Source organism: Ovis canadensis, chromosome 5, assembly GCF_042477335.2.
Source record: "Ovis canadensis isolate MfBH-ARS-UI-01 breed Bighorn chromosome 5, ARS-UI_OviCan_v2, whole genome shotgun sequence".
Taxonomy (NCBI): Eukaryota; Metazoa; Chordata; class Mammalia; order Artiodactyla; family Bovidae; genus Ovis; species Ovis canadensis.
This window is the reverse complement of record NC_091249.1, coordinates 35019975-35164153: the sequence shown is the minus strand read 5'-3', so window position 1 is coordinate 35164153 and position 144179 is coordinate 35019975. Positions and strand designations below refer to the sequence as shown.

General features: G+C 40.6%; 1 non-coding gene and 1 pseudogene across 1 annotated transcript; one reads left to right on the top strand and one right to left on the bottom strand.

The window, feature by feature from the left end:
* The first annotated feature begins 33583 nt into the window (after window positions 1-33583).
* LOC138441876 (U6 spliceosomal RNA) lies at window positions 33584-33686 on the top strand. The gene has a single exon (XR_011257452.1). It is a non-coding gene; the product is annotated as a U6 spliceosomal RNA (small nuclear RNA).
* Window positions 33687-76883: 43197 nt separating this feature from the next.
* On the bottom strand, window positions 76884-142891 carry LOC138440674 (prolyl 4-hydroxylase subunit alpha-2-like; annotated as a pseudogene).
* Between the last annotated feature and the right edge of the window lie 1288 nt (window positions 142892-144179).

Below are 144179 nucleotides of genomic sequence, written 5' to 3'. Positions count from 1 at the left end.
ATCTGGACAGTGGTCCTGGGGAGCCTTCTGGGGCTGGAACCAGGTAGGAGGGCCATGTGGGCACTGCTCTGGCGACCTAGGCAGGTCCGAGCCCACAGCTCTCTGGGAGCCTACTGGCCCTTCTCCCCCAGGACCTAAGGACAGGCTGGCACACGGTAAAGCCGGAGCTCTAGGCCAGACACCTAGGCACAAGAAGCATGGCTCTGACTGTCCTGGGTGCTCTCTTCCCCTAAGAGGCTGGGAACAAGTTCAAATTATATTATTTTATGGGAGATAACCATGGGCAGGCCTATGGCAGGCCCACTTTAACCCCAAGGAAACACTCTTGGCTTTGCCAGGCCCACCTCTAGACCAGAAGGAGGAAAAGGGCTACGTGGTCTGAGGAGATGGGCTCACCCATAGATCAAGACTACCCAGGACACAAACAGTCCCTTCACTTCACAGGGATCTCCCCAGGGACCACCCAAACGTGCTATAGCCTTCTGCTTCCTGGGGGCCCCATCCTGCCTCAGAAATCAGTAGTACTGAAGACGGAACCAGGAATCGAAGGCTTTCACTAAAGCAGCAGGGCAGCCCTCTCTCATAGGCTAGGCCTTCAGGCCTGGAATAGCCCCATTGGCAGCCACGTGGCAGTTTCTGTCAGGTCCACAGTGTGTTCACATCCTTTGACTCTGCATTCACATTCGGGGAGATCACTTGAAAGACTGAGGAGAGAAGCTCCACAGAAACAATCTGCCTGTCCGTGAAATGGAACAAAGGACACGAAGCTAACATGACAACATGTCAAAGCATTTGCGAAAGGCCCAGAATGCTATTATTGCCAGGATGACCCTGCTGTGGGCCAAGAGCTGGAAGGGAACTAAGATTATGATTTAGATGGTGGGATGGCAGGCTGAGTTTTCTCCTTGGTTTTCTTTTTGAGTGTGGCCTTGGAGGAGAAAGGCTGAAGGCCAAGTCAGTGGGCACCATATGGTGCTTTTGCTTATAGAAAATCTGCATCCTCAGTGTCCCCAGATAAATGGGGTGCTCCATGGTGGCTTGCGTTGCATCGACTGATTCCCCAAATCGGTTGTTCAGCCAAGATGCTGGCATTAGCTTACAATGCAGACGGTATCCTTCACAGCCCATGCTTGTGCATGCTCAGTCATCTCCGACTCTTCGCAGCTCCATGCACTGTAGCCCACCTGGCTCCTCTGTCCATGGAGTCAGGCAAGAATATTGGAGTGGGGTGCCATTCCCCTCTCCAGGGGATCTTACCGACCCAGGGATTAAACCCATGTCTGAAGGTCCAGATCACCAATACTTTCTTTCTGAGATAGCATGGATAGCAAAAGAGGCCTGTCTGCTCCTCCTTGGCAGCCAGGGCAGCTCTCAGTTTGGGCCTGGAGATCACAAGGTGCTGTTCAGGCATCCTCGATTACCTTTACAACTGTCCTGTGCATGGATTCTCACTTTGGGGCTATACAGCTGGCCTGCCAGCCAGCCCCAAGTGAACAGGACTTGCCCTGGAAATCAGGGCCTGAGTCCTTACACCTGCGGCTTCTTGCATATGTGTGTTCTTGGGAATTCAAATCCATATGACTGGAAGTGGAAGGCAGGGGCTGCATGGACCAGGTACATACTGTGCCTACCTGGGCTTCTGAGCAAAACTGCTTTTTGTGTTGAATGCACAAGGCTGGCTGTTGTAGCTCCAGAAGCAGCTCCTCAGGACCCTTCCACCTTGTTACATGGGCTTCACAAATAAGGAATCTGGCATGTAGGTTGTCTTGGGCCTCCATTTTCTTATCTATGAGGTGGGGTTGTGGCGGGGACAGAGAAGCCCCAGCCTGACACAAGGAGGCCCAGCTAGATGCAGGGCCCTGACACCTAAGGCCTAGGTCAGAACACTGCCACCGATACTGGCCCTATTCCTCTGAAGAGATGGGAGGCTGGAATGCTCATGGCATCCAGGTCTGCAGAGCAAATCCGGGCAGAGCCAACCCCCAAGAGGGGAGCTGGGGATGAGGAAGAGCCATCTTACCCACTGTTGGTGCTGGCAGCTCTCTGCCCCAAGACCAAAAAAAGACCTGGGACTTCCTCATGACCACACAGGAGGTGAGCCAGACAGAGAATCCTAAACTGGTTCCACAGAAGCCTTCTTTCTGGGCTCTCAAAAGGGCTACTGGGCACAGACTTCACCCTCGGAGAAGACTGACCGACTTCCCTCCTTTTAGGAGACCCCTGAGTTATGGCTGCCAATAAGGATGCAGCTTCACACGTTATTTTTCACTGTGGTTTGAGATAACAGTTAAACAGTTTCATGATGCTGCCACTGATGTTATCTCTGGCCCAGACCTGTTCTTTCAACCTAGAAATGATTAATCAAAATTTTTTCTCCCTTTTCTTTTTCTTGACTTCAAAGGAAGATGAGCATAAACTCCCTAGGTTCTAACCCTCGAACATGGCTCCTGAGCCCTCACCCAATGTGAAGGTTGGCATTTCCTTCAAGATCCTAGGGTTCTTCAAGAGGCTGAAAAAAATCCTTTAAAAATTATTTTACTTAAAAAAAATCAGTTATTGAACAATAAAGTACACAAATCTGAAGTGTACAGTTCAGTGAATTTTCATATATGTTTACACTGATAAAACCAGCACTCAGAGCAAGACGGAGAACATTTTCCAGCACCCTAGAGGCTTCCTGTGGTCTCTCCCTCCTAGTCAGTGCCCACTCACCTAAGCGTAGCCACCTTTCAAGCTCTATCACCGTACAATTGTTCTGCCTATGCTTGAACTTGGATGAAGTGGACTCACAGGCTGCACTCTCTTTTATGTTTGACTTCTTTTGTTAAATATTCTCTCTCTCTGGTTGTTGCATGTAATTGTAGTCTGTTCCTTTCTGTTTCTGTGTAGTATTCCATTGCATCCCAAATACATTTTCTTATTTTTCTGCTGATGAATATTTTGGCCATTTGTGCTTTCTGGTCAATATTAATGAAGCAACTACAAACACTCTTGTGCTCGTATTTTGGTGTGTGTATGCATTTCTGTTGGAAATGTTGAGTATGGTGTGGGATTACTGGGTCATAGGATTTACATATTTTAGCTTAGCTGGTACTGTCACACTTTTTTCCAAGGAAGTCCGTTATAAACAACATTGTTGCTGGTCTTCCTGCCTTTTGTAGTTACTGCAGATCCATCAGACATTGGATCTCTCCTTTCCCTTCACATGATCCAAAGCTATTTCCTGAACATTCTCCTCATTATTGGAATTCTTCTCTACATGGTTCAGTCTTGCCCAATCATCAACATCCTGACAAGCCAACTGTTGGGAAACAAAACCCAAATCCGACTAAGTCTGGTCCAAGCTTGGCCCTTGCTCACAGGGCCATGGGGACTGTCCTTGGGAGGCTCAGCTTGGGTGGGCTGCATTTAAGCACGTGCACTGAGAAGGGCAGAAATTAGCTAGCTTATTGCTCACCAGCTCCACATGCTGTCCTGGCTGTGGGTAGGCTGCCTCAACTTTGAGTGTCTCTAGTGTCTCACTGGGGGAGTCAGCTCAAGAAGGCCCTAAACTGTGACGTGCCACTGTCCTAGAGGAGAGACCAGGTCAAACCAGGTCTCAGCTCCCTGGTCAGCCCCCTGCCATGTCCTGGTGCTTTCACCTTCCTGCCCCCTGTCAAATCTTTCCACTTCTCTCTATCACACAGCCTCACCCTGGTCCACCCAACCTGCACTGCCACAGATGACTACCACGACTGTCCCAAGGACACTCATCTCTAGATGGATCCCTCCTGCTGTGCTTCCAGGCAGTCAGATGGATTCATGTACCTATTAATTCACTCAACAAATATTTACTGAATCCTACAAAGCATCAGGAATTATGCCAGGCTCTGCACAGAACCCAACACTTGAGGTGCTTACCTTCTAGTGCATTGGTCTGGCTATGGGAAACAAACCCCAAATCCGACCAAGTCTGGTCCAAGGTTGGCCAGGGGCTCCCTGCTGGCTCAGTGTGAGCTCCTTTGGTCTGTTCTAAGACCTGCCACTCTAGGCACACAGTCCTGGAGACCCTTCCAGCCTCACTGTTTATAGCCTTTTGTCTCCCTCCAGCAGCCCTGGGTCCCAGGAACAGGAATCAGCTGCAGTTCTCCTACCATCCCCAGACCCCTGTGCCTGGAATGCATCCTGGTCAAACAGCTAATGTTCTTCTCCCAGTGGGATAGAACAGTGTCTAGTGGGAGATGGACGCGTCCTTTAGTGGGGCATCCTCCTCCTCAACATTCACTCTGGGGCTTGCCTGGCTACCTTCTAGGCCTTGCATGCCTGTGCGTTCAGTTGCTTCAGTCGTGTCTGACTCTTTGTAGCCCCCAGGCTTCTGTGTCCACAGGATTCTCCAGGCAAGAATACCAGAGTGGGTTGCCATGTCCTTCTTCAGGGGATCTTCCCGGTCCAGGGATGGAATCCACGTCTCCTGATTCTTCTGCACTGCAGGTGGGTTCTTTACCCTTGAACCACCAGGGAAGCCTCAGGGGAGCACTATCTGTTGGGGGCTATGAGGTCTCTGCTCTGAACTATAACTCTATCCCCTAAGTCTGGGGAGGATCCCTCACTGTGTAGGTGCCAGCAGTTACTGTGTTCAGGGTTTGAGAAAAGTGAGCCACTTCTCACCTCTGATTAATAGAAATACAGGTTTTAATGGACATCAGGATGGAAAGGCAGCATGAATTTCCCAAAGTTTAGAAAAGGCTCTGTGGGGCAAATATCAGCACCAGGCTAAAAGGTACTCAACACACAACCAGAGATCTGTTATCATTATCCTTTCCACATCAGCATCTGAAAGATGAGCCAAGAGGATGACCTTGGGTCACCCAGGAGCCAGAGGAGCTGAGAAACTAACATCAGCATAGCTGGCCTGCTCCCTCTCCCACTTAACGGATTTAGAAACTGTCTCAAAGGAAGCAGAAGAAGGGAGGGAAGCCTAGCTCCCTGGCTATGTGTCATACTTCCTCCTGCCCAGAGCCTGGGGCAGCCCCGAGTTGTCCTGGCGGAGGCCCTGGCTCCTGCCCAGGCCTCTTGCGCCAGCAGGGCTGGATAAGGGTGGTGCCATTTCATGTGCTGGGAGTGGAGGCCAAGGAAACAGCAACTGTTGCTAGAGCCACAGCTTCGAGTCAGAAACTACATGATAACTCACAGTCCCATCCATCCCCCTCACACCCAGGAAGGTCTCCCTGACTGACCCCCACGACTTTTAGGTCCCTTTTCCTACCACGATCTCTCCAGGGCAGTTGCTATCAGCCCTCCCAGGTCTTCAGAAGCTCTAGCCAGAGGCAGGGCTGTGCCCAGCCTCGATTCACAGAAGATCTGTGACTCAGACCCTAACATCTCTCACAGGTACAATCCCTGGAAATGCACACCAACCAGTTTTGGGACCCAGGAAGAAATCACAGGAAGCTGCAAGAGTCTCAGGCCATTCCCTGGGCCACATTTGCACCAAAGGCTCCTGCGCCTTTGATGCTTTGGTCTGCTTAGGGACAGTGATGAGTCCCTAAGCAGACCAAACTGTCCTTTGGGCTCCAGACCAAACAAAAACACTAGGCATGGCTGTGGACCTGGGTCCTGTAGTTATCATGAACCCCCATAGTGCTTAGGGGGTAGGAACCCCCGTAGGGAGGAGCTTCTTTCCTTAATGTCATCCAGTCCAGAAGTCTAGGTGTCACAAGCAAACAAATAGATAGAACAGACCCATGATGGTGAGAAAGACACAGTCTGAAGATCCTGACGGTAAGAGATGGACAGACACTGACCAAGTTCCTGGTACTGACAGATTCAGCCAAAGCTTGGAAGGAATATATGGAAAGACTAGCTGGAGACAGTGGCAGTGACAGACATGGAGACAGATGAACAGACAGACTTAGGGTCCCAGCAGAGACAAAGACACAGCTGCCGCTGTGGTCAAGGTGAGAGGGGACAGTTTTGTCCTGCACTCAGCCCTAGAGGCTCTTGGAGTTTCTTTCCCAGCACTGCAATCAGAGACTTCGAGCGGCTCTTTCCAGGGCCACAACTCCCCCTTCTGCATGATCCTCAGGAAGGGAGCAGGTTGTGGCTCTCACTGTCCCTGAGCAGGACCCTATGAGGCCTTCACAGAATAACCTCCCACCCATATCCTCTGCCTGCTTTTTGTCCATAGAAAAACTTTCGTCAAAGAATAAGTTTAACCAGAGAAGTGAGAAAATACAGAAAGAAAGGAAAACAGGAAAACAGTCAAGCAAGACAAAAGAATACTTCAGCTGTTAAATAAGGGCTTCCCTGGTGGCTCAGCGGTAAAGAATCTGCCTGCAATGCAGGAGCTGAAGGAGACGCAAGTTCGATCCCTAGGTCAGGAAGATCCCCTGGAGAAGGTCATGGCAGCCCACTCCAGTATTTTTGCCTGGAGAATTCCATGGACAGAGGAGCCTGGCAGGCTACAGTCCACAGGGTCACAAAGAGTTGGACACGACTGAAGTCACTTAGCATGCACAAACACGGTCATTAAACAAAGTCAAGTCAAGGACCTTTTAGTTCTTCCCTAAGAATTAGAGATAATATTCTGAGCCATGTCCTTTGAGCTGTTTTGTAGATACTTCCACCATCTGGAAGAAGTTAACTGATGCTGCCCACAAGCACATAGACCGCAGACCATTTGGAACCAGAAGGCTGATGATCCTGACTCCCAATTATCTCACTACCAACCAATCAGTGTCCACAAGCTGGTCGCAACCCACTCTTTGGACACTCTAAGATTAGTCGCTACCCACTCCAGGGCAGGGCACACAGTTTTGAGGGCATTAACTCGCTGTGGCCCCCTCTGCCTGGCAAAGAAAGAAAATTATTCTTTTCTACTTCACCCAAAACTCTGTCTCCACATTTCTATTCAGCACTGGTGAACAGAGGCCAAGTTTTCAGCAACAGAGCCAGACTCAAGAATCAATTCATATCCCTGACACCACTGCTGCTTCCAAACCTTATGGGGTGGGAACAGCTCCCCCACATCCCTCCTGAGGTCTTCGGAGCCACTGAGAGTCTAGACTCTGTGGCCATAATGGACAGTACCAGGTAGGGGCTGTAGTCTAGTGCTCCCGTGGTTATCAGATAATACTTTGCTCCAACTGGCCAACTTCACCTCCATGACTTCCAGGGCCCAGAGACCTGAGGAGCTAAAAGGTCCTGGCCAAAGAGAGAGACCCCAGGCCAGACAAAGATGGGGAGACTAGCTGCTTTCACAAGTAGAGACACTGAGACTGACTTGGACACACGCAGCTCTGGGTCTGTAGAGTCCAAGAACCCCTGAGAAGGGGTAAGACTTTCCTACTTCGAAGGGACTTTTGTGTTGAAACCATGACCGGATTGCCTGCCTCAGGCTGGTTCCCTGGGATGGAGGCTGTGAGACAGAGATTAGCATGAAGGACTGTTTGCGGAAGAGAAGAAAATGGAAGGGAAGGGAGAAGGATTGAACTGAGGGAGAAGCTGGATTCAATGCAGTCACAACAAAACCCTCAGTTGACCCAAAGGAGACGATCCTTCAAAGTTTTCCTAACTTAGGGGGTGGAAGTCAAGCTTTATTCCTTGATGTAGGCCCTCCCTTGGAGGACACACAACTCCAAGCATAGCAATGCTTTTCAGCCAAGGAAATCCCCAAAGAGGGCAGATGCCTGCAAAGAGTTGCCTTCCAGCAGCATTCCTAAGCTGGGGGAATAAGCCCTTGACCCTTGAAGGGTGTTTTGGGCAGCACACCATCGTGTCCACCACAATCCACCCCTTGAGCTGTTTAGATCCTCTTCTTCATATAACCACTTCCCACATGTTCTGGGAGCCGTTCCTCCAGGATTCTAATCTGTGTGTGCAGTTACATGTTTAACAATTGGCTCTTAAAACTTAGCAGTGGGCTATCTCAAGCCAGGCTGAGTGACCTCCGGCACATCGATGATTCTGATGTGCTTCTCCCCTCGGAGGAAGGTTAGTGAGAGGAACTATAGCCCCTGCTGTTGTAGCCAATCTCAGGGCCACCTCAGGACTCGTGTTTGCTTCTATTTCAGATCCCCTTAGTTAGCATTGGGCTTCCTTGGTGGCTCAGTGGTAAAGAATCTGCCTGCAGTGCAGGAGACCCAGGTTTGGTCCCTGGGTCAGGAAAATCCTCCAGAGAAGGGTATGGCAACCCACTCCAGTATTCTTGCCTGGAGAACCCCATGGACAGAGCAGCCTGGCAGGCAACAGTCCACAGGGTCCCAAAGAGTCAGACACAGCTGAGCATGCATGCATGCACAGTTAGCATTGAGAACACTGAATATATACTCATCTTGGTGGCTTCCCCAGTGGCATCACCCAGTCCCTTATCACAGAGGGATCTAATTCCTGGCCTGATTTGATTTTAGCCTGGGGATGCTGCCCTTGTCTCTTTTACTGTCAAAACTGGGGGTAGGAATACCAGAGAGGCACTCAAGTGGATCCCACTGGGTAGTACTATGGATCAGTACTATTTCCTCCACCTGATGACCAGGCTTTGGTACTCTTGACCAGAGTAGTTCTTTTCTGCTGGTCCCTGGACACAAGGAGGTCAAATTTCCCTCGCAACAGCTTTGGCTTACAGTTTAATGGGACTCTTGCTTGTGGTCTCAGGTGGAAGTGTCCCTTCCTAAGGACCAAGATCTCTAAACCCACAGAGTCAAGAGTCACAGGGATGGGAAGCATAAATTTCCCAAGTGGGTCACTCAGTTCAGTCACTCAGTCATGTCTAACTCTTTGCAACCCCATGGACTGAAGCACACCAGGCTTCCCTGTGCACCACCAACTCCAGGACCTTGCTCAAACTCATGTCCATCGAGTTGGTGATACCATCTAACCATCTCATCCTATCATCTCCGTCTCCTCCTGCCTTCAATCTTTCCCAGTATCAGGGTCTTTTCCAATAAGTCAGCTCTTTGCATCAGGTGGCCAAAGTATTGGAGCTTCAGCTTCAGCATCAGTCCCTCCAATGAATACTGAGGACCGATTTCCTTTAAGATTTACTGGTGTGATCTCCTAGGAGTCCAAGGGACTCTTGGTAGTCTTCTCCAACATCACAGTTCAAAAGCGTCAATTCTTCAGATGGTGACGGTAAAAGGGGCTATTTCTTCTTCTGTCTCTTGGTTCTCAGACCTTTGTATTACACCTACTGGAACATGGCTCCATATAGGGGTCTTTGACTTAGTGAGAACTGTGTTCTGGAGGACGGCTCTTTATCCTTGTAAAGTACCACTCCCAAGCTGGTGCTTCAATTATGCCTCCAACAAGCTGCTGCACAACATTTTATTGGGTCAGCAGCTCCTACATGGTATAGTATGATCAGTGAACCTTATAGTCATGAACCTTCTCCTTTGCCATAAAGTATATCTCTTGGTTTGAAATACTATATGAGATATCATGCTAGTGGGTCAAAAACTGAAAGCCCTTGGATAGTGATTTGACAGGCCCTATAGATATGAAAGGCAAACCCATTTCTGGTATGTGTATTTATTTTCGTCAAAAAGAATCACTTGCCCTTCCAGGGTTATAGAGAGCTATGTAGTCAATTGGCAATCAAGTGGCCTGTTGATCTCCTTGACTCAGTATTGTCTCTGGGCTTCCCTGATGGCTCACTGGTAAAGAATCCACCTGTAATGCAGGAGATTCTAGTTGGATCCCTGGGTCGGGAAGATCCCTTGGAGAAGGAAACAGCAACCCACTCCAGTATTCTTGCCTGGGAAATTCCATGGACAAAAGAACCTGGTGGACTACAGTCCATGGTCACAGAAAAGTCGGACATGACTTAGTGAATGACTGACAACAACAAAAACAACAAACTGGATCTGGAGCTCGAAGTTGGCATGCGTTGCTGACAAGCTAGACATTTTACAGTGGCGATAGCTAGATCAACCGTGGTTAAGTAAGAGCTCATGGTATTGGGTTTATGCATAGCTGGCATCCCTGCCCCCATGGGGGCTCCATTCATGTATCCACTGAGCTAGCACTGGGGTGCAATAATGGAAGTGGGTTGATATTACCTGGAATAGTCAGTGTGTATATCCGATCACTGTAGATCTTCCACTGCGGTATGCTTCCTAGCAGGCACTAACATGCAAAACAAAGCTCTCCATAGTTCACACCACTAACAGCTCTCCTTGCATGCCTCTGTACTAGATTTCCTTGTCCCAGGTGTTCTAGTCTTTCTCATTCCAGGTTCCTGAGCAGCCAGTCAAGCCATTGACACTGCCTTTGTGTCCATATATATTTTAAGTTCAGATAACTTTTCCACACAAAGCCAATGGCCAGTTTTACCACCTGAAGTTCTAGTCTCGATTTTTCATTATTATCTTTCAAGGTCAGTCCTTAGTGCAGCTGTAGTACAGTAACAAGCATTTTTGGCTTGCCCCACATACTGATCTGACCTACTCGTAAACCAGATTTGGGCTTTTACCTCCTCCATCAGTTGACCCTGGGGGATCACCCATGTATCTCTAGGTGTAAGCTGGGGGAGAGAGTCTGGTGCCGCAGAGGCAGATACATTAAGCCCTGGGTTACCTGTTTGTGCAGCTTACTTGTGCCCTCCAATCCTGTTTATGCTTGATACTAGTTCAGTTGATTCCCAGTGTATGACTTCCATCTCATGATGGGTTGTTGCTAAGCCTGCCTGGCTTTCTAAGTTAGGCCCTCTAAATCCATCAGGGCTCAGCAGAATAACAGGAGTTGCTTTTCAAAAGGTGTATAATTCTCCAAGGCAAGTGATATGGCCTGTTTCAGAGCCATAGGGACATAATGTATTTTTCCCCCACTACTGATACCTTTAAGAAACACAGGATCTGATGATTCATATGTTCCAAATGGCAGGGCTACTTGTACTACAGCCTGGAAATGCTGTAGAGCCTTGGGACCCCACTCAAAAGTGGCAGGCTTCTATGTTACTGCCAGGTATATGGGTCAGAGCAATAGTTCCAGGTATGCAATAGGTTGCACCCATAACCCTAAGAGGCCTACCAAACATGGTGCTTCCTTCCTTATGTGAGAAGTACAACATGTAGTCATTTGTCCTATACATTGGAGGAAATTTCCTGACATACTCTAGACCACTGAAAGAAAGTGAAAGTGAAAGTCACTCGCTCAGTCATGTCCGACTCTTTGTGACCCCATGGACTATACAGTCCATGGAATTCTCCCGGCCAGAACACTGGAGCGGATAGCCTTTCCCTTCTGCAGGGGATCATCCCAACCTAGGGACTGAACCCAGGTCTCCTGCATTGCAGGTGGATTCTTCACCAGCTTAGCCACAAGGGAAGCCCAGGAATCTGGGAGTGGGTAGCCTATCCCTTCTCCAGCAGATCTTCCAGACCACTGGATCCCTAAACACTTTACTAATGTGGCAGGTTCTGAATCTTCACAGGGGTTCTCTTCTGGAGTATATGTCTTTTGTCATGGCCATCAGTATGTTAGTCACTGCTTGACTACCTTGTCTGGTTGGCATACAATTATTGATAGAGTAGACCAGGGTGATGTTCTGCAGGATGCTCAGATCACTCAGACCTCTTAGGACTACAGTGTGACAGAGGGAAGGAGCGATAACCTAACCCTGCAAACTTAGAACGTTGTTTGTTCCAAGTAAATCCTAACTATCTCTGATAGGAATAGAGAAGAATGGAGTCACCATATCAGTGTCCACATACTATATGCCTGAAGTCATGTTAACCTACTGTAGCAAAGATGAAACATCTGGCAGCCACAGTGGCTGCCACTGTGGCTACTATTTGTTGAGCTGGTAGCAGCCCACTGATATCTTCTAGGGTCTGAGTTTTACTGGTAAATTAAAGAAGATACATGGAATTCCTTTAGATCTTTAATGGTGGCACTAATTTCTGCCTTCACCTCTGGGATGTAATACTGGATTTTTGTGATATTGTTTTTGATTTATTTTGATTTATTTTAAATACTGTTTTGGCTGGAACATAAGTTTTTAAGGCTTCCACTTGGCTTTCCTCACTATGACAGCTCTTACCATATTGGCTGGGGACCCAATATAGAAGATTATACTAGCCATGAAATATGTTTATCTGATTATATCATTGAGTGGGTCTGTGGACCTAGAGGGATTTCTATGAGCAGGATTCAGACCAAGAATCTATTTATTATCTGAACTACATATGTTCCCAACTCTAACAAGAGGATCTTGGTGCTATTTCAAGTCTCCAGAGAATAATTTCAACTCAAATTCTGTGCTTAACAGTCCTTGAAATGCTGGTCTGTTCTCTTTCCCAGTATCTACAGTTATCCAAATAAATGGCCTTCCCAAAGGTTCCCTTGGGGAAGAGCTGGGGAAATCACTGTCGTGTACACTTGCCATGGTACTAGGAGATCCATCCTTCTAGAGATATGGCTTTTTCTTCAATCAATGCGTTCTGAATCTGAAAACTAGTTCTGATCTGGAAATCTGGCAAGGGGCTTGTGATTGGGAGGACTAGGCTCATTATCCTTGATTGATTTCTTTTGATTGTACAGAATAAGCAGCACTGTTCTCAGTGAGTTCAGTTCTGTGACAATATCTCCTACCATCAGTCTCGACCTATAAATGACAAACACTGTTTTACTTCTTAGTCATGCTGGTGCCCCTCTTTCCAGCATACTCCTTATTGTTTTGGTGTCTTTGGAGCCCTTCCAACCTTAGTATATTGACTCTGGCACACCCACTTCCTTTGCACACCCTGTCACAGCAATTCTGGCATAGCTGTCTTATTTTTCCATGCTTCTAGGAACCATTCTAATGGTTTATTTGCATAATCTCCTGGGGTTCATGCCACAGTTTTTTTAAATATTGCATTCCTTGGACAGTTCAGTTCAGTCGCTCAACGGTGCCTGACTCCTTGTGACCCCATGGACTGCAGCACGCCAGGCTTCCCTGTCCATCACCAACTCCTGGAGCTTGCTCACACTCATGTCCATTGAGCTGGTGATGCCAAATTCAACCATCTCCACTCTGTCATCCCCTTCTCCTCCCGCCTTATTGGCCCGAGTACTAGAGCTTCAGCATTGACCGGTTGGATCTCCTTTCAGTCCAAGGGACTGTCAAGAGCCTTCTCCAACACCACAGATCAAAAGCACCAATTCTTCAGTGCTCAGCTTTCTTTATAGTCCAACTCTCACATCCATACATGACTACTAGAAAAACCATAGCTTTGACTAGATGGACCTTTGTTAGCAAACTAATGTCTCTGCTTTTTAATATACTGTCTAGGTTGGTCATAGCTTTTCTTCCAAGGAGCAAGCGTTTTTTAATTGCATGGCTGCAGTCACCCTTGGACAAGTCATTCCTTGGACAGTGATCTCAAATCCATAAACGCTTTTATCCAAATTTCTGTTTCACCCTCTTCATTCAGAATTCAGTTTCATATATATTCTTCCAACTCCTGCTTGTTCTTACTGGTTAGCTCCTGTGTTTTATTTGAGTGTAGATCCTTTCCTACCGGAGATCCAGCATATCTCTGGCCAGGTTACATTGTGATTTAACCCAAGTTACTGAGCTAGTGGGTCAAGAGTGGAAGTGGGAATAGGTCCTGGGAGGATGAAAGAACAAGAACTGTAGGATAAAGGCCTCTGCACCATCTTTAGGCAAGAGTTAGGGTCCCTAATTCTTAATAGGGATGAATGTGCCACTTGTATAAGCTCAGAGGGTTCTAAGGAATCTGAGGAGTCAAGATTTTCAGATGCAATAGATGTCCTCAATCCACATATCAGGGTCCCCTTCTTGCCTACCCAGGGCTCTAACTTGGGCATGGGAGACCTGTCTTAGTTGGGAATTTAACCTTCTTTGGAGCTTAGCTACTGACATTTTTCTTCTCTTTCACTAAAAGAGATGAGAGCTCGTTATATGTACCAAGGAAGTCTAGGGCTTCCATACTTAGTTTTTTTAATCACCAATTAATTGCTCTAAGCTTTTCATTACCTTTTTGTGAGACTCAGTCAAGCTTAGCAATAGTTACCCAAACATTGTTATTGGAGTAACTGATTCCCTCATATTTCTCAAATACCTGATAAATTGCACCAGCTAATGCAATCTCTTCCAATAGGAGCAGAAGTATTAACAACTGCACTACTACCTACTGCCTCATGCTAGAGGCTGTCTGCCAACTGTGAAGGGGTGGGTCCTCACTAGCAGCCAGATGGTGAGTGGTCCAGCTCCACAATTCCATCTAAGCATCTCCTTCATTCCTTTTACCACTCCTGTGGGAAGCAGACTCTGAGTCAGAGATTAGCATGTAGGACCTTTACTTGGGATCAACATCTGCAGAAAAGAGAGGTCAGGAGGATTAGACAGAGGGAGGATGAAATGCTATATAATTTTAACAAAGGTTCCAGCTGAGCTCAGGGGCTCTCCAATGGTTATCATTCAGAGTTTTTCCAAGATAGGGAAGGGAGCCATGCCTTTACGCACTCACATTTATTAGTCACTAGATCTGAGGTATGACCTTACGCAAGGTAATTTTCTTTAGCAGAGGCAAGACCCAAAGAGGGCCGAGAGCTGAGGCAGTCATCTGGTAACTCTTTTAGCAGCTGATAGAATAAATCCTCCATTCATAAATGAGTGTCTGGGTTGTACATCACAACATCTACCACACCACTTTCAAAATGCCATGCACAAAACCAGCTCCTGGCAAATGGGTCAGAAGCCTGATGCCTACAAGTCACCCATTAAGATTCTCTTGCTTTAGTTTAAGTCTTTTTCCTACTGGGACATGTAAGCCCAGGAAATGGCCCCATGCTGTTCTCTAGTACCCAGCTCCTCAGGAGAAATGGCTTCAGGGTTAGGAGTGGTGGCATCATGAAGGCAGGGAAGACCAAGAGGTCAGAAAATTTCCCTGTGGCTTCCCTGGTGGCTCAGTGGTAAAGAATCCACCTACCAATGCAGGAGACACGGGTTCGATCCCTGATCCAAGAAGGTCCCACATGCCGTGAAGCAACTAATTCTGGGTGCCACAACTACTGAGCCTGTGCTCTAGAGCCGAGGAGACACAACTACTCAGTCCACATGCCATGACTACGGAAGCCCATGAACCTAGAGCCCATGCTCCATAGCAAGAGAAGTCACAGCAATGAAAAGCCCGTGCACGGCAACTAGAGAATAGCCCCCACTCGCCACAACTAGAGAGAAAGCCCACACAGCAGTGAAGATCCAGTATGGCCCAAAAGTAATTAAAATAAAACCTTCCCTGATCCTGGAGGGCAGGTCAGTGCAGGGTGAAGCAGCATCTACTGGCAGCTCTTGGGGCAGCTGGGGTGGGGGACGATGGGGAATGAGGAGGGGATGTGAGTGGAAGAGGCTTCTGTAGTTCAGGCATTTGGGGCTGGAACCTTTGGGCCAGCGGGATGTTGAGCAAGGTTCAGGTAAGAGCAGCCCTCTGCTTGTGGGTAATCCCAGCCTCCTTTCCCAAGCTTTCCCCAGAGCCTTGTTGGAGCAGGATGAACCGGAACTGTCCTCTGGTCTAGGTGCCAGCTCATGCCTGGGTTTCCCCAGGAGGCAGGTCCAACTGGTCCACGCATCCATTCTGGCAGTTCTGAGCTCTTCTCAGGCAGAGCTATATCCAGCTGTTTTGAGGGCTTTCCAGTGAGCTATGGTGCTTCTGTCCCATGGAACCTGCAGGGAAACCCCCAGCTCTGGCCCCCACCCCTTGACTAACGCCTCCAGAATCTGGGCCAGAGGCCAGGGTGGGGCAAGCCACTGAGTCAGGACAGTGGTTTTCTCTCCACAGATTCCCCTACCATCTGCACCCCAGAAGATGACCCTGTAGGAATGGGGAGCTGAAGTCCATACAGTCACTGGAATGAGTTACATCATTTCTTTAATGCTCACCACAATCATGTGAGACCATGACCCCCCTCTTTCACAGATGGCGTAACTGAAGCTGCTAGCAGAGAAATAATTTGTTCAGAGCTATAAAGCCACAGAGTGGCAAAGATGAGACTTGGACCCTAGTCTCTGAGACCCCTTGTAAGGTGCTCTTCCACTGCCCTCTCTGCCACTCGGCATAATCCAGCCAGGATAAGATACTGAGAAGGGATGGCAGGTCTTGACTATTTGGCATCAGGATGCCAGCTGGACCTGGGCCCTCTAAGTGTCTCCTCCTTGCCTGCCTCAGGATCCTCTGTGTGAGCCTTATGGCCCATCTAGCATCCCAGGCTCCCACTAATACCTCATATCTCAGCCTTCCCCAGTGCCTACTGAGACCTTCCTCCCAGATGTCCCAAATTCTTTACAACCATCAGTGTGGTGGAACCATTTTACTAACAGAGAGACTAAAACACAGAGGGACCCAGGGAGCCAGGATAGTTGAAAGCACGTGGATCCAGCACAGACGCTAGTGCAGGTCCCTGAGTGTCCACGAATGGCAGATATGAGGGACCAGCAGTCCTATGTCTCAGTCACCTCAGTGAGGACAAGGGTGAGACACCTGGGGCAGCCCCAGCTCCAGGGCCTTCAGTGGGGATCTCCTCCCCTTGTTCTCCACAGGAAGTGTGTGATGCTGGCCGGCCAGCCACAGAGGCCTGGGCATCCCCACAGAGCAGCCTCATTTCTCCGCTCCCTGGCTCTCTCCCCACCTTTATCACACTGGCAGTCACACTTCTTATCTAAGAGCCTGGCTTCCTGCTGCTTTTAAAGAGACACATGTCCTACCACTGGCTGACTGCCACCTTGCTAAGAGGTCCTAGCCTCATCTCCCAGGGTCATAGCAGGTTTGTGCCTTGCTCATCACCAAGGAAAGGCTCTCCCCTCCACTCAGTGCCCAGGTCACTCTAAGGACCACCAAACAGCCTAGGGACTGGAATGTAAGTTCTTTTGAAGGACAGATAAGTGGATGAACGGATTGACTCATTCATTCAACAAATAAATACTGACTGAGCACCTATGCACTGCATATTCACTGTCCTGGACACTGGGGACAAGTGCGAAATAAGAAGACAGACTGTCTGTCCTCTCAGTGCCTACATTCTAGTGGGGGAGACGCTACAGCAGTAGACAAAACACATTCCCCAGACAATGTCAGAAGAGACGAGCAACGAAGATTAATAAAAGAGATGATGGTGTGGAGTCTCTGGAGTGACTAATGGCAGCCTTTCTGAGGAGATGTCTGGCTGAGACCTGACAAGAAGGAGCTAGATTTATACTTTTAAAGGATCATAGGCTACTGTGCTGGCCAAAAGCATCGGGAAGGAGATCAGTGAGGAGATTGTCAGAGATGATGACCTGATCTGGACAGCAGGGTTATCAAGGGGGAAAAGGGGTCAGGAAAGGGGTCACAGGGAATAGGGAGCAGAAGATGGAGCATAGGAGGGAGACAGGGTGTGGTGCTTAACGGCCTGGCAGGTGGATACCACTTGCCTCAACTTTCCCACCCTCTGTTCCTCAACTGACCTGGCCTCTTGGAGGCCTCTGCTGAATGCCCTTGCACAGAGCTAGAGTATTCAGAAGACGGTGGGGACAGACTGGGAGTGCACATGGGACCTGACCCAGTAGGCTCTGTCCTCACTCTCAGGGCATCCTAATTCTGGTCATATGAGAAACTGGGCTTGAAATGTAGTGAATACTCTTCTTCCTGTTGTTCCTGAACCTCAAACTCCTGGAACTTTGAAGCATGGATGCCACAGCTGCTGCCCATCAGTTGCCTGCCACTCAGCACTTGGGCCATGACCCAGGCTGACACCCAGAGAGTGATGCCCATTGAAGCTCTAGCAAGTTGGTCATCAGGCACCTAAGCTGGTATCCTTCCCACCTGGAGCAGCTTCTGATCTCCTGGCCATGGGGGAGCAGAGCAAAGTGTCAGACATAGGCGAGCAGCACAGGGCCAGGGGAGGATGGCTACCAGAGGAGGAGAAGTCAGCAGTCAGCAGAGGCCTGCTGCTTATACTGTTGCTCATCGCCAAGGGAAGGGTATTTACTCAGCATCCAAGCCCCAAAGATCTCAAAGCAGGAGGGCTGAGGTGTTGAGACGAAAGGGGCAGAAACAAAGACAACTGCAGCATAAACAGCAACTTCAGTCAGGTTTGAGGCAGAAGCCCCTTGAGGGGCATTCAGTGTTGGGGTAAAAATGGTCATTGAAGTCACTCCCATCAGCATACCGCACTTCAGGGGGCAGTAGCAGCAGTGGCTGGGGGCAGATGGGGCATCTGTGACCTATTTAGTGATATTCCCCCTCACCAGTTTGGCACCCACCAGTTTAGTGGGATGCCAAAAGTCAGAGTATGAGAATTGAGTCATCTTCAAGAAATGGACCACCCTGGACTCAAAGAATGAGCCTTAGGGAAACTGTTAGATACGGGCTTCCCATCTAGAGCGCCCCAAGGCTTCAAAGGCAGGTGCTCAAACACTCTTCTGCACTATTTGAGAGCTTTCTTGAGAAACCACACGGGAACTTAGCCTGTCCATTATTACTATTTTACAAGTCAAAGAGGCCTGTATATTAGGGATTCACTTGCAAATGCCCACAATGGCAGCTGCCTACAAACCAAATATCTAGGACTTAAAAGAGAGTAATATGGGATCACTGTTCTCATATATGCCAGTCCTATCAATGGCCCTCAAAGAGAACTTCTGGATGTGAAGATTTTGTTATTCTAAAGCTGTCAAAGATGTTCCCTATGTACCTGGAGCCCTCACACCATCAATCAGTGTAGAGTTGTTCATACATTTCTGCCTGGAGCAAAGGCTGTCTCCAAGAACGTGCAGGTAAGTGAGAGTGAGCACAGCTCTGGGTCTTGGCAGTCACCAACCTCAGCGGAAGAGAGAAGTTGGTGCTTCTGAGGAAGGTTCTCTTTCCCTAAGCTACCATCATCTCATGTGCCCTTGCTTGGCTGGTTCCACTGCATTCAGCAGAGGCAGGCTGTCCCTCAGATAAAACAGTGTCACCAGTGAAAACACCTCATGAGAAAGCCTATCCATCACATGGCCGCTACACGAATCTTACTTGAACATTTCACAGACTTCTTAAAAACGACTCTACTGTCTTAATAATGATATACATTTATTGGTAAAAATCCAAACAAGTAAAGCAAAACAGCAACCCATATCCAGAGATGGTTCTTTGGTTAGCATCCTTCATTATTTCTTTCTTTATTGTAAAGAATGTACTCGACTCTGTAAGTCTTACTGTACATGTTATAACTTTTTTGTTTTGTTCATTCAGCAACTGAAATGTGCCACACGCCAGCAGCTTTATTCAGGGACAAATGATTCAAAGAGTTAAGAGAAAGTTGTGACCTAACGTTATATCAGCAAACTATCTTTTGATAATAAAAAGTATAATTCTGGAGAAACTCCTCCTTAGTCTCTGCTCACTGTTATGAGGTCTTGCCTCTTGCTCAGCTGCCATCTACAGTGTGACTGATGTGGAAAGCATGAGTGCACAGATGAGAGGTTGCCTGGGCCCTGAAGTGCCACTGATGCAGAAACTCATCAACATGCCAATGTGTCAACAATGCCAAGAAACCTTTGACACATTGAAAGACCCTGTTAGCAACAGTGAAAGTTTTTTAAAGGGTGAGAAAACCAATGGGGAGGAGACTGCTTTGGCATCTGACTGGCTCATTATATCTACAGAAAAGGAATTAGTCAAAATGACTTAGAAGACCCCCAGTTGCTCATGCTTCATCCACCGGTCTCAGAGAGGAAAAGAGAAAGTGACATTTACTGAGAGCTAGCTATGTGTGACAGCTAAGAATTTCCACACATTGTCTTATTTAATCCTCACATATTATCTTATTTAATCTTCATGAAGTGGATATCATGATCCCATTTTACATATTCAAAAGTGAACTCCTGATCTTCCCCTTCAAACCTGCCCTATTGTAGACTTCCTTATCTCAGGCAATGTCAAGCCCTTCTTCCCAGCTGCCCAGGGCAAAATCCCTGGAGTCAACAGTGCTCACTCTCATATTCACTTCTAATCCATTAGAAAATCCTGATGGTTTTTCTTTCAAATTATATAGAGTCCAACATTTCTTGCCATCTCTACTGCACCCATGATGGTTCAAGCTGGTTCATCTTCTGCCTAAAATAAACCTCAGTGGACGCCTGGCTAATTTCCCTGCTTCTACCTGTGCTCTGCTTTATAGTCTACTCTCAACTCAGCAGTCAGAGTGATCCTGTTACAATCTAGGTTAGATTGTGGGACTCTTCTGTGTTTCATCAGAGCAAAAGCCAAAGTTCCCACAATGGCCTGCAAGGCCCAACGTCATCTGCCGCTTCATCTTTCCATTACCTCTCTGTCTTTCCCCCTCTGCCCCACCCCCTCACTGATGCTGCTCCAGCCCTGCCAGGCTCCGTTGCTGTTCCCGGAACACAATAGGCTCAGGGCCTTAGCACTGGTTCTTTCCTCGGTCTGGAACAGCCAAACTTCTTCAACCACGTTCAAGTCTTTGCTCAGATGTTATTTTCTCAAAGAGATCTGCCTTGCCCACCTTATTTGAGACTGCAGTCCCTTCTACCAGCACTCCCAGCACTCCAAATCGCCCTTATCTTGCTCTATTTTTTTATCTGTAGTTCTTATCACCTTCTAACATATTATCAAGCTTATAATGTTTTGTGTCTCCCATGCTATGATACACATTTCTTAAGGTAGGAATACTTCTGTTTCCTCTACTGATGACACTCAAGTACCTAAACAAGTACCCAGTACACAGAAGACTCAAGCAATGAACGTTGAATGAATGATGAACTGGGGCAAAATGAAGAGTTAGTAAACTGTCTAAGACCTGCCAACTAATAGATGGCTGAGTTAGGAGTTGCAGCCAGGTCCCATGGACTCTCAAACTCAGGCTATTTCTACCAAATGTCTCTTAGAAAGAAAGAGGCAAAGGATCCAAAAGCAAACTGACTACGGGACTTTTGCCTACAGGATAAGCTGGGGCCTCTTTAGGGGTGGGTGCCCAACTCAGAGCTGGGCCCACCTCCAGCTGTACCTGTAACCTCACTTGGAGTCAATGCACAGTGGCCAGCCTGAGCAGTGGCCCTGAGTCATCCCAAAAGGTATCAGTTGATTAAGGTGGAGCATGAGAAACACTGTGAAAAGGATGTCTGTGAAACGTTAGAGTAATGTCTGGGGCTGGCCCACCTATGTTATTCGAAAGAGTCACTTCCTTATGAACTTGGAGTCCTGTTTTTCTGAGGGTAGAGCAGCCACCTCACTTCTATCCATCTGTCCTCTTGATCTGCTGTCTGTAGTTTGTGCATGAACTGCCATTTGCCTGACAAGCCTCTCTCTAAACCTGCCCTGGATGTGGCAGCTTGTTTGCTGCTTCCGCTTCCCATGTGAAGCAAGGCATCCTCTTTCTGAATTCTCTCCCCCAAGAAGACTGTCCACTCTTAAGAAGGCGGGCCAAAGCTTAGAGGCTAGGTTATTTCTCATCTAATTACACTGGTATCAGGAGCATGGGCAAGGTAGGTGAGTGGTTGTGTCACTTCATAAGCATAGAAAAGGGCCTTGGAGGCTCCCAAATGCCTGGAGCATTCGGCCAGTTTTTGGCCCCACCAGAATTGAGGCAGCATCCAGGACTTCAGAAAAAGAAGGGCACTTTCAAACAAGCAAGCAAACCAACAAACAAATTCCTGTTGCCACATTAAGACTATTTCTCATAGAAATAGGACCAGGAAAAGATCAGTTCCTTCAGCTGCACCCCACTCTGCCTGCCTCAAAGGCAGCAACTCCTGCTTGCTTGTATTCCTGTCATGCCCTGACTGAGAGATCATCTCAGAGGACAAGTTGGAGCCAGTTGTAAGCTCAAGGAGGAGAAGCCTGCCTAGAGGCCACTCCAGTCCTTTCCACTTAGGAAAATGCCACCAGTTGGCAACCGAGATGCATGACTATTCCATGGCTTTGGGGCAAGGCTCAGGGGCCAGTTCTCAGTCCTCAGCTTAGCAGTGCTCTACCAATTCCAGGAGCAGAAATGCTCCTTAGAGGCACACAGCGGAGCCCAGGAGCTGTGATGAGACAACCCAGGAGTTTAGAAGAAGAGGCTGAGTAGGTAAAACTCCCACAGAAGGATAGCTGTGCCTAATTCAACCTCCGTGAAAGAGGTCCACCCTGGGGAACCAAGTGTAAACACCACACAGTCCCATCTTTCTAATAAGCAAGGAACTCTGAATACTGTATAGTTTCCTGAAAGCGCTTTATCAAAAACCTCAATTAATGTATTCTTTGTCTTAAGACCTTTTCTTTCCTTAAAATGAAAATGCCCCCAAAAGGTCATAGACTAGGCTCTCACAATTCCACAGAGCATGTAGGTCTTCCTTTCAGTGGATTTTCTGGGAGCTACTCTCTACCTATATATCTTCATTGAAATCATAAGGGGATTTCTCGCTCAAACTAAAAACTGCTCAAGAGGTTGTTTCTGAAGAACCTCCACAAACAGGGGCCAGAATTCCAACCCTAGTGCTCAGAGGACCCAGGGCTCCTGGCCTACTGCTGAGGTCTAACCTGAGGATGCAGGACTGCCACACTGGAATGCCATCTCTGTCAGCCTGTCACAGAGGAGCAGGAGCCAGGAGCTGGGGGCAGGGATCACCTTGCTGACTAATAACCTAATCGTGGAAAATTACAACTTCCTGAGTTGGGTCTATCAGAGGTGGCCACAAAACTCTTTATGATGTGGCCAAAAATTCTTCCTGCCACCACAGCCCTCGAAAATAGGTCAAAGACACCTTCTATGGAACTCTCAAAGCAGGCTTTAGCTCATACCATCAAACTATGTCAATATGCTGCAAACATTGGAGCTTTTGTGAGAATACTCTTATCATCTTTGGGTCTGAGCCTGGCCCTGGTTCTGAGCTGGTTGTTGGTCTTTCTCCCCTTGATCCGCCTCAGGGGATTAAGTGGCTATGGAGGCCAAAGAGAAGGTTTCCTGCTCTTTGCCCCTCAAAAGTCTGTCTACAGCCTCTCTGGGGCAAGAGAGTCTCCTTTTATGTACCAACCAAGACCTACAGGCCTGGTTTCACCTCTCATCTCCCAGGCTACACCTAACCCAAAAGCAGCGCAAAGAGTAGATTAGCCACTGGCAGAGACTTTAATCATCTTTCCTTCGGCTTCTGAGAGGTCCCAGGCTTGTGGCAGGGGCTCATGCTTGGCTAATGCCTGGGTCAGACATGCAGAGCTCCCTCCCTGAATGTTGGGCATCCCATTGGCAGTATGGTGCAAGAAAAGTGAAAGTGAAGTTGCTCAGTTGTGTCCGACTCTTTGGGACCCCATGGACTGTAGCCCACCAGGCTCCTCCATCCATGGAATCTTCCAGGCAAGAGTACTGGAGCGGGTTGCCATTTCCTTCTCCAGAAGATCTTCCTCACCCAGGGATCGAACCCAGGTCTCCCGCATTGCAAACAGATGCTTTTACCATCAAGGGTCAGCATATAAACTGGCTCTGATGCCACCCACACTAACTGTGTAACCCTGGGCCATCTCCCTTACCACAGTGAAGCCTGTCTTCTCTGAGAATGAGGGCAGCATTCTCTGCTACAGGGGCTGCTGTGGAAGCCCTAGGGTATACAACAACAGATGAAAGTGGCTTTGCAGGCCCTTATGGAGGTGAGCACAGAGCCCCTGTCTCCTATTTCCTGTGTTCAGGCCTTGGCAGAGATAGAAACCATTCAGCTCTGAGGGTGCCAAACAGTGAGGAATTTAGCTCTAAGAAGTCAGGACTCTTTGAAAGCTCTGTGCCTATTTCTCTGCATTTGTGTCTATTGATACTAGCAGGAGTCCCACCCTCCAGGGCTAAAGCAGTGATGAAATCTCTAGGGTTTGAGTGTCCTCTCTTCTAAGAGGCTCAAGAAAGGGCTGACCTGGAGAAAATGTCCCACCTAATTGCCTGCCACCCAAAATTTCACTTCTCTTGGCCAGAAGGCCTCATCTCACCACTGGCCTACACCTCAGCCTGGACGGGGGTAGATGGTCCTGTCCTGACAGCACCCTCAGAGCCTCCAGGCAGCCCTTACCAGGGATAAGAGGCCTAGAGTTGGCCTGGCCTAGAGCCAGCTGAGTCACAAGAGTCTGCCTTGAGTTCAAGGCCAAAAACAATGACTCAGGCAGGATGGAATCCAGGGAAAACCAGCCCTAGCTTTCCACCCAAGAGTGTTGACCAGCTGGGCATGAGCTCATGCAGTTAGACAATGACAATGACAGTGGGAAACTGCCAGCCCCTTGTATATGAGAAAGACTTGGGGGCTGAACCCTGAGCCTGAAACCACCCCTGAAACATTCTTTGAAAACCCCATATCATATCAACTCATCTAAAATTAGCTTTCAGCATCTAAATCACTTCCTGTTATGGAAACCACAGGTCTGATGCTTCAGTCATCACCCTGACAGCCTCTAGGGGGTGGGGCAGGTGAAACAGGGGTGCTGCACATAGAAAACTATGATAATCCAAAAGAGATACAGCAGTCAGGAGCCCCTCTCTCCCTAATGCAGAAATGACAGCTAAGCAGAACTTACGAGGCTACTGCTGCAGGAACCAGGACCATCATGAGCAGACATGTGCAGCCAAGCACACATGTACATGCCTCCCTGTGCCTTGTACACACAGGCCAGGGCCTTCAGTGTTGCTACAGATAGACTAGCACATGCATAGCCCAAGCACGTCTCCGCCACACCCCTTCTGAGCATGGGACTCTCCAACAAAGGAAGGTGGGTGTCTGGCCCGCTTTAAGCATCTGCAGCCTTGTTTCTTCTTGTCTTGTAGCCTTGGGTACTCTATGTCTAATAGGCTGCAAGCAAGACTGACCTAGTGCTCAGGGCTTGGCCTTCACTCACTGCTTCAGCTAAGTCTTCGTATACTAGGACCACCAGGAAGCATTCTTAATAAGACTGAGGATTATACTAGAAATCTATAGCAATATATTTTAACAGTCAAACATTAGAAAAAATTCCACTGAAGTCAGGAATAAGACAACAATATCCAATATCCATGCTATTACACGTACTGAAGTCCTAGTCAGTGCATTAAGATAAGAAAAACAGGTATGAAAATTTAAAAAAAATCCAATAAACTTATTTTAAGATAAATGATGATTGTTATCACTGTTTGCTTTATGTTAAAGGTTTATGTATCTCATTTAACTCACTTAATCCTTATGAAGTAGGTGTTAGTATAGAAGCCATTTTTATAGATGAGGAAACTAACAAAAATTCTGAGATACTTGTCTGGTAAGTGGCAGAGCCAAAATTTAAACCCAGGAGGCAGTGTGACTTCAGATTCTGTACTCTTAATCACTATTACTATATAACCTCTTGATGATGTCAGACTTTACACAGAAAACCCAGGAGCTGAACAATGTGGCCAGATACAAGTTCAGTAAACAAAAAAAATTAGCAGCTTTCCCAAACATCACAAAAGTCAGTTCTTTCAATTAATCTATAAATTCTATCCAAACTATCCTAATCTATTAAAATCAAAACTCCCAGAGAACATCTCCTCAATCCTGATTTATTGATTCTAAAACTCATAATGGAGAATATTGAAGATCATTCTGAAGAACTATGGTGGAAAATTTGCCATGTATAATTTCAAAGTATGTTATAAAGCAAGAGGAATTAAGACAGTGTGGTACTGGTACATAAATAAATAAACAAACCAGTAACTCAGAATGAAGAGTCCAGAAACAGACCCACATATTTAAGGGATTTACGGGGGCAAGATAAAGTTTAGATTCTGAGATGAGTGATACTACTGACTTGGACTCTCTTTAAGGTCAGTTTTATTTTGGGTTACTCCTAAAGTAGTTACTAATTAGGAACACAAAAGGCATTAGTGAGATGAGGATGCATGTGGGGTGGATGCATCCTCATTTCTTGCTTTCTCATAAATGAATCCCTCAAGTTCATGGTCTTGACAACCTGCAGAGACTGATGTGTCTGCCAGATCAGATGAGCCCAGAAGAGCACTCACTGCCTTTTGCAATCCCTCTTATGTACCAAAAACAGCTCACACTACCAAATGAAGCAATAATTCTGCTCTTCAGTAAGTCATACCACAGAGTGCTAATATGTATATTCTAGGTCTTGAAAATTCTTGTTGCTAATTTTATGGGTAACCTATCCTTATCTAGCTATGGAGTCTTGGTGTTTTCTGTTCATGCATACTCTTTCGGTAAGCAAGCCTGAATCTACCACAAGTGCTCTTCCATGTAATTGTGAAACATACGGGGCTTCCCAGGCGGCACGAGTGGTAAAGAATTGACCTGCCAATGCAGGAGCTGCAGGAGACGTGGGTCCAATCCCTGGTCAGGAAGACACCCTGGAGTAGGAAATGGCAACCCACTCCAGTATTCTTGCCTGGAAAATTCTATGGACTGGGGAAGCCTTGTGGGCTACAGTCAGCGGGGCTGCAGAGAGTTGGACACAACTAAACACGTGAAACACACTAATCTTTAAATGAACAGTATTGAGATGATTGTGATTCAATGTTAGGAATACTTCTAGTTTTAAGTAAAACTTAAACTGGCTTAAACAATAAAGAAAAAGTAGTGGCTCAGAAGTACGCTGGATTTTGGAACAGGATTGGCCCAGTAGATCAATAATGTCATCAAGAATCTGATTTCTCTTCTCTGTCTTCTACTTTATTGGTTCATCATAAGATTAGCTTCCCCTGTGGGAGTAAGATGATTGTCAGTAGCAACTGAGCCAACACTGAAAAGAAAACCTCTTCGTTAGAAGCTCACAGCAAACATTATTTCGTGTGTCTTAACCCCTAAAGGGTCATTTACCCAACTGAAACATTCGTACCCTGTAGCCAGGGTGGATGGGATGCATTGATTGGCTTAAGCTACTTTAAGGGGTGAAAGCAAAAGAAAGCAACGTTGCTCAGTCGTATGCGACTCTTTGCAACCCCATGGACTGTAGCCTACGAGGTTCCTCCATCCATGGAATTCTCCAGGCAAGAATACTGGAGTGGGTTGCTGTTTCCTTCTCCATTAAGGGGTGAGGGTGAGAGCAATCTCACATATACTACACATCTAGGAAATTAGCAAGGGAGGAGAGAAGAAGGGGAACTGTGAAGACAATCAACAAAGCTTCTACAAAATTATCACTTAGTTGAAAAGATAAAGCTATTGACAGATTCTTCCTCATACCATTCACAAAATAAATTCAGAGATATTAAAGTCCTAAATATAAATAATAGACATAGGAGAAAATATAGAAAAATATGTTTATGACCTGGAGGGAAGAAGAATCCTTTTTAAATAAGATCACACAAAATATCAAGTCACTAAAAATTGATCATTTTACTCCATCAAAATCACACATTTTGGTATAGTAAAAGATACTGTAAAATGAAAGACAAGTGAAATAATGGGAGGATTTAAAACATGTATAATAGACAATTAATATCCAGAATATAGAGTATCAAAAAGTTAACAAGTAAAATCTTAACAACTTAACAGAAAAAGAGTATGAATCAACTAAAAAAACTAACAGAAGAAACAAAAATGTCCAATAAATATATAAAAGATGTTTAGCATCACTAAGGAACTTGAGAAATAAAGTCAAATTCTGCATGTGACATTTGATAACATGAAGCCTATGATTTTAACAGGTTCTTGGCAGGTATGTGATGTTAGTGGCTTTTAGTGGATCTAACTTTTTTCTACAAACAAGTTGACAGATGTTACTAATACACCCATGAGTCTGTAATTTCTTATGCTTGCTTATGAGCTTAATGAAGCATATGCAAGAATATTCATTGCATCCCAAGTGTAATACTGAAATTTTAGAGACACATAAAATTTTTATCACCCAGAGGTGAATAAATAAACTGAGGTATGTTCATGCTAGATAATATCATGTAGCAATTCCAAAATGCACTTGCTCTCTTTGAACCAACACAGAAAGATCTCTAACATAACACTGACTGATAACTGTAGAGTGATAACATACAGCACATCATTTATGAAAAAGAAAGAGAGAGGAGGAAAGAAAAGCAGAAATCATAAAAGAATCCTATCTTTTTTTTTAACAAATATACAGGGTCAGTAAGTAAATATATTTTAAAAAGATCTGGAAGGATGCAGATATATGCAAATATACAGCTAGCTGAGAACTGTAGTTACCTGTAGGAACTGGGAGTGGGGATTAGGATCTGATGAGGCAATCAAAGAACACTTTAGCTCTACAATTTTATAATCATCAGATGAACTTTCTCGCTCTTTTTACAGGAAGATAATATTCTCGCTTGTAAGATGTTACAAGAAGAGAATGTATTCATGCATCACTTGGGTAATTAAAAGACAAAACTATTCTTTATGAAATCATTAGGAGTTGGGCAAGCAAAGGCTAAAGCTTGGAGCCTTATTCTTCTGCAGGAGCCCTGCAGTCCACGACTGACTAGACTCCAGATGTCTCCGCTTACCTGCCATGTATCTGCCCAGGCCTCACTGCCATGTTCATGGATCTCCCTGGCCCCTGAAGAGGGCATGGGCCAGCTCTCTCCTGCAGCACAAGTGCATGTCTCTTAATAGGGAATGGGGCGGGGGAGGTATAAAGTCCTGGATAGATAAAGGTTCCTCTTATGAAAGAAGTTCAAAAACAGAAAGAAGGGAGGGCCATAGAAGGTCCAGCCCTGGCAGGCAAATACTAGCATTCAGATCATGTGTGCCACTCCCCATGTGCTCACCTTGCATCCCAGCAGCACCTCATCCCAAGGACTTTTGCCCAGATTTTGAGAGACCGTTTCCCTCAACTCACCTTGAGTCCAGGGCAGTGGCTAAAACAGGGGCAGCAGAAGGAACAGAAAAAAATGGTCTAGGACAGCATCAGGGTAAGAAAAAGACATGAGGAGAAAGTCAAAATAGTAAAGGACCTGGGAAAGGGCCAAGGCCAGGGGCAGGGTTATGCATCAGGAGGAGGTTCTACTCACATCCAAGGACAGTAGTGGCAGATCAAACTACTACCTACATTCTTCTCCAACATGGAGAAAAATGTCTTTTACCCACAGGGGTAGTAATCCTAATTCACACTTTGGTTAACCAAGTAAGAGAGGAAAGAGCCTTCCTACCGGGTCAGGGCAAAGAAAGTCATTGTTTTCACTGGAGAGGTACAAATGGAGCCCAAGGCAGATGGCAGAGCCCTCCCAAGGCATGGTCCAAAGGCCTGGGCCAAAATAACTAGAGGGGCTGATGCCGCGTGTGCAGGAAATGGAATCCCGGGGGTGGTGTGGTAAAGAAAAAAACCCTCTGGTTTTAGCAGATCCACTCCTAAGGTTACTCAGAAAGTTCAGACCAAAGCATCACCCTCACTCTACAAAGCATCCACCCACTCCCCAGTGACTTCAGAGAATTGTGGGAACTAAAGTGCTCCATCCCAGGAAAAAGGGCTTCCTTTGAGGTTAAGGTGTGAAATGACAAAGACTACAGCATCCAAGAAGGCCTTCCCAATGCTGAGACTCCTGGTCTCTACCTCCAGAGCCTTGGTAGAACCTAAGAAGGTGAGTACTTTATCAGGCTCTTAAAAGGAATGAATATGGAAAGCTTCTATTGCATCCTTTTAAAGTCAAGTGACCTGACATTAAAGAAGAGAGGTTCAAAAAGTGGGCTTATTTTTTCTTTATGGCAGGCCCAAAGGGGCACAAAGTGAAAGGACTTCATTGTATAATAACATGAGGTATTAACTATATTGTAGTTAAGAAAAATTATGGAGCAATTTGGAAAAATGTTTCTCTTTTTTCTGATGGGTTTAGAATATCCAGTCTGTAAGAATTAACAAGCGACTGTGTCTGTGTGTGTGTCTAATAGTTATCAGATGTCCCTGTAGACAACTAGAATAACAAAGAAGTAGGTACGTCTGCTGCACACAGTGGCAATGAAGAACTTGAACCTGCCTTGGAGTACCTACATCTACCTGGACAGTCCTGTTGGTATTTTTCTGTATTTTTCAAGACCAGCATTCCAGTAGAACCTTCTGTGATGATGAGAATTATCTATCTGCACTGTCAAGTACAGAAGCCACAAATCATATGTGGCTATCAAACACTTGAAATATGGTTAAGACAATTGTGAATTTTTATATTATTTAATTTTAATTGATTAGCTATATTTAATTAAATAGCCACATATGGCTAGTAGCTATTATCCTGGACAGCACAGTTCTAGGTTGACTCTGTGCTGTTTGTTTGAGGCAGAGTCTGCCAATGCGTATAAGATGCACCATGGAGGGTACAGAAGACACTGAGAAACACATGAGGAACAAGGCACTCGTGATGGATAAAGCTCAGAGCAAGTGCCATGACGGCACAGAACAGCTGTGGCACCTCAGATCTTCCCAAGCCTCTGCTGCTCACGACAAAATGAAACAAAACCCTCGGCCAAGTGACATTTTCAGAAAAACCCTAGAAAAGGGGGTATATTAGTGAAATGGAGAGATGCGGAACAGGTATAACAAACTCAGATTAGTAGAAGAGGGTAATTCTAATGATGATGAAATCTTCATCTCCATTCCCACTACTGAGAAGCCCACTTTGGCAAGCGGCCAAGGAAGCACCAGGCTGGACACAGTGTTGGGACTGGACTTCCCTATCATCCATAGGCAGTGACTCAGGAGGCAGAGCTATGGGTTGAGAAATGCCTCAACTTTCTAAACATTAGACTGTATGGTTTCCTGGGCCTTTTATGCAAGGTAGCTCTTCAGATAATGAAAACCACCCCCAAGGCATGGAGTAACAATAACTTCCTTCTATTTTTTTATTTCTTTTTTTCTATTTTTTAATTTCTTTTCCTGGCCAATTTTCATAAGCCATATGACAAGACAGTGATATCCATTTTGCATGCTCCCAGGTCAGAGTTCAGGATACAGAACTTCCCTTTGGAGAACTCAAACATTTCTGGCATAGTACCAGAGTATCTGGCATACTACTCAGGGCCCAGACTCCAGCAGCCACTAGCAAATAAGGAGTATGGTACTGACCATGTTATTATTTCAGAAATGGTAGGAATCAGAAGTCATTCCAGGGAATATCCCAGAAGACTGATGCAGGTTGAGAAAAAGAAGACACAGAGAGGAGGCAGATGAGGCGAAAGGAGGAAAAACACAAGAGGAAACATCTTACACTCTGTTCATCTCACACCAGTGGAAAACTATGAGCGGAGCTTCCTCAAGCAGTTCTAACCACAGTTCTTTTTTCCCTGGCTCAGAGGCCTCTAACACCTTCCAGCAGTCACAAGATAGAGGATAAAATCCTACGCTTAGTAACCAAGGCTCACGGGGCCAGGTCCTATCCACTCTATACCCACGTCTTGTATGTCCCAGATGAACTGATCCTTTTACTTCTCCCACGCACATCATGTTGATTAGGGCCCCTACATCATCTTTATATCAGCTACTCCCACAAGCTAGTTCACTCTAACCACATCCTTCCTTTTTCCTACCACTTTACAAGCCAGCTAATATTGTCCCCTTCTGGAAGACTTATCCAACTAATCAGTTCAAAAGGAGCTCTCCCTCCTTTTTAGCATACCTAGATTAACTGATAATTTCTTCCTTTTTTTTTTCTTTTTTTTCAGATTTTATGTTACTTTACAATACTGTATTGGTTTTGCCATACATCAACATGAATCTGCCACAGGTGTACACGTGTTCCCAATCCTGAACCCCCCTCCTCCTCCTTTGTTTTTAACTCTTCAAATGGGTAGTAATTTCTAACAGATAGAGCCAACTACAGGAACAGGATTATCATCTCTGAGTTTCCCACAGCACAGAGCCAGGTGTACATCAATCACTTAGGGTGCTTCGGTTCATTTCAACAAACATTCTGAGTATTAACTCTGTGCCAGGAGCCATTCTAGACGTTTCTGCCAGAGTCAATGTAGATAATGAAGAGGCAGTAATACATTTATCCCATCTTCACATACAGCTAAACCAATTCTGAATTCCTCTGATTCTTCAAGGCTGGAGAGTTTTCCTTTGATGAAAAAGACTATTCCCCATATCAGACCTGTCTATTCCCTTTACCGTGACTTCACTCTCTGTAACGCTCTTGTTCAGTAGGCTGAAAGCACTGAAGGAGGACAGACACAATCTACAGCAAGGTCATCTCAATTCCTAGTAATGGGCAAATCAGGCATCAATCCAGGTCTCCCTCCATAATGAAAAGCAAACAAATAAAGCAAAATGTGAGACAAACAAAAGATTTAGAAGTTCAAAAAAAGTGACCCAACTTGAATAATTTTCCCAACAGATTCCAAAAGGACATTATAGCAATAGAAACAATATAATCAGAAAAAAATATGGTAAGAAAAAAATGTGATTACGGAATTGCACAGATTTTTTTTTAATCCCAAAGGAAGCAGTAAATAGAAAAACTAGGTACTACAGAAAACAGAATCAGTGTATTAGTAAACAAACTTAAAAAGGAATTCCGAGAAATTCAAGGGAAAACATAATGAAGGAGAAAATTATGGCATTTGGAAGAAAACTCCAGATAAGGTAAGTGAGTACAAAAAGAAATTTTAGGAGAGAACTGATTACATGAAGACCTAAAGAAATAGCTGAAGTAAATCTCTCTGAGATGTACAGGGTTACAGGTCCCAGGGTTACAACATAAAAGAGCTCACACAAGGTACCCACTCTCATGGAGTTCCACAAATAAATGATTAGAAATATTTCAGATACTAGTAAATGCTTTAAAGAAAAAAAATGAAGCAATATAATAGAGTAACTTCGTGACAGAATGGCTACTTTAGGTTTAGAGAGAATTCTCTCAGGTGACAAATACACTTAGTCTTGAAGGAAAAGAGGGCAATAGTCATGATAAGAAGCTTTCTAGGTAGAGAAACTACTTTGTGCAAAAACCCATAAAAAGGCACAGCATGGTTTAGGAAAAGATATAAAGCCAGTATGTCTAGACCATAGGAAGCAAAGGGGAGAGTGTGATGAGATGAGGCTGGAGAAATAGGCTGGGGTAGATTACATAACATAAGCATGGGAAGAAGTGTAAGTGTGAGAGAAGGCACAGGAGAGCTTTCAGCTAGAAAATTATTGCTCTGGCTGCTGACTGGAGAATGGATTGTAATAAGGTAAAAGTAGAAGAAGGAGACCGATGAGAAACCTATATCAATAGTCTAGGGAAGGGAGGACAGTAAATATGTACTTGAGTTTTCAGTGGATATAGGAAACAGATTAAAAATAAAGAGATGGGCAAAAATACAAGAAATAAGAAATTAGAAGTTATCATAGAAGAAAAAACCCAACTGAGTTAAATCAGAGGGTTATCTTGCTTGATATTCCAAAACAAAGATATTCATAAGTATTTCTGGGCTGAAAACAGCTTACAAAATTATAACTAAAATAACCAGGGAGAAAGAAAGGTAATAAAAAAAAGTGTAAAGCTACTACTATAATGGATAACTTAACATATGTTTTTCAATCTTTAACAGATCAAGCAGACAAAGATACAGAGGATTTGTCTATTATTAATAATTAATACACCTGGCTTAATAAAGATATTAAACACATATCCTATAAATTCTGAATATACATTCTGGTCCAAAAATCATAAGAATGATAGTGACTTTTTAAAAGTCTATCTAGATAACTGTATATTAGTGCTCTCTTCAGTAGCACACATACACTGGAATGATACAGAGAAGACTAGCATGGCCCCTGCATAAGGATGACTTGCAAATTTGTGAAGCATTCTGTATTTTGGGGGGTGACCTAGAGGTATGGGATGGGGGTGTGTAGGAGGTTTAAGAGAAAGGGGATATATGTATACATACAATTGATTTGGGCTTCCCTGGTGGCTCAGATGGTAAAGAATCTGCCTGCAATGCAGGAGACCTGGATTCGATCTCTGGGTGGGATCTCTGGGAAGATGCCCTGGAGAAGGGAATGGCAACCCACTCCAGTATTCTTGCCTGGAAAATTCCATGGAGAGAGGAGCCTGGTGGACTACAGTGCATGGGGTAGCAAAGAGTCAGACACAACTGAGCAACTAAGCACAACAACACAGCTGATTCGCTTCACTGTACAGCAGAAAGTAACACAACACTGTAAAGCAATTATACACCAATAAAGAATAGGTATGTTAAAAAATAACCGTAAGTCAAAGGGGGAATCAAAATTGTTAGTAAATTAAAGGCAACATCAATTATCATGCTACATACTAAACATATATGAAATGGACTAGATTAAAAAGTCCTCAAAACACAAAGAAGAATTCTAGGAGGTAGAAAGCTGGAAAGAGTATTGCTCACACCCGAACAACAACAGCAATAGCCAGATAAACCATTAAATGGTAGCTTTTACTGGACCCATCAGAGAACTGAGGTCACAGAGCAATCAAAGAGCTAAAATCTAAGGAAACTCAGATGCCAACACTTAAGAGGTGGAACATGAGCACATGTTTACCTGTGGCAGAACACAAAAGAATGAAACATTGGGCGCCACAGAAGAAGGAAAGAAGAATTCACACAAAACTTTTCAATGAATTGCTAAAGGCAAAGTATGGGCTACATGAGAGTATGGGACTCCTGGGAGTCGCAGATACAAGGGAAATTCACACCGCTCATGCTCACAGGAAAGACTGACTATTTCTGTCCACAGGGCTTTCTCAATGATCCTGACCCTCCTCTCCATGACATTCAAAACTCTTCCTTGTATCTTTGGTGGGTCTTGGGCAGGAGATAGTATAATGAACCTCTTACAATGGTAGAACACTTCTAAAGATTTGGGGCCAGATCATTTCCTGACCTCCCATATGGCAACAGAGTTTGCAAACTGTCTCTAATTGAGGCTTGACCAGGACAACAGAGGATCCCCACTGGTTTCCACCACTAGACTAGCCAAGCCTAGTACCAGACAACAGAAGATTACTGCTAGGGAGGAGCAAGAGTAAATCAAGAAAATCCTGAGGTACAAGTACACTGGGAAGTCTCAAAGCTGCAGGTGAAGCAGGAATATTAAAAACAAAACAAAACTTCTGGAAACTTAGCCTCTTCCTAAGCAAAATGTTTTGAAGCTGAAGGTACACTGAAGGCAAAATATAGCAACCAAAAATGATCTCAAACTCAAATACTAAGTAAATTGACTCAGATCTCCACACTAATGGCTTAGGAAAAAAAGAAACGTGCATACTTCCAGGAAAAGAAAATCATATTTACATCATGGTATTACGTACTATCCCAATTCCCAAGAAGGGCAGTACTTTAGTACATTCAGTACATTAGATCATTAAAACCACCAGACAAGTGCACTCACCTCCCATGCTAGTATAAGGTTATGCTCAAAATCGTGCAAGCTAGGCTTCAGCATTACATGAACAGAGAACTTTCAGATGTTCAAGCTGGGCTTAGAAAAGGCAGAGGAACCAGAGATCAAACTGCCAACATTTGCTGGATCATAGAGAAAGCAAGAGAATTCCAGAAAAAAACCTACTTCTGTTTCATTGACTACACTAAAGTCTTTGACTGTGTGGATCATAACAAACTGTGGAAAACTCTTGGAGAGATGGATATACCAGGCCATCTTACTAGTCTCCTGAAAAACCTGTATGTGGGTCAGAACAGTTAGAACCCTTATGGAAAAACTGGTTCAGGATTGAGAAAGGAGTACAACAAGGTTGTTTATTGTCACCTTGTTTATTTAACCTATACTCAAAGCATGTGAAATGCCAGGCTGTATGAGTTGCAAGCTAGGATCAAGATTGCTGGGAGAAATATCAACAACCTCAGATATGCAGATGATATCACTCTAATGGCAGAAAGTGAAGAAGAACTAAAGAGACTCTTGATGAGGGTGAAGGAGGAGAGTGAAAAAGTTGGCTTAAAACTCAATATTAAAAAAAACTAAGATCATGGCATTTGGTCCCACCATTTAATGCCTAATAGAAGGGGAAAGGGTGGAGGCAGAGGACAGATTTCCTCTTCCAGCTCTGAAATCACTGTGTATGGTGACTGCAGTCATGAAATTAGAAGACGATTTCTTCTTGTCTGGAAAGCTATGACAAACCTAGACAATGTGTTAAAAAGCAAAGATATCACTTTGCTGACAAAGGTTGGTTTAGTCAAGGCTATGGTCTTTCCAGCAGTCACGTATGGGTGTAAGAGCTGGACAATAAAGAAGGCAGAGTGCCAAAGAATTGATGCTTTTGAACTGTGGTGCTGGAGAAAACTCTTGAGAGTCCCTTGGAAAGCAAGGAGATCAAACCAGTCAATCCTAAAGGAAATCAACCCTGAATACTCTCTAGGGCTGATGCTGAAGCTGAAGCTCCAATACTTTGGCCACCTGATGCAAAGAACTGACTCACTGGAAAAGACCCTGATTCTGGGGAAGACTGAAGGCAGAAGGAGAAGAAAGTGACAGAGGATGAGATGGTTGGATGACATCACTGATTCAATGGACACAAACTTGGGCAAACTGCAGGAGATGATGAGGGACAGACAGGGAAGCCTGGGGTGCTGCAGTCCATGGGGATGCAAAGAGTTGGACACGACTTGGTGACTCAACAACAAATCACACACTATATTACATACAAGTATGCAATAAAAATTATGAGACACATAAAAAATCAAGAAAATAAAGCACTGTTAACAGACAAGCAATTATCTGAAACAGAATCACAAAAAAACAGATATTAGAATGAACTGACAATTTAAATGTAACATAAATCAGTTAAAGTCTTGAGTAAAAAAAAATGGATGGCATATATGAACAGATATGGAATTCCAGAAGAAATATAAAAATCGTAAGAAAGAATCAAATGGAAATTCTAGAAATAAAAAATACAATAAGAGAGTTGAAGAATGCCTTTGACAGACACATTATAGACTCAATACAGCCAAGAAAGAATCAAGGAACCCAGAGACAGAGTAATAGAAATTACTCAGATGTAAACACAAAGAGAAAAAGGGTGTATAAAACCAGAACAGAGTATTCAGGAGCTGTGAAAAAATATCAAGCGGTCTAATATATATGTAATTAGAATCTCAGAAGGTTGAAATATAATTAAAGGGAAAAAGAGAAACATTTAAAGACAAGTTAGGCAAAAATTTTCAGAAAACAATGAAAAATATAAACTAGAGAAACAAGAAACTCAGAAATCACAAACAGGATAAATACTACCCCCAAAAAATCACACTTAGACACATCATTCAAACTGCTAAAAAACAGACAAAAGAGAAAAATCTTGAAGGCTGTGAGACAAAAAAAATTACACACACAGAAACAAAGATTCAAAAATTATAGCAGACAAACTATGTAATACAGAAAACAATGGAGTGAGATCTTCAGTGTTGAAAGAAAAAAAAGCTGTTTCATTGGATTCAACAACCAATGAAACAACCTTTCAAACTGAAGGAAAAAAAAAAAAAAACTTCCGGAAAACAGACTTTATTTTTTTAGAGCAGTTTTAGGTTCACAGCAAAACTGACCAGAAAGTACAGAGTTCCTAGACATTCTCTGCCCTTACACATGCACAACCTCTCTCTCTACTAACATATTGTACCTCAGTGGTGCAAATTTTTTTACATTGCAGTTTTTCACACGTGCAAAAATTGATGAACCTAAACTGATATACATCATTATCACCCGAAGTCCACTATTTACATTATGGTTGACTCTTGGTGTTATGGGCTTCCCTGGTGCCTCAGTGGTAAGCAATTTGCCTACGAATACAGGGGACGTGGATTCTTTCCCTGGGACAGGAAGATCATCTGGAAAAAGAAATGGCAACCCACTCCAGTATTCTTGCCTGGGAAATCCCATGGACAGAGAAGCCTGGTGGGCTTCAGTACATGTGGTCACAAAGAGTTGGAAAAGACTAAACAACTTGGTGTTGTACATTCCATGGGTTTGGACAAATATAATGACATGCATTCACCATTACAGTATCATATTAAATGGATCACTACTCTAGAAACCCTCTGTGCTCTGCCTATTCATCCCTCCTTCCCCCATTCCCTAGCAACTACTGATCTTCTGTCTTCATAAATTTTTATTTTCCCTGAATTCTATGTAGCTGCAGTCATACATTATATGCTGCTGCTGCTGCTAAGTCGCTTCAGTCGTGTCCGACTCTGTGCGACCCCATAGACAGCAGCCTACCAGGCTCCGCTGTCCTTGGGATTCTCCAGGCAAGAACAGTGGAGTAGGTTGCCATTTCCTTCTCCAATGCATGAAAGTGAAAAGTGAAAGCGAAGTCGCTCAGTCGTGTCGACTCTTAGCCACCCCATGGACTGCAGCCCACCAGGTTCCTCCATCCATGGGATTTTCCAGGCAAGAGTACTGGAGTGGGGTGTCATTGCCTTCTCCGCATACATTAAATAGCCTTTTCAAATTGGCTTCTTTTTTTTAATATAAATTTATTTATTTTAATTGGAGGTTAATTACTTTACAATATTGTATTGGTTCTGCCACACATTAACATGAATCTGCCATGGGCGTACACGTGTTCCCCATCCTGAACCCCCCTCCTTCCTCCCTCCAGGCAAGAGTACTGGAGTGGGGTGCCATTGCCTTCTCCGCATACATTATATAGCCTTTTCAAATTGGCTTCTTTCTTTTTTTAAATATAAATTTATTTATTTTAATTGGAGGTTAATTACTTTACAATGTTGTATTGGTTCTGCCACACATCAACATGAATCCACCACGGGCATACACATGTTCCCCATCCTGAATCCCACTCCCTCCTCCTTCCCCGTACCATCCTTCTGGGTCATCTCAGTGCATCAGCCCCAAGCTTCTTTCAGTTAGCAATACACATTTAAGATGCCATCATGTCTTTTTATGACTTGATAGCTCATTTCTTTCTGGTCCTAAGTAATAGCCCATGGTCTGGATGCACCATAGTTTATCAATTCATCTACTAAAGGACATCTTGGTTCCTTCCAAATTTTGGCAATTATGAATTAAGTTGTTATAAATGTTTATGTGCATTTTTTGGTGTGAATGTAAGGTTTAACTTATTTGGGTAAATATCAAGGAGTTGTGATTGCTGGGTGATACAGTAAGACTGTTTATTTTTTAAGAAACTGCTGAACTATCTCCCAATGTGGCTGTAAAGTCATTACTGATGTAGTTAAGATTAATACCTACTATATTTTTAACTGCTTTACTTTTGTTTCCCTTGTTCTTTTTTCCTGATTTTTGTCTTCCCCTCTTTTCCACCTTCTGCAGTTTTACTTGAGCATTGTATATAATTCCATTTTCTCTTCTCAGAATATCAATTAAATTATTGTTCAGTCACTAAGTCGTGTCTGACTTTTTGTGATCCCATGAATTGCAGCACACCAGGCTTCCCTGTCCTTCACTATCTCCCCGAGTTTGCTCAAACTCATGCCCACTGAGTCACAGTTGATGTCATCCAACCATCTCAACCTCTGTCGTCCCCTTCTCCTCCTGCCCTCAATCTTTCCCATCATCAGGGTCTTTTCCAATGAATCGGCTCTTCCTACTAGGTAGCCAAAGTACTGGAGCTTTTGCATCAGTCCTTCCAGTGAATATTCAAGGCTGATTTCCTTAAAGACTGATTGGTTTGATCTCCTTGCTGTCCAAGGGATTCTCAAGAGTCTTCTCCAGCATCACAGTTTGAAGGCATCAGTTATTTGGTGCCCTGCCTTCTTTATGGTCCAACTTTCACATCCTTACATGATTACTAGAAAAGCCATAGCTTTGACTTTACCGACCTTTGTCAGCAAAGTGATGCCTCTGCTTTTTGATATACTGTCTAAGTTTGTTATAACTTTTCTTCCCTTTGGTTGAGCATTAGGATTTTCTCTTTATTTTTTAATTGGAGGAAAATTGCTTTACAACGTGTTAGTTTTTGCCAGACAACAACATGAATCAGTCATAACTGTATTTGTATCCCCTCCCTCTTGAGCCTCCCTCCTTTCCCCTCAACTCACTCCTCTAGGTCATCACAGAGTGCTAGGCGAGGCTCCCTGTTTTATATAGCAACTTTCCACTAGCTATCTATTTTACACAGGATCGTGTACGTATGTTGATGATACTTTCTCAATTCGCCCCACCCTCTCCTTCCCCTGTTCTGCCCACAAGTCCGTTCTCTACATCTGTGTCTCCATTCCTTGCAAATAAATACATAAATAGCATTTTTCTGGATTCCATATATATGGAATATACATGATATTTGTTTTCCTCTGACTTACTTGACTCTGTATAACAGGCTCTAGGTTCATCCACCTCACTACCAGTGACTCAAATTCATCCCTTTTTATGGCTGAGTAATAGTCCATTGTATATGTGCACCGCATCTTCTTTATCCATTCATCTGTCAGTGGACATCTAGGTTGCTTCCATGTCCTGGCTATTGTAAATGGTGCTGCAATGAACACTGGGGTACATGCGCCTTTTAGAATTGTGGTGTTCTCGGGGTATGGGACCCAGTGATGGGACTGCTGGGTCATATGGTAGATTTATTCCTAGGTTTTTAAGGAATCTCCATACTGTTCTCCATATTATCAGTTTACATTCCCTCCAACAGCGCAGGAAGATCTCTTTTTCTCCACATCCTCTCCAGCATTTGTTTGTAGATTTTTTGATGATGGCCATTCTGACTGGTATGAAGCGATACCTCACTGTGGTTTTGATCTGCATTTCTCTAATAATGAGTGACGCTGAGCATCTTCTCATGTGCCAGCTGCATGTGTTCTTTGGAGAAATGCCTGTTTAGGTCTTCTGTCCGTTTTTTTATTGGCTTGTTTTTCTGATATTGAGCTGTACGAGCTGCTTATATATTTTGGAGATTAATCCTCTGTCAGTTTCATTTGCAATTACACTTACAATTAACCCAAATCCACTTTCAAATAATACTATACCACCTACAGTATTACTTTTCCCTTTGCTTTCTTTCAAATTTTTTTTTATCTTTGATTTTCTAAAGTTTGAATATGATATACCTAAGTGTAGGTTTTTCAGTATTTACCAGGCTCATCATTCTCTGAGTTTCCTGTATCTATAGTTTGGTATCTGAAACTAACTTGAGGAAGTTCTTAGTCATTAATGCTTCATATATTTCTTTTGTTCCTTTCTCTCTTTCTTCTTTTGGAACTCTGATAATGTGTTATTTAGATCTTTTGTAGTTGTTCCACAGTTCCTGGATATTCTACTATTTTTAAAGACCTTTTTCCTCTCTGCTTTTCATTTTGGGAAGTTTCTATTAACACACCTGCAAGCTCACTGTTTCTTTCCTTGTCTGTGTCCAGTATCCTGATAAGCCTATCTAAGGCATTCTTGATTTTTGTTACAGAGTTTTTTTAACTTTTAGCATTTTCTTTTGACTCTTTTCTTAGAGTCTCCACATCTCTGCTTTTACTACCCATCTGGTTTACGTGTTTTCCATTTCTTCCTCTAGAACCCTTTACATATTAATCACAGTTGTTTTAAATTTACAATCCGATAAGTCTAACATCTCTACCATGTCTTGGTCTGGCTCTGATGTTTGCTCTGCCTCTGAAAACTTTTTTCCTTCTCCTCCTAGTATACTTTATAATCTTCTGTTGAAAGAACATGAAGGACAGAGAAATGAGGTCACAGGGCAAACCTCTGTATCATAAATTGAAACACCAGACAGTAGAGCAGAAATCCACGTCCATGAGAATAAGTACTGGGATAGAAAGGTCTTAACTGTGATTAATAAGATCCTAGAGGCTCAGTATGGAAAAGATTGAGAGTTAAAAAAAACTCCAGGGGGATCCTAGCCATGAGAGAGCTCTCATACTTTCATGAGTTTTATCTCTGGCATCCCTGCCAGGTTCTCACAGGAAAGAACACAGAAAAATCCCCTCATGCTTCGGGTAGGAGTAGAGAAAAGGGAACTGTTTTGAATTACACTAGAGCATTCTGGTCTTTACAAGGCCTGCTGTCAAGAGAATATACTTTACCATGTGAGAAGACCTTTAGCAATACAGTGGAGAGAGTGGAAGCATTTTATAATTCCATGATTAGGTCTCAGTCTTTTGGTAATCCTATGCCTGTGGACTGTCAGCTTCACCAGTGTTTCTTAGTTCCTCCACCCCCTTAGGTGGGAGAGGATGGATAGAGGGGACTGAAGTTGGTATTTCCTCTCCCCTACATGGAAGGTTAGAAAGAACTAGAGTTGGCTATTTCCCTCACCTCAGGTTAGTTAGATTCTGATAAAACCCCAGCTCTCGTAAAGTAGATTCTCTTGACAGCAGACCTTGTTGTTTTCATTGTTATTGTATAGGAACACAAGGGATTTCTGTGTATTAATTTTATATCCTGAAACTTTACTATATTCCTTGATTAGTAATTTTCTGGCAGTACCTTTAGAGTTTTCTATGTAGAGGATCGTGTCATCTGCAAATAGTGACAGTTTTACGTCTTCTTTTCCAATCCATTCATTTTCTTTTTCTTCTCTGATTGCTGTGACTAGGACTTCCAAAACTACATTGAATAGTACCGGTCAGAGTGAGCACCCTTGTCTTGTTCCTGATTTTAGAGGAAATGTTTTCAATTTTTCACCATTGAGGATAATGTGTACTGTGGGTTTGCTGTATATGGCTTCTATTATATTGAGATATGTTCCTTCTATACCTGCTTTCTGGAGAGTTTTCATCATAAATGGGTGTTGAATTTTGTGAAAGCCTTTCTCTGCATCTACTGAGATAATCATATGGTTTTTAATCTTTCAATTTGTTAATATGGTGTATCACATTGATTGATTTGGGAATATTGAAGAATCTTTGCATCTCTGCAATAAAGCCCACTTAGTCATGATGTATGATCTTTTTAATATGTTGTTGGATTCTGTTTGCTAGAGTTTAGTTGAGGATATTTGCATCTATGTTCATCAGTGATATTGGCCTGTAGTTTTCTTTTTTTGTGGCATCTTTGTCTGGTTTTGGTATTAGGGTGATGGTGGCCTCATAAAATGAGTTTGGGAGTTTACCTTCCTCTGCAATTTCCTGGAAGGGTTTGAGTAGGATAGGTGTTAGCTCATCTCTAAATTTTTGATAGAATTCACCTGTGAAGCCATCTGGTCCTGGGCTTCTGCTTGTTGGAATTTTTATTACAATTTTTATTTCTGTGCTTGTAATTGGTCTGTTCAGTTTTTCTGTTTCTTCCTGGTTCAGTTTTGGAAGGCTATACTTTTTTAGAAATTTTCCATTTCTTCCAAGTTGTCCATTTTATTGGCATATAGTTGCTCATAGTGGTCTCTTACAATCTTTTATATTTCTGTGTTGTCTATTGTGATTTCTCCATTTTCATTTCTAATTTTATTGACTTGATTCTTCTCCCTCTTTTCTTGATGAGTCTGGCTAACAGTTTGTCTAATTTATCTTCTCAAAGAATCAGCTTTTAGTTTTGTTGATCTTTGCTACAGTCTCCTTCATTTCTTTTACATTTATTTCTGTGATTTTTCTGACTTCTTTCCTTTTACTAACTTTGGAGTTGTTCTATTCTTCTTTTTCTAGTTGCTTTAGGTGTAAAGTTAGGTTGTTTATTTGATGTTTCTCTTGTTTCTTGAGGTAGGCTTGTACTGCTATGAACCTCCCTGTTAGCACTGCTTTTATTGAATCCCATAGGTTTTGGGTTGTCATGTTTTCATTTTCATTTGTTTCTATGCCTATTTTGACTTCCTTTTTGATTTCTTCTGTGATCTGTTGGTTATTCAGAAGTGTGTTGTTTAGCCTCCATATGTTTGTGTTTTTAATAGGTTTTTCCCCATTATTTGATATCTAGTCTTACCACATTGTGATCAGAAAAGATACTTGAACTGATTTCAATTTTTTTTTTAAAATTTTCCAAGGCTAGACTGACGGCCTAAGATGTGATCTATCCTGGAGACTAATCTGTGTGCACTTGAGAAAAAGGTGAAATCCATTGTTTGGGGTGAAATACCCTGTTGATATCAATTAGGTCTAACTGGTCCATTGTATCATTTAAAGCATCTGTTTCCTTGCTAATTTTCTGCTTGGGTGATCTATCCATAGGTGTGAGTCGGGTATTAAAGTCCCCCAATATCATTGTGTTATGTTAATTTCCCCTTTCATACTTGTTAGCATTTGCCTTACTCACTGAGGTGCTCCTGTGTTGGATGCATATATATTTATAATTGCAATCTCTTCTTCTTGAATTGATCCTTTGATTATTATGTACCATCCTTCTTTGTCTCTTATTACGGCCTTTATTTCAAAGTCTATTTGGTTTCCAAATTTGCTGGCATATTGAGTGCAGCACTTTCACAGCATCATCTTTCAGGATTTGAAATAGCTCAACTGGAATTCCATCACCTCCACTAACTTTCTGAACTTGACTTCACATTCCAGGATGTCTGGCTCTAGGTGAGTGATCACACCATCATGATTATCTGGGTCGTGAAGATCTTTTTTGTACAGTTCTGTGTATTCTTGCCACACTTCTTAATATCTTCTGCTTCTGTTAGGTCCATAACTATCACACAACTGCACTCATCTCACACGCTAGTAAAGTAATGCTCAAAATTCTCCAAGCCAGGCCTCAGCAATACATGAACTGTGAACTTCCAGATGTTGAAGCTGGTTTTAGAAAAAGCAGAGGAACCAGAGATCAAATTGCCAACATCTGTTGGATGATCAAAAAAGCAGGAGAGTGCCAGAAAAACATCTTTTTCTGCTTTATTGACTATGCCAAAGCCTTTGACTGTGTGGATCGCAATAAACTGTGGAAAATTCTGAAAGAGATGGGAATACCAGACCACCTGACCTGCCTCTTGAGAAACCTATATGCAGGTCAGAAGGCAACAGTTGGAACTGGACATGGAACAACAGACTGGTTCCAAATAGGAAAAGGTGTACGTCAAGGCTGTATATTGTCACCCTGCTTATTTAACTTCTATGCAGAGTACATCATGAGAAACGCTGGGCTGGAAGAAGCACAAGGTGGAATCAAGACTGCCGGGAGAAATATCAATCACCTCAGATATGCAGATGACACCACCTTTATGGCAGAAAGTGAAGAGGAACTAAAAAGCCTCTTGATGAAAGTGAAAGAGGAGAGTGAAAAAGTTTGCTTACTCCTTGGAAGGAAAGTTATGATCAACCTAGATAGCATATTAAAAAGCAGAGATATTACTTTGCTAACAAAGGTCCATTTAGTCAAGGCTATGGTTTTTCCAGTGGTCATGTATGGATGTGAGAGTTGGACTGTGAAGAAAGCTGAGCACCAAAGAATTAATGCTTTTGAACTGTGATGTTGGAGAAGACTCTTGAGAGTCCCTTGGACTGCAAGGAGATCCAACCAGTCTACCCTAAAGGAGACCAGTCCTGGGTGTTCACTGGAAGGACTGATGCTAAGGCTGAAACTCCAATACTTTGGCCACCTCATGTGAAGAGCTGACTCACTGGAAAAGACCCTGATGCTGGGAGGGATTGGGGGCAGGAGGAGAAGGGGACGACAGAGGATGAGACGGCTGGATGGCATCACCGACTCGATGGACATGAGTTTGGGTGAACTCCAGGAGTTGGTGATGGACAGGGAGGCCTGGCGTGCTGTGATTCATGGGGTCGCAAAGAGTTGGACATGACTGAGCGACTGAACTGAACTGAATGATCCTGTTACCATTTACTTCATTGTTTTGGGTTCATTTTTATAAAACTTTTCTGTGTTTCCTGTCAGAGAATATCTTTTAACATCTGTTGAAGAGCTGGTTTGGTGATGCTGAATTCTCTACATTTTTGCTTGTCTGAAAAGCTTTTAATTTCTCCTTCATATCTGAATGTGATCCTTGCTGGGTAGAGTAATCTTGATTATAGGTTTTTCTCTTTCATCACTTTAAGTATGTCCTGTTATTCCCTTCTGGCCTGAAGAGTTTCTACTGAAAGATCAGCTGTTATCCTTATGGGGATCCCCTTGTGTGTTATTTGTAGCTTTTCCCCTGCTGCTTTTAATATTTGCTCTTTGTGCTTAATTTTTGTTAGTTTGATCAATACGTGTCTTGGGGTATTTCATCTTGGGTTTATCCTGTTTGGCACTCTCTGGGTTTCTTGGGCTTGGGTGGCTATTTCCTTCCCCATTTTAGGGAAGTTTTCAACTATTATCTCTTCAAGTATTTTCTAATGCCCTTTCTGTCTTCTTCTGAGATACCCATTTAACATTGTCTCAGAGGTTTCTGAGGCTGTCCTCATTTCTTTAAATTATTTTTTTCTTTTTCCTCTCTGTTTCATTTACTTCAATAACTATTTTTTTTAATTTTTTTAAAAAATTTATTTATTTATTTATTTAAATTTTAAAATCTTTAATTCTTACATGCGTTCCCAAACATGAACCCCCCTCCCACCTCCCTCCCCATAACATCTCTCTGGGTCATCCCCATGCACTGGCCCCAAGCATGCTGTATCCTGCGTCAGACATAGACTGGCGATTCGATTCTTACATGATAGTATACATGTTTCAATGCCATTCTCCCAAATCATCCCACCCTCTCCCTCTCCCTCTGAGTCCAAAAGTCCGTTATACACATCTGTGTCTCTATCCCTGTCTTGCATACAGGGTCGTCATTGCCATCTTTCTAAATTCCATATATATGTGTTAGTATACTGTATTGGTGTTTTTCTTTCTGGCTTACTTAACTCTGTATAATTGGCTCCAGTTTCATCCATCTCATCAGAACTGATTCAAATGAATTCTTTTAAACGGCTGAGTAATACTCCATTGTATATATGTACCACAGCTTTCTTATCCATTCATCTGCTGATGGACATCTAGGTTGTTTCCATGTCCTGGTTATTACTTCAATAACTATTTTTTTAAATGGTTCATATAAAAAAATCTTTTAAAAAGAGTCTTATTAAGTTTTTTGCATGATACAGCCAAAGCAGTGCTTACAAGGGAATGTTTGTCATTAAATGCTTACATTAGAATAGAAGAGAAGTTTCCCAATCTAACCTCTGTAAGAGTGTGGAAAAAGGGTAAACTAAATGCAAAGCAAGCAAAGGGAAGGAAAATATTTGGTAAGGGCAGAAATCAATGAAACTAGAAATAGAAACAATAGAGAAAACCCATGAAAATAAAAGTTAATTCTTAAAAAGATCAATAAAACACAAACTTAGACTGATATTGAAAACAAGAAGACACAAACTACCTATATCAAGGAAGAAAGAAGGGAGGTCATTATAGACCATTCTGTGTGCATGCAAGCATGCTAAGTTGTTTCAGTCATGTCTGACTCTTTGCGACCCTATGAATTGCAATCCGTCAGGCTCCTCTGTCCATGGGATTCTCCAGGCAAGAATATTGGACTGGGTTGCCATGCCTTCCTCCCGCGGATTTTCCCTACCCAGGAATAAAATCTGAGTCTCTTATGTCTCCTGCATTGGCAGGTGGATTCTTTACATGTAGGTATTTGAAAGCTTTCAGTGTTGTAGTGTCTGACATGTGAATTTTAAGAAGGATGAAAAAGTAGTTTGGGCATTTGGAAGTCTCTTTCTAGAACATTACAAATACTGATGTTTGATGTGGAATGATATTTGAAAAAGCAGCCTTAGAGATGCCAGCTATAAACAGTCTTTTTGGAAAACTGCTGTTTGCTAATAAAGAAATCAGGATTGACCAGCAGTTGTTTCCTTCTTTTTGGATGTTACCTGTGTCTCAGTCCAAAGTGGGAATCAGAGATCCCTGGCTAACTTGTGTGGGGATGGGAATTCAGTCCAACCCCACACAAGTGCCACCTGGGAAGCCCCACAGACCACTCTGGTATCAATAAATTCAACTTGGATGAAGTGGAAAAATTTCTTGAAGGACACAAACTACCAAAAGCTCATGCAAGAAGAAAGTAACATCCTGAATAATCCTATACTTATTAAACTATACTCCAACATAGAAAATCCTGGGCACAAATGACATCATTGGTGGATTCTACCAAACATTTAAGGAAGAAATACCATCAATTCTACACAAACTCTTCTGGAAAAAAGAATAGGAGGGAACATTTTGCAATTTATTTTATGAGGTCAGAATTACGCTGATAACAAAACCAGAGGAAAACATTATAGGAAAATAAAACTATGGACCAACATTCCCCATGAACTTAAAACACGAAAATTTACAGCAAAATATCAGCAATATATCGATATATCAAATGGACAACATCATGACTAAGCAGGGTTTATCCCAGGAATGTAAAGTGAGTTCAACATCTAAAACTCATTTAATGTAATTTATGACATCATTGGAAGGACTGATGCTAAAGCTGAAACTCCAATGCTTTGGCCACCTTATGCAAAGACTTGACTCATTGGAAAAGACCCTGATGCTGGGAGGGATTGGGGGCAGGAGGAGAAGGGGACAACAGAGGATGAGATGGCTGGATGGCATCACCAACTCGATACACATGAGTTTGAGTAAACTCCAGGAGTTGGTGATGGACAGGGAGGCCTGGCGTGCTGCAATTCATGGGGTCGTAGAGTCGGACACGACTTAGCGACTGAACCGAACTGAACCGATGATATCAACAGACTACAGAAGAAAAATGTCATATGACTGATTACATCAGTAGTTAAAGATAAAGCATTTAACAAATTCAATCTCCATTCATAATACTGTCAGCAAACTAGGAAGAGAAAGAACTATTCATAATCTGACAAAAATCATTTGAAAAAACTTTTACATATTTAATGATTAAAAACTGAATGCTTCTCCCTAAGACTGAAAGTAAGACATAGATTTTCCTTCATCATTCCTATTCACTATCCTAGTCTAGGTCATAGCAAGTACAATAACATAAGAAAGTTAATTAAAAGCTTTACAGATTGGAAATGAAAAAATAAAACTGTCTCTATTTGTAGACATGCTTGTCTACATAAAAAATTCTGAGGAAATTTTAACATAGCTACTAGAATCAACTAATAGCTAACCAAGGTCATAGGATAAAAAGTCAAAATTAAAAATTAACTGTATTTCTATATATTATCAAGGAACAACTGGAAATTAAAATTCAAATAAGGGTACCATTTATAACAGCACAAAAGATTATTTAGACATAAATGTAACAAAATATGTAAAGGTTTTATATTCTCAAAACTACAACAGTCGAAAAACCTGATAACAAAATATCAAAGATCATCTATATAATGTGTTATAGACCTGTGTTCATGGACCATGTTCATAGATTATAAGGCTCAATATTGTTTGACTACACCAAAGCCTTTGACTGTGTGGATCACAACAAACGGTGCAAAATTCTTAACAAGATGGGAATACCAGATCACCTTACCTGCCTCCTGAGAAATCTGTATGCAAGTCAAGAAGCAACAGTTAGAACCAGACACAGAACAATAGACTGGTTCCAAATCAGGAAAGGAGTACATCAAGGCTGCTTATTGTCACCCTGCTTATTTAACTTATATGCAGAATACATCATGCGAAATGCCAGGCTGGATGAAGCACAAGCTGGAATCAAGACTGCCAGGAGAAATATCAATAACCTCAGATACACAGATGACACCACCCTTATGGCAGAAAGCGAAGAACTAAAGAGCCTACTGAGCCTCTGGATGAAAGTGAAAGAGGAGAGTGAAAAAGCTGGCTTAAAACGCAATATTCAAAAAACGAAGATCATGGCATCCGGTCCCATCACTTCGGGGCAAATAGATGGGGAAACAATGGAACCAGTGAGACTTTAATTCTGGGGTCTCCAAAATCACTACAGATGGAGACTGTAGCAATGAAATTAAAAGACGCTTGCTCCTTTGAAGAAAAGCTATGGACCAATCTAGATAGTATATTAAAAAGCAGACTTTTGCCAACATAAGTCCGTCTAGTCAAAGCTATGGTTTTTGCAGTATTTATGTATGGATGTGAGAGTTGGACTATAAAGAAAGCTGAGTGCCAAAGAATTGATGCTTTTGAACTGTGGTATTGGAGAAGACTCTTGAGGGTTCCTTAGACTGCAAGGATATCAAACCAGTCAATCCTAAAGGAAATCAGTCCTAAATGTTCACTGGAAGGACTGATGCTAAGGCTGAAAACTCCAATACTTTGGCCACGTGATGCAAAGAACTGACTCATTGCAAAAGACCCTGATGCTGGGAAAGACTGAAGGCAGGAAGAGAAGGGGATGACAGAGGATGAGATGGTTGAATGGCATCACTGACTCAACAGATATGAATTTGAGCAAGCTCCGGAAGTTGGTGATGGACAGGGAAGTCTGGCGTGCTGCAATCCATGGGGTCACAAAGAGCTGGACACAACTGAGTGACTGAACTGAATGGATGTTAATTCTCCCTTAATTGACCTAAAGATTGAATGCAACCCCAATCAAAATCCAAGCACACACAAAAATTAGTTGTATTTCCATACATTAGCAATGAAAATCTGAAACGAAATTAAGGAAACAATGCCATTTAAAAATAGAATAAAAAGGAATAAAATACTAAGGAATAAATTTAATCACAGTAGTGCATGGTTTATACACTGAAAACTACAAAACATTGCTGCAAGAAATTAAAGAAGACTTAAATAAGCTGAAAGACACTCTGTTCATGGACTGGAACACAATATTATTAGGAAGGCAGTACTTTCCAAAGTAATCCACAGATTCAGTTCAGCCCCAATCAAAATCCCAATGGCCTTTTTTGTATAAACTGAACATCTGATCCTAAAATTCATGTAGGATTTCAAGGTAACAGCCAAACCAATACTCAAAATTAGTTGAAGAACTCACATTTACTGATTTCAAAACTTATTACATAGCTACTTATCATTAAAGCAGTGTAAAACTGGCCTAATAGGGATAATTATTCCATATCAATGGAATACAACTGAGGGTCCAGAAATGAATCTATAAATCTGTGGTCAATTGATTTTTGACAACAGTGTGAAGGCAATTAAATGCAGAAACAACCAATAGTACTGGGGTAATTAGATATCCACATGCAAAAGAAAGAACCCTTACCTTACATACAAAATTAACTCAAGATGAATCAAAAGCCTAAATGTTAAGAACTAAAACTATAAAACTCGAAGAAGAAAACATTGAAGTAAGTCTTCACGACTCTGGGTAGTTATGACACCTAAAGCACAAGTAACCAAAGAAAAAATCAGATAAAATGGACTTCATCAAACTTTAAAAGCATTTGGCTTCCAAGGACACCATCAAGAAAGAAAAGATAACTCACAGAATGGGAGAAAGCAAATCATATTATCTGATTGGGTCTAGTATACAGAATCTATATAGAAGTCTTACAACTAAACAATAAAAAGACAAACAACCCAACTAAAAAATGGGGAAAGGATTTGAATAGACATCTGCAAGCAATATACAAATTGCTAATAAACACATGAGAAGATGTTCAACACCATTATCCCTTACTGAAATAATATCAAAACCACAATGAGATACCACTTCACAACCACTAGGAAGGCTGTATACTTTGTAAACAGGAAAATAACAAGTGTCTGCAAGAATGTGGAGAAACTGGAAGGTAAATTGATCCAGCTATTATAAAAAATAGTTTGGTGTTCCCAAAAGAGTTAAACACAGAGTTACCATATGACTCAGCAATTCCACGCCTGGGTATATAATCAAAGAATTGAAAACACATGATTAAACAAAACTCTGCACACAAATATTCATAACATCACTATTAACAATAATAAAAAAAGTGAGGAACAACCCAAGTGTCCATCAACTCATGAATGGATAACCTTGAATAGCCAAAGCAATTCTGAGAAAGAAAAATGGAACCAGAAAAATCAGGCTCCCTGGCTTTAGACTATACAACAAAACTAGAACACTGCCAGGGGAGGCGGTCCTGAGATGGCGGAGGAATAGGACGGGAGACCACTTTCTCCCCCACAAATTCATCAAAAGAACATTTGAACGCTGAGTAAATTCCACAAAACAACTTCTGAATGCTAGCAGAGGACATCAGGCACCCAGAAAAGCAGCCCATTGTCTTCAAAAGGAGGTAGGGAAAAATATAAAAGATAAAAAGAGACAAAAAAGGTAGAGATGGAGATCTGTCCCGGGAAGGAAGTCTTAAAAAAGAGAGAAGTTTCCAAACACCAGGAAACACTCTCACTGGTGAGTCTGTGGCAAGCCTTGGAACCTCATAGGCAACATAACCGGGAGAAAAAACAAATAAATAACGAAAACCCACAGATTACATGCCCAGGGTAACTCCCAACAGAGAAGCAGCGCAGACTCCGCATCCACCACTAGCAAGCTGGGGCTGGGCAGGGAGGCGCGGGCTGCATTGCTTAGAGTAAGGACCTGGCCTGAATGCCCTGAGGGCAACCTGAAGGAACTAACTTGAGATAGCAAACCAGACTGTGGGATAGCTATCCATGCAGACAACACCACCCTTATGGCAGAGAGTGAAGAGGAACTAAAAAGCCTCTTGATGGAAGTGAAAGAGGAGAGTGAAAACAGTTGGCTTGAAACTCAACATTCACAAAACGAATATCATGGCATCTGGTCCCATCACTTCATGGGAAATAGATGGGGAAACAGTGGAAACAGTGTTAGACTTTATTTTTGGGGGCTCCAAAATCACTGCAGATGGTGATTGCAGCCATGAAATTAAAAGACACTTACTCCTTGAAAGGAAAGTTATGACCAACCTAGATAGCATATTAAAAAGCAGAGACATTACTTTGCCAACAAAGGTCCATTTAGTCAAGGCTATGGTTTTTCCTGTGGTCATGTATGGATGTGAGAGTTAGACTGTGAAGAAAGCTGAGCACCAAAGAATTGATGCTTTTGAACTGTGGTGTTGGAGAAGACTCTTGAGAGTCCCTTGGACTGCAAGGCGATCCAACCAGTCCATTCTGAAGATCAGCCCTGGGATTTCTTTGGAGGGAATGATGCTAAAGATGAAACTCCAGTACTTTGGCCACCTCATGCAAAGAGTTGACTCACTGGAAAAGACCCTGATGCTGGGAGGGATTGGGGGCAGGAGGAGAAGGGGACGACAGAGGATGAGATGGCTGGATGGCATCACTGACTTGACGGACATGAGGCTGGGTGAACTCCGGGTGTTGGTGATGGACAGGGAGGCCTGGCGTGCTGCGATTCATGGGGTCGCAAAGAGTCGGACACGCCTGAGCGACTGAACTGAACTGAAGACACCGCCAGGCCTGCTCACAGAACAAAGGACTGAACAGATCTAGCCAACTGTGGACTAGCCCATCTCCCGCTGGAGACAGGCAGGTGAGGACAGCCAGAGACGGAAGGGGGCAATCGCAGCCCCAGAGAGGCATCATCTGCCAAACAGCAAGCAGGCTTCATTGCTAACCAAGACTTCTTTGGATTCTGGATGGTCGACATCTGCCGGGAGGGTCACAGCCAGAGATCAGCTCCCCAGAAGAGACACAGAAAACCAAGCGGCATGGACGGGGGAGGCGATAAGTCACAGCGACCACGCTCGCCAAGCACCTGGTCACCTGAGCTACTCAGACCTGGGAAGGGCACAAAACGCAGGCCCAACCAATCTGCGTCTTTGTGGAGTACCTGAGTACCTGAACCTGAGTGGCTTGGACCTGGGAAGTGCATACAACCCAGGGCCGGCCTCAGACAGTTCCCGGCAGAGCAACCTAGAGCCTAAGCAGTAATCAAAACAGTATGGTACTGGCATGAAAACAGAAATATTGATCAATGGAACAACATGGAAAATCCAGAGATAAACCCTCGCACTTATGGTCAATTAATGTATGACAAAGGAGGCAAGGCTATACAACGGAGAAAAGACAATCTCTTCAACAAATGATGCTGGGAAAACTGGACAGCTACATGTAAAAGAATGAAGTTAGAACATTTTCTAACACTGTATACAAACATAAAATCAAAATGGATCAAAGACCTAAATTTAAGACAAAATGCTACAAAACTCAAGAGGTAAATATAGACAGGACACTCTTTGACATAAATCACAGCAAGATCTTTTTGATCCACTCGAGTAATGAAAATAAAAACAAAAATAAACAAGTAGGACTTAATTGAAATCAGAAGCCTTTACACAGCAAAGGAAACCATAAACAGAATGAAAAGACAACCCACAGAATGGGAGAAAATATTTGCAAACAAAGCAATTGACAATAAATTAATCTCTGAAATATACAAACAGCTCATGTAGCTGAATAGCAAAAAAATAAAATAAAATAAGCCATCAAAAAATGAGCAGAAGACTTAGAGACATTTCCCGAAAGAATACATACAGATGGTAAAGAATCACTTGAAAAGGTGCTCAACATCACTAATTATTGGAGAAACACAAGTGAAAACTACAGAGGTGTCACTTCATGTTGGTCAGAATGGCCATCATCTAAAAGTCTACAAACAATACATGTTGAGGACAGTGTGAAAAAAGGAAACCCTCCAATGTTGTTGGAGGAAACATGAATTGGTATAACTGCTATGGAGGACAGTATGGAGGTTCCTTAAACAATTGAAAATAGAGCTACCATATGATCCAGCAATCCTACTCCTGGGCATATATCTGGAGAAAACCATAATTTTCAAAGATACATGGACCTCCAATTTCACTGCAGCAATATTTACAGCAGCCTAGGGCATGAAGCAATCCAAATTTCTGCTGAAAGAGGAATGGATAAAGAAGATGTGGTGTGTGCGTGTGCATGTGCGTGTGTGTGTGTGTGTAATGCAATACTATCCACCCATAAAAAGGAGCGAAATAATGCCATTTGCAGCAATATGGATGAACCAAGAGACTGCCATACTAAGTGAAAGAAATCAAACAGAGAAGACAAGTATCATATGATGTCCCTTATATGTGGAATCTAAAGAAATGGTACAAATGAACCTACTTATAAAACAGAAATAGAGTCACAGATATAGAAAACTGAGTCAATTCGTAAGCAGGTTGATAAGAAGTCTGGGTTTTCCAAGGAGGAGAGGTCAGTCTGGGGCTCTCAAGGAGGAGATAGGGGTCTGGAATTTTTAAGGAGAAGGAAAGGACAAACGTCTTTTTTCTTTTCCTCTGCATTCCTTACTCTTAGTCACATAAAACATTTTTTTTTTCCTTTAAGCCCAGGACTGACAATTACACCACAAAACAATTCAGTTTAAACTCTGTACTAAGGATTATATAACAACAATGTATCCTGCTTGAGGACAGTTTCTCCTTCCTGAAAACCTTCTGACATCTTAGAATGTATATTATGGGAGTGAGTCTGGTAAGATCTTTCTGTTAAGTTCTAATCCTGTTATCTTAAAATGTAAATTCTGGGAGTCAGTTTAGTTCAGTTGCACAGTCATGTCTTTGCAACCTCATGGACTGCAACACACCAGGCTTCCCTGTCCATCACCAACTCCCAGAGCTTACTCAAACTCATGTCCATTGAGTCAGTGATGCCATCCAACCATCTTATCCTCTGTTGTCCCCTTCTTCTCTCGCCTTCAACCAATTAAAAAAGTGTATAGCTCCTTTGCTAAGACTAGCAAGTGGGGCACTCTATGCCCTCTTCTGATGTCTATGTCAGAAGCTTCCTCTGTCCCTTTTCACTGTAATAAAACTTCTGCCACACAAGAGCCCTGAGTGGTCAAGCCTGGTCTCTGGTCCTGAAGGTAATTCCTCTTTGGAGATCACGAATCCGAAGTCATTCACTGTAAGTTATCAAAGTGAACTTACAGTTACCAAAGGGAGAATGAGAAGAGGGATAAATTGGAAGATTGGGACTGAAATACAATCCACTATGTATAAAATAGATAACTAATTATAACCTACAATATAGCTCAGAGAACTCTGCTTAATACTCTGTAATGAGAAGAACAAAGTCAAAGAATGTTCAAACTATTGTACAATTGCTCTCATTTCACATGCTAACAAAGTAATGCCCCAAACTATTCAAGCTAGGCTTCAGCAGTATGTGAACCAAGAACTTCCACATGTACAAAATGGATTTAGAAAAGGCAGAGAAAGCAGAGAGCACCAACATCTGTTGATCATGGAGAAAGCAAGGGAATTCCAGAAAAACATCTATTTCTGGTTCATTGACTATGCTAAAGATTTTGACTGTGGATAACAAACTACAGAAAATTCTTAAAGAGATGGGACTACCAGGCCACCAGTAAGGTCTCAGGTCTCCTGAGAAACCTGTATGAAAGTCAAGAAGCAACAGTTAGACCGTATGTGGAACAATAGACTGGTTCAAAATTGGGGAAGGAGCACATCAAGGCCGTATATTGTCACCTGACTTATTTAACTTCTATGCAGAGTGTATCATGTGAAATGCCAGCCTGGATGACTCACAAGCTAGAGTCAAAATTTCCAGGAGAAATATCAACAACCTCAGATATGCAGATGATACCACTCTAATGGCAGAAATCAAAGAAGAACTAAAGAACCTCTTGATGCAGCTGAAAGAAGGGAGTGAAAATGCTGGCTGAAAGCTCAACGTTCAAAAAACAAAGATTAAAACACACACACAAAGATCATGGCATCCAGTCCCATCGCTTCATGGCAAATAGACGGGGGAGAAGTGAAAACAGTGACACATTTTATTTTCTTGGATTCCAAAATCACTGTGGATGGTGAGTGCAGCCATGAAATTAAAAGATGCTTGCTCCTTGGGAGAAAAACTATGACAAACATAGACAATGTATTATTAAAGGGCAGAGACATCACTTTGCCAACAAAGGTCCAGTAGTCATGTGCAGATATGAGAGTTGGACCATAAAGAAGGCAGAGTGCTGAAGAATTGATTCTTTCAAATTGTAGTGCTGGAGAAGACTCTTGGGAATCCCCTGGACTGCAAGGAGATCAAACCAGTCAATCCTTAAGGAAATCAACCCTGAATACTCAGTGGAAGGACTGATGCTAAAAGCTGAATCTCCAATACTTTGGATACCTGATGCAAAGAGCTGACTCACTGGAAAAGACCCTGATGCTGGGAAAGATTGAAGGTAGGAGAAGTGGGTGACAGAGGATGAGATGGCTGGATGGGATCATTGACAAGTAAACTCCAGGAAATAGTGAAGGACAGGGAAGCCTGGCGTGCTGCAGTCCACGGGGTCGCCAAAGGTCAGACATGACTTAGCGACTGAACAATAACAATGGGAAGAGAATCTAAAAAAAAGTGGATATATATATAATAAAACATATGTATAACATAGGTATAATAAAACATATGTGTAATAAATATGTATAATAAAACATGTGTATGTTTTTATAACAGAAACTAATACAACACTGTAAATCAACTATATAACAGAAACTAATACAACATTGTAAATCAACTATACTACAAAAGTATTTTTTTAAAGAAATTAACAAGACTTTAGAATCTCACAAATTTGGAAATTAAGAAATAAATAATCTATTGGTTAAAGAACAAAACACATGAAAATAAAAGTATCTTGGACTGCGTAATAATACAATATACTAAAATTTGAATGATGCTACTTACAGCCTGCAGCTAAAGCTAGAGACTAATGTATCAATTAGTTTAGTGCTTAGGGTAGAAAATTTTTCTGTTTTGCTGGACTGCCTCTTTTCCATTCCTAAGGCTGGTGGAAGCAGGCTTTTCTTTGGGCCTTTTTTGTTTGCGTCTATTCACATTTCCAGGTTGCCAGCTTCTGAAATGAATGAGGTAAAAAGAAAACCCAGGGAACTCACTGCAGTTTTGCTCCTTCCCAGCCAGTTTCCCTTCTTCTCTCCGCCATTCAAAGCATTGTTATGTTTTAGGTGTACTTAAATATAAAATCCAGGGTTTTAGCTGTACTTACTAACAGAGAAAAGTATTTCTACTTTATGTTTCTAGAAATAGAAGTCTCTCACAAGAGACTTTTAAGGCACTGACTTATATTGTCCTTTTTCTTAACTTGGGTGGTGGTCACGTACGCGGTCACCTTATTACTCTTTAAGCTATATGATTTATGCATGCATCTATATATATATATTTCACAATTTTAAAGTAAACATATTATAAATTATAGCAGCATCACAATTCTCACAATATTCTGTGAAGCAAGAGGAAACTCTCTCTTCCACTTTGCAGCAGGGAAACTCACACTTGGAAAACACAGAGAACACTAAACCCAGGTGAAGAACCCAAGCCTAGGGCTCTTAAACACTAAGGCATTCACTGCTCTAACTTCTGAGATTGGCTTCTACAAAGGTGATGCTTAAGAAATGCTGAACTTCATAAAGTATTTCCACGCTTAAAAACACACCGAAAACAAGGCTTTTTATAGATATTTTATTTTTTGGTTAAAGGTGCAGCCAAAAAATACAGAAATGCGATATAATCAATGTGTAAACAAGGTATCAGAACTTGGATTCATGAAAATATATGACAAAGACATCACTAGACACTAGAAAGTTTCACTATTGTAGGCCGACCCCTGCCCCTGGTACGCAGAAAGCACAGACCTCGATCAGTATGAATCCAGTTTACTCAGGACCTGCTCCAGCCTGCCTTCCCTCTGCTCCACAAATTCACTTCTCCAAGTTCTCACCCTGACTGGGGTTGGAACAAAGAAAGGTGTCCATCACACTGTATTTAAAGATGCAGGCTTAGAGTTTGGAAGTGAAAAGGCAGAATAGGATATCATTCAACTTCTGTTGGTCCACAGGGCCTCAAGAACTCCTGTCCTCACTCATGGAACCACCTATTGGAAACTGAACAGAGTGTTATAGTCCTGGTTGTTTACTCAGCAGCCAAAATCAATAACCCCTTTAACCCGAGTCCTGTGGTAGGTGCAGGAAGCATACACAAATAAGACAAGTTTCGAGGTAGGACCATATGTTGTTATCTACTTCCCTTTTAGAACTGCCTTTGCATCCCTAGGTTTTGGGTCATCATGTTTTTAATTTGTTTCTAAGTGCTTTTTATTGCCTCTTTGATTTCTTCAGTGATCTCTTGGTTATATAGTAGCATACTGTTTGGCCTTCATGTGTTTGTTTTTTTACAGTCTTTTTTTTCACCCTGTAAATGATATCTAATCTCATAGCACTGTGGAAAAGCATGGAAAAGATGCTTGATAAGATTTTAATTTTCTTAAATTTCTGAGGCTTTATTTGTGCCCCAAGATATGATCTATCCTGAAGAATGTTTCATGTGAACTTGAGAATAAAGTGTATTCTGCTTTGAGATGGAATATCCTATGAATATCAACTAAGCCTATCTGGTCTAATGTGTCATTTAAGGCTGTGTTTCCTTAGTACCATATGATAATCTCCACAGATTCAGAAAAAACCCATTTATGATGAAAACTCTCCAGAAAGTAGGCATAGAGGGATGCTACCTCAACATAATAAAGGCCATACATGGCAAACCCATGCAAACATTCTTAATGGTGAAAAACTGAAAGCATTTCCTCTAAGATGAGGAACAAGACAAGGGTGTCCACTCCTGCCACTGTTACTCAACATAGTTCTGAAGTCCTAGCCATGGCAATCAGAGAAGAAAGAAAAAGACAAGAATCAAAGCTGGAAAAGAAAGAAAACTCAGTGTTTGCAGATGACACAATACTACACAGAGAAAATCCTAAAGATGCCACCAGAATACTACTAGACCTAATCAATGAATCTAGTAAAATCATAGGATACAACATTAATACATCAAAATCTCTTGCATTCCTATATACTAATAACAAAGTATCAGAAAGAGAAATTAAGGAAATAATCCCATTTACCATTGACCATTGCAACAAAAAGAATAAAATACATAGGGATAAACCTACCCAAGGAGACAAAAGACCTATATGCAGAAAACTGTAAGAATGATGAAAGAAATCATTGATGAAATGATTTAGAGTTTAGATTTAGAAACTCTTAGTTTCTAAGTTTAGTTTAGATTCAGAGTTTAGTTTAGTTTAGATTTGGAGTTTCCACTAGGTGATTCCATGAGTGAGGACAGGAGTTCTTGAGGCCCTGTGGATGAACAGAAGATGAATGACATCCTCTTCAGCCTTTTCACTTCCAAACTCTAATCATTTCTTTCATTGATGAATAAAATCAAACAGATGGAGAAATATATCATGTTCTTAGACTGGAAGAATCAATACTGTGAAAATGATTATATAATCCAAAGCAATCTACAGATTCATTGTTCAGTTCAGTTCAGTTGCTCAGTCATGTCTGATTCTTTGCGACCATATGGACTGCAGCATGCCAGGCTTCCCTGTCCATCACCAACTCCTGAAGCTTACTCAAACTCATGTCCGTAGAGTTGGTGATGCCATCCAACCACCTCATCCTCTGTCTTCCCCTTCTCCTTCCGCCTTCCATTCTTCCCCGCATCAGGGTCTTTTCAAATAAGTCAGTTCTTCACATCAAGTGGCCAAAGTACTGGAGTTTCAGCTTTTAGCATCAGTCCTTCCAATGAACATTCAGGACTGATTTCTCTTAGGATGGACTGGTTGGATCTCCTTGCAGTCCAAGGGACTCTCAAGAGTCTTCTCCAACACCACAGATCAAAAGCATCAATTCTTCGATGCTCAGCTTTCTTTAGAGTCCAACTCTCATATCCATACATGACTACTGGAAAAACCATGGCTTTGACTAGACAGACTTTTGTTGGCAAAGTAATGTTTCTGCTTTTTAATATGCTGTCTAGGTAGGTCATAGCTTTTCTTCAAAGGAGCAAGCGTCTTTTAATTTCATTGCTGCAGTCATCATCTGCAGTGATTCTGGAGCCCCCCAAAATAAAATTTTTCACTGTTTCCATTGTTTCTCCATCTATTTGCCAGGAAGTGATGGGACCAGATGCCATGATCTTCATTTTCTGAATGTTCAGTTTTAACCACACTTTTTCTCTCTCCTCTTTCACCTTCACCAAGAGGTTCTTTAGTTCTTCTTTGATTTCTGCCATAAGGGTGGTATCATCTGAATATCTGAGATTATTGATATTTCTTCCAACAACCTTGATTTCAGCTTATGCTTCATTCAGCCCAGCATTTCACATGATGTACTCTGCATATAAGTTAAATAAGCAGGGTGACAATATACAGCCTTGATGTACTCCTTTCCTGATTTGGAACCAGTCTGTTGTTCCATGTCCAGCAGGACAGGTGGTCTGGTATTCCCATCTTTTGAGGAATTTTGCGCAGTTTCTTATGATCCACACAGTCAAAGGCTCTGGCGTAGTCAATAAAGCAGAAGAAGATGTTTTTCTGGAACTTTCTTGCTTTTTCGATGATCCAGCAGATGTTGGCAATTTGATCTCTGGTTCCTCTGCCTTTTCTAAATTCAGCTTGAATGTCTGGAAGTTCATGGTTCACTATGGAGAAGAGTATGGACTAAACATAGAACTACCACATGACCCAGCAATCCCACTGCTGGGCACACACCCTGAAAAAACCATAATTCAAAAAGACACATGTAACCCAATATTCACTGCAGCACTCTTTACAACATCCAGGACATGCAAGGAACCTAACCATCCACTGACAGATGAATGGATAAAGATGTGGAACATATATACAATGGGATATTACTCAGCCATAAATAATTTAAATTGGATCATTTGCAGTGATGTGAATGGACCTAGAGTCTGTCATACAGAATGAAGTAAGTCAGAAAGAGAACCCATCTGTCTTTTGTCAGACCCAGATCTAATGTGGTACCAATTCCCTGATTAAATGAGACCTCACTCTACTGTGCTACTCAATTGATAGGTTCTCTGTTATAAATTCAAGCACTAGGTTCTCTGTTACCAAATCTTCAAACTTTACACATCTATTTACGAATTGCTTCCATTATCCCAAATTATTTAAAGGTAAATGTGGCATTTATCTTTGCTACTACATCAAATCTTTATTAACTGTTGAAAGAATAATAATATAAATTACTTTTTTAGGGCAAAGGCTTTGGGAAGCTCCAGATCAGGGTCTGATTCCCAAGCCTTTTACTAACCTGCAATGAAACCTCTGTGACCTCAGATACATTATATAACTTTTTGACCTTCAGCTTCTATATCTGTTATAAAGAGTTGTGAGTTTGAAATAACAGACTGTAATATTCCTAGCACACCGCCAAATCCATACTGAAAAGCTCAACTCTTTCATGCCACAGTGAACATGTTAACCCTAAGCTAAGCAGGTTAATAAAGATTACTAAAAGTAGTGCCATATCTCTAAGGTTATCTTCTGTTTGTTTCCAGGACCACACAGATTGACAGGACAGCACCAACACATAACAGAGTCCTTAATAGCTGATTCCATGCTTAATGCAGGAAATGTTTAAGATAATTGTGGGACATCTTGTTATACCAGATAACAAAGGAAGATATCAAAGGCAAGGTTTTCTCTATCTGTATTTTGTTTTACATGAAAATAAATTTCAAAAAGTAAAATGAACAAGAGACTTCTACTCCTAGCTATGATGGAATAGCTTAAGGTAGAATAACTTTTATGTCAAAAATAACCATGAAAACTGGATAAATCTCTTAAAAATCTGAAGATACCAACAGACTGCTGAAGCAAAAAGGGCTTAAGCATCAGATGCTGGGGAATGATGAATCTCAGGTGGGTGAGCCAAAAGACTGATTTCTTTTATCCTTTGACAATTTACTGACCATTTACATGCATCTAGGCATGCAGTAGGAGAAGGCAATGGCGACCCACTCCAGTACTCTTGCCTGGAAAATCCCATGGACGGAGGAGCCTGGTGGGCTGCAGTCCATGGGGTCACTACGAGTTAGACATGACTGAGCGACTTCACTTTCACTTTTCACTTTCCTGCATTGGGGAATGAAATGGCAATCCACTCCAGTGTTCTTGCCTGGAGAATCCCAGGGACGGAGGAGCCTGGTGGGCTTCCGTCTATGGGGTCGCACAGAGTTGGACACGACTGAAGCAATTTAGCAGCAGCAGCACCAGCAACATGCATGCAATAAGAGACTGAGGACTCAGATAAGAGGACTCAAGCAATAGGCAACTGCTAAGAGACAGAGAAACCAGCAGAGATCTTAGTGGTCTCAAAGGGCACTAAAAGAGAAAAATTAGACTGTAGTTTTTTAGAATACTAAATAGGAGGGAGGGATGTGGAACTTAGTCAACCACTCACCCTGTTTACCCATTATGACATTTTCTAGATTCTAAAGCTGTGCATAATGGAAGATGAAGAAGCTAATCAGAGAACCTCTGGAAAAAAATGGATTTGGGGGTCAGTGTCACATACTGAGTATACAAGGATTAGAACTGTAGAACTGGAGGGAGGGAAAGATGGCGGAGGAATAGGACGGGAAGATCACGTTCTCCCTCACAAATTCCTCAAAAGAACATTTCAACGCCGAGCAAACTCCACAAAACAACTTCTGTAGGCTGGCAGAGGACATCAGGCAACCAGAAAAGCAGACCATTGTCTTCAAAAACAGGTAGGAAAAAATATAAAAGACGAAAAAGGAGACAAAGGAGGTGGGGAGGGAGCTCCGTCCCGGGAAGGAAAGCCCATCCCGGGAAGGGAATTTTAAGAAGAGAGGTTTCCAAACACCAGGAAACACTCTCCCTGCCGAGTCTGTGGCGAGCCTTGGAAACACAGAGGGCAACATAACAGGAAGGAAAAATAGATAAATAATTAAAACCAAGAGATTACAAGGCCACCAGTAACTCCCCCAGCGGAAAAGCAGCACAGACGCCTGCATCCGCCATTGGGAAGGGGGGGCAGGGCAGGGACGCGCGGGAGGCGGAGGCTGCAGAGCTTTGTAAGAATCGGGCAGGAACACCCCACGCGCAACCAGAACGATCTAACTTGGGCTAGCAAACCAGACTGTGGGATAGCTACCCCGCGAAAAGCTCGAACATAAGACACCGCCAGGACCGAGCACAGAACAAAGGACAGAGCGGAAAAAGCCGGCTGCAGACCATTCCCCTCCGGGGACAGGCAGCCAGAGCCGTAAGGACTGGAAAGGGGCAATTGCAGACCCGGAGAGACTTTACGTACCTAACTGCAAGCAGGCTCCTTTGCTAAGACTTCTGGGGGTGTTGGACAGTCACAGTCTGCCTCACGGGGTGCACCAGCGGTCCACCCAGAGAGCTGAGCGGCAGTGGCGGAAAAGGTGACAAGCCGTGGCGATCGCGCTCGCCAAACTCCTGAGCTACTCGGACCTGGGAAGGGCACAAAGCGCAGTCCCAGCCACATTTGTGCCTCTGAGGGCTGCCTGAGGGCCGAACCTGAGCGGCTTGGACCGGGGAAGTGCACGCAGCCTAGGGCCGGCCCCAGACGGTTCCCGGCTGAGCATCGTAGAGCCGGAGCGGTTTGTGCGCCGCGAGAAAGGACAGGTCAAGCGGGGCAGAAATACTGTGTGCACACAACAGTGCTATTTGTTTGCAGCATCCCCCCTCCCCACAGCGCGACTGAACTAGTGAGCCTAAAAACCAGCAAACAGAAGAAGTTAAACAGAGGGAACCACCTTGGAAGTGAGCCCACACGGCCCATAACATCAGAGAAGAGCCAGATATATTTTTAATTTTTTAATATTTTTAAAATCATTCTTTTTTTTTTTTTTTGCTTTTTGCTTTTTTTTTTCATTTTTTTCCGAGCTTTTTTTTAATTGTTAAGTCTTCTATTTCTCCTCTAATTTTTATTTCTATAACCTAGTATTACTATTTTAAAAAAAAAAGACTTTTTTTTTTTTTTTTAAGGCAAACACCATATATACTCTTTGGATGGTTGTTGGTGTTTTGTTTTGTTTTGTTTTTGTTTGTTTGTTTGTTTTTTAATAATTCTTTTTTTTTTCTCTCTCTCTTTCTTCCTTTTTCCTTCTGCTTTTCTTTAATATTGTATCTTTGAAAATCCAACCTCTACTCCAGATTTTTAATCTTTGCTCTTAGGTTTTTGTTGTCAATTTTGTACATTTAAAAACCCAAACTTCACTACCCAAGTTTACCTGAGAGCGAGATTACTGGCTTGACCACTCTCTCCTCCTCTGGCCTCTCCTTTTTCTCCACCAGGTGGCCTCTGTCTCTTTTCTCCCCCATCTCTTCTCTATCCAACTCTGTGAATCTCTGTGTGTTCCAGACGGTAGAGAACACCTAAGGAACTGGTTACTGGCAGGATTTGTCTCTCTCCTACTCATTCCTCTCTCTTATCCTCCTGGTCATCTCTGTCTACTTCCTCCCTCTCCTCTTCCCCGTATAACTCTGTAAATACCTCTGAGCGGTCCAGACTATAGAGCGCACATAAGGAAGTGACTACTGGCTAGCTTGCTCTCTCCTCTCTTGATCTCACCGCATCTCATTCCAGTTACCTCTAACTACCCCCTCCATCTTCTCTTCTCCTTGTAACTCAGTGACCCTCTCTGAGTGTCCCTCAATGTGGAGAAACTTTTCATCTTTAACCTAGATGTTTTATCATCAGTGCTGTATAGATGGAGAAGTCTAGAGGCTACTGTAAAAATCAAACTGAAAACCAGAAGCAGGAAGCTTAAACCCAAAGCCTGAAAACATTAGAGAACTCTTGAATTCAGGGAACATTAAGCAATAGGAGCTCATCAAATGCCTTCATACCTACACCGAAACCAAGCTCCACCCAAGGGCCAACAAGTTCCAAAACAAGACATACCACCCAAATTCTCCAGCAACACAGGAACACTCCCCTGAGCCTCAATATACAGGCAGCTCAAAATTATCCCAAAACCTTTGATGTCTCATAACCCATTACAGGTCACTCCACTGCACTCCAGAGAGAAGAAACCCAGCTCCACCCACCAAAACTCCAACACAAGCCTCCCTAACCAGGAAACCTTGACAAGCCACTGATAGAACCCCACCCAAAGTGAGGAAGCTCCATAATAAAGAGAACTCCACAAATTATCAGAATATAAAAAGGCCACCCCAAACGCAGCAATATAACCAAGATGAAGAGACAGAGGAATACTCAGCAGGTAAAGGAACAGGAGAGTTGCTCACCAAACCAAACAAAAGAGGAAGAAGTAGGGAATCTACCGGAGAAGGAATTCCGAATATTGATAGTGAAAATGATCCAAAATCTTGAAATCAAAATGGAAACACAGATAAATAGCCTAGAGACAAGGATTGAGAAGATGCAAGAAAGGTTTAACAAGGACCTAGAAGAAATAAAAAAGAGTCAAAATATAATGAATAACACAATAAATGAGATCAGAAACACTCTGGAGGCAACAAATAGTAGAATAACGGAGGCAGAAGATAGGATTAGTGAAATAGAAGATAGAATGGTAGAAATAAATGAATCAGAGAGGAAACAAGAAAAACGAATTAAAAGAAACGAGGACAATCTCAGAGACCTCCAGGACAATATGAAACGCTCCAACATTCGAATTATAGGAGTCCCAGAAGAAGAAGACAGAAAGAAAGATCATGAGAAAATCCTTGAGGAGATAATAGTTGAAAACTTCCCCAAAATGGGGAAGGAAATAATCACCCAAGTCCAAGAAACACAGAGAGTCCCAAATAGGATAAACCCAAGGCGAAACACCCCAAGACACATATTAATCAAATTAACAAAGATCAAACACAAAGAACAAATATTAAAAGCAGCAAGGGAAAAACAACAAATAACACACAAGGGGATTCCCATAAGGATAACAGCTGATCTGTCAATAGAAACTCTTCAGGCCAGGAGGGAATGGCAAGACATACTTAAAGTGATGAAAGACAATAACCTACAGCCCAGATTACTGTACCCAGCAAGGATCTCATTCAAATACGAAGGAGAAATCAAAAGCTTTACAGACAAGCAAAAGCTGAGAGAATTCAGCACCACCAAACCAGCTCTCCAACAAATGCTAAAGGATATCCTCTAGACAGGAAACACGAAAAGGGTGTATAAACCCGAACCCAAAACAATAAAGTAAATGGCAACGGGATCATACTTATCAATAATTACCTTAAACGTAAATGGGTTGAACGCCCCAACCAAAAGACAAAGACTGGCAGAATGGATACAAAAACAAGACCCGTCTATATGCTGCTTACAAGAGACCCACCTCAAAACAAGGGACACATACAGACTGAAAGTGAAGGGCTGGAAAAAGATATACCACGCGAATAGAGACCAAAAGAAAGCAGGAGTGGCAATACTCATATCCGATAAAATAGACTTTAAAACAAAGGCTGTGAAAAGAGACAAAGAAGGCCACTACATAATGATCAAAGGAACAATCCAAGAAGAAGATATAACAATTATAAATATATATGCACCCAATATAGGAGCACCACAATATGTAAGACAAATGCTAACAAGTATGAAAGGGGAAATCAACAATAACACAATAATAGTGGGAGACTTTAATACCCCACTCACACCTATGGACAGATCAACTAAACAGAAAATTAACAAAGAAACGCAAACTTTAAATGATACATTAGATCAGCTAGACCTAATTGATATCTATAGGACATTTCACCCCAAAACAACGAGTTTCACCTTTTTTTCAAGAGCTCATGGAACCTTCTCCAGGATAGATCACATCCTGGGCCATAAATCTAAACTTGATAAATTCAAAAAAATCGAAATCATTCCAAGCATCTTTTCTGACCACAATGCATTAAGATTAGATCTCAATTACAGGAGAAAAACTATTAAAAATTCCAACATATGGAGGTTGAACAACACACTTCTGAATAACCAACAAATCACAGAAGAAATCAAAAAAGAAATCAAAATATGCATAGAAACTAATGAAAATGAAAACACAACAACCCAAAACCTGTGGGACACCATAAAAGCAGTGCTAAGAGGAAAGTTCATAGCAATACAGGCATACCTCAAGAAACAAGAAAAAAGTCAAATAAATAACCTAACTCTACAACTAAAGCAACTGGAAAAAGAAGAGTTGGAGAACCCAAGAGTTAGTAGAAGGAAAGAAATCTTAAAAATTAGGGCAGAAATAAATGCAAAAGAAACAAAAGAGACCATAGCAAAAATCAACAAAGCCAAAAGCTGGTTCTTTGAAAGGATAAATAAAATTGACAAACCATTAGCCAGACTCATCAAGAAGCAAAGAGAGAAAAATCAAATCAATAAAATTAGAAATGAAAATGGAGAGATCACAACAGACAACACAGAAATATAAAGGATCATAAGAGACTACTATCAGCAGTTGTATGCCAATAAAATGGACAACGTGGAAGAAATGGACAAATTCTTAGAAAAGTACAATTTTCCAAAACTGAACCAGGAAGAAATAGAAAATCTTAACAGACCCATCACAAGCACGGAAATTGATACTGTAATCAGAAATCTTCCAGCAAACAAAAGCCCAGGTCCAGATGGCTTCACAGCTGAATTCTACCAAAAATTTCGAGAAGAGCTAACACCTATCCTACTCAAACTCTTCCAGAAAATTGCAGAGGAAGGTAAACTTCCAAACTCATTCTATGAGGCCACCATCACCCTAATACCAAAACCTGACAAAGATGTCACAAAAAAAGAAAACTACAGGCCAATATCTCTGATGAACATAGATGCAAAAATCCTCAACAAAATTCTAGCAATCAGAATCCAACAACACATTAAAAAGATCATACACCATGACCAAGTGGGCTTTATCCCAGGGATGCAAGGATTCTTCAATATCCGCAAATCAATCAATGTAATTCACCACATTAACAAATTGAAAAATAAAAACCATATGATTATCTCAATAGATGCAGAGAAGGCCTTTGACAAAATTCAACATCCATTTATGATAAAAACTCTCCAGAAAGCAGGAATAGAAGGAACATACCTCAACATAATAAAAGCTATATATGACAAACCCACAGCAAACATTATCCTCAATGGTGAAAAATTGAAAGCATTTCCCCTAAAGTCAGGAATAAGACAAGGGTGTCCACTTTCACCGCTACTATTCAACATAGTTCTGGAAGTTCTGGCCACAGCAATCAGAGCAGAAAAAGAAATAAAAGGAATCCAAATTGGAAAAGAAGAAGTAAAACTCTCACTGTTTGCAGATGACATGATCCTCTACATGGAAAACCCTAAAGACTCCACCAGAAAATTACTAGAGCTCATCAATGAATATAGTAAAGTTGCAGGATATAAAATCAACACACAGAAATCCCTTGCATTCCTATACACTAATAATGAGAAAGTAGAAAAAGAAATTAAGGAAACAATTCCATTCACCATTGCAACGAAAAGAATAAAATACTTAGGAATATATCTTCCTAAAGAAACTAAAGACCTATATATGGAAAACTATAAAACACTGATGAAAGAAATCAAAGAGGACACTAATAGATGGAGAAATATACCATGTTCATGGATTGGAAGAATCAATATAGTGAAAATGAGTATACTACCCAAAGCAATTTACAAATTCAATGCAATCCCTATCAAGCTACCAGCCACATTTTTCACAGAACTAGAACAAATAATTTCAAGATTTGTATGGAAATACAAAAAACCTCGAATAGCCAAAGCAATCTTGAGAAAGAAGAATGGAACTGGAGGAATCAACTTGCCTGACTTCAGGCTCTACTACAAAGCCACAGTCATCAAGACAGTATGGTACTGGCACAAAGACAGACATATAGATCAATGGAACAAAATAGAAAGCCCAGAGATAAATCCACACACATATGGACACCTTATCTTTGACAAAGGAGGCAAGAATATACAATGGAGTAAAGACAATCTCTTTAACAAGTGGTGCTGGGAAAACTGGTCAACCACTTGTAAAAGAATGAAACTAGATCACTTTCTAACACCGCACACAAAAATAAACTCAAAATGGATTAAAGATCTAAATGTAAGATCAGAAACTATAAAACTCCTAGAGGAGAACATAGGCAAAACACTCTCAGACATAAATCACAGCAGGATCCTCTATGATCCACCTCCCACAATTCTGGAAATAAAAGCAAAAATAAACAAATGGGATCTAATTAAAATTAAAAGCTTCTGCACAACAAAGGAAAATATAAGCAAGGTGAAAAGACAGCCTTCTGAATGGGAGAAAATAATAGCAAATGAAGCAACTGACAAACAACTAATCTCAAAAATATACAAGCAACTTATGCAGCTCAACTCCAGAAAAATAAACGACCCAATCAAAAAATGGGCCAAAGAACTAAATAGACATTTCTCCAAAGAAGACATACGGATGGCTAACAAACACATGAAAAGATGCTCAACATCACTCACTATTAGAGAAATGCAAATCAAAACCACAATGAGGTACCACTTCACACCAGTCAGAATGGCTGCGATCCAAAAATCTGCAAGCAATAAATGCTGGAGAGGGTGTGGAGAAAAGGGAACCCTCCTACACTGTTGGTGGGAATGCAAACTAGTACAGCCACTATGGAGAACAGTGTGGAGATTCCTTAAAAAATTGCAAATAGAACTACCTTATGACCCAGCAATCCCACTTCTGGGCATACACACCGAGGAAACCAGAATTGAAAAAGACACATGTACCCCAATGTTCATCGCAGCACTGTTTATAATAGCCAGGACATGGAAACAACCTAGATGTCCATCAGCAGATGAATGGATAAGAAAGCTGTGGTACATATACACAATGGAGTATTACTCAGCCGTTAAAAAGAATTCATTTGAATCAGTTCTGATGAGATGGATGAAACTGGAGCCGATTATACAGAGTGAAGTAAGCCAGAAAGAAAAACACCAATACAGTATACTAACACATATATATGGAATTTAGGAAGATGGCAATGACGACCCTGTATGCAAGACAGGGAAAGAGACACAGATGTGTATAACGGACTTTTGGACTCAGAGGGAGAGGGAGAGGGTGGGATGATTTGGGAGAATGACATTCTAACATGTATACTATCATGTGAATTGAATCGCCAGTCTATGTCTGACGCAGGATGCAGCATGCTTGGGGCTGGTGCATGGGGATGACCCAGAAAGATGTTATGGGGAGGGAGGTGGGAGGGGGGTTCATGTTTGAGAATGCATGTAAGAATTAAAGATTTTTTTTTAACATTTTATTTTATTTATTTTTTTAAAATTTAAAAAATAAAAAAAATAAATAAATAAATTAAAAAAAAAAAACTGTAGAACTGCCAGTGAGACAGATCCAGGGAACACTCTTGGCAGAGAAGTTGCAACTCTATTATTTTTCAGATTCCCTTATTAGCTGGCTTCCTGTTAGGTTCTGATGGTGGAAGGCACCAGAAGGAGACTGTATGGCACCAGATAGGTAACAGTTGCCCTAGAACCAGTGATTTTTTGCATGAGAGATGCCTTTATAATTGGGCCATTGAGATTTAGGGATTATTTTACTACTCTAGCATAAACCTAGTCTATCCTATTAAAATATGTAAAAAGAATCTTTGTACTTCATATCAGATACAAAAATAAAACCTAGGTGAATTAAAGATATAGATGAAAAAAATGACTATAATGCTTCTAGAAAAGAATATAAGAAATATCTTTATGATCTTGGGATACAGAAGAACTTCTTAAACAAGACATACAAAGTGTAAATCAAAAAGGGAAAGCCTGATAAACTCGAAACAGAAATTAAGAACTTCTGTTCAACAAAAGACAGAACTAGGAGTAAAAAGACAAACTAGAAAAAGATATTTCAAAACATGTAATCAACAAAGAGCTTGTGTCCATAGTATGTTAAAAACTTGTGTGAATTAGTAAGAAAAAGACCTGAATAGACAAATATGAAATCCAAAGGCTAAAAAGCACACAAGAAAGGGTTCAACGCCATTAATAATCATGTTCAGTTCAGTTCAGTTACTCAGTCATGTTTGACTCTTCGTGACCCCATGAATCGCAGCAGGCCAGGCCTCCCTGTCCATCACCAACTCCCGGAGTTCACTCAAACTCACGTCCATCGAGTTGGTGATGCCATCCAGCCATCTCATCCTCTGTCGTCCCCTTCTCCTCCTGCCCCTAGTCCCTCCCAGCATCAGAGTCTTTTCCAATGAGTCAACTCTTCACATGAGGTGGCCAAAGTATTGGAGTTTCAGCTTTAGCATCATCCCTTCCAAAGAAATCCCAGGACTGATCTCCTTTAGGATGGACTGGTTGGATCTCCTTGCAGTCCAAGGGACTCTCAAGAGTCTTCTCCAACACCACAGTTCAAAAGCATCAATTCTTCAGCACTCAGCTTTCTTCACAGTCCAACTCTCACATCCATACATGACCACAGGAAAAAACATAGCCTTGACTAGACAGGCCTTTGTTGGCAAAGTAATGTCTCTGCTTTGGAATATGCCATCTATGTTGGTCATAACTTATCTTCCAAGGAGTAAGTGTCTTTTAATTTCATGGCTTTAGTCACCATCTGCAGTGATTTTGGAGCCCCCCAAAATAAAGTCTGACACTGTTTCCACTGTTTCCCCATCTACTTCCCATGAAGTGATGGGACCAGATGCCATGATCTTTGTCTTCTGAATGTTAACTTTAAGGCAACTTTTTCACTCTCTTCTTTCACTTTCATCAAGAGGCTTTTTAGTTCCTCTTCACTTTCTGCCATAAGGGTGGTGTCATCTGCATATCTGAGGTTACTGATATTTCTCCTAGCAATCTTGATTCCAGCTTGTGCTTCTTCCAGCCCAGCGTTTCTCATGATGTACTCTTCATAGAAGTTAAATAAGCAGGGTGACAATATACAGCCTTGATGGACTCCTTTTCCTATTTGGAACCAGTCTGTTGTTCCATTTCCAGTTCTAACTGTTGCTTCCTGACCTGCATATAGGCTTCTCAAGAGGCAGGTCAGGTGGTCTGGTATGCCCATCTCTTGAAGAATTTTCTACAGTTTATCGTGATCCACATAGTCAAAGGCTTTGGCATAGTCAATAAAGCAGAAATAGATGTTTTTCTGGAACTCTCTTGCTTCTTCCATGATCCAGCGGGTGTTGGCAATTTGATCTCTGGTTCCTCTGCTTTTTCTAAAACCAGCTTCAACATTTGGAAGTTAACAGTTCACGTATTGCTGAATCCTGGCTTGGAGAATTTTGAGCATTACTTTACTAGCGTGTGAGATGAGTGCAATTGTGTGGTAGTTTGAGCATTCTTTGGCATTGCCTTACTTTGGGATTGGAATGAAAACCGACCTTTTCCAGTTCTGTGGCCACTGTGGAGTTTTCCAAATTTGCTGGCATAGTGACTGTAGCACTTTCACAGCATCATCTTTCAGGATTCGAAATAGCTCAACTGGAATTCCATCACCTCCACTTGCTTTGTTCGTAGTGATGCTTTCTAAGGCCCACTTGACTTCACATTTCAGTATGTCTGGCTCTGGGTGAGTGATCATACCATCGTGATTATCTTGGTCATGAAGATCTTTTTTTGTACAGTTCTTCTGTGTATTTTTGCCACCTCTTCTTAATATCTTCTGCTTCTGTTAGGTCCATACCATTTCTGTCCTTCATCGAGCCCATCTTTGCATGAAATGTTCCCTTGGTATTTCTAATTTTCTTGAAGAGATCTCTAGTATTCCCCATTCTGTTATTTTCCTCTGTCGGCTGCGACGGCGCACAAGCACGGCCAAGAGGAGCTACCCCATGTCCGAGGTCAGGGGCGGTGGCCAAGAAGAGCTACCCCCCGCCTGAGGCCAAGGGTAGCAGCCAGGAGGAGCTACCCAATGCCCGAGGTCAGGGGCAGCGGCCGAGAGGAGCAACGCCAAGTCCAAGGAGCAGTGGCTGCATGGTGCAGGAGGGCCTAGAGGAGCTACTCCACATTCAAGGTCAGGAGGGGTGGCAGTGAGGAGATACCCCTTGTCCAAGGTAAGGAGCAGTGGCTGCGCTTTGCTGGAGCAGCTGTGAAGTGATACCCCAAGTCCAAGGTAAGAGAAACCCAAGTAAGACGGCAGGTGTTGCGAGAGGCATCAGAGGGCAGACACACTGAAACCATACTCACAGAAAACTAGTCAATCTAATCACACTAGGACCACAGCCTTGTCTAACTCAATGAAACTAAGCCATGCCCGTGGGGCCACCCAAGATGGGCGGGTCATGGTGGAGAGGTCTCACAGAATGTGGTCCACTGGAGAAGGGAATGGTAAACCACTTCAGTATTCTTGCCTTGAGAACCCCATGAACAGTATGAAAAGGCAAAATGATAGGATACTGAAAGAGGAACTCTCCAGGTCAGTAGGTGCCCAATGTGCTACTGGACATCAGTGGAGAAATAACTCCAGAAAGAATGAAGGGATGGCGCCAAAGCAATAATCATGTTAAGATAGATAATACTATACATATAATAAATGAGCTAAAATCCAAGTATATGACAGGATATTGGAGAAAGTTGGGATAACAACTCTTACTCCTAGTAGCAATGAGCTCAACCACTCTATAATATATTATACTAGTAAAGTTGAAGACTCATCTATTGAGATTCAGCATTTCCACTTCTAGATACATATTCTACATAAATGTGTTTATTTGTACCAGAAATAATATATAAAAATGCAATGACAGCCTATTCATTAAAGACTGAAACCAGCCTAAATGTCTATCAACAGTGTATCAGTATATTATATACTATCCTATGATAGATGCTAACAAAAGTGAACCATACAAATTAACATAAATTACAGCTGCACAACAACATGAATGAAGCCTACAAACAACTATCAAATAAAATAACCCAAACATCTCGCAAAATATACTCTTAATTTCACTATAAAAAGTTCAAAATCAGGGAAAACAAAATAACTAATATTTATTTAGGGATACAGACCTTGATAGTAAAACTGCAAAGAAAAGCAAAGGCATGACTACCACAGATCACTTGACAGTGGTTACTACCGAGGTACTGGGGGCAGGTCAGAGATGTGATCAGAGAGGCTCACAGGGGCTCCTGAGGTATAAGTCTGAAAATAATCTCTTCTCTAACCCAGATAGTGACATGGGTGCTCATGCTCACTCTCATAGTCTTTAAACTGTACATCTATGTATCACAAACAATTCTGGGTGTGTATTTCAAATTTTTAAAGTAAGAAATCTCAAATTATAACAGCATCACAACCATGGGCATACATGATCTCTATATTCTCTGAGATGCAAGGAGACTGACTCCCTCACTTCCCAGAAAGGACATTGATGCTTAGAGGAAAAATAAGTGGGAAACCTTGTCTAGAACCTAACATCAGAGTTTGCCTCTCAAGTATTCATTATGCATATTCTCCTTGAACAGAGAGGATGCATAGGAAATGGTAAACTTGGTAAAAGCTCCCCATATTAAAATATATATAGTCTAAATAAAGCTCTTCAAGGCTTCTGGCAGGGAGGGACATTTTATTTTTTGGTTAAAGCCACATTAATAGAAATTTCATAAAAACAAGCATGTAAACAAGGTATTAGAACTTTGGTTCACTGAAACATCTCACATCTAAAGCATCTGAAGTACAAAGGTACCTTGCTATGTGCCAGACCACCTGACTCTGTTCCAACCCCACCTGAGCAGCCAGAGATAGCACAGGCTGGCCAGAGAGGCTGGGACCAAGGTTACCCAGGACATTCCCCAGTCCACTCTCTACTCCACACAAATATTCATGCCTCCAAAGACCTGCCTGACGGGACTGGAAGATGAGGGGGGTCTCCCACATTGAATCTGAAGACAATATGGGTTGAGGGGCCAGGAAGGCAAAGGGCAGAAAAGGATGACAGTCAACTTCTGTTGATCCACATGGCCTCAAGAATTCCTGCCCTGATTTATAGAACCACTTATTGGAGAATGGACAGAAATAAGTAGATTAGTTCAGCAGCCAAAATGAATGATGCCTTCATGATGACTCCTTCACAGGGTCTGGGAGTCAGAAATGAGTAAGACTTGGTTTTGGGCATCAAGTTGCTTATTAACTGGTGAGGGAAAGAGATAACTGTACAAAAGCCTGTCAGTAGCACAAGATATATGCATGTAGGCTGCCACAGAAATAGAGCTAAAGAGCGTCTAACCATGTTGGGGAAGAGGAAACCCTAGAGCTGGGACAGAAAGCTGAATAGGAGTTATTCAGCGAAGAAAATTGACAGAGCAAGTGGTTCCTATACCAAGAGTGTCTGGGAAGTGGGAACAGGATGAGAAAGAAAGCAGGCATGATCCACGCTGGAGTGTGTGTCAAGGACCCCAAAAAGCTTGATATTGCTGGGATGTGGAGGGTGGAAACTGAGAGATAGGAGATGAAGCTGGAGGTTAAGATTGTGGAAGGCCCAGACATCAACCTCAGGGGCTCTGGCAAGTGGACCAATCTTAGGAAGCAGAGTTGGTGCTAGCATAGTCTATTACTTACAGCTGTGCCTTAAAGGCTCATGAATCATGATTTCATTTCTCAATATAGATGCATTAATAATGAATTCTAAAAATTGATTTTAATGTATTAATGAAGTCATAATACTTCAAAATATAATTTATAATACTTAATTTTTAAAGCAATACATATACTTTTTTGGAAAAGTCAAACTGTTCCACAAGAATTACAATGTTACACAGCAATCTCCTACTTATCCCTTCTCACCACCAATTCCCACCTCCAGAGGACATTCAACTCCTTTAGCTGTTTCTTCTGATATTTATCTTTATTTTTCTAAATAATATACTTACAGTGCTATTTATTTCAATTTTAGATCTTATATGTTGATAAGTCTACCATGGAAGATGGAGATTTGGAATTTTTTACACTACTCTTCAAATGCCTATTTCACACTCCTATCTCCCAATATAGTTAAATTACAAGTTTAGTTAAATTAATATTTAGTGTTCACATTATTATGTCATTTATGTAAATACTGCTCACACCTAAGCCATCTAATAAATAAAACAGGTGATTCTTGAACCACACAGGTCCATTTATATGTGGATATTTTTTAAACAGTTTAAATATTATGGTACTATACAACCCCACAGTCCATTGAATCTACTAATGCAGAAGCACAGATATGAATGAATCATGTACACAGAGTACGAACTATAAATTATATGCAGATTTCCAACTGTGCTGAGGGTCAGTACTCCTAATCCCCACTTTGTTCAAGGCTCAGCTATACTTCTATTTCCTTTCTTGTACAACTTTTTCTTTTTCCTGAGGTCAGCAATTGTCTCATTTTGTTTTTAATTTGCTTAATTTTCCATGAACCTATTATTACTTATCCCCATAATTCTCTAAGAAGGCTATAAATTTTTCTCTTCATGATCACTTCCTGTCACAACCTGCTTTGAGCCTCTCCACTGCTCACCACAGCTGCTTCCAGAACAAAGCTCAAATTTCAGCCTTCATGGTTTGGTCCCAGTCTTGAGCTTCATCTCTTGACCCCTGTGCTAAGGCCTCTTTTCATGCAAGAGACAAAGGCAGCCTGTCTCCACACCTACAATGCTGCTTTTAGCTTGAGCCTTGCTCCATGTAGGCTTTACTTGCCTGAGACACCTCTTCCCATCTCTGATTCAAGTTCTCCCTGACTGCAATCTCAGAACCCTTGCCAGAATCCATTTCTCTTGACAGCCATATTCAAGAAGTCTCCACAAGGTTCCCATAGTATTTTGAGAATGTTCAAGGGAAACTCAAATCAATTATTTTAATATTCTCAACAAATTAAGTGGGTAGAGAGCTACATGTTGAAAGAAGGCTCTAAAGTAGTTAGTGTAGAAAATTCTATACAAGGAAATTATCTTGCCTTCATAAGAATATGGCAGCTGTTCACTCCCGGTACAGAGTCTAAGATTGACCACCAAAACCTAGTATGAGGTCACAATGGCTAACCGCACATCTTATATCACTCACCCCACTTGCAGCCCACAAGCACAGGACAGGCAGTATGTTTTGTTAGGTGGTTGCCTTTCCCACTCAGCAGAAGGTTATACCAGAATATGGCTGTTCCCTGGAAAGAGAGGGCTTATCAGAACATATCCTGTTGCTGGTTTTGAGGGAACAAATCAGAAACAGTCTTTGGAAGACACAAATTTTGAACCCAAAAAGAGATGCCACTTGTGATAAGCATATGACTTATTTTTATTCAGGGACAGTCATCAGCTACCTATATAGCCACCACTCCAATTTCACACAGTCTCTGGGACCTGACCATGGAGTACTTCTGAAACTCCAATCTGAAAGGAAACACTCTCACCAAAGTATAAGGGCACAGAGCTCTAGGACTCCACGGGCATTATGCAGGCAGTACCTACCCCTTATGATGTGGTGAACATCTGGAAACCCACCCGACCTTGAAGGATCTCCTATACCTTTTCCCAAAGTAGAGGCCAAAAGATTGTAGTCCAGGTAGAAAGTTAGTTCCTGATGCCATCACAGTCACAGTAAAGCAAGCTAAGGAATGAAGCAGGTAATGAACAAGTCCTGTGCCCTGAAGCAACCAGTGACCTACAAAGAACAGAAATTACCTTCTTGGGTGAAATCATAGTCCCCAGATATGGGAAGACAGTGGCACGACCAGCTTCTACATCATTCATCTGTGAAAACAAAGCATAGTAGTTGCCCCTTCTCACTCAAGGCTCTTAGATTCTATATCCTGCTTGATTTGGGAAGGATCCAGACACAACAAGCTGTTCTTTTTTCCCTACCACCCATGGTCAGTTCAGTTCAGTTCAGATCAGTTCAGTCACTCAGTCATGTCTGACTCTGCGACCCCATGAATCGCAGCATGCCAGGCCTCCTGTCCATCACCAAATCCCGGAGTTCACTCAGACTCACGCCCATCGAGTCCATGATGCCATCCAGCCATCTCATCCTCTGTTGTCCCCTTCTCCTCCTGCCCCCAATCCCTCCCAGCATCAGGGTCTTTTCCAATGAGTCAATTCTTTGCATGAGGTGGCCAAAGTACTGGAGTTTCAGCTTTAGCATCATCCCTTCCAAAGAAATCCCAGGACCGATCTCCTTTAGAATGGCCTGGTTGGATCTCCTTGCAGTCCAAGGGACTCTCAAGAGTCTTCTCCAATACCACAGTTCAAAAGCATCAATTCTTCGGCGCTCAGCCTTCTTCACAGTCCAACTCTCACATCCATACATGATCACAGGAAAAACCATAGCCTTGACTAGACGGACCTTAGTCGGCAAAGTAATGTCTCTGCTTTTGAATATGCCATCTAGGTTGGTCATAACTTTCCTTCCAAGGAGTAAGCATCTTTTAATTTCATGGCTGTAATCACCATCTGCAGTGATTTTGGAGCCCCCCAAAATAAAGTCTGACACTGTTTCCACTGTTTCCCCATCTATTTCCCATGAAGTGATGGGACTGGATGCCATGATCTTCGTTTTCTGAATGTTGAGCTTTAGGCCAACTTTTTCACTCTCCTCTTTCACTTTCGTCAAGAGGCTTTTTAGTTCCTCTTCACTTTCTGCCATAAGGGTGGTATCATCTGCATATCTGAGGTTATTGATATTTCTCCTGGCAATCTTGATTTCAGCTTGCGTTTCTTCCAGTCCAGCGTTTCTCATGATGTACTCTTCACAGAAGTTAAATAGGCAGGGTGACAATATACAGCCTTGATGGACTCCTTTTCCTATTTGAAACCAGTCTGTTGTTCTATGTCCACTTCTAACTATTGCTTCCTGACCTGCATACAGATTTCTCAAGAGGCAGGTCAGGTGGTCTGGTATTCCCATCTCTCTCAGAATTTTCCACAGTTGATTGTGATCCACATAGTCAAAGGCTTTGGCATAGTCAATAAAGCAGAAATAGATGTTTTTCTGGAACTCTCTTGCTTCTTCCATGATCCAGCGGGTGTTGGCAATTTGATCTCTGGTTCCTCTGCCTTTTCTAAAACCAGCTTGAACATCAGGAAGTTCCTGGTTCACATATTGCTGAAGCCTGGCTTGGAGAATTTTGAGCATTACTTTACTAGCGTGTGAGATGAGTGCAATTGTGCGGTAGTTTGAGCATTCTTTGGCATTGCCTTTCTTTGGGATTGGAATGAAAACTGACCTTTTTCAGTCCTGTGGCCACTGATGAGTTTTCCAAATTTGCTGGCATATTGACTGTAGCACTTTCACAGCATCATCTTTCAGGATTTAAAATAGGTCAACTGGAATTCCATCACTAGCTTTGTTCGTAGTGATGCTTTCTAAGGCCCACTTGACTTCACATTCCAGGAAGTCTGGCTGTAGATGAGTGATCACACCATCGTGATTATCTGGGTCGTGAAGATCTTTCTTGTACAGTTCTTCTGTGTATTCTTGCCACCTCTTCTCAATATCTTCTGCTTCTGTTAGGTCCATACCATTTCTGTCTTTTATCGAGCCCATCTTTTCTGGACTCAGTAAAGATCAAGTTGGGCAAACATTTCTGTTCACTGACTCTAAGACCTTTCTCTTTCAAGAAAGGGGAACTGTTTCATAGAGCAACAAGTTTGTTTCTGTTAACAATTTCTGTGTGGGTCTTTCCCCCCGTCCTGACTCCTCTACTTCTTGAACTCCTCAATCTGGCAAAGGTGCTAATTCTTTTCTCTGCAAGAATTCATAAGCACCTGCTACACAGTAAAAAGATTTTCCAACTCTGGAACAGTGATTTTAAAAAATAGGTGTATATATATCCCCTGCCTCACAGTTGGAGCTCCCAGTTATGTACTGTGGTTCTCAACTTTGCTTCTGCCTGATACATCCCAATGAGTCAACTCTTTGCATGAGGTGGCCAAAGTTTTGGAATTTCAGCTTCAGCATCAGTCCTTCCAATGAACACCCAGGACTGATTTCCTTTAGGATGGACTGGTTGGATCTCCTTGCAGTCCAAGGGACTCTCAAGAGTCTTCTCCAACACCACAGTTCAAAAGCATCAATTCTTCAGCACTCAGCTTTCTTCACAGTCCAACTCTCACATCCATACATGATCACAGGAAAAACCATAGCCTTGACTAAACGGATCTTTGTTGGCAAAGTAATGTCTCCGCTTTTGAATATGCCATCTATGTTGGTCATACCTTTCCTTCCAAGGAATAAGTGTCTTAATTTCATGGCTTCAGTCACACCATCTGCAGTGATTTTGGAGCCCCCACAAAAATAAAGTCTGACACTGTTTCCACTGTTTCTCCATCTATTTCCCATGAAGTGATGGGACCAGATGCCATGATCTTCATTTTCTGAATGTTGAGCTTTAAGCCAACTTTTTCACTCTCCTCTTTCACTTTTATCAAGAGGCTTTTTAGTTCCTCTTCACTTTCTGCCATAAGGGTGGTATCATCTGCATATCTGAGGTTATTGATATTTCTCCTAGCAATCTTGATTCCAGCTTGTGCTTCTTCCAGCCCAGCGTTTCTCATGATGTACTCTGCATAGAAGTTAAATAAGCCAGGTGACAATATACAGCCTTGACGTACTCCTTTTCCTTTTTTGAACCGGTCTGTTGTTCCATGTCCACTTCTAACTGTTGCTTCCTGACCTGCATATAAGTTTCTCAAGAGGCAGGTCAGGTGGTCTGGTATTCCCATTTCTTGAAGAATTTTCCACAGTTTTATTGTGATCCACACAGTCAAAGGCTTTGGCATAGTCAATAAAGCAGAAATAGAAGTTTTTCTGAAACATGAGATCGGGGACAGGAGGAAAAGGGGATGACAGAGGATGAGATGGCTAGATGGCATCACCGACTCGATGGACATGAATTTGAATGAACTCCAGGAGTTGGTGATGGACAGGGAGGCCAGGCATGCTGCGATTCATGGGGTCGCAAAGAGTCGGACATGACTGAGCGACTGAACTGAACTGACACATCCCATCTGTCAAGAAGGGCTGACTACAGTAGCCATACACTTGGAAGGGGTCATGAAAGAGATGAGGCCAGAGATCAATACTGGGAGTCTTTGATGTCTACTGGAGTCTCTGATGTCTATCAGTCACCAGTCTACTGGTGTCTGATTGAAAGGAGTCAGTAGCAGAGTTCAAGTGGAGGATATTTAAACCAGAGTGCACTCCATACTTCTCAGCGAGCTAATCCAGCCCTTTACTTATTTAAAATGGAAGCACGTTGTTGTGAAAGTAAAAGTCACTCAGTCCGACTCTTTGTGTCCTCATGGATTATACAGTCCATGGACTTCTCCAAGCCAGAATACTAGTGTGGGTAGCCTTTTCCTTCTCTAGGGGATCTTCCCAACCCAGGGAAAGAACCCAGGTCTCCTGCCTTGCAGACGAATTCTTTACCAGCTGAGCCACAAGGTTGTATAATATTATATAAGTTACAGGTGTTCAACAGAGTGATTCACCATTTTTAAAGGTTATACTCTATTTATAGGTATTATAAGATGTGCCTATATTCCATATGTTGTAACACTTATCCCTGTAGCTTATTCTATACCTAATAGCTTGTACCTCTTACTCCCTTACCCCTTTTCCCCTCCCTTTCCCCACTGGTAATCACGTTTGTTCTCTATATCTCTAAGTTTGCTTCTTTTCTGTCGTATTGACTAGCTTGTTTTATTTTTAGATTCCATATGTAAGTGATATCATACACTATTTGTCTTTGTCTGACTTATTTCACTTAGCATACTGTCCTCCAAGTTCATCCATATTGCTACAAATGGCAAAATTCTGTTCTTTTTTGAGTCTGAGTAGTAGTTTATTGTACATGTATACCACATCTTCTTTATCTGTTCATCTTTTTGGGAATTTAGGTTGCTTCCATACCTTGGCAGTTGCAAATAATGTTTCTATAAACTATGAACCAGGGTATATGTATCTATTTGAATTAGCATTTTTGCTTTTTTCAGATATATACTAAAAAATGGAATTGCTGAGTCACAAGGCAAATAAGTCATAAAAAAAATTATGATTTTCAGAAATCTCCATTCTGTTTTCCATAGTGGCTGCACCAACTCACATCATACCAACAGCGGGAGGTTCCCGTTTCTCCATATCCTTGCCAATATGTGCTATTTGTGTTATTGATGATGGCTGTTCTGACAGGTGTGAGATAGTATCTCACTGTGGTTTTGATTTGCATTTCCCTGAGGATTAATCACATTGAGCATTTTTTCCATGTCTGCTGGCCATCTTAATTTCCTCTTTGGAAAAATGTCTATTCAGTTCTTCTGCCCACTTTAAAAAGACATTTATTTAATTGGGGGCTAATTACTTTACAATAACGTGGTAGTTTTTGCCATACATGGACATGAATCAGCCACGGGTGTATGTGTGTCCCCCATCCCAAACCCCCCTCTCATCTATCTCCCTTCTCATTCCATCCCTCTGCGTTGTGTCAGTGCACCAGCTTTGAGTGCCCTGTTTCATACATCGAATGTGGACTGGTCATCTATTTCACATATGGTAATATACAGATTTCGATGCTATTCTCTCAAATCATCCCACACTCGAAAGTCTTTCATCTACATCTGTGTCTCTTTTGCTGTCTCAGGTATAGGGTAGTCATTACCGTCTTTCTAAATTCCATATATATGTGTTAATATACTGTATTGGTGTTTTTCTTTCTGACTTATTTCACTCTGTATAACAGGCTCCAGTTTCATCTACCTTATTAGAACTGATTCCAATGTGTTCCTTTTAATAGCTGAGTCATATTCCATTGTGTATATGTACCACAGCTTTCTTATCCATTCGTCTGCAGATGGACATCTAGGTTGCTTCCATGTCCTGGCTATTGTAAACAGTGGCACAATGAACACTGGGGTACACGTGTCTCTTTCAATTCTGGTTTCCTTGGTGTGTATGCTCAGCAGTGGGATTGCCAGGTTGTATGGCAGTTCTATTTCCAGTTTTTTAAGGAATCTCCACACTGTTCTCCATAGTGGCTGTACTAGTTTGCATTCCCACCAACAGTGTAAGAGGCTTCCCTTTTCTCCACACCCTCTCCAGCATTCATTGTTTGTAGACTTTTTGATAGCAGCCATTCTGACTGGCGTAAGTTGGTACCTCATTGTGGTTTCGATTTGCATTTCTCTGATTATGAGTGATGTTGAGCATCTTTTCATGTGTTTGTTAGCCACCTGTATATCTTCTTTGGAGAAATGTCTGTTTAGTTCTTTGGCCCATTTTTTATTGGCTCATTTATTTTTCTGGTATTGAAATGCATGAGCTGCTTGTGTATTTTTGAGATTGTCAGTTGCTTCATTTGTTATCTTCTCCCATTCTGAAGGCTGTCTTTTCACCTTGCTTATAGTTTCCTTCGCTGTGCAAAACCTTTTAAGTTTAATTACATCCCACTGGTTTATTTTTGCTTTTATTTCCATTACTCTGGGAGGTGGGTCATAGAGGATCTTGCTGTGATTTATGTCAGAGTGTTCTGCCTATGTTTTCCTCTAGGAGTTTTATAGTTTCTGGTCTTACATTTAGATCTTTAATCCATTTTGACTTTATGTTTGTGTACAGTATTAGAAAGTGTTCTAATTTCATTCTTTTACAGGTGGTTGACCAGTTTTCCCAGCACCACTTGTTAAAGAAATTGTCTTTTCTCCACTGTATATTTTTGCCTCCTTTGTCAAAGTTAAGGTGTCCATAGGTGTGTGAATTTATCTCTGGGCTTTCTATTTTGTTCCACTATTCTATATATCTGTCTTTCTGCCAGTACCATACTGTCTTGATGACCGCAGCTTTGTAGTATAGTCTGAAGTCAGGCAGGTTGATTCCTCCAGTTCCCTTCTTCTTTCTTAAGGTTGCTTTGGCTTTTCAAGGTTTTTGTATTTCCATACAAATTGTGAAATTATTTGTACTCAGTTCTGTGAAAAATGCCACTGGTAGCTAGATAGGGATTGCATTGAATCTACAGATCGCTTTGGGTAGTATACTCATTTTTACTATATTGATTCTTCTGATTCATGAACATGGTATATTTCTCCATCTATTTGTGTTATCTTTGATTTCTTTCATCAGTGTTTTATAGTTTTATATATATAGGTCTTTTGTTTCTTTACTACATTTATTCCTAAGTATTTTATTCTTTTCATCACAATGGTGAATGGGATTGTTTCCTAAATTTCTCTGTTTTCTCATTGTTAGTGTATAGCAATGCAAGGGATTTCTGTGTGTTGATTTTATATCCTACAACTTTACCATATTCATTGATTAGCTCTAGTAATTTTCTGGTGGTGTCTTTAGGGTTTCCTATGTAGATGATCATGTCATCTGCAAATAGTGACAGTTTTATGTCTTCTTCTCCAATCTGGATTCTTTTTATTTCTTTTTCTTCTCTGATGGCTGTGGCTAAAACTTCCAAAATTATGTTGACTAGCAGTGGTGAGAGTAGGCAGCTTTGTCTTGTTCCTGACTTTAGGGGAAATGTTTTCATTTTTTGCCATTGAGGATAATGTTTGCTGTGGGTTTATCATATGGCTTCTATTATGTTGAGGTATGTTCCTTCTATGCCTGCTTTCTGGAGTTTTCATCATAAATGGGTGTTGAATTTTGTCAAAGGCTTTCTCTGTATCTATTGAGATAATCATATGGTTTTTATCCTTCAACTTTTTTAATGGGGTATATCACAATGACTGGTTTGCAAATATTGAAGAATCCTTGCATTCCTGGAATAAAGCCCACTTGGTCATGATGTATGATCTCTTTAATATGTTGTTGGATTCTGTTTGCTAGAATTTTGTTGATGATTTTTGCATCTATGTTCATCAGTGATATTGGCCTGTAGTTTTCTTCTTTTGTGTGGTATCTTTGTCTGTGGCATTTTTGGTATTAGGATGATGGTGGCCTCATAGAATGAGTTTGGGAATTTACCTTCCTCTGCAGTTTTCTGAAAGGGTTTGAGTAGGATAGGTGTCAGCTCTTCTCTAAATTTTTGGTAAAATTCACCTGTGAAGCCATCTGGTCCTAGGCTTTTATTTGTTAGAAGATTTTTGATTATAGTTTCAATTTCCATGCTTGTGATGGGTCTGTTAAGATTTTCTATTTCTTCCTAGTTTATTTTTAGAAGTTATGCTTTTCTAAGAATTAGCCCATTTCTTCCAAGTTGTCCATTTTATTGACATAAAACAGTTCCTGATAGTAGTCTCTTGTGATCCTTTGTACTTCTGTGTTATCTGTTGTGATTTCTCCAGTTTCATTTCCAATTTTATTGATTTGATTCTTCTCCCTCTTTTTCTTGATGAGTCTGGCTAATTGTCTATTTATCTTCTCAAAGAACCAGCTTTTAGTTTAGTGGCTTTTGCTATAGTCTCCTTTGTTTCATTTATTTCTGCTCTAATTTTAATGATTTCTTTCCTTCTACTAACCCTGGGTTTCTTCATTTCCTCTTTTTCTAGTTGCTTTAAGTGTAAAATTAATGTTATTTATTTGATTTTTCTGTTGTTTCTTGAGGCAATCTTGTATTGCTATGAACCTTCCCCTTAGCGCTGCTTTTACTGAATCCCATAGGTTTTGGGTTGTCGTGTTTCCATTTTCATTTGTTTCTATGCCTATTTTGATCTCCTTTTTCATTTCTTCCATTATTTGTTTGTTATTCAGAAGCATGTTGTTTAGCCTCTATGTGTTTGTATTTTAATAGCTTTTTTCCTGTAATTGACATGTGATCTTACTGCATTGGGATCAGAAAAGATGCTTTGAATAATTTTAATTTTTTTGAATTTATCTAGGCTAGATTTATGGCCCAGGATGTGATCTATCCTGGAGAATGTTCCATGTGCACTTGAGAAAAAGGTGAAATTCATTGTTTCGGGGTGAAATGTCCTATAGATATCAAATTAGGTCTAACTGGTCCATTTAAAGTTTGTGTTTCTTTGCTAATTATGTTTGGTTGATCTATCTATAGGTGTGACTAGGGTATTAAAGTCTCCCACTATTATTATGTTACTGTTAATTTTCCCTTTCATACTTGTTAGCATTTGCCTTACATATTGAGATGCTCCTGTGCTGGGTGCATATATAATTGTTATATCTTCTTCTTGGATTGATCCTTTCATCATTATGTAGTGTCCTTCTTTATCTCTTTCACTGTCTTTATTTCAAAGTTTATTTTATCTGTTATGAGTATTGCTACTCCTGTTTTCTCTTGGTCTCCATTTGCATGAAATATCTTTTTCCAGCCCTTCACTTTCAGTCTGTATGTGTCCCTTGGTTTGAGGTGGGTCTCTTGTAGACAGCATATATAGTGGTCTTGCTTTTGTATCCATTCAGTCAGTCTTTGTCTTTTGGTTGGGGTATTTAACCCATTTACATTTAAGGTAATTATTGATAAGTATGATCCCATTGCCATTTTCTTTGTTGTTTTGGGTTCAAGTTTATAAACCTTTTCTGTGTTTCCTGTCTAGAGAAGACCCTTTAGCATTTGTTGAAGAGCTGGTTTGGTGGTGCTGAATTCTCTCAGGTTTTGTCTGTAAAGCTTTTGATTTCTCCTTCATATTTGAATGAGATCCTTGCTGGGTATAATAATCTGGGTTGTAGGTTTTTCTCTTTCATCACTTTAAGAACGTCTTGCCATTCCCCTCTGGCCTGAACAGTTTCTATTAAAAGATCAGCTGTTATCCTTATGGGAATCCTCTTGTGTGTTATTTGTTGCTTTTCCTTTGCTGCTTTTAATATCTCCTCTTTGTGTTTGATCTTCATTAATTTGATTAATATGTGTCCTGGGGTATTTTGCCTTGGGTTTATCCTGTTTGGGACTCTCTGGATTTCTGGAACTTGGGTGGCTATTTCCTTCCCCATTTTAGGGAAGATTTCAAATATTATCTCCTCAAGTATTTTCTCATGCCCTTTCATCTTCTTCTAGGACTCCTATGATTTGAATGTCGGGGTGCTTAACATTGTCCCAGAGGTCTCTGAGGTTGTCATTTAATTTTTTTTTCTTTTCTGCTTCACATGTTTCCACCATTCTATCTTCCCCCTCACTTATCCTACTTCTGCCTCAGTTATTCTACTGTTGTTTCTCTACAGACTGTTTTTTATCTCATTTATTGCATTATTCATTATTGATTAACTCTTATTTCTTCTAGGTCCTTGTTAAACGTTTCTTGCATCTTCTCAATCCTTGTCTCTAGTCTATTTATCTGTAATTCCATTTTGCTTTCAAGATTTTGGATCATCTGTACTATCATTATTCTAAATTCTTTGTCAGGTAGACTCCCTATCTCCTCCTCTTTGGTTTGGTTTGGTGGGCATTTATCATGTTCTTTTACCTGCTATTTCTCTGCCTTTTCATTTTGTTTAGATAGCTGTGTTTGGGGTGCCCTTTCCGTAGGCTGGAAATTTGTGATTCCTCTTTACTGTGGAGCCTGCTCCCTGTGGGTGGGGTTAGATTAGTGGCTTGTCAAGGTTTCCCGGTTAGGGGAGCTTGCATCTGTGTTCTGGTGGGTGAAGTTGGATCTCTTCTCTCTGAAGTGCAATTAAGTGTCCAGTAGTGAGTTTTTCAGTATCTATAGGTTTGGCATGGCTTTGGGCAGCCTATCTTTTGATGCTCAGGGCTGTGTTCCTGCTTTGCTGGAGTATTAGCATGGTATATGTCTTACTCTGGAACTTGTTGGCCCTTGGGTTGAGCTTGGTTTCAATGCAGGTATGGAGGCTTTTGGGTGAGCTCTTGTCTATTAATGTGTCCTGGAATCAAGAGTTCTCTGATGTTCTCAAGTTCTGGAGTTAAGCCTCCTGCCTCTGGCTTTCAGTCTTATTCTTACAGTAGCCTCAAGAATTCTCCCTCCATACAGCACAGTGAAAAACATCTAGGTTAATGGTGAAACAATTCTCCAAAGTGAGGGACACCCAGAGAGGTTCACAGAGTTACATGGAGGAGAGGGAAGAGGGAGATAGAGGTGACCAGAGGAGAAGAGGGAGAGTCAAAAGGGGAGAGACCAGTCTAGCCAGTAATCAGTTTCCTAAGTGTTCCCTAAGTGTTCTTCACAGCCTGAAACACCCAGACAGATTCACAGAGTTAAACAGAGAAAAGAAGGGGGAGGGAGGAGATAGAGGTGACCTGGGAGAGAAAAGGGAGCATCAAAAGGGGAGAGAGAAATCAAGCCAGTAATCACACCCCTAAGCGAAAATGGATACTGAAGATTAGATTCTTAAAGGTACAAAGTTTCTAACAAATACCAAAAAGTAAAGATTAAAAATCTAGAGTAGAGGTTAGACTCTCAAAAAAATAAAATATTAAAAATACAAAACAAAATCATAAAAATTATATATATGAAATTGGCTTTAAAAATAGGGTCTTTTTTTGCAAGGTAATAGTAGCTTATAAAAATGAAAATTAAAGGAGCAAAAAAGAACTTAAATTTTAAAAAACTTAAGTAGTGATAATAGTAAAACTATATCTAGGAATTCCTCTGGAGCGGTTGTGGCCGTGTAGCATCAGTTCAGTTTCAGATAGTTCCTTGTTGCAGCTTGTACTTATTCACAAGGTCTGTAAGCCCCCTCCAATGCTTAGTCAATGTTAACTACAGGGTTTTAATCTATTGTACCTGTCACTTCCAGAGCGGTTCCCTCTTCCTTGTTTATTTTGGCTTCCTCTTCTTTCAGGTCTCTCCAGTGTCTAATCTCTACCCTGATACAAGAAGGCAAAGGTGGTCACTTATTTAGGCTTACTTGTTCAGTTGTGTTGTGGGGAGTGAGGGACACTGCAAACAAATATCACTGGTGTGTGTGGGGAGTGCTCACAGTATATGGACCACACTGGGTTTGCCCCAGCTCAAGGTAGTATGGGCTTTCCGGGTCTACACTGCTCAGGCTCCAGGGTGCTCTGCAGGGGTACTGTCCAAAGCAGGCCCTGCATTTTGTGCACTTCCCAAGTCTAAACTGCTCAGGTTCTCGGGTACCCCATAAGGGCACAGACTGTTCGGTGTGTGTTTTGTAACTTTCCCAGGTCCAAGCAGCTCAAGCAACCAGGTGCTTGGTGAGCACACTGTTCCAGGAGGGCCATGCATCTTAATGACCTCCCCGGTCTCGGCCACTCATTTTCCCAGGTGTCCCGTGTGTCTCCTCTGGAAAGCTGATCTCAGGCTCTGACCCTCCTGGCAGATGTCAACTGTTCAGGATCCCAGGAAGACATGGTTAGCAACTGGGAGCCTGCTCACAGTTTGGTGGAGGATGCCGGTCTCAGGTCGAGATTGCAGCAATCCCTTGCCTTTCAGCTCTGTCTGTCACTCACCTGCCTCTCTGCCTCTGGTGGCAGGGGTGGGAGGAGTGGGTCCTGTACGCAGTCAACTAGCTCTCCCTTGGTATTCACTCAATCCTTTGTTCTGTGAGCAGGCCAGGCTGTGCATTAGCCTTTCACGGGAAAGTTCTTTTTCTCTCTCTCTGGCAGTCCCAGTTTGGGCTGCTGTCTCATGTTAGCTCCCTCAGATTGTCCTCAGAGCATTCAGGCCCGGTCCTTACCCTAAGCACCGATTATGCAGCCCATGCCTCCCTGTCCAGCCCCCCCCAGCTGGTGGCAGAAGTGAGTGTCTGGGCAACTTCTCCGCTGGCAGTTGCGCTTAGGCATGTATTCTGTGGGGATTTTTTCTTTCTCCCGGTTATGTTGCCCTCTGAGATTCCAAAACTTCCCACAGACACACCTGAGAGAGGGTCTCCTACTGTTTGGAAACTTCTCCTCCTTCACAACTCCCTCCCCAGGATGGGTTTCCATCCCTAACTCTGTTGTCTCTCCTTTTGTCTTTTATATTTTGTCCTACCTCCTTTCAAAGAGAATGGGCTGCCTTTCTGGGTGCCTGGTGTTCTCTGCCAGGGTTCAGAAGTTGTTTTGTGGAAGCTGCTCAGCATTCAAATATCTTTTGATGAATTTGTTGGGGAAAAAGTGGTCTCCCCGTCCTATTCCTCCACCATCTTGGGAGTGCTCCTTCTGCCCACTTTTTAATCAAGATTTTTTTAAATGTTGAGTCGCATGAACTGCTTATATATATTGAATATGAATCTCTTATCACTGATATCATTTGCAAATATTTCCCCCTGCTCAGTAGGTCGTCTTTTGTTTTGTTGACAGCTTCCTTTGTTGTGCAAAAGCTTTTGTCCCATTTGTTTAGTTTTATTTCCTTTACTTTAGGAGATGGATTCAAACAAATACTGCTGTAATTTACGTCAGCATGTTCTGACTGTATTTTCCTCTAGGAGTTTTATATATCTAGCATTTTTTTAAACTGTTTTATTTATTTGGCTGTGCCAGGTCTTATTTGGGGCACTCAGGATCATCCATCTTCATTGTAGCACCGTGGGATCTTCTAGTTGTGGCATGCAGGATCTTTGGCTCCGGCATGTGAACTCTCAGTTGCAGCAAGTGAAATATAGTTTCCTGACCAAGGACTGAACTGAGGCCCACTGCATTGGGAGCTCAGAGTCTTAGTCACTGAGACACCAGGGAAGTCCCCTACATACCCAGTTCTACATTTAGTTCTTTAATCCATTTTGATATTTTTTTTGTACATCCCTTAAAAGAGACATCGCTGGCTAACCCCTACTCAGTCCCCATGGACTTACCGTTCTCAGAATGCACATAAAATCCATCAGTTGCTGTATCACCTGGCCCCTAGCTATTAAAGCCCTGCTGCTATCCCTTTCTTGTTACCAGTATCTTTGAACTACAACTCATCTCTGCAGCCTCAAGGATAGGCCTCTAGCTTTCTTCCAACTGCCTCTTCTTTGGGGTCCATGAGAAATATTCTGTACAGACTACTTGGCCCAGGTTTCCCCTTCTCTGAGGCTTACAGCAGGAAAACAACACCATGAGAGTCACTGGGCCATACTTTATCTACAACTGCCCAGGAGGAGCTGATCCAACCCTGCCCTGCAAGGACTCCTTGAAAAGAAAGTTTTGACAAATATCAACCTGTGTTCTTTTTCCCCTTGCAATCTAATATTTTTCCCTTTCTCTGCCTCCTTTCAGCCAATCAGCCCAGGGCCCACACTGTAAAGCCTATGGGGCAGACAGTGTGGTGAGCCACCCAGATGCTTCTTTCTGGATTGAGGTATTCATTTCTGAAGCTGTCAGGAGTGTTGCTTGCTGATGATTCACAGCTATGTCCCTCTCTGGATACTGCCCTCATCTGAAAAGAAATGCCTCACCTGTGTTACAACCTCCCTAGGGACAGCCTTCTTCAATGCTGGGCTGATGCCAGAGTAGGAAGGTCTAGGCATCTTGCCTCAATTTAGGGCAATTATAAGGGGTTTTCCAAGTTCCAGACCTTCTCAGAGGGTTGACTCAGGTCTGTTTTGCAGCTGAATCATAGTTCATCTTACTGCACTGCCCAACCCTGTTTCCCCCAATGTCTAATATTATTCTTGAATGCAAATCTCCAGTTCAGAGTCTGTATTTAGAATTGACCTAAAAACTGTTAGTAAACTGAGTGGTTCTAATATATAGATTCTAAAATAAGATTTTGGCAGTCAATTACCTGCTTGGTGGCTAGCAATGAGGACCCTATCATTTGTGGGAGATGTAATATTAATAGTCTCTGGAATGGTGTAGTTGTATATGTGTTCAAACCTTCAGTAACAGCAAATTGGGAAAGGATATTAGTGGAAAAGAACACACTGGTGGTGCAATATCTCAGGTGACTAAAAGATACACGGGTATGGTATACAAACTAAGGTTCCCCTAAAGATGTAGAAAAAAAAAAACATAGTTATCAGAGGGTAAACATATGGCTATCAGAGGGTAAATCAGTGCAGACAGGAATCAATTAGGAGTTTGGTATTAACAGATACACACGACTATGTATAAATATCTTGCAATAATCTATAATGGAAAAGTTTGAAAAAATATGCTATATATATAAATAACTGGATTATTTTGGTGTACATGAAAAACATAATATATAGTGTAAAACACTATAAATCAAGTATACTACAATTTTTAAAAATCTGAACTAGAAACCACACAATGAAAAAAGAAGTGAAAGGCCTGCATACTGATAACTACAAAGCACTACTGAGGGAAAATAAAAAAGACCTAAATAAATAGAAAAACACCCCCATGTTACTGAACTGGAAGTCTATATTGCCAAATGGCAGTACTATCCCAACAATTTATAGGCTCAGTGAAATCCCTATAAAATTCCAACTCCCTTGTTCATATAAATGAAAAAAACCTATCCTAAAGTTCCTGTGGAAATGCAAGGGACCCAGAATAGCCAAAAATCTTGGAAAGGAAAAATAAAGTTGAAGTACACATTCATTGATTTCAGAACTTACAGTAAGGAAAGAACAATCCTTTCAACAAATGGTTCTGGGACAAATGGATATCTAAGTGCACGAGAATGAAGTTGGACCCACAGCTCACCACATGCAAAAATTAACTCGGGAAGTTCCCCGGTGGTTAAGATTCCAGGCTTTCACTGCTGTGGCCTAGGTTCAATCCCTGGTAGGGGAATTGAGATCCCATAAGCTGCATGGCACAGCCAAAAAAGAAGTTGACTCAAAATGTATCAAACTTAAATACAACAGCTAAAATGATAAAAACTCTTAAGAGAAAATACAGGTATAATATTTGTGACCTTGGATCAAGCAATGGTTTCTTAGGTGTGACATATAAATTATAAGTAACCAAAGGGAAAAGAACAGATTAACTGGACTTCATTAAATTTAAAAACTTTTGTGCATCAAAAGACAGCATTAAGGAAAGTCACAATGGGAGAAATATTTTCAGGTTATATATCTGATAAAGTTCTAGTATTCTGGATATAAAAGAGAATACATGAAACTCAATAAAAAGACAACCTAATTTTAAAATGGACAATGGATTTAAATATATCTCCAATGAAGATAAAGAACTGGCCAATAAAAACATTAAAAGATGATCAACATCATTAGGCATTATGCAAATGCAAATATAGGCAAAAAGAAGATATATCACTCACCATAGGATGGCTATAAAAATAAAAAGCAGAAAACATAATAAGTGTTGACAAGAGCGTGAAGAAATGGTAACAGTCATACACTGATGATGGGAAAGTAAAACGGTACTGTCACTGGAGGAAGCAGTGTAACAGTTGCTATAAAAGTTAAACACAGTTACCATATGACCCAGTAATTCTACTCCTAGGATAACCAAGAGAATTTAAAATATCTGTTCACACAAAAATTTGTACATAAATCTTTTTGGTAGCATAATTCACAATAGTTGAAAAGTCAAAACTCAAATGCTCAGCAAATGATAGATAAACAAAATATGCCATATCTATACAATGGCATATTGTTTAGCTCTAAAAATGTATTGAAATACATGCTACAACATGGATGAACCTTGAAAATACTAAGGGAAAGAAAACAGACACAAAAGCCTGTATATGATTTTGTTTGTATGAAATGTTCAGAATAAATAAATCCACACAGGCAGAAAACAGAGTAATGCTTGCCAGGGACTGAGAAGGGAAAAAGAAGGGGAGAATGTGAATTACTGTTAAAAGGACACAGGGTTTGTTTGGGGGGTGATGGAAACATCATGGAATTATATTAATGATTGTTGCATCACCATGTTGTGCAATACACTAAAAATCATTGAATTATATACGTAAAAGGGTGAAATTTATGGTATATAAATTACATCTCAATAAAAATTTTTAAGAGGATAGATTTACCCCATTTACGAACATGGTAGAAAGGTCTCAGCCTTGTAAAACCAGGTGCATATCCCTCAGGATCTACTTTCATTCTCCTTCTGGTCACTATACCAATAACTGAAATCAAGTTACAGCATAACCTAACTAAAGAAGTAGTGGGCCTAATAAGGGAAAAACACACTGTATACTGAAGAAGCTACAGAAACTGAGTTAACATATTCCATCAGGATCTAATTATTGGGTCTGGATTCTAAGGATGTTGGTGGGAGGTAGGGATGGGGCCCGTCACATGTAAAACTGGCACAGGTCTGTGTTTATCTTTACCATGCATCACATCTCTTTTCACACAATGTGAAGCACTCACAGCTGTAATCATTTGGGTGATTTCCAAAACACTGCATTTCAGCACCATTTCTAATAGTAATATATTTTCAGTTTGCACCCACATTTTGAGCTAATTCATTAATGATTGGAAGACTATATGCTAACATGGCAATACTACCCAAATAATCTACTGGTTCAGTACAATTCCTATAAAAATCCCAACTTCCTTGTTCACATGAATGGAAAAGTCTACCATAAAGTTCCTGCTGGGCCGGCCCTATCTTATGACATGGTAGATATGACAGACAAGAACCCAATGGGCAGCTTTGTTGCATAATCACTTCATATTTCAAGCTTAAACACTTAATTTCTACCACAAATACTCCATTTCTAACTTTCCTGCTACAGTATGCACTTAAAGTTGGCCAACTTTCTGTTTTAGCTGTGAACAGACAGAGGCAGATTATGGGATATGCTGCTCTGGACCAACTACTGGATATTTAAAGACTTCACAAATGTGGTAGGATCCTGAATTTTCACAGTCTTTAATAGTTATGATCGAATGGTCAGCTGATCCCATCACAGTCTACCACCCAAAAAAATAGTAGCTTGACAGAGTAGAGATCTCTTAAAGATTCCAGTAAGGTGTTAGCTTGAACATTCTAATTATATTCTACGAGGACAAGGTCATCTTTCAGGATGCATTCTATACCCCCAAATCAATAACTATAATATGCAGAATACATGGGTCTGGGAACCCTGGGATGAAAATTCGAATGGCTCCACTTCATGCCATTCAGAGTGACTCACCTGGAGAATTTCTGTTTCCTATAGGCTCTATTGATCTAGAGCTACCACTACCAAATAAGGTAACAATTAGCCATGTATATCTGTTTAAATTTTAAAATGTAATTAAAAATTAAGTTCCTTAGTTGTACTAGTCATATTTCAAGTGCTCAACAGCTACATGAGACAGTGGCTACCATAATAAATAGCACAAGCACTATTCATTTCCATTACTGTAGAATGTTCTATTGGACAGCATTACTCTACAGGACCTGATTACCAGAATAGAAAACTTCTACCAGGGGATACAGAGAATCCTACTGAAATTTAAGCTATGGCTATGGCACTGTCCCTTTAAACACTTCATGGCAAGAGACCAGGAAGAAATAAAAGGAGTCACTTTTCTGACAGGGTCATTGACCCTGATCATCAAGAGGAAATAGTGCTGGGACTTCCCTGGCAGTCCAGTGGTTAAGACTCTGCACTTCTTCAGGGGGTATGGATTCTATCCCTGGTTGGGGCACTAAGAGTCCACATGGGGTGTGGTGTAGCCAAAACACTTTTTCTTTAAAGAAGGTAAGTGTTGCTGTTGCTATTACAGAATGGAAATAAGGGAAAATACGGTGCTCAGGTGATCCACTGGAGGGTTTCTTGGACTTGTCAAATTTTAATAGTAAAGGGACAAATGTTTCATTCATGCCCTCAAAACATAATGGTAAACAAGGCTCAGACATCTCAGGATGAGGGTTTGGGTCAGATTAACTGGTGTGCCACCCATTACAGCAGAGGTACAAGCCTGACACAGGAATAAAGAATACCTTCATATTTCCTGTGTAGTAACACGACAATGACTCAAGGTCCAAATGAGCATGCTCCCAATGCTTTGTTACTATGTACGTGTCTGGAAAACTGAACAACTGCCATATCTAAGTGCTGGGAGATCAAGATTGTCTGAAAATGTCAGAAAATGGTGGCTGAAATTGAAAGAGCTACTTTCAAAATATTTCTTTGTGCTAAGTTTTTCTCTGTCTCAGACCTTTGCACTTGTTACACTCATCTTTCAGATCATTCACACAGCTAGCTCATTATTACCCCAATGTAATTTCCTTAAAAGAGATTTTCCCTAATCAACAAAATCTCCCAACATAGCTTATTTTTCTTAATACCACTATAATTAATTCCTTTATAAGACTTCTAAAATGTGCATTCATCTTATTAATAGAGTTTTAATTTTTCATATTTATTGTTAAATTACACCACTTGAATTTAATCTTCATAAGCGTGGACACTTTGGTGATTCTACTCACTGCAACATTCTCAGCACCTAGTAATAATCAATGCCCCCTGGTGGCTCAGACGGTAAAGCACCTGCCTACAATGTGGGAGACCTGGGTTCGATCCCTGGGTCGGGAAGATCCCCTGGAGATGGAAATGGCAACCCACTCCAGTACTCTTGCCTGGAAAATCCCATGGACTGAGAAGCCTGGTAGGCTACAGCCCATGGGGTCGCAAAGAGTTGGACACGACTGAGTGACTTCACTTTCACTTTCACTTTCAGTACACTGTAGGTGCCAATGTGTGTGTGCTAAGTTGCTTCAGTCCTGTCCAACTCGTTGTGACCCTATGGACCGTTAGCCCGACAGACTCCTCTGTCCATAGGATTCTCCAGGCAAGAATACTGAAGTGGGTTGCCATGCCCTCCTCAAGGGGATCTTCCTGACCCAGAGATCAAACCCACATCTCCTGTGGCTCCTGCATTGCAGGCAGTTTCTTTACCACTGAGCCACCAGGGGAACCGTAGGTGCTAATACATAGTTTCTTTCTTTTTTGCCAATAAATATTTTCTAATTGACTGTTGCAGAGGCTAACAAAACTGGATTAGAAATTGGGACAAGTTATTTCGATACCTTTAACTAACCAACAAATCAATGGGGATAAAAAACCTAAAAGCAACAACTTGCCAAATATACACAGCTAGTTTCTAGCAGATTCAGCATCAGAACTTTTCAAGATTGCTGGGGGAAATATCAATAACCTCAGATATGCAGATGACACCACCCTTATGGCAGAAAGTGAAGAAGAACTAAAAAGCCTCTTGATGAAAATGAAGGAGGAAAGTGAAAAAGTTGCCTTAAAGCTCAACATTCAGAAAACTAACATCATGGCATCTGGTCCCATCACTTCCTGGGAAATAGATGGAGAAACAGTGGAAACAGTGGCAGACTTTATTTTTTGGGGCTCCAAAATCACTGCAGATGGTGACTGCAGCCATGAAATTAAAAGAAACTTACTCCTTGGAAGAAAAGTTATGACCAACCTAGATGGCATATTCAAAAGCAGAGACATTACTTTGCCAACAAAGGTCCGTCTAGTCAAGGCTATGGTTTTTCCAATGGTCATGTATGGATGTGAGAGTTGGACTGTGAAGAAAGCTGAGTGCTGAAGAATTGATGCTCTTGAGAGTCCCTTGGACTGCAAGGAGATCCAACCAGTTCATCCTAAAGGAGATCAGTCCTGGGTGTTCATTGGAAGGACTGATGCTGAAGCTGAAACTCCAGTACTTTGGCCACCTGATGTGAAGAGCTGACTCATTGGAAAAGATCCTGATGCTGGGAGGGATCAGGGGCAGGAGGAGAAGGGGATGACAGAGGATAAGATGGGTGGATGGCATCACCGACTCGATGTACATGAGTTTGGGTAAACTCTGGGAGTTGGTGATGAACAGGGAGGCCTGGCGTGCTGCGATTCATGGGGTTGCAAAGAGTTGGACACAACTGAGCGACTGAATTGAACTGAACTGAAAAGGCCCTGCCCTTTCCACTGAATCATCTATATAAAAGTAAACAATAAATACTGCAACTGTTCCAAGAATGTGGCAAGCAGCATATACATAAGGCAAAGAAAGTGAACTATAATTAGTGCTCATGTGCTCAGTCGTGACCGACTCTTTGTGACCCCATGGACTGTAGCCCACCAGGTTCCTCTGTCCATGGGATTTTCCAGGCAAGAATATTAGAGTGGGTTGCCATTTCCTTCTCCAGGAACTATAATTAGTATCAACTTTAAATACCATATCTGCCATCTCTTGTCTATTTAACTATGAAAGAAGCAAACAGAATAACTTCCAAATATCTGTGGCAGTAGCAAAGACCGGGAGAGCTAGGAATATAGTTAATTCACAAGAGAACTCAAACTACATTTCTTTACCACCTTCTCTTCTAAATCCTTGACCAATGTTTGTTAACATACCATAAAAGCATTGCTCCACTGTTCATGCTGGAGAAAAGATGTGGGGTAACTGTTCCAAATAATCTGTATCTAGAATATTAGGCCTAAAATGCCTTACACTGATTTTGTAATTAATGATTTTTCTCATTTTATCTTGGCGAAAACAGGAAATTCACACATTGTGACTACTGCCCGTTGGGACTAAAGTACACCACTCATGTCCATTTTCTAAGTTATAATCACTCGTTGAAACAAATAAAACAAGTCATATTCAAAAAATTCCCGAAAGAACATTCTTTGTCCAAATTAAGCTTTTTTTCTTATTAATAATGATGATTAAAAGAACAGGAAGGATCTTCATGTTGTACCAACCTCAAATTGGGTATGACAGAATTTCAATATTGACAATCATTTCCTTCCAAAAGGAATGAATAAGAATGAGAGAGAAACCTTTCCCCCTGGAAGCCGTCTTTGTTGTTGTTGTTCAGTCGCTAAGACATGTCCGACTCATGGCGACCCTATGGACTGCAGCACACCAGGTTCCCCTCTCCTTCCCTGTCTCCCAGAGTTTGCTCATATTCATGTCCATTGAGTCAGTGATGCTATCTAACTTCCCATTCTCTACCACCCTTCTCTCCTCTTGCCCTCAATCTTTCCCAGAATCAGTCTTTTCAAATGACTTGGTTCTTCACATCAGATGGCCAAATTATTGGAGCTTCAGTTTTAGCATCAGTCCTTTCAATGAATATTCAGGGTAGGTTTCCTTTAGTAGTCATTAGTGATGAGCAAAAGTCTCTGGGATGTCCCTCACAAAAGTGAGGTCTAAATCTGCTATAACTTGGGAACAATTTTTGGAAATTTTAAAAGTAAGTGTGATAATACCAGAGTATTATTTGATATAATATGGGTAGAGAAGGAAAGACAGTAGAAAAATGTCTGTTATACACCTCTAGGAATCCTGAGGGCTTTTTCCCCTCATTGCTTATTTTAAAATTAGCTTAAAAAATTAAACAATTACTTAAAGAAAATGAAAAAATTAGCCCTAGTGCAGAGGAGGAAATCACACCTGACTGTCAAAACAAATGGTTCTAGATCTTCAGCCCTCAATGAAGAGACTGACAATGTTAAGGAGTAACCGAATGACTCCCCCAGGGGATTCTGCATCTCTTCCCTTTCCCTCTTTCCCCCTCTACTTTTAATCACTAAGTGATAGTAGTTCCCTTACAAGGTTGATCATTACAATCTACTGCAGTGTTTTAAAAAATACAAATTTCTGGATTGAAGTCCTCAATGTTTCGTTCAGTGGTGATGCTTCCAGCTCATGCTTAGTGTGTCTATGGGACAAGTCCGTACTGACCATACTTACATAGTTCATGAATGTGGCCACGCGATTCCCCGTTACAATAAATTCCAAAGGGTTACTGTCAAAGTCCTGTGAAATTTATGTAAAAGTGAATATACAGGTCTTAAGCTTAACTAATTAAGAAAAGAAGCATGAACAATAGTTGCTTTCCCAACCATTATGAGAATGAGAAACTCATCTTAGCCAAATGGAGGTCACCCTGCTCCTCAAGGATGGATATGATCATATAGGCAGGTGAGACTGGAATCCAGACAGAAAGGGCAGATATGGGAACCAAGTGTTACATTCAAAGAACAAACCACCAATCCACTTATTTTTGCATGGTGGAGACACAAAACTCAACAAAGGAAGTGGGTCAGAAAAGATGACTAAGAAGGAATGCATGCCACTCTAGAAAACATTTGATCCTAGAGCTGGATAAGTCAGGAACATTTCAGAGTGGAATCACAAAGAGGTCTTATCCATCTATAGGAACAGATTGGCTTTTGCTTTCAAGATCTATATCATTTCCTCAGTAAAAGCTATTCCCACAACATTAAGAATATGGTTTCACAGATTCCTGTAACCAGTGGGTCAATCTACACTGTAGAGACAGGTACTTTCAGACTATATTCTGGCAGCAGTGAGAGAGGGCTTTGATTCTAGGAACACCTTCTTATGAAGGGACAGTTTTAAAGGAACAATCTTAGCTTACACCTAAGCTCCCCCAGGAAATCTTTTCTGAACATTTAGGCTGAATGCCTGTTCACTGGGTCTCAGGACACTGTGCCCATACCTTCTTTATAGCACTTACTAAGTAACTTAGAAAGTAACTATTCACACGTATGACTTGCAAAAAAACATGCCTCTGTTTGAAAATGGGAATTTTTTTTTTCTTTGCCTTCCTATCCCTAGATCCTAGGAGAATAACCAGGATATTAAAAGTGCTGAAGAAACATTTGGTGTTTTGTTTGCTGATTCAGCTTGTCATTCCCAGAGTACAAATACCAATCTTCTCTCAGTGTCTGGTTCAGCCATACAAGGGGCTTATGTGAGGCTGAAGTACTGGCACCCAAAGCAACTGACTCAAGTGCTCCTCCTATCAACAGAGGAATGAGGTCTGCCTGAAGAGACCGAGGAACCTTCTAGCACAAGAGAGGGGACACAGGTAGGAGGAAAAGACTATGTAGCTCTCTCTCCATCACTTTCTACCCCAAGAATTCATCTTAAGTCCAGGTGCCTAGTGGAGGCAGCACCACACTAGAAGACAATAAAATCTGTTTTCTCTTCTGTCCAATTTTAAGACAGTCCCCAAAGATTTATCCTTGAGAATTCAGATGACCCTAAGGTAGAAGCCAAACATTCCATGTGAGTTGGTACCTTTTCCTGCCACTCGAAACACAGCCCAAAAGAACGATGTTTTGCTCTTACCAAAAAAGAATCCACATGAGGTTCATAGTGTCCTCCAATGCCATAATCAGCAACCTGGCAGTTAAAAAAAACCAAACATGGTTAGCTGTGGGAAACCTCCAAGCCAGCTCAAGAACTCTGCATTCCCAAGCCTGCTCCTAAATGAAGACTGAAAAGCAGTTTACCTAGCACCTGCATCTGGACCAGGAAACTAAGGATCAGAAAAAATATGGAATTTACCTAAGGTGACACAGACAGAAAGTCACAAAGCTTGAATTCCTACCCAGGCTTTTCGATTCCTGAGGTCCATGCTCTTAAACCCTCCACCATTTTTGCCCAAATGAAAAAACAACCAACAATCAGGCTGGGTAAGTTTCTGTGGGAAAGGGCATAGACGTGGGGCCCCCAACATTTCAAGACCCATGTCCTCAGGCTGGAGAATGGAAAGCTTTTCAGGGCAGAGATAACTATGGCTCAAGTGCCTGATTAGAAAGGACAAGAAAAGGGGACAGGACAGGACACAGATTTCATAATCAGGTTGACTCAGATACCTCATACCTGGAGAAATTCAGCTGTTTCATCTGACAGCCCAGTGATGAGCTAAATCCTGCGATTCACTTGGCCAATCACAGGGTCTTCTTCTTCTGTTAGAAATACACTGGATGGAGAAAATCAGATAGAAGACAGGGGCATGGGGCAAGGAGAAAAGGGGATCAATGAAAAAAGAGTCAGGAGAAAAAGATGGGGTAGAAAAGGAAGTGGAGAGGACGAAGGGGTTGGAGATCATTCCTCTCACCTCAGGACACTGTCACAGCTGTCATTTCCAGCTCAGAAATGCCATATGGTGATGTTTAGAATCCCTACAATGTCAGCATTCACAGGAGCCTTTTAACTCATCCCTTCCAACCTTCTGATCTCTTAACAATTATATTGGGACAATACTGAGAGGGTAAACTGGCCAAGTTTATACAGTCAGCAAGGGCAGAGGTAGGACTATAACTCAAGTCATCAAGATTTTAGTCCTGTGCTTTTTTGGTGAGACAACAAGATCTCCCAAAATTTTAAATAAAACTAAAAACTGATCAAACCACGATAAAAATTTGAATATATAATTTAAGTTAGAAAAAAATCATTCTTGGGTCCATGAACAAACACAACCCACATGTATAAACATATGTGCATAGTTGCTCAGTCCTGTCCAACTCTTTGCAACCCCGTGGACTTTAGCCTGCCAGGCTCCTCTGTCCATGCGATTCGCCAGGCAAGAATACTGAATTGGGCTGCTGTTTCTTTCTCCAAGGGATCTTCCTGACACAGGGACCAAAGCTAGGTCTCCTACATTGCAAGCAGATTCTTCACCATCTGTGCCACAAAGGAAACCTCATACACAGATGCACACTTATAAGCCCACATGGAGGTATGCACACAGTCACAGCTAAGGACAGTGTGAGAGACAAACAGTAAACAAAAGGAGAGACATGAAGTGAACACCCAGGTCAGAGAAATCTCACATATATGAGTAGGGTGATTGGGAGAGATGCCAAACCATACTATGCCCAGATTACCTTTGGCTGATTCTTTGTTTGGATGACTGGGGAGAACGTGAAGTGAGGCTAAAGACTCTGGATCATTTCATCTAGGAAATAAAATCTGAGAATGAATTTAGTCTCACTTCACCTCTATCTGCTTATGTCCAAAGACTCTAGACATAGAACTATCATTCATTCATTCATTCATTTATTGTTTTTAAAACTTATTATGAGCTATTTTAAAGCATACAGAGACCTATGAGGAATAATACAGCAGATCCATAGGTACCCTAACTCAGGCCTACCAATTTTTGGCATTGGTCAGAAGATGCAGAAACTACCTACCTACACAATACCTATATAAAAGACTTTCTCTCTTTCTTCAGTAATAAGATAATTCTGATTTTATTTAAGATACCAATGTGCCCAGAAAAAAAGATTGTATCTTCTCATCTCACTTGTATTCTGTGAGCATGTGCAAAGTTGCCTCCATTGTGTCCACTTCTGTGTGACCCTATGGACCATAGCTTGCCAGGCTGCCCTGTCCATGGGATTTTCCAGGCAAGAATACTGGAGTGGGTTGCCATGCCCTCCTCCAGGAGATCTTCCTGACCCAGGGATTAAATCCAGGTCTCTTATGCCTCCTGCAAAGAATCACTATCCCCAAATTGTTAGTGCTTATTTACCCTGGAACATATTTTTATATATTTATTATTAATGTATTAAAAGTGAATATAAATAGTATTTTTCCATGTACTTTATATAAATTGTATCATACTAAACATAATCTTCTATAACATGGTTTTTAACTTAGTGTTTGTTTTCTGAGAGATCCATGAGAACAATTTGTTTGTTTGTTTGTTTTAATTTACTCATTTCCACTCCAGCTAAGTCATGGGTTGTATGCATAGTTCATGAATTATTCATTTCCCTTTGATGAACATTCAGATTTGTAAAAACCTTTATATTACATCTCCCTGTCCACATGTACAAGTGTTTCACTAGAGTACCTGTACAAGTATTTCACTAGTGGTCTGTATACCCCTAAAGTATGCAAATTTTAGCAGAAATACACAGGAACTGATTTTCAGATATTCAAGTGCTATATATACACTTAAACAGCTTTGCTATTTCTCTCTCTTTTTAAAAAACATTTATTCATTCATTTAGTTGCAATGTGCAAGATCTAGTACTGTGACCAGGGATTGGACACAGGTCCCCTGCAGGTCTTAGCTACTGGACCCATCAAGGAAGTCCCTCAATTTTTCCTTTCAAATAGTCCTTCCCTTCACTCTTCAAAAGAAAGGTCTAGTAGTGTTCATGCACATAAAATTTTATAACAGTGTATACTTCCCAAGTGTAAGAAGTAGGGCATCAAAAAAAGGAACAACATGAAATACAGCTTCAGTGAAGCCTCCTCTAGGTTAACGAAGACACTCATTAACTCACAGTATGGTTTCCTGTACCTAAGTATCTGGTTAACTGTATAGTATTTAGAAATGGGGTATTTTGGGCCCTTGCTGGGGTGCTCTGAATAAAAATGTTTGTAAAGCAGGACACTATAACTGATAAAAATTTTAGTTTCATAATTTGGCCTCTTCTATTCCTTGATTATTTTCAAAGAAGGCTTTCAAGTAGTCTTGTGGGATGAAGGGTCTGGTGAGGTTCTAGTAAAGGTCTAGTAAGGGTCAAGTGAGTAGTGAGAATGAATATTTCTCTGCAAAGTGGTGGCAATTCTTTTCCACTATTCTTAACATTCATCCCCAGTATATGTCACTTATTATAAAGAAAAGGAAATTCAAACACCTAAAAAAGTCCAAAGTCTAGGTTGGTAACATTGATTATTTCAATAGTAAAAGGCTGTCAACAATTATATTCTTCTAAATGCAATTCCTTCCACATAGCTTCCAAAAATCACCAATAAGGAAAGAAAACAAGATCACCCATCACCTAGACATACAATGTAACTTGGAAACAGATACTACAAATTTCAATTTTCTTGTTAATGGGAAAATAAACACCAGATGTCAGCAAAGTGCTCCAAAGACATCTAAGCAAAGAATCCAAGGCAGCAGAAAGAATGACAAGTGCAGTATGGTCTTAATGATGGTGAAACAAATATTAATGGTAAACATCATATAAAGTAATCTAGGGTCTTCTTTCCAGAGGGAGGGGTCATACTCTGAATAGGGAAATACTGACAGAAAAATATGAAACTTAGTGGATCAAAGGACTGCCTTTTGGATATTTTAAACACAAGAGCTTAGAAACTGTACTGAATCACAGAAAAGGCACTATTACTGGGGTAAAGGCAGTCTCAGAGAGTGAGATGGCTCTCATAGGTTTGGTGGTAAAGAGAAGTGGCTAAAAGTAAGGGACCCATGAAAGTTATAAATTAAGAAATAATCCAGAGTAGACAGACCAAAAATAATACCATTAGTTAAACTGAATGCATTTCACTGTAGAAACAGAAGAGTAAACATGTAACATGAGATCAATGGTCCAGGAAAATATAACAAAAATAAACATGAACAAGAAAAAATAAAAAAGAACTCACTACCCATACAAGTTACTGTCAAAAAACATAAAATGAAAATGAAAACTTTTCAGGAGTTGAAAACACAAAATCACCCAGCCCTAGCCAAGAAACAGAAGAAAATTATAACAAAATACTATAACATTAAATATAATTAAGCATCTGTAACTATGAAAGAAAATTACAATTCATAAATTAAAAAGCTCAAATGGATATAGACAACAAAAGAATATATGAATTAGAAATTGATCATATTCAAAAAAGCTACAGAGAAAAAATAAAACAATACTTTGGCCACCTAATGTGAAGAGCCAACTCACTGGAAAAGACCCTGATACTGGGAAAGACTGAGGGCAGGAGGAGAACAGGGAAACAGAGGATGAGACTGTTGGATGGCATTACCAACTCAATGGACATAAGTTTGAGCAAACTCTGAGAGACAGTAAAGGACAGGGAAGCCTGGCGTGCTGTAGTTCATGGGGTGGCAAAGAGTTGGACATGACTAAGCGACTGAACAACAACATACTCCTAACAAACTGACCATTACCCAAGTAACTATAAACTCTGGGAAAAAATATGAAAAATAACTACCAGAAGGCACTGCAGATTAAACAAAAGCAGGCAGATTATGAATGGCAGTCAATCCTTAAAAGGCAAGAATGGTACAGGGTGATTTCCTATTTTTTAAATAGCTGTTAGACTTGGATGACCATAGGTGATACAGAACAGGAGAGCTAAAATTCTGAGAGAAAATCCAAAGTTTTTCTAACCTTAAACACATTACTGCTGCTGCTGCTAAGTCACTTCAGTCGTGTCTGACTCTGTGTGACCCCATAGACGGCAGCCCACCAGGCTCCCCCGTCCCTGGGATTCTCCAGGCAAGAACCCTGGAGTGGGTTGCCATTTCCTTCTCCAATGCATGAAAGTGAAAAGTGAAAGGGAAGTCGCTCAGTCGTGTCCAACTCTTCGTGACCCCATGGACCTCAGCCTGCCAGGCTCCTCTGTCCATGGGATTTTCCAGGCAAGAGTACTGGAGTGGGGTGCCATCGCCTTCTCCAGAAACACATTACATCAGTGTTTAAAAGTAGACTGAGTCACAACATTAGAGAAAACTGGTGATGGTGGTGGTTTAGTAGCTAAGTTGTGTCCAACTCTTTGCAACCCCATGAATTGTAGACCATCAGGCTCCTCTGTCCATGGGATTTCCCAGGCAAGAATACTGGAGTGGGTTGCTGAGAAAAAGAGAGGAACTTTCAAATACTAGGCATAAGCTCTGCCCAACTCTCACAGATCACCAAACAAAGCATATGTAGGTGAGACTGCAAGCATCCCAGCCAAGAATAAGAACTGAACTGCACAGAAAAGCTTGCAGTTTGTGTCAAACCAAGTTAACTTCCTGTATTAAAAACAAACAAGCTGTCCATTCCAAGATGGTGACACAGGATGCTCCTGAACTCACCTTCTCCCATGGACACACCAAATCTATAGCTACGTATAGAAAATTTTTCTCTGAAGGAAATCCAGAGGATGAGTGACAACTATGCATCAGGTGAACAAGAAAAACTCCACATCAAAAATGGTAAGAGAAGGGGAAATCCCTGGTGGTCCAGTGGTTATTACTCTGCACTCCCATCGTAGGGCGTACAGGTTTGATTTCTGGTCAGGGAACTAAGATTCTGCAAGCTGCATGGTGTGACCAAAAGATAAATAAATAAATAAAAATTTTAAAAATAGTAAAAGAGGACAAAATCACAGACAGAGAGAAAAACTAATGGTTATCAATGGGAGAGGGAAGGGGGGGGGCAAAGTAGGGGTAAGGAATTAAGAGGTATTCACCTGAAACAGGTATATTTATATACTTTAAAAGCTGCTGCCAGAGGGTCCAGCTTACAATCAGCCTGCACCCAGAGGCTGACTGATATCCTTTCCTTTGGACACTAACAGCTCTTGGTACACCTTCAGATACTAGAAGCCACTAAGAACAAATAAGGCTGCTTAGACAATCACAAACATTTGAGAAAAAAAACAAGAGCTAGGTCATGGTTTAATGACAAGGTTCATCTCCTACACAAGACTAAAGTGTAGGAAGTGACCAAATACCTTAAACTGCTAATGGAAAAAAATGAAAACCAAGAATACTCTACCCAGAAAGGTTGTTTTTCAAATTTTAATAAGAAATAAAGAGTTATCCACACAACCAAAAGATGAAGGAAATCATCACAAATATATCAGTATTACAAGAAATGTTAAAGGGAACTCTAAATTGAAATGAAAGGGCACCAAGTAACAAAAAAACATTTGAAGTATAAATCTCACTGGTAAAGGTAAATATAGTTAAATTCAAATAATCTAACACTGTAATGGTGGTAGGTTAATCACTGATAATCTAGTGTAAAGATTAAAACACAAAGGTAGTAAACTATAATTATAATAATGTGTCAATGTATACGCAAGATAAAAAGATGTAGATTTTGACATCAAAAAGAGAAATAATGGGTAGGGGAGAGTTAAAATACAGGGCTTTAAAATGCATTCAAACTTATGCTGTTATTAAAACAGACTGTTAGTGTGGAGATTCCTTAAAAAATTGCAAATAGAACTACCTTATGACCCAGCAATCCCACTTCTGGGCATACACACCGAGGAAACCAGAATTGAAAGAGACACATGTACCCCAATGTTCATTGCAGCACTGTTTATAACAGCCAGGACATGGAAACAACCTAGATGTCCATCAGCAGATGAATGGATAAGAAAGCTGTGGTACATATACACAATGGAGTATTACTCAGCCGTTAAAAAGAATACATTTGAATCAGTTCTGATGAGATGGATGAAACTGGAGCCGATCATACAGAGTGAAGTAAGCCAGAAAGAAAAACACCAATACAGTATACTAACACATATATATGGAATTTAGAAAGATGGCAATGACGACCCTGTATGCAAGACAGCAAAAAAGACACAGAGGTCTATAACGGACTTTTGGACTCAGAGGGAGAGGGAGAGGGTGGGATGATTTGGGAGAATGGCATTGTAACATGTATACTATCATGTAAGAATCGAATCGCCAGTCTATGTCCGACGCAGGATACAGCATGCTTGGGGCTGGTGCACGGTGATGACCCAGAGAGATGTTATGGGGAGGGAGGTGGGAGGGGGGTTCATGTTTGTGAACGCATGTACACCCGTGATGGATTCATGTCAATGTATGGCAAAACCAATACAGTATTGTAAAGTAAAATAAAGTAAAAACAAAAATTAAAAAAAAAAAAAAACAGACTGTTATAAACACAAGATGGGGTTTATGTAAGCCTCATGGTAACCACAAAGCAAAAACCTATTGTAAGTATACAAAAAACAAACAAACAAAAAAACCTAGGCATACCACTATTTTAAAAAATCAAGAAGAGTGTAAGAGAAGAATAAAGGAATTCAAAAACAGCCAGAAAACAATTACCAAATGGCAGTAAGTCCATACCCATTGATAATTACTTTATATGTAAATGGACTAAATTCTCCAGTGAAAAGACATGCGATGGATGAATGGATAAAAAAACAAGACCCAGAAATATGCTGCCTACCACAGACTCACTTCACCTTTATGGAAATACACTGACTAAAAATGAAGGGATATAAAAATACAGTCTATACAATGGAAACCAAAAGAAAGCTGAGAGAGGTACACTTATTCTAGATAAAACAGACTTTAAGACAAAGACTATAATAAGAGACAAAAAGGTCATTGTATTATACAATGATAAAGTGGTCAGCCTAGTAAGAGGACATATCATTTGAAAATACTTATGGACCCAACACCAGGGCTTCCCTGGTGGCTAAGATAGTAAAGAATCTGCCTGCAATGTAGGAGACCCAGGCTTGATCCCTGGGTAGGGAAGATCCCCTGGAGAAGGAAATGGCAACCCACTGCAGTATTCTTGACTAGAGAATCCTATAGACAAAGGAGCCTACCTAGCAGGCTATAGTTCATGAAGTCACAAAGAGTCAGATACAACTCAGTGACTATCACACCATGCACCCAACACAGTAGCATCAAAACATAAAAAGATTTAAAGGGAACTATTGATAACAATACAATAATAACAGTAATTGTTGTTGTTCAATCACTAAGTTGGGTCCAACTCTTGGCAACCCTGTGGGCTGCAGCACTCCAGGCTCCCCTGTCCTTCACTGTCTCCTGGAGTTTGCTCAAATTCATGTCCATTGAGTTGGCAATGCCATGCAACAATCCCATCCTCTGTCGCCCCCTTATCCTCTTGCCCTCAGTCCTTCCCAGCATTATGGTCTTTTCCAATGAGTTGGCTCTTTGCATTAAGTGGCCAAAGTATTGGAGCTTCAGCTTTCACATCAGTCCTTCCAACAAATATTCAAGGTTGATTTCCTTTAGGATTGACTGGTTTGATCTCCTTGCAGTCCAAGGGACTCTCAAGAATCTTCTCTAGATTTAAAAGCATCAATTCTTTGGTGCTCAGCCCTCTTTATGGTCCAACTCTCACATCCGTACATGATCACTGGAAAAACCATAGCTTTGACTACATGGACCTTTGTTGGTAAAGTGACGTCTCTTCTTTTTAATATACTGTCTATGTTGGTCATAGCTTTTATTCCAAGGAGCAAGTTTTTAATTTCATGGTTGCAGTCACCATCTGCAGTGATTTTGGAGCCCAACAAAAGAAAATCTGCCACCGCTTCAACTTTTTCCCTTTCTATTTGCTATGAGGTGATGTGACTGGATACCATGATCTTAGTTTTTTTAATGCTGAGTTTTAAGCCAGTTTTTTCACTCTCTTCTTTCACCCTCATCAAGAGGCTCTTTAGTTCCTCTTTACTTTCTGCCGTTATAGTGATATTATCTGAATATCTGAGGTTGTTGACATTTCTCCCAGAAGTTTTGATTTTAGCTTGTGAGTCATTCAGCCTGGCATTTCACATGATATACTCTGCACAGAAGTTAAATAGTCAGAGTGACAATATACAGTCTTGTCATACTCCTTTCCGAATTGTGAACCAGTACATTGTTCCATGTCTGGTTCTAACTGATGCTTACTGACCTGCATACAGGTTTCTCAGGAAACAGGTAAGGTGGTCTGGTACTCCCATTTCTTTAAGAATTTCTGTAGTGATCCATAGTTTCTGGATCACTGGAAGGACTGTATCCATAGTTTTTTGGGCTTCCTTGATAACTCAGTTGGTAAAGAATCCGCCTGCAATGCAGGAGACCCTGGTTCAACTCCTGGGTTGGGAAGATCCGCTGGAGAAGGGATAGGCTACCCACTCCAGTATTCTTGGGCTTCTGTTGTGGCTCAGCTGGTAAAGAATCTGCCTGCAATGTGGGAGACCTGAGTTCAATCCCTGGGTAGGGAAGATCCCCTGGAGAAGGAAAAGCCTACCCACTTCAGTATTCTGGCCTGGAGTCTATGGGGTTGCAAAGAGTCAGACACAACTGAGTGACTTTCATAGTTAGTTTCTAGTGATCCATACGGTCAAAGGCTTTAGCACAGTCAATGAAGCAGATGTTTTTCTGGAATTCCCTAGCTTTCTCTATGATACAAAAAATGTTGGCAATTTGATTTCTGGTTCCTCTGTCTTTTCTCAACCCAGCTTGCACATCTAGAAGCTCTCTCAGTTCACATAGGCTTTTGAGCATAATCTTACCAGCATGTGAAATAAGCACAAGTATCCAGTAGTTTGAACATTCTTTGGCATTACCCTTTTGGGGGATTAGAATGAAAGTGTGATGCTGTAGAGAACAATAATGCATAGGAACTTGAATCAAGGTAAATTGGGCCTGGTTGAGTAGGAGATAGGAAGAGTGAACATCAACATCTTAGGAATCAGTGAACTAAAATGAACAGAAATGGGTGAGTTTAATTCAGACAACTATTAATATCTACTACTATGGGCAAGAATCCTTTAGGAGAAATGAAGTAGCCCTCATAGACAAAAAAAGAGTCTGAAATGCAATACTTGGGTGCAATCTCAAAAACAACAGAATGATATCAGTTTGTTTCCAAAGCAAACCATTCAAAAATAGTAGTAGTAGCAGACTTCAATACTCTGCTTTCATCATGGGTAGAACACACAGACAGAATCAGTAAGGAAACATTGAACTTACATTACACATTACACCAGAGGAATTTAACAGAACATTTTTAGGCCATTTCATTTAAAAGCAGCAGGATATACATTCTCCTCAAGCATATATGGAACATTCTCCAGTATACATGATATGTGATTCCCTGGTGGCTCAGAGGGTAAAGCGTCTGCGTGCAGTGCAGGAGACGTGGGTTTGATCCCTGGGTCAGGAAGACCCCCCGGAGAAGGAAATGGCAAACCACTCCAGTACTCTTGCCTGGAAAATCCCATGGACAGAGAAGCCTGGTAGATACAGTCCATGGGATCGCAAAGAATTGGACACGACTGAGCGACTTCACTTCACTATGCCACAAAACAACTCTTGATAAAGTTAAGAGGACTAAAATCATATCAAGCATCTTTTCCAATCACAACATTATGAAACTAAAAACTAACAGCAAGAACAAAGCTGGAAAATTCACATATATGGGCAGACTAAGCAACACACTGTTGAATAACCAGTGGGTCAAAGAAGAAGTCAATCAAGAAGATACTGAGAGAAATAAAATGAAAATATAATATATAAAACTTAAGGGATGCAGCAAAAGCAGTTCTAAGAAGAAAGCTCACAGCAATAAATGCCTGAATTAAGAAACAAGAGAGAACTCAAAATAACCTCATTATACACCTCAAGGAACTAGAAAGAGAAGAACAAATGAAGCCCAAAGCCAGTAGAAGGGAAAAAATAACAAAGCACAGAGTGAAAACAAATGAAACACAGACTAAAAAGACAATAGAAAGGGTCAATAAAACTAAGAGCTTAAAAAAAAAATGTAGACAAAACAGACAAACCTGTAGACAGAGTCACCAAGAAAAAGAGAAGACTCAAATAAAATTAGAAAAGAAAGAGGAGGTGTTACAACTGATACTACAGAAATACAAAGGTCCTTGAGAAATTATGTTGAACAAGAACAAACTGGGACAACCTTGAAGAAATGATAAGTCCCTAGAAACATACAACCTACCAGGAATGTATCATGAAGAAATGGAAAATCTGAAAAGATCAATTACTAGTAAGAAGACTGACAATTATTTGAAAATTACCAACAAAAAGTTCAGGACCACAGGGCTTCACTGGTAAATTTGACTAAATACTAAAGAAATACTAATAACAATTCTTCTCAAACTCTCTCAGAATTTTCAGAGGGAATACTTCCAAACTTATTTTACTCTGGCAGCATTACATTGATACCAAAAAACTATAAGAAAAGAAAAATATACACCAATATCCTTGTTGAACAAAGATGTAAAACTCCTCAACAATCTATTCAGTTCAGTTCAGTCACTTAGTCTTGTCCAACTCTTTGCGGCCCCATGAATCGAAGCACGCCAGGCCTCCCTGTCCATCACCAACTCCCGGAGTTCACTCAGACTTATGCCCATCAAGTCCGTGATGCCATCCAACCATCTCATCCTCTGTCGTCCCCTTCTCCTCCTGCCCCCAATCCCTCCTAGCATCAGAGTCTTTTCCAATGAGTCAACTCTTCACGTGACGTGGCCAAAGTACTGGAGTTTCAGCTTCAGCATCAGTCCTTCCAAAGAAATTCCAGGACTGATCTCCTTCAGAATGGACTGGTTGGATCTCCTTGCAGTCCAAGGGACTCTCAAGAGTCTTCTCCAACACCACAGTTCAAAAGCATCAATTCTTCGGCGCTAAGCCTTCTTCACAGTCCAACTCTCACATCCATACATGACCACAGGAAAAACCATAGCCTTGACTAGACGGACCTTAGTCGGCAAAGTAATGTCTCTGCTTTTGAATATGCTATCTAGGTTGGTCATAACTTTTCTTCCAAGGAGTAAGCATCTTTTAATTTCATGGCTGCAATCACCATCTGCAGTGATTTTGGAGCCCAAAAAATAAAGTCTGACGCTGTTTCCACTGTTTCTCCATCTATTTCCCATGAAGTGATAGGACCGGATGCCATGATCTTCGTTTTCTGAATGTTGAGCTTTAGGCCAACTTTTTCACTCTCCACTTTCACTTTTATCAAGAAGCTTTTTAGTTCCTCTTCACTTTCTGCCATAAGGATGGTGTCATCTGCATATCTGAGGTTATTGATATTTCTCCTGGCAATCCTGATTCCAGCTTGTGTTTCTTCCAGTCCAGCGTTTCTCATGATGTACTCTGCATATAAGTCAAATAAGCAGGGTGACAATATACAGCCTTGATGTACTCCTTTTCCTATTTGGAACCAGTCTATTGTCCCATGGCCAGTTCTAACTGCTGCTTCCTGACCTGCATACAGATTTCTCAAGAGGCAGGTCAGGTGGTCTGGTATTCCCATCAATCTATTAGCAAAACAAATTATACAATACATTAGAAAGATCACACACCATGATCAAGTGGGACTTAACCCTGGAATGCAAGGATGGATAAATACTTGGAAATTAATCAATGTGAATCACATTAACAAAATGAATGGAAAAGTCATATGATCATTTCAATAGATGCAAAAAAACCATCTGACAAAATTCACCATCCATTCATGATCAAAAAAATTTCAGCAAATACAGAGGAAATGTGCTCCAACATAAAAAAGGCCATATATGCCACGTCCACAACTAACAGCATACTCAACAGTGAAAATGTCAAAGATCTTCTCTAATCAGGAACAAGACAAGGATACCCACACTCATCATTTTTATTCAATATAGCACTAGAAGTTCTAGACAGAGCAATTAGGCAAGAAGAAGAAAAGAAAGGCAGTTGGAAAGGAAGAAGTAAAACTATCTCTATTTGCAGATACCATGATCTTTTTTTTTTCACTGAAGTATAGTTAATTTGGGGGCTTTCTTTGTGGCTCATCTGGAAAAGAATCTGCCTGCAATGTGGGAGACCTGGGTTCAATCCCTAGGTTGAGAAGATCCCTGGAGAAGGGAAAGGCTACCCACTCCAGTTTCTGGCCTGGAGAATTCCACAGACCATATGGTCCATGGGGTCACAAAGAGTCGGACACAACTGAGCGACTTTCACTTTGGGGCTTCCCTTTTGGCTCAGCTGGTAAAGAATCTGCCTGCAGTGTGGGAGACTTGGATTCAATACCTGGGTTGGAAAGATCTCCTGGAGAAGGGAAAAGCTACCTACTCCAGTATTCTGGCCTGGAGAATTCCATAGACTGTATAATCCACAGGGTCGCAAAGAGTCGAACATGACTGAGCAACTTTCATATAGCTAATTTAAAATAGCTAATTTAAAATGCTGTGTTGGTTTCTGTTGTATAGTGAAGTGAATCAGTTATATATATATTCAGTTATATATGTATACATATATTTTGTCTTTTTCATATTCTTTTCCACTATAGTTTAATATAAGATACTGAATATAGGTCCCTGTGCTATACAGAACCTTTTTGTTTATCTATTTCATATACAGTAATTTCTATCTGCTAATTCCAAACTCCTAATTTACTCCTCCCCCAGTCCCCTTTAGTAACTGTAAATTTGTTTCCTGTTTCTGTTTTATAAATAAGCTCATTTGTATCATACTTTAGATTCTACATTTAAGACATATTATATAATACTGTCTCTAACTTCATGTAGTATGATAATCTCTAGACCCATTCATGTTGTTGCAAATAGCATTATTTTATTCACTTTTACGCTGAGTAGGATTCCACTGTGTGTGCGTGTGTGTGTGTACACACACAAACTACATCTTCTTTATCCATTATCTGCCAGTGAACATTTAGGCTGCTTTATTTCTTGGGTATTGTAAATAGTGCTGATATGAACACTGGGGTGCATGTACCTTTTTGAATTAGAATTTCATCTTTTCCATATATATCTGAAGAAGTGGAATTAATAGATCATCTATTTTTAGCTTTTTAAGGAACCTCCATATTGTTCTCCATAGTGGCTGTAGCAATTACATCCCCACAGTGTAGGAAGGTTCCCTTTCTCCACATCCTCCAATCTATTTATAGAGATTTTGATGATGGTCATTTTGATGAATGTGAAGTGATACCTCACTGTAGTCTTGATTTGCATTTCTCTAATAATTAGTGATGTTGAACATCTTTTAATGTGCCTGTTGGCCATCTGTATGCCTTCTTTGGAAAAATGTCTGTTCAGGTCTGGCCACCTCATGCAAAGAGTTGACTCATTGGAAAAGACTCTGATGCTGGGTGGGATTGGGGGCAGGAGGAAAAGGGGATGACCGAGGATGAGATGGCTGGATGGCATCACAGACTCGATGGACGTGAGTCTGAGTGAACTCCGGGAGATGGTGATGGACAGGGAGGCCTGGCGTGCTGCGATTCATGGGGTCACAAAGAGTCGGACATGACTGAGCGACTGAACTGAACTGAACTGAACTGAGGTCTTCTGCCCATGTTTTAGATTGGTTTGTCTGGTTTTTGCTGCCATTTTTTGAGCTTTCTGAGCTGTTTGCATATCTTAGAAATTAATCCCTTGCCAGTCACATCATTTGTAAATATTTTTTCTCCTGACCTGTACACTGTCTTTTTGCTTTGCCTCCACTTTGTTCTTTTTCCTTAAGATTGCTTTGGCAGTAGATGCCATGATTTTATATAGAAAGCTCTAAAAACCCCACCCAAAACTGTGAACTAATAAGCAAGTGCAGTAGTTGCAGGGTAAAAACATCAATATACAACAATAAATTGCATTTCTGTTTACTAATTACAAACTATCAAAAATAGAAATTAGGAAAACAATCCCATTTCCAACTGCATCAAAAAGAACAAAATACATAAGAATAAATTTAACCAAGGAAATGGAAGAAGTATATGCTATAAACTACACAATGAAAGAAACTGAAGACAACACAAATAAATGGAAAGATATTCCAGGCTCACGAACTGGAAGAAGTAATACTGTTAAAATTGTTCATATTACCAAAAGCAATCTACAGATTCAATGCAATTTCTATCAAAGTATCAAAGGTACTTTTCACATAAATAGAACCAAAAATCCTAAAATTTGCATGGAACCACAGAAGACTCCGAATAGGCAAAACAATCTTGAGAAAAAAGAACAAAGCTGAAGGCATCATGCTTCCTGATTTCAAACTATATTATAAACATATAGTCACAAAACAGTTTGGTATTGGCCTAAAAATAGACCCAAAGATCAATGGAACAGAAGAGAGAGCCCAGAAATAAACCTATGCAGATGTGGTCAATTAATTTACAACAAAGGAACCAAGAATATACAATGGAAAAAGGATAACCTCTTCAATAAATGGTACCAGAAAAACTGGACAGCCACACGCAAAAGAATGAAACTGGACCATTATCTCAAGCCATACAAAAAATCAACTCAAAGTGGATTAGATCTGAATGTAAGATCCAAAACCATAAAACTCATAGAAGAAAACAAAGGGTAAGCTCTCTGACACTGATCTAGGCAATGATTTTTTGTATTTGACACCAAAAATGAAAGCAAGAAAAGAAAAAATTAGTGATTGGGACTATATCAAACGAAAAAGTTTCTATACAGCCAAAGAAACCATCACAAAATGAAAAGCCAACCTATGGAATGGGTGAAAATATTTGGAAATCATGTTTCTGATAAGGGGATAATATCGAAATCATATAAAGAACTACTACAATTTAACAGATACAAACAATCCAGCATGGGGATGATCCAGAGAGACGATATTGGGTGGGAGGTGGGAGGGGGGTTCAGGATTGGGAACTCATGTACACCCATGGCTGATTCATGTCAATGTATGGCAAAATCAATACAGTATTGTAGAGCAAAATAAAGTAAAAATAAAATTTTTTTTTAAATGAGAAAGGGATCTGAACAGACATTTTCCCAAAGATGATATAAAAATGAATAGACAAAAATGATATAAAAATAAACAGACATTTTTCCAAACATGATTTAAACATATGAAAAGGTGATGGTAATGGTTTAGTCACTAAGTAATGTCCAACTCTTGTAACCCCATGGACTGTAGCCCAACAGACTCCTTTGTCCATGGAATTCTCCAGGTAAGAATACTAAGAATGGAATGCCATCTCCTTCTCTAGGGTATCTTCCTGACCCAGAGATTGAACCTGGGTCTCCTGCACTGCAGGTGGATTCTATACTAAAGGGAGCCATTAGGGAGGTCATGAAAAGGTGCTCGACATCATTAGTCACTATGAAAACGTAAACCAAAACCACAATGAAATACCACCTCACATCTGCTACAATGGCTAAAAGACAAGAAGTAAATTTTGGTGAGTATGTAGAAACCTGTACACTGTTGGTAAGAATGTAAATTGGTGCAGCCACTGTGGAAAATAGTACGGAGATCCCTCAAAAATTTAAACATAGAACTATAGATCCTATAATGATACTCTGCATATTTATCCAGCAGAAAAGAAATCACAATCTTGAAAATGCATCTGCAGCCCCATGTTCACTGCAGCATTATTTACAATAGCCAAGACAAGAAAACAATGTAAATGCCCATCAACAGAGGAACAGATAAAGAAAATGGGTATTGCTAGATTTCTAATTTAAAAAAACAGATGTGCAACAAGGGTTTACTGTATAGCACAGGAAACTATAGTCAATATCTTACAATACCTATAATGGAAAATAACTTCAAAAATAATATATGTATGTATGTATAACTAAATCACACAAAAAAGAATTCTACTTTTTGAAATTTAGTAATGTTTATCTTTTTGCTGGTTTTTCTAAATGTCCTATGGACATCTAATAACAACAAGGATGACCCTGTATACAAGACAGCAAAAATGACATAGATGTGTATAGCGGACTTTTGGACTCAGAGGGAGAGGGAGAGGGTGGGATGATTTGGGAGAATGGCATTGAAACATGTATACTATCATGTAAGAATCGAATAACCAGTCTATGTCCGATGCAGGATACAGCATGCTTGGGGCTGGTGCACGGGGATGACCCAGAGGGATGTTATGGGGAGGGAGGTGGGAGGAGGGTTCATGTTTGGGAACGCATGTACACCCGTGGCAGATTCATGTCAATGTATGGCAAAACCAATACAGTATTGTAAAGTAAAATAAAGTAAAAATAAAAATTAAAAAAAATAAAATAAATATTTAATAACAAAAAATTTTAATATTTTTGTGTAGGATATAAGATTAATAAAATTAATATAAACAGAAATTATTGTATTTAAATTACTAATGACATCATTCAAGATGCTCCTATTTTCTGCACTTGATAAAACATTCTTCAGTTCAGTTCAGTTCCTCAGTCATGTCCAACTCTTTGCAACCCATGTACTGCTGCACAGAAGTCTTCCCTGTCCATCACCAACTCCCAGAGTCTACCCAAACTCATGTCCATTGAGTCGATGATGCCATCCAACCACCTCATCCTCTATTGTCCCCTTCTTCTCCCGCCTTCAATCTTTCCCAGCTTCAGGGTCTTTTCAAATGAGTCAGTTCTTCACATCAGGTGGCCAAAGTATTGGAGTTTCAGCTTCAGCATCAGTCCTTCCAATGAATACGCAGGACGGATTTCCTTTAGGATGGACTGGTTGGATCTGCTTGAAGTTCAAGGGACTCTCAAAAGCCTTCTCCAACACCACAGTTCAAAAGCATCAACTCTTTGGCACTCAGCCTTTTTTATAGTCCAACTCTCACATCTATACATGACTACTGGAAAAAACCGTAGCTTTGTCTAGATGGACCTTTGTTGGCAAAGTAATGTCTCTGCTTTTTAATATGCTGTCTAGGTTGGTCATAGCTTTTCTTCCAAGGAGCAAGCATTTTTTAATTTCATGGCTGCAGTCACCATTTGTACTGATTTTGGAGCCCAAAATATTGTTAGAGAAATGTTAATGTCTTACTATGAGTATATATTTTTTCTTTTCCCTTACATTTTTTATGATTTTTGCTTTATATATCTATCTTTGTTGTTAGGTATCTAATGATTTACAATGTCTATCTTCTTTGTGAATAGTACCTTTTATCATTAAAAATATTCATCTTTGCTTCATCTAAAATACATAAATTTAATTTAAAAAGGAGAAAAAAGAAAATGTGGTATTCATATACAATGGAATATTATCCAGCCATAAAAAAGAAGGAAGTATTGCCTTTCAAAAATATGGATAGATCTTAAGGTCGTTATGCTAAATGAAATAAAGACAAATGCTGTATTATCTGATCTCACGTATATGTGGACTCTATAAACAAAACAAAAACATCAACAACAACTGAACTTGAACAAAATACAGATTGACGATTGCCAGAAGTGAAGATTAGGGGTAAGCGAAGGTGCTCAAAAGGCACAAACTTCCAGTTATAAGATAAATAAATCCTGAGGATGTAAGTAACAACAGTGTATTGTATATTTAAAAGCTGCTAAGAGAATAAATCTTTAAAGTTCTCATCACAAAAAAAAAATTGTAACTAAGATGATAATGTTAACTAAAGTTATTGAGGTAATCATTTAGTAATACACACATATATTAAATCATTGTTATACAGCTTAAAACCTCTTACATTGTTGGTGGGAATGCAAACTAGTACAGCCACTATGGAGAACAGTGTGGAGATTCCTTAAAAAACTAGAAATAGAACTGTCTTATGAGCCAGCAATCCCACTGCTGGGCATACACACCGAGGAAACCAGAACTGAAAGAGACACGTGTACCCCAATGTTCATCGCAGCACTGTTTATAATAGCCAGGACATGGAAGCAACCTAGATGTCCATCAGCAGATGAATGGATAAGAAAGCTGTGGTACATACACACAATGGAGTATTACTCAGCCATTAAAAAGAATACATCTGAATCAGTTCTAATGAGGTGGATGAAACTGGAGCCAATTATACAGAGTGAAGTAAGCCAGAAAGAAAAACACCAATACAGTATACTAATACATATATATGGAATTTAGAAAGATGGTAATGATAACCCTGTATGCGAGACAGCAAAAGAGACACAGATGTATAGAACAGTCTTTTGGACCCTGTGGGAGAAGGAGAGGGTGGGATGATTTGGAAGAATGGCACTGAAACATATAATATCATATAAGAAACGAATCACCAGTCCAGGTTCGATGCAGGGTGCAGGATGTCTGGGGCTGGTGTACTGAGATGACCCGGAGAGATGGTGTTGGGGGGAGGTGGGTAGGGGGTTCGGGATTGGGAACACGTGTACACCCGTGGCGGATTCATGTTGATGTGTGGCAAAACCAATACAATATTGTAAAGTAAAAAATAATAATAATTTTAAAAAAACTAATACAATGTTATATGTCAATTATATCTCAATAAAACAACAACAACATTCTTAAAGGACTATAATAGAATCTAGAGTTCCAACATCATTATATTTGCAGAAGACAGGATATAATAAAAAAACTACTTGATATATTAAGAACCAAGAACATGTGACCTATTTTCTAGAGAAAAGTCAGAAACAAAACCAACTCAAAGATGGAACAGATGTTGGAATTAGCAGATAAAGATTTTTAAGCTGTTATTATACTCAAGGATGGAAAGAAAAATAATACTTGTAATTAATGAGAAGAAGAGAAATCTCAGTCAGTAAAGAAACTATTGAAAATTTTAGGACTTCCCTGGTGGTTCCAGTGGTTAAGAATCTGCCTGCCAATACAGGGGACAGCAGCTTGATCCCTGGTTCGGGAAGATGCCACATGCTACAGGGCAACTGAGCCAGTGCAGCACAACTACTGCAGCCCGCACGCCTGGAGCCTGTGCTCTACAGCAAGAGAAGCCGCCGCAATGAGAAGCCTGTGCACCACAATGAAGAGCAGCCCCCACTCACCACAGCTAGAGGAGTCCACGCACAGCAACAAAGACCTAGCACAGCCAAAAATAAATAAATGTAGAAATAAGAACAGTAGTAAATTTGAAGGAAAGATAAAAAAAGTTTAACAAAAGAGAATCTAGTTGAAATTTTTAGAACTGAGAATTCCCTGGTGGTTCATGGTTAGGACTCTATGCTCTTACTGCTAAGGGCCCAGGGTTGATCCCTGGCTAAGGAACTAAGATTCTGCATGCCCTGTGGCATAGCCAAAACAGAGACAGCAAATTTTAGAACTGCAAAATACGAGATCTGAAATTAAAACTTCACTAGATGCACTTAACATGGAAATGGAGATGACATAGGCAGAACCACTAAGGTTGGAGGTATATCAACAGATACTATCCAATATGTAGAAAAGAGAAAATATCCAAATAAAATTGACAAGACCTCCTGCTTATATAAAGATTATAACCCTATAAGAATACAAAAAGAAAGAACAAGAATATCCTTTCTAACTACCAAAGGACAACCAATAACTATGATAAACTAGTGAAACTGTTTTTGAAAGAAAAACTGCCTTCACTGAGTTTATCATCTATTATCTAGAATATGAAGAAATAATTCTTTCCCAGATGACAGCAAAAAATGAAAACAAAAAACATACCAGAGATATGAATAACTAAGGATGAATAGGTGATAAATCTTATTCCTGAGGACCTCTAAAGCTGACACAGGGTTTCATGGAAAGAGCAGAAAAGAATTCCTCTGTTTGGTCACAAGTATTATGGCTTTCATCAGTTAAATACTTGCAATCTGCTGCCTATTTCATTTATGTAACCAACTTTTAAAAGTCACATATAATTAAAATAAAACTTTATAGATAAATAAAAAATTTAAACAGGTTTAAAAAAGGATCTCGTGGAGACACTAAATTAAAACATAATATATACTGATACACTTCTCTTCGAAAAGGTCTTGGAGGACCAGATTATAAAGAATTTTGCTGGAACAGTCATTAAAAACAAACAAAATACATACAAGAGGAAAACTACCAAAACTCTGAAGAGAGATATCAAAGCAGAACAAAATAAACAGTGATTCCATGTTCATGGATAAGAAGACTTAATACTGTCAAGATGTTAGTTCACCCTAAATTAATCCATAGATTCAATACAATCCTAATTAAATTCTAAAAAGTTATTTTGTGGATATCTACAAAATTATCCTACAGTTTATATGGAAAGACAAAAGACCCAGCATAGACAATACAATATTAAAGGAGAAGAACAAAGTTGGAGAAATGATACTACTTGACTCCAAAGCTACTACAAAGCTACAGTAATCAAGACAATGTGGTATTAGTGAAAGAATAATCAATCAACAGAACAGAACAGTGAGCCTAGAAACAGACCTCCATAAAAATAATCGACTCATATTTGACAAAGGAGCAAAAGCAATACAATGGAGCAAAAAGAGTCTCTCAAAAAATGGTGATGGAACAAATGGACATACATATGCAAAAAATATAAATCTAGACCTTATATTCTTCACTCAGTATAACTCAAAATGGATCACAAACCTAAATGTTAAACACAAAACTATAAAACTGGAAGACAACATGGGAGAAAATCCTGGTGACCCTGGGCATGGTATTGTCCTTTAAAATAGAACAACAAAGACATGATCCATGAAAGAAATGATTGATAAGGTGGACTTCATTAAAATTAAAAACTCTCCTCCAAGAAAGATAATACAAAGAGAATGAGAAAACGAGTCGCATACTGGAAGAAAATATTTGCAAAAGAGACATTTAAAAGGGACTGTTATCTAAAATATATATAATGAGTTCATAAATACAACTATAAGCAAACAAAAACTCAATTAAAAAATGGACCAAAGCCCTTAACAGACCCCTCAGCAAAGAGATATACAGATGGCAAGTAAACATAAGAAAATATGTTCCATATCATATGTTATCAGGGAACTGTGAATTAAAACAATGAGATATTAATACCGTCACATATCTATTAGAATGACCAAAATCCAAGACACTGACAATCTCAAATGCTGACAAGGATATGGAACAATAGAACTCTCATCCACTGTTAAATGCAAAATAATACAGATACTTGGAAAGACAGTGTGGCTATTTCTTACAAAACTAAACTTACTCTTTATACAAACCAGCAATCACATTCTTTGGTATTTAACCAAAGTAGTTAAAAAGGTAATGTCCACACAAAAATCTGTACATGGATGTTTACAGTATCTTTATCCATAACTGCCAAAATGTTGAAGAAACCAAGATGTCCTTTAGTAGGTGAACAGATGAATAAACTGTAACACATTCAGACAACAAAATATTATTCATGAAATAAGCTATGAAACCATGAAAAACAAGAAGGAACCTCAAATGGATATTAGTAAATAAAAGAAACCGATCTGAGATGGCTACATACTGTATATTCCAACTATATAATACTTGAGAAAAAGCAAAGCTATGGAAACAAAATATCAGTGGCTGCTGTGAAGAGTGGGGGCAAAGATGCACAGTCAGAACACAGAGGATTTTTTGGACAGTGAAATTCTCTGTATTAGATTATAATAATGGATATAGGTCATGAGACATTTGTCTAAACCTATAAATTACAACGTCAAGACTGAACCCTTTACCCATAGGTAAACTAAGGAATCCGGGGGGATTATGATATGTCAATCAATATAGGTTAATCCTGAATGAAAATGTACAATTCTGGTGAGTGATGTTGATAATGAGGGAGGCTATGTATGTGTCAAGGCAAGGGGTATATAGGGAATCATTGCACCTCCCTCTCAATTTTATTGTAAACTTAAAACTACTCTAAAAAAATTAAATCTTTTTAAAAAAAGGGCAATCTGCTATCAGCTTTTCCCTTAAATGTCCCCCAAATAATGACAGCACGGTAGGTCCAAGGAGGGAACAGAGGGAAATGTGCTCAGCACCAAAGGAGAACTTACTTTGGGTTTTGCAATCTCCTTGATCTTCCTGATTTCCTTGTCAGACATGACATCGTAGAACCTGACAATGTGTGGGCTGTCCCATTCATCCTCCTCTTTGAAGGGGCGATGACCAGCTGGGGCGTCCTGTTGCCATAATGTAACCTACAGGAAAGCCTCTTCTGCCTCTGCGGTGTCTGGGAAGCACAGAGCAACAAGTCTATTCCAGGCTCCTCAGTCTGCAGGCACTAGCCTCACTCCTTAGGCCCATCTCCTCCCTTTTCCCTCAGAAAGGAAAAAAAGCATAATGGAACACAAATCATTCAATATCTTCTCTGTCAGGAATATCCTTACTCACATTTACAAGCCCTTAGAGGGAGGTCACTCTTATATTGGACTTAAAAAACAGTGACAATTCACCTTAAATGGGTTTGGGAAAAGAGTCTTTTTCTTCTATCCAACTTGCCATAATGTCCAGGGGTGATCAGCTCACTTCTGTGATTGAACCCTTTAATGGTCTGTTCTCTGTAGCCTTCCTACTCGTGCTATGACCCATGGACCAGCATCACTTGGGAGATGGTTAGAAATACAGAATCTCAGGTTCTAACTCAGTATTACTGAATTAGAATCTGCATTTTAACAACATCCCAGGTGATTCCCACGCACCTTAGATTTTGAGACTACTAACAAAATTATCTACCCATGATCCACCTGGCCCTCCATGAGCCTGCCTATATTAAAATTCTGAATATTATAGCTTCTTTTCTCAAATATTATGCTCTACTAATATAAAAAATGTTTACTATCCTATCCAAAACATAGGATAATTTTTCTCACTGTACACTTGTTCATGGTATAGTCTCAGCCTAAAACTTCTTTTATTACATCGTTCACCTGGTAATCTAGTTTAGGAGTCCTTTACCTGTGAACCTTACCACTTTTTGTCCTAGAGTTAATAACCTTTTGTTGTATGTTGCTACCAAATCTTACACATACCACTACTGTACTAAAACTACTTATTTATATTTTAAATTTTCCTTTAGTACACTACATATTTCTGTAACAGGGCCATATATTATTCATTTTTGCTTAATTTCTTCCACATGCATATAATAAAAAATAATATTCATAATAGTCTTAATGCCTAACATCTAATTAGCTATCAATTAAAATAAGTGTTTGATATAATTATAAGAAAAAGACCCAGTGGTGCACTCAAGGGGCAGGTTCAAGAACTAAAACATCTTCTCAACTAAATCTGGCCTTCCAAAGTCAAAAAGTCCCCAGTATTCATATGGCCAGATGCTCTAAAGGTCTCAAAGTACCCTAAGCACCCCTTATAATCCCAATGACTCCCTTTCCCATCTTATGAGTTTGATACCCTATCCGCGGCAGAGGCTTTCATAGCTCTCGAGGGTTTGCTTATAATCAAGAGTATCCTGAGGAGAACTGTTCAGTGTCTCCTGCTTGGTCTCTGATTCTTTATTCCCAAGGTTTCCTGCCCTTTTTTCCTCCAAGAACTTCACAAAGTATGGCAGATTCAGCTGGGCTTGTTTATGAGAGGAGTCTGGACAAAGGAAAGCAAATAGTTAATAATCAGGGAGATCATTCAGAGAAGCTCTGCAATTCTTCTACTTCGAACGACGCTGATAAACCAGTATGGAATTTGAACACTGTCCAGAATTAGAGTTAAGAGAGAAATAAAAACTAGTATGGAGAAAATCCACCCCACTGTGCCTCACTCACCAGTTCCAAGGGACCTAGTACAGACAGGCAACCAGTGGTCCTGCTTCACACTCATAACTGTTTTATGCTGCGCACATCTGCTTCCTAATGCATTTTCATTACAATGTTATATATCATGTGCTGTTATATACATATACAGTTAGAATGTAGACTAGAGTTCCAGATAACTTCCACAAGCATCATCATCTCATGGGCCCTCACAATATCCAACAAAGAAGGATTTTGGTCCCCATTCCTCAGGTAAGAATACCAAGACACAGAATAAACAAGGAACCTGGGTCAAGATCATATAGAAAAAATAAGCAAATCAGAACTGGAACCCAGATATCTAACTCTGTGGCTCTTACCAAAAATACTCAAAAAAATGTACAAGGCTTATCTCATGTAACAGTCATGAAGGACACTCCCATGTTAGCCAGTCAATGAAACAGTTCTGGCAATAATGTCAACAAAAGAAAGATTTTACGAACCTGAGTCACAGCAGCACAGTCTAGAGTGTGAAATCTTACCAAGCTTATTAATATAAATCAGATGTGGTATGATAATATAAATGCCCTTTTCAAAAGAAAACAAATTACAGTCAAATTAGATATAGCCCTTTGGTCATCCTAGGCTAATTATGAATCCAGAATTGAAATATTTTTCACTTAGCTCTCACAGTGCTGTGATTAGTTATCATGTTATTTTCTACAATCTATTGACTTTATCTGTTAACATGTCTAATCTCCCACTACCATCCCCAAACTACCTTAAGATATTCTGGGAATAGGCCACACATATTAAAGTCTTTTGCCCAGTACAGCATGTAGCATTTAACAGACCTCTGTAAGTTTGCTGAATTTAGTAACAGTAAAACGACTCTGCAATATCCCCACCTGTTGGTAGTCTTTATGCCAAGATATCTCCCTGGAAACAAAGGGGATACACCACCTGTCAAGGAGCTCCTTCCACTTTTTGGCAATTATCTCGAGTTTCTCTTCAAACAGAACCCAAGAGTATCTGGCTGCATATTCTCATATGATCCAGGGCTAACTCTAAGGGCCACAGAGAACAAAAATAATCAATTCCTCTAATTCTTCAGTTAATCTTTTCTTCCTCCAATAATTCCAATTATTTGTTAAGATTCTGACACTGACTCTAATTTGTGAATTTTCCGACATGACCAAGCAATTCTCTGACAGCTGCTGGGTGTTCTACTATTTAACTCAATTCTGGCACTATCCATCTAAAGATAGGGTCAGATCCCATAAGCTAAGGGTTCAGTCCCACAACACGGTCTCCTACCCCTACCTCTACTTCAGTGGCCAACTGCTGTTCAATTGCTGAGTCATGTCTGACTCTTTGCAACCCCATGGACAGTAGCATGTCAAGCTTCCCTGTCCTTCACTATCTCCTAGAGTTTGCTCAAACTCATGTCCATTGAGTCGGTGATGCCATCCAATAATCTCATCCTCTGTTGCCCCCTTCTCCTCCTGCCCTTAATCTTTTCCCAACATCAGTGTCTTTTCCAATGAGTCAGCTCTTCACATCAGGTGGCCAAAGTATTGGAGTTTCAGTTTTAGCATCAGTCCTTCCAATGAATATTCAAGGTTGATTTCCTTTAGGATTGACTGGTTTGAACCTCTTGCAGTCCAAGGAACTCTCAAGAGTCTTCTCCAGCACCACAATTCAAAAGCATCAATTCTTTGGCGCTCAGCCCTCTTTATGGTCCAACTTTCACATCTGTACATGACTACTGGAAAAACCACAGCTTTGACTATACGGACCTTTGTTAGCAAAGTGATGTCTCTGCTTTTTAATACACTGTCTAGGTTTGTCACAGCTTTTCTTCCAAGGAGCTTTCCAAGTGTCTTTTAATTTCATGGCTGCAGTCACCGTCTGCAGTGATTTTGGAGTCCCAAAATATAAAATCTGTCACTGTTTCCACTTTTCCCCCATCTATTTGCCATGAAATGATGGGACTGAATATCATGATCTGCTTTTTGAAAGCTGAGTTATAAGCCAGTTTTTTCACCCTCCTCTTTCACTCTCAAGAGGCTCTTTAGTTCTTCTTCACTTTCTGCAATTAGAGTATTATCATGTGCATATCTGAGGTTGTTGATATTTCTCCCAGCAGTAGTGACTCCAGCTTGCAATTCATCCAGTCAGGCCTTTCGCATGATGTACTCTGCATAGAAGTTAAATAATCAGGGTGACAATACAGAGCCTTGTCATACTCCTTTGCCAATTGTGAATCAGTCCATTTTTCCACGCCCAGTTCTAACTGTTGTTTTTTAACCTGCATACAGGTTTCTCAGGAGACAGGTAAGCTGATCTGGTATGCCCATCTCCAGAAGAATTTTGTCCAGTTTGTTGTGATCCACACAGTCAAAGGCTTTAGCATAGTCAATGAAGCAGAAGTACATGTTTTTTCTGGAATCCCCTTGTTTCTTCTACGATCCAACAGATGCTGGTAATTTGAGCTTTGGTTCCTCTGCCGTTTCTAAATCCAGTTTGCACATCTGGAAGTTCTCAATTCACTTACTGCTAAAGCCTAGCTTGAAGGATTTTGATCACTACCTTGATAGCATGTGAAATGAGTGTAACTGTACAGTAGTTTGAACATTCTTTGGCACTGCCCTTCTTTAGGACTGGAATGAAAACTGACCTTTTCCAGTCCTGTGACCACAAATGGGTTTTCCAAATTTGCTGGTGTACTGAGTTCAGCACTTTAACAGCATCATCTTTTAGAATTTAAAACAGTTCAGCTGGAATTCCATCACCTCCACTAGCTTTGTTCATAGTAATGCTTCCTAAGGCCCACTTGACTTCATACTCCAAGATGTCTGGCTCTAGGTGAATGATCACACCATCATGGTTATTCTGGTCATTAGGACCTTTTTTGTACAGTTCTGTGTATTCTTATCACCTCTTCTTATATTCTGCTTCTTTTAGATCCATACCAATTCTGTCCTTTATTGTGCCTGTCTTTGCATGAAATGTTCCCTTGGTATCTACAATTCTAGTCTTTCCCTTTCTGTTGTTTTCCTCTATTTCTTTGCATTGTTCACTTAAGAAGGCTTTCTTACCTCTCCCTGCTATTCTCCAGAACTCTGCACTTAGTTGGATATATCTTTCCTTTCTCCTTTGCCTTTTACTTCTCTTCTTTTCTCAGCTATTTGTAAAGCCTCTTCAACCACTTTACCTTCTTGCGTTTCTTTTTCTTTGAGATAGTTCTAGTCACTACCTCCTGTACAATGTTATGAACCTCCATCCATAGTTCTTCAAGCACTCTGTCTACCAGATCTAGTCCCCTGAATCTATTCATTACCTCCACTGTTGGTGCTTCTGACTACTGGCTGTGGATTAGAGGGTCCAATGACCCTCTCCACAGGTTTGCTTAATTTGTTAGAGCAGCCCAAAGAACTCAGAGAAACATGTTACCAAGTAGATTACCAATTTACAACTTATGAACAGATAAAAGATATGCATAAGGCAAAGTATGTGGCAAGGGGTGTAGAATTTCCACACTCTTTGGTCTTGCCACTCTCTCAGCATCTCCACATGTTCACCAGTCTGCAAGCTCCTTGTGCCCTGTCCTTTGGGTTGTTATGGAGGTGTCATTATATAGGCAGGTTTGATTAAATCATTGGCTATTGTTGGTCAATTTAACCTCTAGTCCCTCTCCTCTTTCTTGGAGGTCAGAAAAATTTCAACTTTCAAATCACAGGGCTTGTTCCCCTGGCAAGCAGCTCTCATCTTTAAGTTACCTGAAAGTTTTCCAAAAGTCACCTCATTAACATAACAAAGACATCTTTATGCCTCTCATCACTCAGGAAATTTGATTTTTGGAGCTTTGTGCCAGGAACAGGGAGAAACCCAAATACATAGTACTTATTATAAGTCACAATATCACTTTCACTCAATACAGATCAAATTAAGTGTTTAGCACTACCTTGAGTTTGAAAATGCAAAACTGGAAAAAAAAAGAAAAACTATTATTTCTAAAGTCTTTGCTTTAGAAATAAAATTTGCTTGTCATTGGTAAACAAAGGATATTGTAGCCATCAAGACATTACATTATACCCACCCAAAAGATGAGCCCTGAGGGCACCCAGGATGGAAACAGATTACCTGCCATTTAGGAATCATCAGATTGCAGCTATCCCTGAGGGTGCAGCTTGGGGAAAGTCATGATGAGAAAACATAAGATACTGGCCCCATATAGCTGAGGTTCATATCAAGGAATGATTTCAGTGAGCCCAGACTCTTGCATCTTCCAATATTCAGAAAAGTGCTAAAATCCTTAACTTGAGATATCTGGTTTTCTTTGCTTAACAATAATCTTTTGATGTTTCAACTACTTGACCTCGGTTTTGCTGACTTAAAAAATGTACCAATGTGAGAGTTGTGAGTTAAATTTTATCTGGGGCAAAATGAGGACTATAGTCTGGGAGACAGCATTTCAGATAGCTCTGAGAAACTGCTCCAAAGAGGTAGGGGGAAGGTCAGCATATAGTGATTTGGGAGCAGACATCATCATGAAGAAATGTGGTGCTTTTCTAGACATGAGAAGATGCAACAACTGAGCTCACAGAATCAGTTCCTGAAAATATGTAACTATTTGAAGACCCATTCTGCCAGTTTTTTCAGAGCACGGAATGCCTCTTTCCTGATCTCCTTCCTGAACTCCTTTCAGCAGATGTTGAAGGTCAGCAGCTGCAGCAGCATGTGTGACTTAATCCTTGTAGAGGTAGACAGGAAGTGTACGTGGCAAGTGCCAATTGGTAGTTAACAGTTGCAAAAACTCCTATATATACTGGCTCCCCCTTCTCCTCCTCATAACAGTTTTCTCAGCACTATCTGAGATGCTGTCTCCCAGGCTTGAAGTCATAATAATGTATGCCCAATAAAACTCTCAATTTTTAGGTTGTGCATTAAAAAAATTTTTTTTAATCTATTTGGCTGCAATGGGTCTTAATTTAAGTAGGCAGTATCTTCAGTCTTCACAGAGACAGGCAGGATCTTTAGGTGTGCCATGTGGGATCTAGTTCCTTGATCAGGGATCGAACCCAGGCCCCCGGAATTGGGAGTTTGGAATCTTAGCCACTGTATTATCATGAGGAAGTCCTTTAGGTTGTGCCATTTTTTTTTCTGCTGACAGCTTACTGGGGAAAACAATTTAATAAAAGCAATATAGATATAAATGAACTATTAAAACATAATAAACTTCTAAACTTCTATGGTGAAGGGAATTACAGGCTACTATGGAACTTGTAGAAGGGAAGAGGAGAATGTCAGAACAGATTTATCAGAACAGAGAATGCCTCAGTTGTGAGCCCTCTTACTTAAAGACTGATTATGCCTGAGAAATAAAATATTGACTGCTGTGTCAGTAAACAAAGGATGTTGCAGTCATCAGTGACTGTAGTCACCATGGACGGTGAGCCCTGAGGGAGTTCACAATGGAAACAAGGAATACCAGCCATCAGCAACCTTTAGACTGCACTCACCCTCCATGCTATAGCCTGAAGAAACTCGGCATGAGGAAACATTGGCCTAGATATCTGATGTGCCTATCAAAGGAATGATTTCAGTGGGCCCAGACTCCCATTTCTCCATTCACAGAAAAGCACTAAATTCCTTAACTTAAAGTATAGACATTTTCACTGTTACACAGAGCTCCTTAGTGAATTTCCACTACCATATGAAGGCTAACTAGTTGTTCATCAACCTACTTCATGCTCCTGGAAACAGAGAAACTCTGTATTTTCCAAGCCTCCCTTGAAATGAAATGGGGGCCATGATAGCTCTGACAAGAGAATGTGAACAGAAGTGATGGATGCCACTTATAGGCCTAGCCTATAACATGTATCATGAAATCCTTCACACAGCTAGCATGAAGGAACTCCAAAACAGCAGAGTCACTCTGGAGTAGAAAAATAAAATCTCAATTTCTTTTGGGGGGGGGGGGACATGCCACACAGCTTGCGGGATCTTAGTTCCCCCACCAGGCATTGAACTCAGGCCCCCTGCAGTGGAAGTGCAGCATTCTAACCACTAGACTGCCAGGAAATTCCCTAGAAAAAAATCTAAATTCTTGCATCAACATTTAGAAAAGCCACCCAATCTGCAGGAGGACTCTGCATGGAGAAAAGTAAAATTTCATACCTTTCTTGTCTTAAAGATTCAGGAGTTTATTTGTCACCATAGTGTAGTCTTCCCTGACTAACACAACTGAGTCACAAGAACTCTATGGAATATTCCACCTAAGGCGAGGGGAGGTGGGTCAGTTGGTAAGTGGGATGAAGGAGCAGGTCAACATAGAGCAAATTACTTGCTTTCCTAGCTCCCAAGGGTATTACCAAGAGAAAGCAGCTGATGGGTGAAGTCCACTGCCCTGTACAGGTCCCCAAGCCAGAAGCTGATATCACTGAGATGGTCCAGGACTTGAACCTTGGAGATAGTGCTATGCTCCCCTGCATTCAGTTGCTTTAGCGCTTGCTGCATCCAAAGCATTGAATGGTGAAGGTCACTGATGCTGAGGGCTGTCTGGCCCAGCCTGAAGCAATCACCAACACTCAGGGTAGAAGGATACTTGGTTCCTAGAAGCAAGAAGAACAATGATATTCCTGATAAAGGACACAAAGGGTGATCACTGAGGTCAATAAAGAGATCATTCACCCACTCTATTCCCACTATCCAAATACAACCAGTCTTAAGTTGTTTCCCTTCATATTTTATCTCTAAATACATGCTTCAGAAATGATCAGATTATTTTTATAACTATGTTTGGTTAAGATAAGGGGTTTACCCCATAGAAGACACTGAAATGAGTTCCCATGGACCACCTTATTAGTAGGAACATACTTTTTTTTTTTTGAGGAACTGAATTTTATGTTTATTTAACAAAAAATTTACATTTAAATTTAAACGATCTTTTTTAAATATTTAAATATAAATTTATTTATTTTAATTGGAGGTTAATTACTTTACAATATTGTATTGGTTTTGCCATACATCATAAGGCAGTATGGGGAGAATAAGCATGAATCAGGAGATCTAGGCAGGTTATAATTCAAGATAATATAAGAATGAGACACCAATAAAAGCTATATTTGATGAAGCAATGTAGACTTTTTAAAATATTTACAATCTAGAAGTTGAGAGTTATGTTTTATTCAAAGTTTTAGGACTTAAAGCCCAGGAGGCAGCACTTCCAAGTAACCCCAAGAGAACCCCTCCAAGGAGGAGAGGAAGGGGAGCCAGGTTATATAGCAGTTTTGCAACAGGACATGCATGTCAAAAAAAATTACTTTAACTAAAGGAAAAATAGGTATCTCGAGTTAACGAATTTAGCACTTTTCTATGTATGGGAAGATGCAAGAGTCTGGGCTCACTAAATCATTCCTTTGATATGCACCTCATTTATCTAAGGCCAGTATCCTAGTTTTCAAATCCTGAGTTTCCTCAGGTCTCACTGGCTCATGTTGGAGGGCTGCAATCACTGATGACTGTGACATCTTTGTTTACTGATATGGTAGGAAATATGCCATTTCTCACAAAGTTTTGAAAGTCATCTGCCTATCATACCAAATCCACCCAAGCATAACTGTTCAATTTCTCTTCTACTTCCTAAAATCAGATATCAGTTTCTTAGAACATGAAGTGTTTCTGGTTTTTATCTCCTAAATTCCCATGAAAGGTCCAGAGTTCTCAGAATACCTCACAGCCACATGAAAAAGGCAAAAAGTAGTTTCTTCCTCTGCATTTCTCAAGTCCTATAGGAAAAAAATTCCAAGTTCTAAAGACAAGAAAAGCAGCTCTAAAGCAAATGTTCACAAAGGGAATCCATGCATGTTGCTTACCTGGCAGGACTCCCTTGGAAAGAGTTGTCAGATCCAGTTTGTATGTGTACTGAAGAAGCAGCAGGGCCTTAGCAGGCCCAATTACATCCTCCTCTGTAGGGAAAAACCTGTGCAATGATGTAAGCCTGGAAGAAAACACTTCCACACACCCGAGAGGGAGAAAGTTAAAGGAGAAAGAAAAAGAGATTACATGAAATTACTGATAAAAGGAAATGATCCAGTAAAGAACAGACTGAAACTTGTGGGTTCGATTCCTGTCAGGAAGATCCCCTGGAGAAGGAAAGGGCAACTCACTCCAGTATTCTTGCTTGGGAAATTCCATGGACAGAGGAGCCTGGTGGGCGACAGTCCATGGGGCTGTGAAAGAGTCAGACACGACTTAGTGACTAAACAACAACAAAGAACAGACCAGAGCATACTATCAGACCTCAATACTTTACACAAAATTGAAATCATCTGGAAATAGTGGGAATGGGGGTGCTGGGGCAATGACTTTCTAAAACTATCCTCCAACACAGTAACTACTGGCTACATGTGGTTATTAGACTGTACATTTATTAAAATTAAATAAAATTTAAAATTCAGTCCCTCAATCATACTAATTAAATTACATTTCAAATGCTCAGTAGCCAGATATGGCTAATAACTACCATGTTGGATAGTGCAGATATAGAACACTTCCATCATAAACAGTTTTACTGCACATGCAGTGCTCAGTTGCTAAGTCATATTCAGCTCTTTGTGACCTCCTGGACGTAGCCCATCAGGTTCCTCTGTCCATGAGATTTCCCAGACAAGAATACTGGAGTGAGTTGCCGTTTCCTTCTCTAGGGGACCTTCCTGACCCAGGAATCAAACACGCACTTCCTGCATTGGTAGGCAAATTCTTTACCACTGAGCCACAGAAATGCTCTAAAATAAATCCTGGAATTGAAAACAACGGATAAGATTAATAAATCATTGGTAGTACTGCAAGGTAGCTTATTAATGCAAATGAAAATTGTTTCTAGAGGAACTCACTTTCAAGCAGATTTCAAAGAATAATTTCCACAAAAAGAAGTCCAAGGAAAGCAAATGTTAATAGCTCTCAAGAGGAAAAAAAAAAGCAGAAACACTCCAAAAAAATTTAAGAATTCAGATGTTAGAATTATATGACATGTAATATGAAAGAATATATTTAATGTATCTGAAGAAATGGAATAGGGACTTGAAATACGATAAAACTGCAAGAAGGTGACAAACACTATCCAAACTGAAATACATAAAAATTGAATTAAAAGTTCAATAGATTTGGGGCTTCTGGTTTTGGCCATGATAAAGTAGCTTACAGTGATGTAACTTTCCCACAAAAAGCAAACATAAAATGTGAACAGAATCAATAAAACAATTATTTGAACGCACTGGATAGCAATTAGTGTAAACTGACTTGGAGGCTACACTCGTAAAAGAAGGAAAATACTAGAGGTAAGCTCTGCACGCAACCTAAATTTTCCAAAAGCCATTTAACTGTATACTTAAAATAAATGAATTTTATGGTATGCAAATAGCTCCTCAACAAAGCTGTTTTAAAAAGTCAGAGTGTTGTTCTATAAGGAATTAAGTATCCCCATGAAAAAAACCAGATACACTGGCATTTTGATGTTTCCTACAGTATGATTAGCAGCCTCCCCAACAGCTAACCCAAATTCTACCAAGATAAACATTCTGCTTACATTTTCAGTATTTTCAGAGGTTTTAAGTTTTCTCCTTCAACTTAACCTCACTGATACCAACCCTCTCTGATATGAACAAATGATTTTTTAAAAATTCACCAAGTATATAATGAAACCCTCCAACATCAGAATCCATGATAATATAAAAATGGAGAAAAAGGGTTCCTGGATAAACACATAATAATGGGAACAGATAAAACTTTCCTTAAAACTGATAAATAACACTTAAGAGATATTTAAGTTGATAGACAATACATCCAAAATACAAATGCAAAACATTTTGTAAAAAGAACAATGATCATAAAAATAAAAAAGATTTTAGAAGTTCAAAATGACTGTCAAAAAATTAAATTCAAAGTAAAATTGCCAGTTCTAAGAAGTATAAAAAACAGGCAAAGAAATGAAAAATATGAGAAAAACAGGATCAATGCAGGAGATCCCCCATCCAGGTAATGTAAGCTCCAGAAAGAAGAGAGAAAATAGAAGAAATTATGAGAAATACAGTTTTCCAGAACTAAAGAAAAACACAATCTCTTGTATTGAATGCACTCACCAAGTGTCAACCTGAGAAAATGAAACTAACAAACAAAAATCTCCCAAAGTACCATTGTGAAATCTTAGCCCAAGGATAAAGGTAAGACCTTGCAAGAGAGGAAGAAAAAAAAAACCCAAAAAACCAGGTATTCTACAAAGAAGGGAGAATCAGACTGGTATCAGTCTGTCCATTAGTTACACTGGACACTAGAACAACAAAAGTTCTGAGGAAAAATTCCTTCAATTTTTGGCATGCTTGAAATAGGGCTAAAAAATGAATAAATTCTATTTGGAACAGGAAAATAAATGTCTTCAGAAAGATATTTTTAAAGAAACTCATAATAACTCATTTTACTAGACTTAGAAAATCAAAATAATAATATTCTGACTTCTGCTTCTCCCCACAAATATTAAATGCTACAAGACTGTTCTCTTTCACCACGAGCAGCTAGAAAACTGGACAAAATAAATCAAATTGGACAAAAAGCAGAGCAGAGCAGGATTAATCCTTAAGAACAGTAAAAGAGACAATGAGAACCTTATGATAGCCCCATATTTCTGCCTGGAGACAAATTCTTAACATCACTGCTGAGGATGCCAAGGCAGTAAAAAACTGCAAAAGTATCAAAGAATAGGGTAACACACACACACACAAAAAAAGGTCCTGAAATCTAAAAATGGGTCTCCTCTATTCTTTGGCTATAATACTATTCTATACTTGCATTAGGCAAAAATCCAAAAAACTAGACAAAGAAATACTGTAGAGGAAAAATAATAATCAAGAATTTTAGATCTAAACAATTCTCATCATTTATATAAGGCAGGAAATCATTTGACTTCCCACTATCAAAATGGGAAACTTTGCTCAATATTCAGAGCACTCACTAGAAATCCCCCAAAAAAATGGGTCTTGCAGGAGAAATTAATCCACAGAATACAGACCACTCTAGATTCACCTTAACAAAAAATAAAAGCAAGCTTCAAAGGGATAAAACTGACCTGTATTTAAATGCTTGCTAGAATAAAAACACTATAAAGAATATCACAAAATTCAAGGTAAAATTCATAATCCTTGCACTCAGTAAAAAAACTACCAGACCTGTTCAGACAGAAGTGGACCAGGCACAACCTTTAGAAGAATAATGCAGCCTGAGAACATGACATGAACTGATTAGAGCCAAAAAGGTCCAAGTCCACATCCACTAGATCTTGAGCCTCAGTGCACACCTCATTATGGTAACACATCAGCAAGCTAAATGACATACCCATAGGTGCCATGACAGTCCCAAGGCCAAATATAAAAGTCAAAAAGTGGGTGGTGGTCCAAATCCTGAAAATGCCCATCCCTTGCCACAAAAAAAGAAAACTACAGGCCAATATCACTGATGAACATAGATGCAGAAATCCTTAACAAAATTCTAGCAAACAGAATCCAACAACATATTAAAAAGATCATACATCATGACCAAGTGGGCTTTATCCCAGGGATGCAAGGATTCTTTAATATCCACAAATCAATCAACATGATACACCACCTTAACAAATTGAAAGATAAAAACCATATGATTATCTCAATAGATGCAGAGAAAGCCTTTGACAAATTTCAACATCCATTTATAATTTTAAAAAAAAACCCTCCAGAAAGCAGGCATAGAGGGAACATACCTCAACATAATAAAAGCCATATATGACAAACCCACAGCAAACATTATCCTCAATGGTGAAAAATTAAAAGCATTTCCCCTAAAGTCAGGAACAAGACAAGGGTGCCCACTCTCACCACTACTATTCAACATAGTTTTGGAAGTTTTAGCCACAGCCATCAGAGAAAAAAAGAAACAAAAGGAATTCAGATTGGAAAAGAAGAAGTAAAACTCTCACTGTTTGCAGATGACATGATTCTCTACACAGAAAACCCTAGAGACTCCACCAGAAAATTACTAGAGCTAATCAATGAATATAGTAAAGTTGCAGGATATAAAATCAACACACAGAAATCCCTTGCATTCCTATACACTAACAATGAGAAAATAGGAAGAGAAATTAAGGAAACAATTCCATTCACCATTGCAACGGAAAGAATAAAACAGGAATAAATCTATCTAAAGAAACAAAAGACCTATATATAGAAAACTATAAAACACTGATGAAAGTAATCAAAGATGACACAAATAGATGTAGAAATATACCATGTTCGTGGATCAGAAGAATCAATATAGTGAAAATGAGTATACTACCCAAAGCAATCTACAGATTCAATGCAATCCCTATCAAGCTATCAACGGTATTTTTTAGAGAACTAGAACAAATAATTTCACAATTTGTATGGAAATACAAAAAACCTCAAAGAGCCAAAGCAATCTTGAGAAAGAAGAATGGACCTGGAGGAATCAACCTGCCTGACTTCAGGTTATACTACAAAGCTACAGTCATCAAGACAGTATGGTACAGGCACAAAGACAGAAATATAGATCAACGGAACAAAATAGAAAGCCCAGAGATAAATCCACACACCTATGGACACCTTATCTTTGACAAAGGAGGCAAAAATATACAATGGAGAAAAGACAATCTCTCTAACAGGCAATGCTGGGGAAACTGGTCAACCACTTGTAAAAGAATGAAACTAGAACACTTTCTAACACCAACACAAAAATAAACTCAAGATGGATTAAAGATTTAAACATAAGACCAGAAACTATAAAACTCCTAGAGGAAAACATAGGGAAAACACTCTCTGACATAAATCACAGCAGGATGCTCTATGACCCACCTCCCAGAGTAATGGAAATAAAGCAAAAATAAACAAATGGGACCTAATTAAACTTAAAAGCTTTTGCACAACGAAGGAAACCATACGCAAGGTGAAAAGACAGCCTTCAGAATGGGAGAAAATAATAGCAAATGAAGCAACTGACAAAGAATTAATCTCAAAAATATACAAGCAAGAGAAAAATAAATGACCCAATCAAAAAATGGGCTGAAGAACTAAACAGACATTTCTCCAAAGAAGACATACAGATGTTTAACAAACACATGCAAAGATGCTCAACATCACTCATTATCAGAGAAATGCAAATCAAAACCACAATGAGGTACCATCTCACGCCAGTCAGAATGGCTGCTATCCAAAAGTCTACAAACAATGAATGCTGGAAAGGGTGTGGAGAAAAGGGAAGCCTCTTACACTGTTTGTGGGAATGCAAACTAGTACAGCCACTATGGAGAACAGTGTGGAAATTCCTTAAAAAACTGGAAACAGAACTGCCATATGACTAAGGAATCCCACTGATGGGCATACACACTGAGAAAACCAGAATTGAAAGAGACACATGTACCCCAATGTTCATCGTAGTATTGTTTATAATAGCCAGGACATGGAAGCAACCTAGATGTCCATCAGCAGACGAATCGATAAGAAAACTGTGGTACATATATACAATGGAATATTACTCTGCCATTAAAAATAATGCATTTGGATCAGTTCTAATGAGGTGGATGAAACTGGAGCCTATTATACAGAGTGAAGTAAGTCAGAAAGAAAAACACCAATACAGTATACTAATGCATATATATGGAATTTAGAAAGATGGTAACAATGACCCTATATGCGAGACAGCCAAAAAGACAGAGATATAAAGAACAGTCTTTTGGAATCTGTGGGAAAAGGTGAGGATGGGATGATTTGAGAGAATAGCATTGAAACATGTATATTATCAAATGTGAAACAGATTGCCAGTCCAGGTTCGATACATGAGACAGGGTGCTCAGGGGTGGTGCACTGGGAAGACCCTGAGGGATGGGATGCGGAGGAACGTGGGCGGGGTATTCAGGATGGGGAACACTTGTACACCCATGGCTGATTCATGTCAATGTATGGCAAAACCCACTATAATATTGTAAAGTAATTAGCCTCCAATTTAAATTAATAAATTAATTTAATTTAAACAATAAAAAACTAAAAAAAAAAAAAAGAAAATGCCCATCCCTTCACCAAAATACCTGGAATACTCCTCCCATTCATTAGCCAATGAAATTACCTACCTACCCCTATAAAAACTGACAACCCCATACCCTGATGCCTCTCTCACCTTCTGAGATGGCCCATACTCTATTTATAAAGTGTATATATCCCTGAATAAACCTTTCACTTTGCTATGCTCACTCTTGAATTCTTTCCTGAGCTAAACCAAGAACCTACACTTGATGGCCATCCTATTTAATCCATTTTATCTGCACCATTGGTTTATTAGCTGTCATTTAAAAAAAATTTGTAATGGTTGCTATGGAGTTCACACTATGCATACTTAACTTACTGTGAAAGGCCTTTATATATTATTATGTCTCCTTACTAAATGTAAATACTTTATAACACTATGCCTCCATTTTCTGAGAGCTGGGACATGGCTATCCGCTCTGGCCCCATTTCTTTCCTATAACAATGTGAAGAGATCAGGAAAATATAAATCATAACCAGGAAAAAATCAATCAACAGAAAAGGACCCAACAATGATAGATTATAAACTACTAAACCAGAACTTTTAGATAGTTATTATAAATATTATGAATAAACACAAAGATATAAAGAAAAATTTGAACATAATGAGAAGCAAATATTATTTTAAAAGAACTAAGCAGGGACTTCCCTAGTGGTCTGTTGTTCAGTCGCTCAGTCGTGACCAACTCTTTGTGATTCCATGGATTGCAGCACAGCAGGCTTCCCTATCCTTCACTATCTTCCCGAGTTTGCTCAAACTTATGTCCACTGAGTCGACCATCCAGTCATCTTATCCTCTGTTGCTCCCTTCTTCTCCTGCCCTGACTCTTTCCCAGCATCAGGGCAGTCTGTCGTTTAATTGGTGAACTTTTTCTTCTGAGCTAAAGGCTTTATTTCCTTTTTGAATAGTTATTTATTTTATTATTTATTTGGCTGTGTAAGGTCTTTGCTGCATCATGGGGGGAACTTTTTGCACCGCACAGATCTTTCATTGCACTACACACACTCTCTAGTTGTGGTGCTTGGACTCCATAGCTCTGCAGCATGTGGGATTTTAATCCCATGACCAGAGACTGAACCCAGTCCTCTGCATTGCAAGACAAATTCTTAACCACTAGACCACCAGGGAAGTCCCTAATTGGAGAATTTTGACCGTTCACATTTAAAGTAATTATTAATATAGCTGAATTCAGTTCAGTTCAGTCACTCAGTCATGTCCAACTCTTCATGACCCCATGGACCACAAAGCATGATAGGCCTCCCTGTCCATCACCAACTCCTGGAATTTACTCAAACTCATCTCCCCTGAGTTGGTGATGCCATCCAACCATCTCATACTCTGTCATCCCCTTCTCCTGCCTTCAATCTTCCCCAGCATCAGGGTTTTTTCAAATGAGTCAGCTTTTCACATCAGGTGACCAAAGTATTAGAGCTTCAGCTTCAGCATCAGTCCTTCCAATGAACACTCAGGACGGATTTCCTTTAGGATGGACTGGTTGGATCTCCTTGCTGTCCAATGGACTCTGAAAAGTCTTCTCCAACAACACAGTTCAAAAGCATCAATTCTTCAGCGCTCAGCTTTCTTTATAGTCCAACTCTCACATCCATACATGACTACTGGAAAAAACATTGCCTTGACGAGACGGATCTTTCTGGCAAACTAATGTCTCTGGTTTTTAATATGCTGTCTAGGTAGGTCATAGCTTTTCTTCAAAGGAGCGTCTTTTAATTTCATGGCTGCAGTCACCATCTGCAGTGATTTTGGAGCCCCAAAAAATAAAGTCTGACACTGTTTCCACTGTTTTCCCATCTACTTGCCATAAAGTGATGGAACCAGATGCCATGATCTTAGTTTTCTGAACGTTGAGCTTTAAGCCAACTTTTTTACTCTCCTCTTTCACTTTCATCAAGAGGCTTTTAGTTCTTCTTCACTTTCTGCCATAAGGGTGGTATCATCTGCATATCTGAGTTTATTGATACTTCTCCCAGCAATCTTGTTTCCAGGTTGTGCTTCTTTCAGCCCAGTGTTTCTCATGATATACTCTGCACAGAAGTTAAATAAGCAGGGTGACAATATATAGCCCTGACATACTCCTTTTCCTATTTGGAACCAGTCTGTTTTTTAATCCCTGTTCTAACTGTTGCTTCCTAACCTGCATACAGATTTCTCAAGAGGCAGGTCAGGTGGTCTGGTATTCCCATCTCTTTCAGAATTTATATTTTAAAAAATAAAATAAAATACATAGACTTCTCTCTAGAAAAAAAAAAAAAAGAATTTTCCAGTTTATTGTGATCCACACAGTCAAAGGCTTTGGCATAGTCAATAAAGCAGAAATAGATGTTTTTCTGGAACTCTCTTGCGATGATCCAGCGGGCGTTGGCAATCTGATCTCTGGTTCCTCTGCCTTTTCTAAAACCAGCTTGAACATCAGGAAGTTCACAGTTCATGTATTCCTGAAGCCTGGCTTGGAGAATTTTGAGCATTACTTTACTAGCATGTGAGATGAGTGCAATTGTGTGGTAGTTGGAGCATTCTTTGGCATTGCGTTTCTTAGGGATTGAAATGAAAATTGACCTTTTCCAGTCCTGTGGCCACTGCTGAGTTTTCCAAATTTGCTGGCATATTGAGTGCAGCACTTTCACAGCATCATCTTTTAGGATTTGAAATAGCTCAACTGGAATTCCACCACCTCCACTAGCTTTATTCATAGTGATGCTTCCTAAGGCCTACTTGACTTCACATTCCAGGACGTCTAGCTCTAGCTGAGTGCTTATCTGATTCACCATCACCATCACCATCATGATTATCTGGGTTGTGAAGATCTTTTTGTACAGTTCTTCTGTGTATTCTTGCCACCTCTTCTTAATATCTTCTGCTTCTGTGAGGTCCATACCATTTCTGTCCTTTATTGAGCCCATTTTTGCATGAAATGTTCCCTTGGTATCTTTAATTTTCTTGAAGAGATCTCTAGCCTTTCCCATTCTGTTGCTTTCCTCTATTTCTTTGCACTGATCACTGAGGAAGGCTTTCTTATCTCTCCTTGCTATTCTTTGGAACTCTGCATTCAAATGGGTATATCTTGCCTTTTCTCCTTTGCTTTTCACTTCTCTTCTTTTCACAGCTATTTGTAAGGCCTCCTCAGACAGCCATTTTGCTTTTTTGCATTTCTTTTTCTTGGGGATGGTCTTGCTCCCTGCCTCCTGTACAATGTCACAAACCTCCGTCCATAGTTCATCAGGCACTCTGTCTATCAGACCTAGGCCCTTAAATCTATTTCCCACTTCCACTGTATAATCATAAGGGATTTGATAGCTAGATTAAGATGTATCATATTTGTTATTCTACTCACTGCCCTTGTTCTTTGTTTCTTTGTCCTCTACTCTTTCTTCCTTCTCTGGTTTTAATTAATAATTTTATATAATTTTCTATTCCATAATTAGAATATCAACTTCTTAAAAACTTAAAGTAGTTGCCCTAGAGTTTTCAATATGTTTACTTATATATTAAGACTGTACTGTTTCTTGGTTATTGCATATACCTTATAACAGAGTATTCTCAATTTTTCCTCCAATTCCTTATAAGACCGTTCTCATTTATTTGATTTGTATGTTAACTGTAATCATTTAATATATTTTTTCCATTATTATTGAACAAACTAATATCTTCTTTATTATTTATTGAACTATTCCTTTATATACAGACCCAAGTTTCTGACACATACCATTTTACTTCTCTCTGAACAACTCTTTTTAATATTTCTTCCAAGGTATGTCTACCAGCCACAAATTCCCTCAATTTTTATCTGAGAAAGTCTTTATTTTACTTCCCTTTGGAAGGTTAATTTCACTCGATACAGCATTATAGGTCAATGGGTTTTTTTTCAACACTTTAAATATTTCACCACTATCTTCTTGCTTGCATGACTCTGAACAAAGGCCTGATATAACTCTTATCCTTGTTCTTCAACAAGTGAAATAGTTTTGCCTTATGTTTTCCTTCAAAATTTTTTTCTTTTTCTTTGTTTGTGCAGTTTGGTGTAGACTTTCGGGTATTTTTCCTGCATCATGTACTCTGAGTTGTTGGATCTGT